The following is a 130,129-nucleotide window of genomic DNA, read 5'->3' on the forward strand; positions in this document are numbered from 1 at the left end:
AACCAATTAAAAATAATAATTCAACTAATTTTTGATGGGAAATAATTCCTAGATAATGATTGATGAGAACTATATTCATTTTGCAGGGCGGGGGCGTTTTTAACATTTTTATGGGTAATTTTAATTAATAATGATTAATAAATTAAAATTTAAGTAATAAGATTAATTCTTAATATCTAATTATTGTATTATAGATATGAATTAAGTTATGTAATTTTGAGTAATATTTCAGTTAAATCAAAATAATCGAATCAAATCGGGCTGAGCTTATTGGTTCGATTCAAACTGCAGATTGATTCAGTTTGATTTTTAAGTTTTACAATTTTAGTCATTTCGATTCGATTTAGTGTCTGTATTAAAAAAGAAATTAAAAGAACAAAACTGATTGAAATATAAAAAATAATGTCAGTTTTCTATTTTGTTATTTTGAATTTTTTAGTTGGTTAGGTTTTTACAATTTTTTTTTTTAATTTTTGGATTTGTTTGATTTGAAAGTCTATTTAATTTAACAATTCAAACACGACTAAGTAACCAAATTGATCAAATAGTCACCCCTTAGCAGCGATAAAAACGGCTTTTGCGTGTGTATACTCGCACCCACGTACCCTTCTTGCTGGATCCTTATTCGTTTGTTAGATAGATTTATCAAGTCTTATTGGATTGGGTTTGGATTTTTTATTTGGAGCCACTTTTCTGGCACCCACCACCCACCAATGAGCAAATGCCATACGAGAGAGCATCTTTGGCTAAATCACCACGAAATGTCCCCAACAATTGACATGTTTTTGTCTCTAACCAATTGGACGGATGTAGCACTAACCATTGCTTCTTCCCCAAGTCTTTGCAAAACTCTCGTACTCAACACGTATGATCTTCGCGATATAGCTTGGCTTGATAGTGATAGGCCATGCCGGCAATTATCCCCTCACAATTTGCCCATGGTTTGGGGGGGGATGGAATTTCCCGCCGAAACTTGGCCCCCAAGCTTAGAGTTTTTGGTGCTTATCAAAGAATCAATCCGAGACTTCTTCTCTGGAAAATCAGGCTGATTACCCTTAAATTTAGGCAGTGTTGACCCATGAGTTTTGCAACCGCCTCCAAATTTGAAACCCCATCAATGCGTGGCTCGAGACCATTAAATTATCTGCCAGTTATGTACGGAGATTTCACCAGAAGTGGATATTTATTTAACATTGTTGATTATTTAATGCAATCCCTCTCCAAGACATATTTGAATAAGATACAATTTTTCTTTGGCACCTACCTGCCATTAATGGGTCACATAAATATGTTAGTCTATTGACATGTCACGCGTGACATATTTATTATGTAAAATCATTTTAATTTATTTCATTCAAATGTTCTCCATGCCTTCTCTGCACTATTCGTTAATGATAAGTACAATACTACAACTATTATCTAGAACTAGAATGAATATATATATATATATGTAGTTTGTGATTATTAAGCGTATTTAATTAAAAAGAATAGAGGATGTGGATTGATGGGAAAAAGTGAATTTGGGAATAATTAATAAATTTGTAAAAGTGTAAAAAGATATTGATTGAGCAGTGAGGAGGAGGAGGAGGAGGAGGGCGGCGGTAAATGGAGGAGGAGGAGGAGGAGGAGTCTCCAAGTCTAAAGCCCAGCCGGTAGCCGGTAAAATTCGCCGAATAAAAAGGAACAGTAAAAATAGGGCTTCTTATCTCCCGCCACAGCTTGTACCGAATTAGCGGTGTCTCCCCGTGTCCCGACACGTGTCCATTGCCCTCTCTCTCTCTCTCCCCCCTAAAGTCGACGCAATCCCCAAACAATCCCTCTCTCCATTTGTCACTAGTTTTCGCCGTTTTCTCTCCCTCCGTCTCTCTCTCTCTCTCTCTCTCTAGAATTCGATCGACGGATTTGGATTTCCGCCCCTCTCTTCGGATCGAACTCGTCGTCGGAAGAGAAAGAGAAAGAATCGGCAATCGGACTGACCGCTTTCAATTCGAGACGGGTCGTTATCTCAGCTCTGTGTCGATTGCGTTCGTGCCGATCATACTAGGGTTTCGTTTCGTTGGTAAACCGCTACCACTGAATATCTCCATTCGTTCCCCGTTCTGTTTCCGTTTTTAAAATCTAGATCTGTGGATCTTTTTTTTTTTTTTTTCCGTTTCTCCTGATTCTTTGCAAACCCTAGTTTATGGGATTGATTCCTGGGCTGGGTATCAGGTCATCTGTGGAAACTCTGTGAAGTTTTTGGTGCGTTGTTTTAGTTAGCATCCGAAATCGAGGGTTTTCTTTCCGGAATATTCAGAAAAGAAAAGAAAAAAAAAAAAAAGGAAAAAAGGGCAAAAGAAAAGAAGTTAATTTTCTCTCATCGTTGGTATTCTTTGATTTTTGCTGAAAAAAGGAGATACGAAATCTAGGGTTTGTCTTTCTAGATTGGTTGAGGTGTATATATATTGATATGGCGCTCAATTTTTCGCATCGGCCAATCTTTCCGGCCCGTTTATCTGAGGACAACTTGGTTTCTCCGATGAGAATTGCTAATGGATGCCTCATGGAAGGGATTCCGGAGAGAGGTGGAGATGGGTTTGCTAGTCCTTGGCATTCAAACAGGGATGTTGAGGATTGCTTTGACTATGGGACGGGGAGGGATAGAGGGGATAGGAGTGGTTCCCCAGAGTCGGTGTCTAAAGACATTATTGACCTATTACCTTCAGATCCATTTGGCATGGATATAAGTACGACTGTCACGGCGCTTACGGGGTGGCTTGAGGATTTGGAAGTGGACTATGGGGGGTATGGAAGGGATAATCGTGGTAACAGTAGAGGAGAGTATAACTTGTTTGCGGCGGGCTTGAATTTCATATGGAACAAGGCCGTGCAGTTCCAGGCCTTCCCTGGCAATGTTTATTTTGGTCATAAATCCAATACAGTTTATCAGACTAATGGATGTGCCCAGGAGAAGAGAGAGGCCAATGCTATGAGCCAGGCTGGTTTTGGGAAGGTTCCTGTTGTTCAGGATGTTATGAATTTTGTAGATGAAACTGCTAGTAGTAGTGCTGGAAGGGGAATACATGAATCTTGTGCTGTTGCTGAGAATTGTTCTGATGGAGATAGTGGAGCTCCTCACCCTGCTTTGTTCTTTGCCCTTGGCTTTCTGGGTGTTCGGGATCTTCTTTCGGTTGAACGGGTTTGCAGCTCTTTCTGTTCAACTGTTCGAAGTGACCCTCTTCTGTGGAGGAGGATTCACATTGGCCAACCACTGAATGAGAGGATTACTGATGATGTTCTTTTGCAATTAACTAGCAGGGCACAAGGTAATTTGCAATGCTTGAGCTTGCTTGAGTGCCCAAGGATCACTGATGATGGTCTGAAACACGTACTCGAAAATAATCCCAGGTTAACCAAGGTTAGTAAGATTTAATTTCTGAATGTTGGCTCTCACAGTAATTCTTGGTTTTTAATTGAATAGTTGCACCATACACTGTTGTGGACATAGATTATACCATTCACATGTTTGCATTTTGGCTTCATAGTTCAATGACCACTGACTTTGTTACTGGTAATTTTTGTTGACTCTGAACACTGTCTAGCTTGAACATAGTCTTGTGCACTCTGTTGTGGACATAGATTATGCCACTGTCATGGACTTATTTGAACTTTTTGGGTGCACAAGATTTTGTTTTAGTCTTTTGTTGACGATTAACTTTTCTGGTGTGCATAGTTAGTCCTGATGTTTCTGGTTATGCTGCCCCATACATTCTTTTCCCTAAATGGAGCTTACAGTCTTTAGAGCTCTCCATGGCTTGGACTTAGAGCTGATAGTGTAAATGAAGTTTAATATTGCATGGTGTTAGCAAGTGCTTGTATATTTTATGATGGAAGCTTGAAGAATGTCTCCTTTGCTAATTAATTTCTGCCCTTGTGTTACAACTAGGGGGTGCGCAGCTGACCTGCAAAAACACAGAAACCAGACTGAACTGGACATTTCGGTCTGGTTCGGGTTTTTGTTAACTTTGTTTAGGTTTTGGTTCTCTCTGTTTTCAAAAACTGAGAAATTCGCTTTGGTTTTGGTTTGTAGTGCTGGAAAACTGAACCAAACCAAGAACTGACCTGCACTGAGCATAAATTTCTGTTTCCTGCTGGAACCTGCAAAGCTTGATGTTGAACTGAGCAAACTCAAAACTTCTGTCTTCTAACTCTTTGGTTTGGGATAGTTGTAGACTGGCTATATATATTTAAAAATATATATATTCAGATTTGAGATTCCTTAGTACTAAAGTTTCAATTACATATCAACACATGTATAGATATATAGAAGTATATATGCAAACTTGTTAGAAGCAATCACAGGGATTAAATATCGGCTACTGTGCTGTTTGATTGTGCTTTTCTGATCTTGGCACTGAGGATAGCTGTTACTTCAATTCTAATCTCTATAATTGCTTTTGGTTCTGTTTTTGTTAACTTACCCACATAATTTTACCTTCAGCAGAATTGCAGGACTTGGATTCTTTCCTTCTTTCTGGTTTTGAAAATCTATTATGCTCTGTTTAATTCATTATTTAAGAATAGAAGTATATGCAATGCTGCTTCAATGGTTTCTCCATGTGTTTTGAATATGTTAATTGAAATATTTGCAACTAACTAATCCTTTTTAAAAAAATTGTGTTTAAACAAAAGTGTGATTCAGTTAACTGAAAAACCAAATTAAGGTGCTCAGTTTGGTTCGGTTTCTATGTGACTTCAGTTTGGGTTCTGTTCTAGCAATGCCTAAAACTGAGAAGTTTGGTTCGATTCAGCTTTTTTCAAGGAACGAAGTTTGTACACCCCTAGTTAGAACAATTGATTCTGAGATATGCGAGTGAGATTTGAGAATATAAATTTTGATATTGCATGTCTTAGCAAGAGCTTGCACATTTTGTGAAGAGAGCTTGTAGAAGATCGGCTTTTCTTGTTAATTTGTGTCCTTGCATAGCATCAACTTGATTATATGATACATGATTGTGTAATATGACATGTGGAAACCTACCAAAATTGATTTCTAAAGTGACTTAAATGATATAGAAGAAGAGGGGTTAGAAGGGGTCCCCGGCTCGTGAATTTTATTTCTATTGATTTAACATTGGACAACCAAAATATCAGGGAAACACAGAGATGTCATTATTTATGAACGTTTGGTTTTTCTTGTACGTGGCTTATGTTGTTTTGGATGCACGTTGTTAGTTAGTCTTTTGTTTGTTATTCATCAAGATATATATTTGTTATGAAATATTCCTATTGTGGCCAACATCATGTAAAACCCTTGGAAGAGTGAATCATAATGAAGCTAGTTGGTTTGAGTTTATTGATTGATAGTGTTGAACAAACCCTTATACCATATTCATTTTTATAACAAGACCCTCTAGCATTTCTGCTCCATTAGGTGCTATCACTGCCCTGGTAGAATCTCAACTCTTTCCAAGTTCCAAAATTACTATCCTTGTTTATATTTGGGCATTATATGTGCTTTTCTCAGCACGTGTTACGCCTTCTAATAACGCGTATTCATTGAGATGTGCTTAACTGATAATTGTTCTCCTTTTCCTGTACAGCTGTCTGTTCCTGGATGCACAAGGCTCAGTATTGAGGGCATTGTAAATAATTTAAAGGCCCTTAAGTCTAAAGGTACACTTGGAATAAAGCACCTCAGGATTGGCGGGCGTTATGGCATAACAGATGAGCAGTTTGAAGAGTTGAAGTTATTGTTAGGCACTGATATTCACATTGAAGAAAAAGCTCACAAGCCACGTTTTTATCATAGGGGTAATCATTATCTTTCATGTGATGATGACCGTGCCATTGATATTGAAATATGCCCAAAATGCCAGAAATTGAGGCTAGTTTATGATTGCCCAGCCGAGGGTTGTCAAGAGAAAGCGGATTCCACACAAGCATGTAGGGCCTGCAAGCTTTGCATTCCACGCTGTGTTCAATGTGGCCATTGCATTAGTGACAGTGAGTATGAAGAAACATTTTGCTTGGAGTGGCTTTGCTCTGATTGTTCTAATCGGTCACCCAAGCGCGCAGATAGTCGGGATGTGGTGCATGGTCATTCTGAGAATGTCATACTGCAGGAGCCTGATTATAACTACTGTTTTCATGGCTAGGTGCTGATCTTTTAGTTAATGGGTTAGTATTATTGGAATATACAAGTATCTGCTGAGAAGTTGTTAGGCAGCTGTTTGATATTATGGTTCATTTTGTCTCATCGCCTCCTGTAGAGTCTTAGTCTTTGTCAATTGATCCTTTTGATATACTTCAGAGCTGCTTTAGCAAGTAGCAATGTATTGCTTGAAGAAATGACGTGAGAAAAGACCAAAAAGATGAAGAGAAGTCTTGAGAGAAAAACAGATGGGATCATCTATTACTGCATTTTGTTTTGCTTCGGTTGGTCAGTAGATGTTTTTGTTTTTCAGACATAGCAGCCTACTGTAGGAGAAATGGCATAATGCAGGAGCTGAGCCGTGGCTTCTATCTTCATAGATAGAGGCTAATTTAGTGAATGAGTTAGTTTATGGGAGTTTCCAGATGTCGACTGAGAACATGATGTGCATCCTGCTGAGATCTGATCTGGTTTTGTCAACATCGAGTCTACATTCTTCTTGATTGTACCTTTTGATGGATTTCATCGCGGCATCATTGAATTTTGTTCTACTGTTTGTGGCATAAGCTGGTGAGAGAAGGCCAAAAAAGATAAAAAGAGAGAATTTCAAGGGTGGAAAATGGATGGAATCTACTACTATTACAGTTCACGTAGCTACTGTCACTCCGTGTTAAATGTTTCAGGTGAGGCTGCAATTGTCTGCTGCTGCTGCTTTTGGTTTGTGCAAGTTTCCGTGCAATCCCACTGATTTAACACCCTCCTCTCCGCAAGTTTGCATACAATCAACAGTGTTCAGCTAGATGCTATGATTGGGTGCAGTCAACCATCTTAATATTTGTATGTGAAAAGACTGGTCTAGTGTGGGTTTACGTAATGTAGTAGTTACAGGAATAGAAGAAAAGAGCTAATCTAGCTTCCAACTGCAATAGCCGATTGATCTGTCGAGTGCCATAGGTGGTCTCAGTCTCTGGCCTCGTCAACGCCACGTTGTCCGTAGCGATGCGTAAGCAGCCCCGTTTGCCTGTCTCGGCATTGTTATTCTCCGTTATTTTTATGTTTGCCACGAGTAAATTGGATGTTTTGAGACTGTAACACACTGCTTCCTAACTTAGCTCTGTTATTTTTTTTTTTCATGCCATGGATGTAATAAGAATTTTATCTGGGAATGTAATTGTGTCTGGTAGGTTTATTGAATTTCAGGGGAGCAATGCATGCAGCAGCCTTTTAAGTAACTCTTTTCTTTGGAAATGATAGTGATGGGAGTGTGCTCTCTCTCTCTCTCTCTCCGACTCGTGGGCAACCCTAGCGTAGCATTGCTAACGGTTAGTGATTTGGATTAACAATGCCAAAAACCGAAAGATTTTCACTAGAAAGAGCCAGCCGAATTGCTAAATGCAGTGATTGTGCTGTGTGCATTTTGAGTCTCTAGAATCTCACCTGAATGTGATTTAAGTAGGGTTGCGTGGGCAATGGGCCCTAAATGAATTAACTTTCTTTAATGTGTAGAATTAGGAAAATACTAGTTCATGTGGGTATTTGTTTTTTTCTCATCAATCGTGTTGGGTTATTTTATTTAATTCTTGTCATGTGGGTTGTATTTCAATCTTCAATGGCAAAATTCAAAGACATTGAAAATATCAGCTCTCCTTTGCTTGCCTTTTATTTTTTATAAACTAAATTTGCTTTATTTGTACGAAGTACCTGTCACGCTTTCTAAATCTTAAAAGATCACCTTTATCCTCCTCTTTTTCTATGCCTTCTATCTTCTTCTCTTTTTTTTTTTTTTTTTTTAAATCTCTCTTTCTCCCTCCCTTTCTATATTTATAGATCTTGTTTTGACAAAAATATATTGAAAATTTTATTATAAACTAGTAATTTTCTAAAAATATATATTTAAAGATCGTTGAATAAAATATATTTTTAAGTTACATACAGCATATTTTAATTGTAAAAAGTATAATTCCTAATCTTTAACTAAAAATATATATTTTTCAAAAAAGATATATATTTTTGTAATGATGGAAAAAATATCATAGTTGTAAAAATAAACTCTAATTTTTTATGTATAAACTAAAAATATATAAATAAATTTTCTAAGAAAATATTATATTAAAAAAAGAAAGAAAGAAAAGGTTCCAGTGAGCTGGGGCCATCGCTAGAGCTGGACCCCATATTAATGTATGTATGTTTGTAATTTAATTGTTAAACTCAAGCCCCAGCAAAACGTTGGGTTCAATCTTAACCCCACACATTTGCTGGGGATAGTAAGAGGACAAGGAAAAAGAGTTGGGAAGTGAGGTGCTGTGGGTTGTGGGATAAACTTCGATTCTCACAGTGAAGACATTTGTGTTTTATGATTGAATTATTATTATTCTTCGGTGAACGGACTTGTTTTATGATTTAATATATATATATATATGATATGTGTATTATATTTATATATATAATATTTTTCATCAAAATATAGTTAAGAATTAGATTTTTCTAAATATTTTTTTATCAAATAAAATTTATATACGTTTAGTTAGAAATTAGAAAATATATATTTTTATATTTTTCATATAAATTTATCAAAAAATTTCTACTACTCACGCCATATAACATAAAATTTGTCCGCCGTGAACAAATTGAGAACGGGCGTGAGTTCATGGGAATAGGACTCACACACCCACTCCCTTGCAAACCTACTCACTTGTAAATTTGACGCAAATAACATATTATTGTATGATGTAAATAATATAATAATTTTAATAAATTTATTAGATAGAGTAGAGATTAGGAAGATATCTTTATTAAATAAGCAACTAAGAATTGTGATCTCTGACAAAAAAGAGATAAAAAAAATATTTAAGTTACATTTAATGTAATTGTGACCATATCATTAGTTAACCAAAAGATAGAATAATAATATGATTATGGTTTCAGTTTCAATGCAATATAAAATTAAAAAAATATAAATAAAAAACCAAAAGTAAACTCGGGAGTTTTCAAAGTTTTTGAAGAATTTTCAAAACGTTTGACAGTGTGTGAAAACAAACATGCGAAATAGAAATTAAATTTGCTTTCTATTTTGAAAATGGGTGCAGTGCGTGACCCGTTGGATCATCTCAGGACCCAGTCAACCCGACGAGGCGAGTCGGAGGGTTGACGAGCGCGGCATCAAAATGCAGGAATCCGAATATCCCAGGCTGGCATAACGCCACCTGGTGGCGACTGTTGTCCACGTGGTAGACAAAATCAATTTCCAAACCGGAAAGCTAAAAGCTCAAAACAGACGACGACCCAAAATCAGCGGACTCACATGGGTTTCGGGTTGAGAGATTCCGGAAGCTGCTTCTCCAAAACTGCTGTTTCTTTAATTTTTCCCGGGAAACAAACAAAACAAGAGGAAAGAAAACAAGCCAAACCCGCTCTCGTGGTGTGCGTGCCCTTCCACCACCTGTTTCCTTCTTTTTTTTAATCTAGAAGAATACAAAATTTGATCTTGTAGTCAAGTGCTTTCGATTTGTCAAATTTGGAACGAGAGAAAATCAAACGTGTCGGGCTTTTACTTTCTGAGCTTCCAAACTCTTTAAATCGAGCCGCCTCATCACCGATCCCCCCACATTACTAATCTCTTCTCTCCTTCAATCTCTCTAAATCTATAGCCCCTTTTGTCTCTCACACTGCAATCCGACATGGGTAATCAATCTTTTCTTTGTCTGCTTCTTTGGTCTTTCCTGTGAATCCTGGTCTCTAATTTCTGTTACTGGGTTTGCTTCGTAGGTTCTGATAAGAAGATCAAGATTGGAATCAATGGTAATCTTTCTCTGCTGTCCTCAATCTCTGTTCAGTCAACATTTTTGTTCCAAATCTCTGTTTTACCAAGCTGACCTCTGCTTAAATCTTCCAGGCTTCGGTAGGATCGGCCGTTTGGTTGCCAGAGTTGCTTTACAAAGAAACGATGTTGAACTCGTAGCCGTCAATGATCCTTTCATCTCCGCTGATTATATGGTATTTATACATATGTGCGTGTGTTTTCTTTTTGCTTGATTTTATTCTTCTTTACACTGCTGATCTGCTTCTTTTTTTTGGTCAGACATATATGTTCAAGTACGATAGCGTTCATGGACACTGGAAGCATACTGATGTGAAGGTCAAGGATTCGAAGACCCTTCTCTTTGGTGAAAAACGGGTCCATGTTTTTGGCGTCAGGTAGTGTTTTTACTGCTTCTTCAATTTCTTCTCCAAGAATTCTGATTGATCCATCGTTCAAATCTCACTCTTTTTTCCCATTTTCATTTGATTTCTCAAGGAACCCTGAAGAAATTCCATGGGCTGAAACCGGAGCAGAGTACATTGTGGAGTCTACTGGAGTTTTTACTGATAAGGAAAAGGCTGCTGCTCACTTGAAGGTTTGATTCAACTCTCTTTTCTGTTTGTATATGGTATGAGTGTTGATTTGTTTGCATCAGTTGGGTTGTGGTTTTGCGTTGATTTAAAATGGTTAATCCATTGTCATTTGGGTCTAGTTCCTCTTTGCGGTATAATACATATATATATATATGTCTTTAGAAGGATTTTTGCCCCACTTTTTGGATTTCCCACTCGATTGGTTTTTAGAAGGATCTTGGATCTGATTTTTTATTTCTTGGTCTGATCAGGGTGGGGCTAAGAAGGTGATCATCTCAGCTCCAAGTAAGGATGCCCCAATGTTTGTTATGGGCGTTAATGACAAGGATTACAAGCCAAATCTTGACATTGTCTCCAATGCTAGCTGCACTACCAACTGTCTTGCTCCCCTTGCCAAGGTTATACTGACACCAATTTACAATTGGCCAGACAGAATTTGCGACTTTTAGTAATTTTTTTTTCTGTTAAAATGATTTTGCAGGTTATTCATGATAGATTTGGCATTGTTGAGGGTCTCATGACCACTGTTCACGCCACCACTGGTTAGTGGTTGCTTTGATGCTTATGCTACTGCTTTGTTTTATGAGTTGTGAGCTGATCTCAGTGTTTTGTCCCATAAATGTCATCCAGCTACTCAGAAGACTGTTGATGGACCATCAAACAAGGACTGGAGAGGGGGAAGAGCTGCTTCTGTCAACATTATTCCCAGCAGCACTGGAGCTGCCAAGGTAGTTTTCCAATTATGCAATCACACTACTGTCATTACATGTGCCAGTTCTTGAATGTGTTTTGATTTTAGCAATTAGCGTCAACCTTGTTCCTCGGCTGAATTTCTTGACAATGCTATGATCATTAGAGTAGCCACTCTTTAGACTTTGTCAACTCTTTAAGAGGGTGAGCCTGGGTGGCAGTGGTAAGGTTAGTTGCTCATCCGTGAATGGAACGTCACGAGTTTACTTTTCTTGACTCGCGCAGAGCAGGGAGGCTCGTGCATTGGGATATCCTTTTTTATTTACTCTTTACCTTTACATGTTTGTTTTGTAATGTTGTTCATCTTCTTGTTTGATTTGTATTTGTTGCTCCTACACACAGGCAGTTGGAAAGGTTCTGCCTTCACTGAATGGGAAGCTGACCGGAATGTCCTTCCGGGTTCCAGTTGTGGATGTTTCGGTTGTGGACCTCACTGTGAGGCTTGAGAAGGCGGCTACTTACCAGGAAATCAAAAATGTTATCAAGTGAGCCATTTCTTGTCCTCGAAACTTGAATTTGAAGATACGCTGACCATATTGTCAATGACTAGTCGCATAACTACTCTTCCATGGCTGTTTCTTTGTGAATATCAGGGAGGAGTCAGAGGGCAAACTCAAGGGGATCTTGGGGTACACTGAAGATGATGTTGTCTCCACAGACTTCATCGGTGACAGCAGGTCTGTACATATCTTACTTTTGTATTTCCCCGCCTCCGCCTCTAGCAAAAGCGGGGAGTCAGTCTCTTCTCGTGTTCTGGGCTACATCCTTTTTTATATTTCTCCAGCATCGTTCAATTGTTATGGAATGTTTCTCTTGTGGATGCAGATCAAGCATCTTCGATGCCAAGGCTGGGATTGCTCTGAATGATAAATTTATGAAGCTTGTTGCTTGGTATGACAACGAATGGGGTTACAGGTAATTAAAGTCCCATCCTTCCATTCATCATTTTGGGTACATATGATCCTACACACTTTTTTAACGCTTGCCCACCTGATAAATGAACTTCTTCTACTGTTGCAGCTCGCGCTGTGTCGACCTCATCGTCCACATGCATTCAGTGTGTGCTTAATGCAAATCCCTACGAAATGAAAGCCTAAAGCCATGTAATGGTTCTGATCTTAGAGAATAAGCGAGAGAGAGTCTCGTGGGTTGTTATTTGTAATTCGATGCTCTGGAAATGTGACCTTTTTCTGGATGTTTGGTCAATCGAGAATAATCGTATTCCATTTTGAGGTGTTTAAAATTATCCGCCACTGCGCCCTTGCGGGTCAATGTTAGCTATATATAGTCAGTCTTTTGTCCTTTGAATTTGGTTAAGTAGTACTCTTTACGTTTCCAAAATATCATTCATCTCTGTTCACGTTACAAATTAACTCTCTTCCCAGCATCACGGCACCTCTCTCCCCTCCCCCCGCCCCCTTCACACACACGCACGCACACGCTAAACCAGCGGCCATCTCTGGGTTCCAGTTGACTCGGACCTAGCAACGGCTGCTGCTAGGTTCCAATTAATCAGAATCTATGTCACGATCTGGGTTAGGGTTCCAACTGATTAGAACCTAACCATGTTGCAAAACTCTCACTCCGGGAAATCCGTTGTGGTTCTTTTGTTGTGGTAGAACTCTGATAAAATAACATTCAGTATATATATATATATACACGAAGAATCAATCTACGATTTATCTAACAATCTTTGCGAAGAAAGCTATAACTATAAGAGCTTTCTCTCTTTTGTCCACTTCTTGTCCGTCCATGGTGTGTGAATAACAAATAAGACTGTGAATGTGAGAGAGTTCTACATCTCCACTTCTGCTCTGTTTTTATATCTGAATATATATTGCACAAATATATCTATTTTTAAAATCAAAACGTGGAGGGATTTGAAAATAAGATATCAAATTTAAATTCCAATCATTTATCTCATTATTTTGTTCACTAAGTAACTTATTCCATGGTAACTGCAAAATCTAACAGTTGTAGAGGGTGTTTGGCTTGCCAATTGATCACTTATAAGTTATTTTTTTAGCTTATAAGGTACATGGCTTATTTTGTTATATGTTTCTTAAATTTAAGAGCTTAAATATTATTCAACTTTTAAACTATTTTAGTAACTTATTCAAAAAGCTCTTCCCTAACTTTTCTAAATAAGTTCTTAGCAACTGTCATCAACTTCTCTCTCTCCATACCCATCCTCAACTACGCTCATTGGTCTTAGCGTACCGACTTCAACTGGCCTGCTTTTGTTTCATTTGATAGAGATGAGCCACGAAATTTTAGCTGTTGTTCATCTCATCACTTAGACGTATGTGTGTATATATATACATATATTAAAAAGAATAACAAAGAAGAAATTGATTGACTGTTTAATTTTGTAAATATTTAATTATAAGGGACAACTTTAATTTATAGTATTCAGCTATTTGATTTGAATTTTAATCCGTTAATTAATTAGGGTGCGTTTGATTGCTAACATGAAATTTGGGTGGAGGAAGAAGACGAAAGGGAAGGGTTGTCACTGGCCGAGCTTCCCCTGTCGCCATCATCGTCATTAACCGTGCTTCCCTTGTCGCCATCGCCTCACTAGCCAAGCTTCCCCTACTTTTTGCTCGTTGCCTCTCGTTCGATCGCCCTCTCTCTCGCTCAAGATTTTAATTGGGTTGATTTTTCATTTCTCTAGAAAATCAATTTCAGCCCCTCATAAGAAATGTTTTCTAGCAAAAGTGTCAAATGGGCATCACGTGACTCAAAGTGGAAAAATAAATTACTTGAAAAATTTGGCCAATCAAACACCTCAAAAGTTAAAATTTGAGTAAAAATTGATCATTTTCCATGAAAAAAATGTGCAATCAAACACACCCTTAATGAAATGTATTATTGTACTTAACTAAAAGTATATATACATATATGGAGTGGGTGTTTGCCGGCCCAATATTGATCTCTGCTAAATAGCGATGACCTTCTACTCCTTAATTTGGTGATTATCTCCGTTTCTTTAAATCCAACATTTGCATTGTATGTTCCATTGCAATGAAGCTTGGCTACCCAGGATGATCTGTCTTTCCTATCAAATTGAATCTTTGTGGGCTTAACATCATGGAGTTAATTACTACTAAAATACTCTTCTTTTTAACTATATAGAGGATTAAATGGTGATGAAGGTAAGGAGAGCATCTCCAACTTAGATATCAAATCCATAACCAATTTGGTGTCTAACAGTATTTTACACCAAATTCTTAACACCAAATTAATTAGTGTTGTCTCCAATATGCTAACACCAAATTGGTGTAAAGAGATTTTTTAAAGAATATTCTATAAATAAATATTAATTAATTTATTTTAAATTCATTTGGTCAGAATTTTGGTGGTTGTGGAGGAAATGGAAATGATCTTCTGAATTTTTAAATGGTAGTTTAGAATTAAGAATAGAAAGTATTTTATTTTTAAGTCATCTTGTTGTTTTTTTATTTTAAACTTTTTTTTCTATTTTCATAATGTATTTTTAATTTAAGTTAATGAAAATGTTATTGGTTTTTATTATATTATTGAGTTTTTGCATTAAGAATATTTTCTTTCTTCCGAGAATTATTGAAATAAAAAACTTTTGTTATACTCGAGGGTGTTAAAATAAATTGATTTTGATGCTTACAAAACTTATTTCTCCATAAATTATAAAAATAATTTAGATGTCTATAAAATTCGCTCTCAAAACGAGTTACACATCTCCCCCATGTCCGAGTAACTTCGGTCAACCTAAGCTATATGCCAGTCGACTGAAATGTGACAGAAAACTCATGATTGTTCATGTGTAACTTCGGTCGACCGAAGATAAACCTTTAGTTGATAGAATTCAATCAGAAAGATTGGACCTCATCTTCAGTCGACTGATACATCGATCGAACTCACATCCATAAGCATTGGATGACTTAGGTTGACAGAAGATTAATCTTCAATCGACCGAAGTTCCCCCGCTATGGAAATTAAAATTTACTAGACATCTTCGGTCGACCGAAGATGTTGGTTAAGTTGACTGAAGTCCAACAGACGTAGCAGTATCCCTATTTTTCTATACCTATTTCTGGTTGGCACGCCAAGGAATATCTCTTAATGCCTTAAGTGATCCCTCTACATCTCTGTTGGCCTGGTCTACACATGTATAAAGGTAGAATTCTCTTTGGAAGAAAAATGTACTTTTTTTGAACTACTTTTGCAGGTTGTTGATTTTCTCTTACTTTTACATATCTCTTGTCTCCAAAAAGCACAGGCTAATCTTGACTTCAGGTTGTCCCCAACTTTTTCAGAATTACTTTTGTGCAAATAATTTTTCTCTTATTGCTCAAATAATTCTATAGGACAACTATAAAACAAGCTGAAAGGAAAATTCTATAAGATAACTATAAGATCAGTTTTTTTGTATGGCTCAGAATGTTGGGTAGTCAAATATCAGGATGAGCAAATGACGAGTATAGCGGAGATGAGGATATTAAGATGGATGTGTGGTCATACAAGAAAAGATAAAATTAGAAATGAGGCTATTCGTAATAAGATATGAGTAGTGCCAATCGAGGAGAAGATGATAGAGACAAAACTAAGATGGTTTGGTTACGTGAGAAGAAGACCAAGAGACGCTCATGTGAAGAGAGTTGATGAAATGGAACAATTAGTCAAAAAAAGAGGTAGAGGCAAACTCAAGAAGATTTTGGGAGATACATTAAAGTTTAATATGAAGTATATGGGCCTAAATGAAGATATGGTAAAAGACATAAATATATGAAAATTTAGAATTCATGTAGCCGATTCCACATAATGGGATAAAGGCTGGATATATTGTTGTTGTTGTTGCTCAAATATTTTTTATGATTTTGTTGTAAGTTGAGATCCCAACAAATTCTGATTATTTCCAGTGTCATTTTGCTAAAAAGGCTAAAGGCATTTTGAATTTCAAATTGTCATGTGTTTCCTCTCTGCAACAACCACTTGAGTTGAAATTTCCATCTTAAATAAGGGAAAAGAGGAAGAAATAGTATACGTGTTGAAGCAAACTTGGAGAGCATTCAAACAAGAGAGTTTAAGTGCTGGGGAATTATTTGATGCTGTTGCTGAATACTTGTTTGATTGAAATTTTTGATTGTAAGTTTGTTATTTACTCACTTGTAAGTTAGGAGATTATATGTGCTAGTAGTAAGCTAGTGTTTATTCTTGCTTAGGCAAGGGATTTTCTGTTGGTTCTAATTCCATTTAAAAGATAGAGCTATCATTTCCTTAGTGGAACCTCAAGTTTAGTTTTGAGATAGAGGATTAGGCTCTTTATACAGTTGAACCTCTATAAATTTCCTTGTATCTTGTGATTGCATGCTTATTCATTTATCTTCATATTTATTGTAATCTCAAGCTAAAAGAGCAAGAGCTAAAATTTTTATTAACAAAGAGCAAGAGCTAAATATTTTTGAAAATACTCAATTCACCCTCTTGGGTATTTAACTAGGCAACAACTTTCATATACATAAACAAACTTAGTTCATTTTATATTAACATGGTATTTATAAAATATATTCAATATTTTAAAATATATTCAATATTATACTCATTTTATAGATCTTAATAAAATATTTCCATTGGTAATGTTTCTTATAGTAATTTAATTTATATTTCTAATTATTAATCAAAATATACAAATATAATAAAAGTGATAAAAGACATAAAGGGTATAAGTTGTTTTGAAATTATACAAAAAGGGGCAAAATTGGAAATAAAATAGAAAAGGAAATTTGGTTTTGTACATTTCACTCAACACCAAATTTGATAATTGGAAGTTGTGCCCAACACTAAAATAGTGTATTCGTTGGAGAGTTATTATGTTTTACACCAAATTGGTGTTGGCGCTCGATTTGATGCTCCATTGGAGTTGCTCTAGGTTAAAAGGCAAAGGCAATTGATTTTAATAATTATATATAAATATATTTTCAATAAATATATTATATATTTTTGTGTTAGTTTAAGTTTTTAAAAATTATAAACAAAAATTTATTGTAGGCCACAACTATTGCCATTCCTTTGCAATGTAGAAAAAATCCATAGCCTTCTCACAAGTGTTTGAACAACTCAACCAAAAACGAAAAATAATAAAATATAAGTATAGAACTCAAGAACAAGACGTCCCAGCAAAGCCAAGTTTCGAAGGAAAGTCAAAATCAAATAGTTATTTTGAAGGAAAAATCTGTTATGGAAAGGAAATGAACGTATATGTCGAGACAACTTAAGCATAGCCCAAAACCCAAACCCTCATTCGATGCTTCTGTTCGAATTTCAAAACATGATGAGCATGAATCATGAAGACAGGAACCTAGATACACAAATAGTGTTTGTACATATGTGTAGAAATGTGTATATATGGGTGCAAACTATATAATAATAACAGTTCGTCGCGGCTGTCATCACCGTCGTCGTTGCCACCCTTGTTTGTCGTCGTTGCCATTAATGCTTCTGCTCCACCCGCTGGTCATAACTATTTCGATGCCACCTCCAATCACTCGTTGCTTCGTCGCTGTAACACCCAGTGTTACAGGTGTTAAAAGAATAAGAAAGAAAGTGAGAAAATTTCAAAATTGCCCTTGAGAAGGTGTTGGATCCCTGAGATTGAGGGTGCCCTATGAGAGGGGTATTTTGGTAAATTGGATAGTGAAACCCAATATAAAGGGTATTTTGGTAAATTAGAAATAATTCTTATGTGGAATTAGGTATGTAAGTGAATAAAATCCCAATTTGGTGTTTATGTGGAGATATATGGGATTAATAAATTCACAAGGGGTATTTGGGAATTTAGAATTTAATTCCATAAAGGAAATTTAATTTTGGAAATAGGGAAAATGGTGGATATTAAATTATTTGAGGAGAATAATTATATTTTCCCTAAGTTATGAATTAATGTGGTAATGCCACTTGGAGAGATGAGATTAAACTTGGAAGCCAAGGTTAGTGTCTTGTTGTGACACTTGGCATTTTGTGGTTCAAGTATAAATGGGAGATTTAATTAAATACAAAAAGAAAGGATAATTGGTCTTTCAAGCATTTAATGAGAGACATTATGGAGTTGGATTAAAGAAAATCCAAATGAAATGGAAAAATAGTCACCATTAATGTTTGAAATTATGGTAAATTAAATAAATGGAATGGAAAATGGGAAAATGGTCACCCATTAATGCTTGGAAAATATGGTGATTTATATAAATGAAAAATGAGGGAATTATGTCTCTCAAGTATGATGGATGTGAAATTAGTCCCATTAATTTAAATGGGAAAGAAATGGAAATTAGTCACTCATTTATGAGTGAAAATGGGAGAATTTATTTAAATGAGAAATAAATAGAAATCTCCAAGTGATCCAAGGGTTAGGATCAAGTCTTGAAAATGGTGAAGTATATCCAATGGCTTGGATTAAGTCTTGAAAATGGCATGTAATAGTCTCATTTAAGTAAATGAGAAATAAATGAAAAATGCAAGTGATCTAAGGGCTTAGATGCATTCTTGAGAGATAGAATGAATCCAAAGGTGGGGATTCAAAGAGAAAAAAATGGCATGGATTGCCAAATATTAAGAGATGAGTGGTTGAGATTAAGTCTTTCAAATGCACTTGGATTGTGCTTTTAATTGAAGGTTGAGATCTCCTCTTGAAAGGTGAATAAAATCCAATGGATGAGAGTAATCAAGACCAAAGCACATGGATTGTGCTTTCTTGTGTGGTTGGGATTTTCTTCAAAAAAGCAAATGGAAATCAAGGGCTAAGATCAAGTCTTGAAATTGAGATTTCAAGACAAGAGTAGTATTTAAAGGGAAAGTAAGCCCTTGTCTCAAGTTTTGCCATTTCAAAGAGAGAAAGAAAATGAGAGGAAGGAAGAGTTGTCTTCCAAGAAGAAGAAAGGGAGAGAATGAAAGAAGAGAAAGAAGAAAGAAAGCAATGAAGAAGTCTTCCATTGAGAAGAAAGAATGAAGAAGAAAGAAAGGTAAGAAAGTATGTGTCTTGGCCATTTTAAGGCTAAATTTCCTTTCTTGAAATTTCATTAATACTTGTGATCCATTATATGGCTAGATTCTTTCAATGGGAAGAGTTAGAAGAGAAGCTAGGAAACTCTTAAAGCTTCAAAAGAAATGGAAAAGGTAAGGGATAGCCCCATTGGATGGTGGCTTGCAAGTTGTAAGTATGATGCATGAATTCTATGTGTGCATTGGCATGTTGTTGTGCTAGGTCCTATGGCCATAAGGTTGAGTGGGGTAGGGTAGATTAAAGCCTCAAACCAAGGTGGTTGTGAGGATGTGGAAGCCCTAACTATGTTGCATACATGCATTGGCATCACATTTATTTTCATGTTCATACTATTGTCATTGCACCCTTATTGAGCTTAATAGCTCATGAGGTTTTTATCCTCACCATGTAGGTATCTCATGTGCAAGAAGGAAGGGATCTTGGAAAGTTAAGCATGCTTGATGAAATGAAGACCCTAAGGAATTCATGTAATTTAGCTTGGGTTTTGGAAGCCTAAGCATGTTGTAAATTATCTTTTTATTTGATGTTTGATGTAGCAAACATATTGTAAAACTATATTTTTGTAAAAGGGAATTTAAGCATCAAGAGGGTTGTGTAAGCTTTGGTTGCAAATAAATGGATGGTTGATGTATGTTATGGAAACATCAAGAGCATCACTTTAAGCCTTAATTTTGGAGAAAAGAGGCAAAAATTAAGGGAAAATGAAGTTTATTTGTTCATTTTAAATTCTGGAAAATTTGGGGTTAGGAGGCCCCAAGAAAGAAAAAAAAAACGGGGGAGAAGAAGAGAAGTGAAAAAAAAAAGTGGGCAGCAGAGGGCTGCCAGCAAGCAGCTGGCCGCGGGGCAGCCGCGTCCGCAGGCGGGCGGGCGCGGGAGGCCGCGGGTGCGGCCAGGCGCGCGGCGTGTGGGCGCCCGGGCACGCGGCCCCGCGTTGCGGGCGCACCGTGGGGCCCCGGGCACGCCAGTGGGCCCCGCAGGCCAAATTTTTTTTAAAAATTGGAATTTTGGGAGAAATTGGGGCATTTATTAATTGAATTTGGGCCCCGGAGGAATTTTCAAAATAAAGGGATTTTTCGGGCATTTTGGAGATTAATACCGAAATTTTAAAAATTTGAAATGATGAGTTTTCCTCCAAAAATTTGGTGATCCATGAATGGATTGGTTTAAATGGTGATTTTGGAGCCCGGTAAAATTCTTAGTCGGAAAGAATTAAATTCAAATGAGAAAATAATGATTGGGCGTCTTCGCGAGGTTTCTTGTAACCAAACGCGGTGTGGTTTAAAGCCCAATTCTGCTAGTAAATCCTGGGGTTTAAGGGAAGGGAAGGACGAGCCTAGTTCCCACCTAGGGCGTTTCTTCTTGAAACATGGTCCGCCCTTCATCTCAGGCCGGGCAGGGTGGACAATTTGGGTAATTGTTCACGAGTAGCACTCGTAAGTGGGAGCGGGGCGTTACAGTTGGTATCAGAGCGTGGTTGGAGCATCAAGCGGAAGATGCTTGGGGGAAATGTGGTCAAAGGTTGATATGATGGCTTTGGAAGTAGAACCACAAGTGATCGAGGACCCTAGGGGTTGGGTCGAGACATGGAGGTCTATAGTGATGGAAGTGGAGTGCTCGGATATTCCTGCTATAAGAAAGGGAAAATATCATGTTTGAGATGACATACCGTAAGAGATATATGGGTCGAGCAATGAAGAGTCAAATGCCCAAGTGTGGGTATTGGTATCTGATTAGTGGTTAATTTTATAAAAATTTTGTTATAATTATACCCTTCTTTTGATCTTAAAAATAGTTTAAATTAGATATTAATATATATTTTATGGTTATATGCAAGTTTAAATTGAAAAATGAATGAAATGAAATTTTAAAGTAAAATTTAATAATAATAATAATAATATATAAAATTATATATAATACATATACATCATTATATGCATGCATGTAATATATATATAATATAATATAATATATATATGTGCCATGTGTAATACATATATATAATATATAATTTATTAATAACATTAAATTATTTTTATTTTTTTAGGCATGAAGAATTCAAGCCCATGAAGACTTAAAGTCCATGAAGAATTCAAGTCCATGAAGAAATCAAACCCATGGAAAAATAAAGTCCATGAAGAATTCAAGTCCATGAAGAAATCAAGCCCATGAAAAATTAAAGTCCATGAAGAATTCAAGCCCATGAAGAATTAAGGCCCAATTTGAGCAACCCATGGAAGATATTATTTGGAGAAGGCCCAAGAATTATTTTTAATCCTAATGAAGATTAAAAACCAATTTATAGAAATCTATTTTTATTTTTTATGTGAGAGCTTTATTAGGTGTGTTTTTTAGCTAAAATCCACTTAACTATTAGGTGGATATTATAGCTAAAATCCATTTAACTTTATGAATGCTTTATTAGGTATGTATTTTAGCTAAAATCTATTTAATATTAGGTGTGTATTATAGCTAAAATCCATTTAACTTTAAGTGTGTGAGTGCCCATTAGATATAATTATGTCTAGTTGAATAATTGAAATTGTGTGGTTTGTATTGCATCTTGTGGCCTATAAATAGATCACTTGATTGCATTTGTAAGTGTGATTATTATTCTTGAATCAAAGTTTAGTTGTTTCCTTATAATTCTCTCTTTGAGAATTGTTCTTGTTCTTTCCCCTTTTCTTTAGTATTCTCTCTTGTGATCTTACTTCCTTCCTTTCTTCTTTTAAATTCTTATGTCATTTATTATTACTTTATTATTCACCGCCTAAATGGCCGGTTAATTTGTGCCTTTAAATTTCTGCAATTTTCATTCTTGTCATTTAATTGTTCACCGCCTAAATGGACGGTTAGTTTATGCCTTTAAATTCTTGCAATTTTAATTCTTGTATTTTAATTATCTACCGCCTAAATGGCCGGTTAGTTTCTTCTATTTTAATTCCTGTCATTTAAATTCTGTTATTTAAATTATGTCATTTAAATTGCTGTCAATTAATTTAATAGAGATGAGTAGCTAAATCTAATCTTGGGTTAAGGCAAGGACAGTGTCTAACGCCAATGATTCCCAAAGAAAGCTACGCTTTAAATGAGTAACATTGGTTTAAACTTCAATATGAGTGTGTTTTGATTATTGAAAAATCACTAGGTTTGGATTGGAGCGTAAGCCTAACTTAGAGCTTTCATGTCACGCATGAGAGTTACTAGAACTGGAAACGCTATCATACCCAAACCCGGATGATTAATTTAGTTGTTTTGTGTATTAATTGTAATTGAATTTATGGTAGTTTCTTAAATTAGAATCCCGCATATCATGTATGGGGATTGCTTAAACTAGAGCTATCATTATCTTTAATTGCATTTAATAACAAATCCTCATATCTGAAATTAAATTAATGTTGCTAATCTTTTATGCTAATATTTGGGAATCAACGGGTTGGCACTGAAATTGTCTTAACTTAAGTACTTTCCAATTTCATATTCTCACGTTTAGTATTTATTTCAACTTCTGTCTTGCTTTATTTTCTAGTATTTGTTATATAAAAAAATCATAAAAAAATCATGTTATCAATCCATCTAAATGCGTGTGCGTGTGTGTGACATTCTTTTTTTTCTTTTGCCATAAATAAATCTCTCAGTGGACGACCTGGACTCATTCAGAAAATATAAATTTAAATTTGGACTACAACTGCACTCGTACACTGACGAGTATAAACCTCTCACCTAAACAAAGAAAAAAATATAAAATTTTTATTGTGTTTTGTTTTGTGTTTTAATTGCAGGGTGGGAGTGCAGTCAAATTTTGGCGCTGTTGCTGGGGAGATTGAGGCAAAAACAAAAAGGAAAAACAAAATATAAGAAGAAGCATCTCCTGATAAATTCGGTAACTCTGTTTCTTTTTACTTTATTTTTATTTTTGCATAGTGTATGATACTTAGGTCAGGTAAAACTGTAGAAAATCAGTCACTCATGTCTCAACACAATGAGAACATGCCACTTCCACAGAACATGTCTGCACGTGGTAGTGACCACGGTGACCCTGATCCCATTGATCAGGAGATGATCAGACCCCTTAGGGAGTATCTTCATCCTCCTAGGCAGACAACCCCCTCATGCATTATTCTTCCCATCAATCATCATAGGTTTAACTTCAAACCTGGCACAATCCAATTGTTGCCAACTTTTCATGGCATGGATTCTGAAAATCCATATACTCATATGAAAGAATTTGAGGAAGTATGTAGCACTTGCATGGACCATACAGCAAATGAGGATGTCATAAGATTAAAACTCTTTCCATTCTCATTGAAAGATAAGGCAAAAATATGGTTAAGCACTCTCCCACCTAGATCTATAGGAACTTGGAGAGAAATGCAAACAACTTTCTTAAAAAAATACTTCCCTGCCAACAGAACTGCTAATCTTCAAAGACAAATCATGAACTTTGCCTGTAAACCAAATGAGAATTTTGCGCAAGCGTGGGAAAGGTTTAAAGACCTTCTTCACACTTGTCCGCACCATGCTTTTGAGCAATGGAGAGTGGTCAGTTTCTTTCATGATTCACTCACTCCCCAATTGAAAATGCTAGTTTCTACAATGTGCAATGGAGAATTCTATGAGAAGACTCCAGAAGAAGCTTTCCACTTCTTTGACACATTGGCTGAGAATACAAGGAACTGGGAAGTTGGTCCAACATCTGCTCTTGATTCAAGAGAAAATCCACAACCTAGAGGGAGATACCAACTGAGTGAGAGTGACGATTTAAATGCAAGACTAACTGCTTTAACAAAGAAAGTTGAAAACATGCAACCCAAAAAGGTACAATCTGTTAATCAAGTGGAAGTAAAGTGTGCTGTGTGTGATGCAACAGATCATTCAACTGAAGAATGTCCTACCCTACCTGCTTTCAAGGAGGTATTGTATGGGCAGACTAATAACAATCATTCACACAACTTTGAGGGGAGACAAAATCAAAATCAGAGTGGAGCCTATTATGGGAATAATCAGAACTACAATTCATACCATCCCAATAATAGAAATCACCCCAATTTTTCTTGGAGAAATGATTCTGGAAATCATTCTCAACCTCCCTTCCCTACACAACAACATACCTTCCAACAAAATCAAGGTTCTTCATCCAATACTTACCAACCTCCTCATAGGAGATCTTTGGAAGATACCTTGCACCAGTTCATCCAAAGTCAAACAGGTATCAATAATCAGGTTGCTCAGCTTGTCAAAAATCAAGACCAAACAAACAGAGCCATAGAAGACATTAGGAGCCAGTTGACCAAGATAACACAAACATTGAGTGTGAGAGAACCCGGGAGGTTTTCATCCCAAACTAATCCTAACCCAATTAGGCAAACCAACCAGGTAGAAGCTTCAAATAGTGAAACCAACACTCATGAACAAGTGCAAGCAGTGACTGCCCTAAGAAGTGGAAGAATAATTGAGAAACCAACTGATCCTAGGATAAACCAACATGTTGATGAAGAAAAAGAACCAAAAGATCATGAATCCACCGATGAAAAAAATGAAAAACAAAAAGAATATGAGAAAGAAATTCAATACAGGCCCAAACCACCTTTTCCACAAAGGTTGAATCATTTGAAAAAAGAGCAACAAAATGCAGATATATATGAAGTGTTTAAGCAAGTGAGAATCAACATCCCGCTGTTGGATGCAATCAAACAAACACCTTCATATGCAAAGTTTTTGAAAGATCTGTGCACTGTCAAAAGGAAAACAAATGTGCATGAAAAGGCATTCTTAACTGAACAAGTCAGCGCCATTCTCCAATTGAAAACTCCTCCCAAATACAAAGATCCAGGCTGTCCAACCATTACATGCATCATAGGAAGTCAAAAGGTTGATCGGGCACTCTTGGATTTAGGAGCTAGTGTCAATTTGTTGCCATACAGTGTGTATCAACAGTTGGGATTAGGTGAGCTTAAACCCACTAGAGTGACCCTTCAGCTGGCTGATCGATCAATCAAAGTTCCACGAGGAATTGTGGAGGATGTTCTGGTACAAATCGATAAGTTCTACTTTCCAGTGGACTTCATCGTTTTGGACACCCAGCCGCATCAGGGGCCTCAACCTCCTGTGCCAGTCATCTTAGGTCGACCATTCCTTGCCACATCAAATGCCATCATCAACTGTAGGAATGGTGTGTTAAAGCTATCTTTTGGGAACATGACTGTAGAAATGAATATCTTCAGGGTAGCCAAACATCAGGACACTGAGAGTGAAGTGGAGAAGGTAGACTTGATCCAAACACTGACCAATGACTGTTTTGAAGAGTTCATGAGAAGACCCAAAGAAGGAAATCAAGATCTCGAAGAAATAAAAGAAGTGGAAGTCATAAGCAAAGAAAGTGAGAAGCCTACATGGATGCCTGGTTTAGAGCCATTAAGGAACTTGGACAATAAGCTCATGGCTCCTGATAGCCATCAATCCACGCCTGAGAGAAAGCCATTGCCCAGTGATTTGAAGTATGTATTTCTAGGAGAAGGGGAAGCATTCCCAGTGGTGATCTCTTCAAGTTTGACACCTCAGCAAGAGCAACAACTGATAGAAGTTCTAAAAGCACACAGGAAGTCATTAGGATGGACCATTTCAGATTTGCAAGGTATTAGTCCTTTGATCTGTACTCATAAGATATTCTTGGAAGAATGAGCAAAACCAGTTAGGCAAATGCAAAGGAGATTAAATCCCAACATGAAAGAAGTTGTCAGAAAAGAAGTGCTTAAGCTATTGGATGCTGAAATAATTTACCCAATCTCTGATTCTAAGTGGGTAAGTCCAACACAGGTAGTACCCAAAAAGTCTGGAGTCACTGTTGTAAAAAATGAGAACAATGAACTGATTCCCACGCGCATTCAGACAGGATGGCGTATGTGCATTGATTATAGAAAGCTCAATTCTGTGATAAGGAAAGATCATTTTCCTTTGCCTTTCTTGGATCAAGTTCTGGAGAGAATAACAGGCCAAGCCTACTATTGTTTCTTAGATGGCTACTCAGGGTACAATCAGATAGAAATTGCACTAGAAGATCAAGAGAAGACAACTTTCACATGTCCATTTGGGACATTTGCATACAGGCGCATGCCATTTGGGTTATGCAATGCTCCAGCCACCTTTCAAAGGTGTATGATGAGCATTTTCAGTGAAATGGTTGAGCAGATTGTTGAAGTATTTATGGATGACTTTTCTGTTTATGGAAGTAACTTTGAGGCCTGTTTGGAGAATCTGAAAAAGGTTTTAGCAAGATGTGAGGAAACAAATCTGATACTCAATTGGGAAAAATGTCACTTCATGGTGAAACAGGGCATAGTCTTGGGGCACATCGTTTCATCTAGGGGGATGGAGGTAGATAGGTCAAAAATTGAAACAATTCAAAAACTCCCCATCCCTAGGAATGTGAAAGACATCAGGAGTTTTTTGGGACATGCAGGGTTTTATAGGAGATTCATTGCTTTCTTTAGCACCATAACAAGACCCTTGTGCCATTTGTTGTCTCAAGATGTTCCGTTTGAATGGAGTCCTGCCTGTCAAAATGCTTTTGATAAATTGAAAGATGCACTCATTTCAGCACCTATCATTCAGTCCCCTGATTGGTCCCTCCCGTTTGAACTTATGTGCGATGCTAGTGATTATGCGGTAGGAGCTGTGTTAGGGCAGAGGAAGGATAAGAAACCTCATGTGATATATTATGCTAGCAAAACTCTTAATGAGGCACAAAAGAATTACACCACTACAGAGAAAGAGTTACTAGCAGTTGTCTTTGCCCTGGACAAGTTTCGATCTTACCTCGTAGGGTCACTAGTGATCATTTTTACTGATCACGCTGCTCTGAAGTATTTGTTCACAAAGCAAGATGCAAAACCCTGTCTGCTCCGATGGATCTTACTCCTGCAAGAGTTCAACATTGAAATCAGAGACAAGAAGGGAGTAGAAAATGTGGTGGCTGACCATTTGTCAAGGATTCCAAGTCAAGATCTCACACAATTTGATGAACCAATTCATGACAATTTCCCTGATGAGCAACTATTTAAAGTGAATGTTATTCGTGCATCATCTGTTGTCCCTTGGTATGCCGACATTGCGAACTACCTGGCAACTGGTCTGATCCCAGACCATTGGAGTAAGCAAGATAGGCATAAATTCTTCAGAAAAGTCAGAACATTCTTTTGGGATGAGCCCTACCTCTTCAAGTATTGTCCTGACCAAATCATCCGTAGATGCATACCCGATCATGAGCAACAAAGTGTCATCAATTTCAGTCATACTCTTGCATGTGGAGGCCATTTTTCTGTCAAGAAAACAGTTGCAAAAATTTTTCAGAGTGGATTTTATTGGCCGACACTGTTCAAGAATGTGTACAAGTTCTGTTCAAATTGTGATCGATGTCAAAGGTTAGGAAGTCTGTCAAGGAGAAACATGATGCCATTACATCCGATCCAAGTGTTAGAAGTTTTTGACTGTTGGGGTATGGATTTTATGGGCCCATTTATCAATTCATTTGGTCATGAATACATCTTACTTGCTGTTGACTATGTGTCCAAATGGGTAGAAGCAATCCCGGCCAGAACAAATGACCATAGGACTGTCGTGAAATTTTTGAAAGAAAACATATTCAGTCGATTTGGGATGCCACGAGCAATCATCAGTGATGGGGTTCCCATTTTTGTAATAAAGTTGTGGCAGGATTAATGAAGAAATATGGTGTACTGCATAAGGTTGCAACACCATACCATCCCCAAACCAATGGTCAAGCCGAGCTAGCCAATAGGGAGATTAAGCGCATATTGGAAAAGACTGTTGCTGCTAATCGTAAGGATTGGTCCTTAAGACTAGTAGACGCTCTTTGGGCATACAGAACAGCTTACAAAACAATTTTGGGAATGTCTCCCTATAGGCTAGTATACGGTAAATCTTGTCATCTGCCGGTGGAAATTGAGCATAAAGCATATTGGGCAATTCATAAGATCAACAAGAGTCTAACTGAAGCAGGCTTATCTAGGAAGCTCCAATTGAATGAACTTGAGGAAATTCGGAATGAAGCATTTGAAAATACACGATTGGCCAAGGTTCGCATGAAAGAGTTACATGATCGGCACATCATTCGAAAAAGCTTTCAGGTAGGGCAACGGGTACTCTTGTATGATTCTCGATTGCATCTATTCCCAGGAAAATTGAAGTCTCAATGGGTCGGCCCATTTGTAATCAAGTCCATCTCAGGATATGGGGCATTTGAGATAGAAAATCCGGAGTCAGGACAGCTTCTAACAATCAATGGTCATAGGTTGAAACCATACCAGGGTAGTATTGAGGAGAATGAAGGAGTTGTGGATTTAGATGATCCATCATCATCTGATGAGTAGGGAAAGTTTCCTATCGTCTGGGAATCTGACGTTAAAAGACCACCTTTCCATTTAGGTTAAATGGATGTTTATAGATCTGAAAAAAAAAAATAATAAATAATAAATAAAATTAAATAAAAAAAATAAAATAAAATAAAATAATAAAGAATTATATATATAAGTTGTTCATTTTCTGCATTACTTAATTAACTTTGATTCAAATAGTGTTTCTCTGTGTGCAGTCTAAATAAAATTTTTTTGCATACGAGTTCATGCATTGAAGACCACCAGGTATGCCTATCTTCTATCCTTTTATTGTCGATTGAGGACAATGCGCAATTTAAGTTGGGGGGTAAGGTGTACTTGATTTTATTGGTGTTTGAAACTGATTTATTGTGCAAATAATTTTGTTAGACTCGATAATATTGTCTTGTGTGGTATGTATGATTTTATTGGGCCCCTAAAACAAAACATTTATTAAAAAAAAAAAATCAAAAAAAAAATAATAATAAGAATAAGAATAAAAAAATTAAAAAAATAATAAAATAATTAAAAAAAAAATTTGAATTGAGAGAGACAGAATTGACGCTGGTGGTAGTTATCTTTTCTTGGGCAGTGCAATCACACTGCCCTATAAAGGATAAGGCACACTGCCAAATGTTGAAAAATGAGGCACCAAGCGTTAAAAAAGAGACGCCAAGCATAACCCTGTAATTATGGCATGCCTCGAGCCGAGTGTAAAATAGTGATGGTCATTGCTCTATAAGAGACTCCATATCTGTATAAGGCAAGCCACCCTTCTTGAGCTCAGTCTTCTCTCTTTTGTGTTATTCTCCGATCAGGTACTCTCATCCCTTTTGTAAAGTTTATAGTTCTTTACTTTTTTTTCTTAGTATAGTTAAAAAAAAAAAAAAAATGAATCTTTATCTCTCAAAAATTCACAAGTACTATCCATCTCTCCCGCAGAATGATTTGAAAAAAATTTATGTTGCTAGGTGTGAAAGACTTAGGTTGTTGATGCTTAATAACATCCCTGAAGATATTCGTTGGCTGATCGAAGCAAAAGTTCGATTAGCTGGTGAAACTTCACCTAGTTTTAAGCATTTTCCAGGCTTAGGGAAGAGTAGTTTTGCGAAAAAAAGAAGAGCGAAAAGAGTGAATGGTTGTTACAAATGTGCTCGATGGACCTGTAACACACGATGCAAATCTGTGGGGTTTACGTCCATAAATCGAGAAGATAAAATTAGTTTCATAAAGGATGGACTGAGTAAGGAGTCTCTAGATGATATCCGATTGACTCTTGAGACGCATCCGTGTGGAATAGTGCAAAGAGAACTTCTTGCTTTATGGACCCAGTTCAGAAGTGACCACCAACGCTATAGTCTTGGGAATCTGACTAAAAACGACCCTGTTTGCCAATCTATAAGAAAATTGGATGGGAAGCTTATCCCCACTTCATAGAAAGTGTTTAAGCCGTTTCTGGACGTAAAACCAGAGGAAGATGTGAGCCACAATCACAACTACTTATATATACGCAAGATTTTTGTTTGTATTTATTTCTTGTTGAATTGTTGTATAGCTACTTTTGATCTCCAAACTTCTTTTCAGGACATACAAAAGGAACAAACATGGAAGGGCAGTTCGTTCGTCAAATTAAAACCATATGTGTACTTTGTGGCTCTCAACTTGGGAGTGATATTTGTTACGCACTTGCAGCGAACGAACTTGGTAAAAAATTAGGAGAGAAAAAAATTAATTTGGTATATGGAGGGGGAAGTCGTGGATTGAATGGTTATGTTTCACAAGCTGTACATCTTGGAAATTCATCTGTGGTAGGTATAATGCCAATCCCTTTAGCTGAACCACATATTTCCGGGATTACACGCGGTCAACTTATAGAAACGACTTCTATGTCTGAGCGCATGGCTTGTAAGATTTATCAGTCAGATGCCTTCATTGCTTTACCAGGAGGTTTTGGAACACTTGAAGAAATCTTTTGTATAATCTCCTGGGCCAAGAGTAATCTCCATACCAAACCCATTGGACTTTTAAATGTTAACCATTTTTTCGATGGGTTACTCTCTTTTCTTGATCAGGCTGTGGACCAACAGTTCATTTCTCGTTCAGCAAGAAAGATTCTCATTTCTGCATCCACCATTGATAAGCTGTTAGAGAAATTACATGCTTATGTTCCACAGTACGATCCTCATGAGCCTCGGATAGACTGGTCTAAGGCAATTAGTAACAAGCGCCCAAGGGGTCCGATTAATTTAGATTTATCACTGTGAGAAATGCTCTTTATTAAGATGGCTGAGTAAGGAGTACTTTTTGTACTCTTGAGACGCATCTAGTTATTGTACAACTTGCAGGATTTTTTTTGGTTGTGTTCTTGAAAAAAAAAAACAAAACAAAAAAAAAACAAAAAAAAAAACAAAAAAAAACAAAACTGTGGAATGTTGTTAGCAAAGTCTTTGATAAGATGGCTGAGTAAGGAGTACTTTTTGTACTCTTGAGACGCATTTTACTTATCTTATGACTTGCATGAAATTTTTATTTTGGTGTGAAAATATAAATATATATCTATATGGTGTGCTCATTTGTTGTTTAAGTTTTAGCAGTTCACAGCAAAGTGAAATTGTGGAGTTACAGGTATTCCTAACAACCCTAATTTATTACTGCAATTTAAGTTGGGGGGTGTAAGGTCTAATTATGAATCATCTGGTTTATATTTAACTGTGAGTTTGCTATTGCTAGTTTGTAGTCTTGTGGGAATTGATTATCTTTATCTGCTCTTATAAAAAAATAAAAAAAATTATGTGTTTTAAATAATGCTATTCCTAAAGCTTTGAAGTTATGCACTGATAGCCGGCTAAGTTTGCAATACGAAACATGAATGCATTGATTTCTTATTTGAAAACGTATATGCATTAGAATAAGTAATTTGCATTCATCAGGGATTCAAATTTAGAAATTGGTTATCGGTCATAAAGTCAAAGGTAACAGTAATTAGTTGATTAGTACACTGTATGATCCCTCAACAGAAGTGAAGACTATTACCCAAGTGAGTGTTTGAGCCTAATAACCGTTAATTCTAAGTGAAATAACACTTACTCTAAATATGCTTTATTGTTTATCTTATCTTTTCAATGGCTTCAAAACATCAATTTGCTTTGAATGTCTAGTATGATAGCGGATAAGTTTGACTAGTTTCAAACTCTGAATTAGATGACTGAGTATCATCGTTTTGTAGAAGCATGATAGAGGGATCAATTTCTTTCATTTTGAGCTTATTAAACCTTTTTCTTTCTTTAAATTAACCTCCTTTGCTATCCCATTTGAGCCATATGTAGTACAATTTCTTTCGTTACCCTCGTTTGGTGTGATTTTGGGAATTAGTCTGTTTATCTATTTTCATATTTAAAAAAAAAAAAGAAAAAAAAAAGATAAAAGAAGAAAAAAAAAAGTGAAAAAAAAGGGGAGAAAATTCTCTTAACTATTCAGCATAACTGTTTCAAAAGAAATGGTAAAAAAAAAAAAAAAAAAAAAAATCCCGACACACCCTTTGCACACTCTACCTTTTCTTTGACAACCCGTATTAACCTTATAGCCCCATTACAACCCAGTCTGATCCTTTTCTATGCTATAAATCATGTGATCTCAGAATTCGAGTTTGGAGTAGGGAATCATGTTTAAATTCAGAAGTTACTCATCTAGAGCATTATTCCAATCATGAAGCTATGTCAATTTCCTTGTTCTTTCATGAAAATACGTTCCTTGTATTTGGGATGGCACCGAGTTTTGAACTTGTTCTGCATTTACTCTTATAACGGTGCACCCCCTTGTGTGTACACCTGAGGAATCCTTTTTATTGGAGAGAAAATCCATAGTGAGATTTGAAGTCAAAACTTCGAGGGAGTAAGTCTGTGTGTTGGTTATCCTAATTTCCATTCCTGAGATTGTATGACCTTTAACCAAAAATCTGATTTAGAATGCTAAATTATTTATTTAATTTTATGCATTTCGGTTTCAAATTTGAAATTTTTACATTCATACAGTTATTGTGAATAAAGTTTGGCAGGTGTATAATCTGATTGCTAAGGGACTAGCAATGTTTAAGTTGGGGGGTATGATTAGTGGTTAATTTTATAAAAATTTTGTTATAATTATACCCTTCTTTTGATCTTAAAAATAGTTTAAATTAGATATTAATATATATTTTATGGTTATATGCAAGTTTAAATTGAAAAATGAATGAAATGAAATTTTAAAGTAAAATTTAATAATAATAATAATAATATATAAAATTATATATAATACATATACATCATTATATGCATGCATGTAATATATATATATATGTGCCATGTGTAATACATATATATAATATATAATTGATTAATAACATTAAATTATTTTTATTTTTTTAGGCATGAAGAATTCAAGCTCATGAAGACTTAAAGTCCATGAAGAATTCAAGTCCATGAAGAAATCAAACCCATGGAAAAATAAAGTCCATGAAGAATTCAAGTCCATGAAGAAATCAAGCCCATGAAAAATTAAAGTCCATGAAGAATTCAAGCCCATGAAGAATTAAGGCCCAATTTGAGCAACCCATGGAAGATATTATTTGGAGAAGGCCCAAAGATTATTTTTAATCCTAATGAAGATTAAAAACCAATTTATAGAAATCTATTTTTATTTTTTATGTGAGAGCTTTATTAGGTGTGTTTTTTAGCTAAAATCCACTTAACTATTAGGTGGATATTATAGCTAAAATCCATTTAACTTTATGAATGCTTTATTAGGTATGTATTTTAGCTAAAATCCATTTAATATTAGGTGTGTATTATAGCTAAAATCCATTTAACTTTAAGTGTGTGAGTGCCCATTAGATATAATTATGTCTAGTTGAATAATTGAAATTGTGTGGTTTGTATTGCATCTTGTGGCCTATAAATAGATCACTTGATTGCATTTGTAAGTGTGATTATTATTCTTGAATCAAAGTTTAGTTGTTTCCTTATAATTCTCTCTTTGAGAATTGTTCTTGTTCTTTCCCCTTTTCTTTAGTATTCTCTCTTGTGATCTTACTTCCTTCCTTTCTTCTTTTAAATTCTTATGTCATTTATTATTACTTTATTATTCACCGCCTAAATGGCCGGTTAATTTGTGCCTTTAAATTTCTGCAATTTTCATTCTTGTCATTTAATTGTTCACCGCCTAAATGGACGGTTAGTTTATGCCTTTAATTCTTACAATTTTAATTCTTGTATTTTAATTATCTACCGCCTAAATGGCCGGTTAGTTTCTTCTATTTTAATTCCTGTCATTTAAATTCTGTTATTTAAATTATGTCATTTAAATTGCTGTCAATTAATTTAATAGAGATGAGTAGCTAAATCTAATCTTGGGTTAAGGCAAGGACAGTGTCTAACGCCAATGATTCCCAAAGAAAGCTACGCTTTAAATGAGTAACATTGGTTTAAACTTCAATATGAGTGTGTTTTGATTATTGAAAAATCACTAGGTTTGGATTGGAGCGTAAGCCTAACTTAGAGCTTTCATGTCACGCATGAGAGTTACTAGAACTGGAAACGCTATCATACCCAAACCCGGATGATTAATTTAGTTGTTTTTGTGTATTAATTGTAATTGAATTTATGGTAGTTTCTTAAATTAGAATCCCGCATATCATGTATGGGGATTGCTTAAACTAGAGCTATCATTATCTTTAATTGCATTTAATAACAAATCCTCATATCTGAAATTAAATTAATGTTGCTAATCTTTTATGCTAATATTTGGGAATCAACGGGTTGGCACTGAAATTGTCTTAACTCAAGTACTTTTCAATTTCATATTCTCACGTTTAGTATTTATTTCAACTTCTGTCTTGCTTTATTTTCTAGTATTTGTTATATAAAAAAATCATAAAAAAATCATGTTATCAATCCATCTAAATGCGTGTGCGTGTGTGTGACATTCTTTTTTTTCTTTTGCCATAAATAAATCTCTCAGTGGACGACCTGGACTCATTCAGAAAACATAAATTTAAATTTGGACTACAACTGCACTCGTACACTGACGAGTATAAACCTCTCACCTAAACAAAGAAAAAAATATAAAATTTTTATTGTGTTTTGTTTTGTGTTTTAATTGCAGGGTGGGAGTGCAGTCAGTATCAAGAACCCGAATGTGGAAATTTGGAGGTTCAGGAGGCATTCTAACGATAAGAGTTCCTTGCGATTGAAGTGTTGAGGCTTGTGTGGGGACACAAAGCCGAGTCATTATAAGGATCATGATGGGACAAGGAGAGCCCGAGGTATAGCTAATCCAAGAAGGGATTAGTGGACCAACCTATGTTGGGGAGATGTACAAGCCCGTATGAGGGAAGGGAGTGGTTCCCGTAGAGGTGACGCGCTAAGGGTTGCGTGCTTAAACTAGGGTGAGCTAAGGTTGAAATTAGCTCGAAACCCAGAGAAAGAAGTCGTCAACAGGTTGTGTGACGAGCTCCGGGAATGGAGCGAGCTAAAGTTGCTTGTAGAGAGGCTCTAGGTGGAGCGAGCATGTGAAGCACATGCCAGTCATGGCCAGGGTAGACATGACGTTGGTAGTTCATTGAAAGACTCCAAGGGTGTGAGTCATGCATGAGGAATGCATACGGTGCCATATGATTATATTGTTACGACGATCCTGGAGGGGACGTGCCTAGGGTATGAGTAGACCCTAGTGGATTTCATGATGAAATGGGATATATCCTAAGAAAGGATAGGTATGTGGCAAATGGACCCTGGCGGGTACTTGAGTGAAATGGAAATCCCAAGTGAGTCGAGCTGGAATCCAAGGGGATCCAGATTTGGGATAAAGGAGTTGGGCATGTGTAGATATGTGCGTGAGAGCCATGGGATTGGAAGTCCTAGTTGAGAAAGACCAAGTGACCATTCCTGTGAATGATGGATGAGGGGTCAATCAAAACTCTCATTGACGCTTGGGGTCAGGCGAGACGCCTAAGGTCGGGAGATGAGAGGTGAATAGACCCTCATTATGATGCCTGGGGTCGAGATGACGCCTAAGGTTGTGAAACCCTTGATGGGAGACGAGGAGGTCACCCAGTGGAGGGTATGAACGGTGTGTGGGCCGAAGGTAGCCAATCGTAGCGACAGGACATCCGTGGGCTATGAGCGCACAAGAAATGCCAACTTTGGATGCCAAGTGGGCAGGAGCATGGTGAGCAATGTGGAAGCCGAGAAATTTAGTTTCAAGTCAAGGAAGCCCGATCGAGGCGTGCGGGAGGGCCAGGCCGGGCGTAGTGACTGAATGCATACAGGAGTGTGCAAGGAGAGACGAGAGGCCTCAATTTACCTGGAGGGTAACGGTGGGTACTCGATGGTTAAAGGTGTAGGAGCTTGAGATAGGCTCAGCGTGTTAGTTGTGGACTGATAAATCATTGATAACCAAGCTTTGGGGATGAGCTAGGTGGTGAAATGGATCATAATGGGTTTGGATCCATTGCCATGGAAAGTTAGAGCTTTCAAAGGTTGAATGAGAGCCGCGATGTATGATCTTGTGGGGTAAGATCACGAGGCCTCAAGATGTGAAGTGGGTTGAGAGTCTCTTAAGTGATAAGAGATGTAGGATCCTGAGGAGCGGGACTCATGGTACGAGCTTGAGGTTATCAAGGCAAGGATAACCAAGTGAGATGGCTCGGGTAAGGTGGTAGCGGAACCATCATAGCTCGGGAGGCTTTAAATAGCGTTGATGCTATGGGTGCAAGGCTCGGTGTAACGGATCTGATACTATGGACTGTATGGCAGAGGACTAATTAGTTGGCTCGTGTTGAGGGCAAGTGGCCCGTGGGCCTGAGCGATTTAGTGAACTGCAGGTGACGGTCGAATGTCGAAGATCCGGAGCAGCATCTTAGGAAATTTGGTCAGGAGACCGAGAATCTTCTGTAAAGGATACGACATATAGAGTAATCCTAAGGAGGAATCGCGGAGTGCGTTAGGGAATCCGATAGATTGCTGTCGAGTAGGACGCCTGGTTAGGAAAATGGCTGCAAGCGTGGTGTAGTAGTCATGCCGTGTTCGATATTAGAGGTGTGACTGGAAAGTTAAAAGTCACACTACGGGGTGCGAATAGGTCAGAGTGGGACCTGAGCCATGCTGTAGGAAACTGTTGTTGGGCCAATGTAAGAGACAACACAGTAAAAGTGATTGGGTGTTGACTCTCTGAAGCACGGGGCAACACGATGGGGAGCTAGTGTTGGGCCAGTGTATGGGAGTGACACGATGATGGTGACAAGGTGTTGGTGCGCCTAAAGCACAGGGCAACACAGTGACTATGCAGATGGTCAGGGACTGAAGATCGGTGAGATGTTTGAGAAAGAAGCCCGGGGAAACGAAACGGGTCTAGCGTGGGAATAATGCTATGGTTGACGCCTACCAGTGACGGGTCTAATGCTATGGACCACTGGATGCAGACGGTTAGTCCACAGGAGGGACTGCAGCCCTCCACGTGGAGTAACTTGTCTGTGGTGGAGACGATTAGACACCGAAGACCTGGGGTATGCTGTAGGTTATGCCTGAGCCAGACCTAAAATTTCGTAAGGGTTGAAGTATGGTGGTAGTGCTGTGGGTGTTAAGGCAGCAAGAAAGTTTGTGAATCGAGGGAGTGATATCTTGTGGTGTGATAACAAGAGGTGTGGCGATGCTCCTTGCTAAAGGATGCTAATATAGTTGTGGTTAAAATTGATCGTAGTGATCTGGTAAGTTAGGATAATGTACCCAGTGTGATCTTGCAGTAATGTATGAAGATGGGATTGATTGGTAGAGTTGGTGAATGGCTCAAGAATGATGCGTAAGTGCCGTGGAGGGCGAGACTTACGAAATGGAAGCCAACCATCAGATAGGGAAATTGAAGCGTGCGGAGGTTTCAAATAAAGCAATCTCTAATCCAGTGATATGAGTTGTGGTAGGCTGAACGTGTGGCTAAGGCACGGTTTGAAATCCGAGAAGATGCGCAATTACACAGTCTAGTGTTAGTCTTGGTGGTGTCGATGCGAAATGAGAAAGTGTCCTCATGTGGCACTGGAAGGGTTTTCCCGTTGATGACACACGAGAAATTGCCAGGTGGTAGCACCTGATGGCAATAATGGAGCGTGAGGCTCGAGGGCGGTGAGGTAAAGCCCTGTTGGTACCGTGCATGCCTTTAGTGGAAAGGTTCAGTTGGTCCTGGTGGTTAGACCATGCAAATTGTGAGAAAGAGATGCAAGGTGATGAAAGATGGTTGGTCAGGGCAGAAATGTGCCACTCAGAGGAGTGTGGCTTTGGAATGAGAGCTAACAATGGTAGTGGAATTGTGGTTAGGGTAGAACTTGAGATGTTCTCCCAAGAAAAGTTGCACATGAGGCAACAATGTGAGATAAACTTCCTAAGGCGCTACAACTCTATCAGGAAAGGTCACCCGGGGAAAGGCCAGCGCAATGGCAAGTGCCTGAGTAGGAAGGTGAGACCTACGGCATCCAGTGGAAGTGTGAATTCCACAGGAGTGGCAGGGGTGATTTCCAGTGACTGGAGTTTAAATCGAAGCGGCAATCGATGAGTGCAAGTGTAGTGCCTAGAGGAAGGTTATGTGGGTTGTGAGCCGAGCAATCCGACTAGAGTTAATTGAGTTGGTTAGATGGAAGTTGTGGCGAATTTAAGGTGTCGCCAATGGGTAAAGAGAGCTCGAAGAAAGAGCTTATGGGATAGGATTGGTTTCCAGTAGTGGTGTTGAGGTGATGAAATCACCTAATGGCTGTGAGTGATGCAGTTAAAGGGATGCCTTGGAGTGTGAGCAATTGATAAAAATTAACCTCGCGTCTAAGGTTAATGGTTGTGAAAGGAAATCGGCTAGTGAAGCTGTTGTGGTGTAGAGCCATGTGGTTGCTCATCGAGAGGTGTGAGTTAGCTGTGGCAAAGTGTATAAGAAATCCGAAAGAAGCCAAAGTCTCTCAGGGATTTAGTTAAATGCTAGATGTATAAAAGGTGACGTGAGGAAGGCGACCTAAGAGTAGGGTCGTGCTGGTTGTGGTGACCAGTGAGATTCAAAGAGCAGTAAGTCTTTTATGATGGCATGGTGGTGTCGTCGTCGCGGTTAGGGAAGAGAAGTTGTCCGGAAGGTCAAAGGTAACCATCGTGCATGGTAAGACCTTGAAGCCGAGTGCGAATGGCCAGGAAGGCTGGTATCGGTGAATTTTGAAATGCAATGATCGTGGGGGGAGAAAATTCGTTGCTGTCATGGTGATGTCTTTGCCAAGGAGGACAAGAGGAACCATTATGCATGGTTTAAATCGGGTGTCTATTACGGGTTGAGAATGAACCTGATATGTGATGGCTGGAAGTTCGTGCCTCAAGAGTAAGAGGCTTTGTTGAGAAATGGGGTGAAGAATTGAAGAGGGGTTGCTCAGTGAAGAGTTCCCTGGTATGGGTATGAGACCTTACTAGCATGTGATATCGGCTAGTAAGTATTGTTGTGTGCTTAATGCGAAGAACTCTTGGTTGGGAAATGGTTGTGACCCGAGCATACTTAGGCTCGAGGTGAGATTGAAATGGTGCATACATCGCCAAGCTCGATGTGAACTCGGGCAGTACACAGGGTTGAAATGTGTGATAACCTAGCACAGTGTTAGGTAAGTCGACTTTGCGTAATCGTACCGATAAATGAGGGTCGGCTCGTCAAGGTAGAAGACTATGTATGAAATGGTCAAAGTTGGCCAGGTGGGCCAAATGGGTGCTTCCTAGGTAGTGCTAGCATGGTAAGTTGATCGGTAATGAGAGGTTACCATGAGGATCAACTCAAGCTATGCAGGCGTGTGATTTATGGCCGTATGCCATGGTGGAATGGGTGTCCGAGTATCTAATGGGCACTAGAATGTGACATTGCGGTGAATGATCAGTGCTAAGACGTTGCTGGTTGGACCAGCGTAAAATCGTGGCCATGTGTGTTTGGCAGTGAGAAACGTTGCCGTGTATGATCGGCGTAAAATCGTGATAGACTGATCAGTGATGCAATGTTAGCGTATGTGGTTTGACTGAAGGGAAAAATGGAAGTGGACTGCAAAGTGATGCTCGATAGCGTTGCGGTAAGCGTGATCAGCAACCAGTTGTGCAATTTGGCAAGAGGCCAAAGCAGTGTTCGGTTGTTGAATATTCTCGAGAGCTGGAAGATCGAAGGCCTAAAGTGAAGCCTTGAGGTAGGTGTAACCCGAGGTAAATGTGAAGAATGGATAGGCTATGGGATTTTCAAGCAGGAGAATTTGGCCAGTAACCTGGGAATGTGATTGTCTTGGGTAGGAGATGATGGTAAAACGAATTTCGAGGACGAAATTCTTTTAAGGGGGGAGGAATGTAACACCCGGTGTTACAGGTGTTAAAAGAATGAGAAAGAAAGTGAGAAAATTTCAAAATTGCCCTTGAGAAGGTGTTGGATCCCTGAGATTGAGGGTGCCCTATGAGAGGGGTATTTTGGTAAATTAGATAGTGAAACTCAATATAAAGGGTATTTTGGTAAATTGAAAATAATTCCTATGTGGAATTAGGTATGTAAGTGAATAAAATCCCAATTTGGTGTTTATGTGGAGATATATGGGATTAATAAATTCACAAGGGGTATTTGGGAATTTAGAATTTAATTCCATAAAGGAAATTTAATTTTGGAAATAGGGAAAATGGTGGATATTAAATTATTTGAGGAGAATAATTATATTTTCCCTAAGTTATGAATTAATGTGGTAATGCCACTTGGAGAGATGAGATTAAACTTGGAAGCCAAGGTTAGTGTCTTGTTGTGACACTTGGCATTTTGTGGTTCAAGTATAAATGGGAGATTTAATTAAATGCAAAAAGAAAGGATAATTGGTCTTTCAAGCATTTAATGAGAGACATTATGGAGTTGGATTAAAGAAAATCCAAATGAAATGGGAAAATAGTCACCATTAATGTTTGAAATTATGGTAAATTAAATAAATGGAATGGAAAATGGGAAAATGGTCACCCATTAATGCTTGGAAAATATGGTGATTTATATAAATGAAAAATGAGGGAATTATGTCTCTCAAGTATGATGGATGTGAAATTAGTCCCATTAATTTAAATGGGAAAGAAATGGAAATTAGTCACTCATTTATGAGTGAAAATGGGAGAATTTATTTAAATGAGAAATAAATAGAAATCTCCAAGTGATCCAAGGGTTAGGATCAAGTCTTGAAAATGGTGAAGTATATCCAATGGCTTGGATTAAGTCTTGAAAATGGCATGTAATAGTCTCATTTAAGTAAATGAGAAATAAATGAAAAATGCAAGTGATCTAAGGGCTTAGATGCATTCTTGAGAGATAGAATGAATCCAAAGGTGGGGATTCAAATAGAAAAAATGGCTTGGATTTCCAAATATTAAGAGATGAGTGGTTGAGATTAAATCTTTCAAATGCACTTGGATTGTGCTTTTAATTGAAGGTTGAGATCTCCTCTTGAAAGGTGAATAAAATCCAATGGATGAGAGTAATCAAGACCAAAGCACATGGATTGTGCTTTCTTGTGTGGTTGGGATTTTCTTCAAAAAAGCAAATGGAAATCAAGGGCTAAGATCAAGTCTTGAAATTGAGATTTCAAGACAAGAGTAGTATTTAAAGGGAAAGTAAGCCCTTGTCTCAAGTTTTGCCATTTCAAAGAGAGAAAGAAAATGAGAGGAAGGAAGAGTTGTCTTCCAAGAAGAAGAAAGGGAGAGAATGAAAGAAGAGAAAGAAGAAAGAAAGCAATGAAGAAGTCTTCCATTGAGAAGAAAGAATGAAGAAGAAAGAAAGGTAAGAAAGTATGTGTCTTGGCCATTTTAAGGCTAAATTTCCTTTCTTGAAATTTCATTAATACTTGTGATCCATTATATGGCTAGATTCTTTCAATGGGAAGAGTTAGAAGAGAAGCTAGGAAACTCTTAAAGCTTCAAAAGAAATGGAAAAGGTAAGGGATAGCCCCATTGGATGGTGGCTTGCAAGTTGTAAGTATGATGCATGAATTCTATGTGTGCATTGGCATGTTGTTGTGCTAGGTCCTATGGCCATAAGGTTGAGTGGGGTAGGGTAGATTAAAGCCTCAAACCAAGGTGGTTGTGAGGATGTGGAAGCCCTAACCATGTTGCATACATGCATTGGCATCACATTTATTTTCATGTTCATACTATTGTCATTGCACCCTTATTGAGCTTAATAGCTCATGAGGTTTTTATCCTCACCATGTAGGTATCTCATGTGCAAGAAGGAAGGGATCTTGGAAAGTTAAGCATGCTTGATGAAATGAAGACCCTAAGGAATTCATGTAATTTAGCTTGGGTTTTGGAAGCCTAAGCATGTTGTAAATTATCTTTTTATTTGATGTTTGATGTAGCAAACATATTGTAAAACTATATTTTTGTAAAAGAGAATTTAAGCATCACGAGGGTTGTGTAAGCTTTGGTTGCAAATAAATGGATGGTTGATGTATGTTATGGAAACATCAAGAGCATCATTTTAAGCCTTAATTTTGGAGAAAAGAGGCAAAAATTAAGGGAAAATGAAGTTTATTTGTTCATTTTAAATTCTGGAAAATTTGGGGTTAGGAGGCCCCAAGAAAGAAAAAAAAAATGGGGGAGAAGAAGAGAAGTGAAAAAAAAAAAGTGGGCAGCAGAGGGCTGCCAGCAAGCAGCTGGCCGCGGGGGGCAGGCAGCAGCACCCGCAGGCGGGCGGGCGCGGGAGGACCCGCGCGCGGCGGGCGGGCACCCGGGCACGCGGCCCCGCGCGGGCGCGCGCGGGCGCGCGCGGGCGTGCGGCCCCGCGCTGCGGGAGCACCGTGGGGCCCCGAGCGCGCCAGTGGGCCCCGCCGGCCAAATTTTTTTAAAAAATTGGAATTTTGGGAGAAATTGGGGCATTTATTAATTGAATTTGGGCCCTGGAGGAATTTTCAAAATAAAGGGATTTTTCGGGCATTTTGGAGATTAATACCGAAATTTTAAAAATTTGAAATGATGAGTTTTCCTCCAAAAATTTGGTGATCCATGAATGGATTGGTTTAAATGGTGATTTTGGAGCCCGGTAAAATTCTTAGTCGGAAAGAATTAAATTCAAATGAGAAAATAATGATTGGGCGTCTTCGCGAGGTTTCTTTTAACCAAACGCGGTGTGGTTTAAAGCCCAATTCTGCTAGTAAATCCTGGGGTTTAAGGGAAGGGAAGGACGAGCCTAGTTCCCACCTAGGGCGTTTCTTCTTGAAACATGGTCCGCCCTTCATCTCAGGCCGGGCGGGGTGGATAATTTGGGTAATTGTTCACGAGTAGCACCCGTAAGTGGGAGCGGGGCGTTACAGTTGCTGCCTCCGACTGCTTCGATCACGCATGGAAAAGAAAAATAGAGGGAAAGAAGAATGGGTTTGGTGGGGATTGGGGGGGTTTGGAACGGCGACCAGAAATTTTGATGCTGGCTGTTCAACGGTGGCGGCTGAGGCTGTGTCAGAGTCAAACAGCGATGGAGGCGGCTGCATCCATGGTGAAATGTTGGTATTTTATGAAGAAAGAAGAAAATGGAAGGGAAAAAATAGCAAAGCAAAAGTTATATATTTTATTCAATCGTAAACTCTAATTTATATAGGTAAAATGTAAACTGAAATGAATATAAAGTGGAGAATAATATGGCATAACATCCAGCCAAAACAGTTAACAAACAATATCATATAGTTGCTAATTTATTAATTATGAATAATCCTAATTTATTTTGACTCTTTTAAACCACATCAACAGCTTCTAAGTCAAAATTCAACACTCATATTTGACTTTGAGGCTACAAATGCAAATTTTAAATTTTGGCATGCCTTAGATATAGGCATATGAGCATTTTATGGTTTATAGTTATAAGACATAGGTATAGTTATGGGGCATAGTTATTTTTTTGGGGCATAGGCATGGATATGATTTTGAATAGAGTTAAAATAACTCATTCTCCTCCGGTTGGCTATTCATCATTGCTGTTTTGGCTTCATTTTGTTGTTGATTTTTGCATACCCTCTTCATATGACCCAATTGACCATATTTATTGCATTTGACATTTGGTCTCCACCAACACTTGTTCTTTGGATGATTTGTCTTTTTACAATGAGAACAAGTAGGATGATTTCCACCATTGTTCTTCATAGACTTTGCTTGAAAAACCCCTTCAACATGTCTTTCTTGCCTCATCAATATTCTTTGTTCTTAAGCTTGTAAAGCATTAATTAACTCTGCCAAGAAAATAGTTGACAAATCTTTAGCACTTTCTAAAGAAGAGATGGTGGCTTCATACCTCTCTGAAAGTATAACAAGTATTTTTTCAATGATTCTTTGATCAGGAAAATCCTTACCTAACAACCTCACTTTGTTAGCAAGGTTAAGCAACATGTCAGTGTACCCCTTCACAGTTTCTGACTCTTTCATTCTTTGCATTTCAAACTCTCTGATCAAGTTTAATACTTGCATATTCTTTGCTCGTTCATTGCCTTGATATTCTTCTTTGGGATAATCCCAAATGGCTTTTGTTGAAGGCAGATTCATGATTTTTGTGAAAAATATTGAAAAAAACTGCAGCATATAAGTAGGCCATGGTTTTAGCCTTCCTTGTCTTCCTATCTTTGTGAATCTTTATTTGGTTCACAGTTGGATTGGTCAGTAAATCAGCGACTTCGTTTGCTTCCCAAAGATTTTGTGCCTTGAGATGGACTTTCATTTTAATAACCCATACCTGATAGTTGTCGCCACAAAATATCGATACTATTGACATTTCGTGACTTGATTCTACTTACATCTTTGTAGATTGTTGGCTTGAATTTGAGTGTTTGTGAATATATTTTTTTGGTTTCTCTCAACTCACAAGTCCCTTAATAAATACACTTTGATACCATTTGTTTGAATTTTATGAAAAAAGAAGAAAAGAGAAGGAAAAAAATAGTAAAACAAAAATTATATATTTTATTCAATCGTAATATGGTATAATATCCAGTCAAAATAACTAACAAACAATATCAGATAGTTGTTAATTGATTGATTATGAATAATCTTAATTTATTTTTACTTCTTTAAATCATATCAGTAGATTCTAAATCAAAATTCAACAGCAATGATGATGAAAAATAGTGGAGGAAAAGAGAGATAGAAAAAAGAGAGTCTGAGAGTTCAAGGAAGAAGAAAGGAAGTAGGAAAGTAAATTTAGGGAAAAAGATAAAAGAAAAAAATTGTAATTTTATCATAAAGTTATCCACCAAATTGTCTAAATTTTTGTTAGTGTAGCATTTTTCAAGAAAAAGCCTGAGGTGCAGAGCTGCCCACTACCATTGAAGCTGACTACTTTGAACATGACTTAGATATATATATTTTTTAAATAATGCTATTTGTACAGGTGGATTTAAATATTAAAAATAAAATATAATAAATATTAACATGTTATCTCTGGGATTACAGATGAGATTTATTGATATTTTGTGGTTCCTTTAATTAGTAATAAATGAAGATGGTGAAGGGTCCCACTAAACTGAATGAGACAGGCACAGACAGAGACAGAGACACTAGCGGGTCAGTCACTTCCATACATGGCTGCCGCTGCCGGCTGGCTCCATCATCAAATTCTCTCACCAAATTTGGGATTTCTGGAAGTGTTTTCACTGTTTAATGTTACAAGAGTGAAAAACACATCTCTTATTTCAGTTATACAAAATTTTATCGCAAAAACGTCTAATTAATTGCTATTATCCTAACGCCATAGAGAACAACAACTGCTTGGCCGTCAGACACACTCTCTCTCTTTCTTGTTTCCGTCGCCAACGACAAAGGAAACTTTCTCTGCAACTTCTGGTGCTTGTTGTTTTCTTTGAATTTTTTTCTCCACCATAGAAAAGCAGCCAACCCAAAAATCCTAAACAAGTGGTTCGTTTCGTCATCGTATCATCCTCCCAATCTTCAAAACAAAATTCTGTCTTTTCTTAAGTAAACTCAAACTGGGTTTGCTTCTTTGATCATATTCTTATCGGAAAGCAGCAATTTTGAGTTCGAATGCCTCCTGATTACTTGCCTCTAAGGTGGGAAAGCACTGGTCAAAAATGGTGGTACGCATCTCCAATAGACTGGGCGGCCGCCAATGGCCACTATGATCTGGTGAGGGAGCTCCTCCACCTCGACACCAATCTCCTCATCAAGCTCACCTCCCTCCGCCGCCTTCGCCGCCTCGAAACGGTCTGGGACGATGCGGCACAGTTCAGTGAAGCCGCTAAATTCCGGTCCCAGGTGGCCCGGAAACTCCTCATTGAATGCCAAACAAGTTCCGGCCACAACTCTCTCCTCGGAGCTGGCTATGGCGGCTGGCTTCTCTATACTGCTGCCTCAGCTGCGGATGAGGGATTTGTCAAGGAATTGCTTGACAGAGACCCGTTTCTGGTGTTCGGAGAGGGGGAATATGGGATTACTGACATGCTTTATGCTGCTGCTAGGAGCAAGAATTCAGAGGTTTTCAGGGTCTTGCTTGATTTCTCAGAGTGGCAAGGGGGGGAGATTGGTTCTGGTTTCGGGTGGGAGATGAAGAATAGGGCCGTTCATGCTGCGGCTAGAGGGGGGAATATGGAGATTTTGAGGGAGCTCTTGGGGGATTCTTCTGCCAGTGTTTTGGTTTATAGAGATGCTAAGGGATCTTCGGTGTTGCATACAGCTTCTGGCAGAGGGCAAGTTGAGGTGAGGTTTTCCAGGAATTTGATTTTCATCTATCCTGCGTATATGATCAGAATTCATTTGGCTAATTTAAGCATTAGCGTCCAATAGTTTGGTGTTCTTGATCTTGTGCAAAATGATTGAAATATTTTTTGTTCACTTTGATTTGCGTAGATATTTGATTGAATACTTCTTTTGGAAGCCAATTTGATCCGATGTTACTAAAATGGCAGCGTGTCTTTCCTGCACGTATGCATCCATCTCTACCAATAAGGTGTCCCTAGTGTATGGAGCTCCCTCTTATGTGAGGGTAAGGGAGGGTCATACCAGTACGAAGCCTTACCCTTGCAAGAGGGAAATAGGAAAACTGCATTCTACCTTGGCAATTCCTTTATCCCAAGTCTTTTGTATATCTTGGATTCCCAAAAAATGCCAAGTGCTTTTTAATCTACCGAGTGTCGTTTGGTGTAGAATTTATGGTGTTCAATCCGACGAGTTTTATGTTGCCTATCAGCTATCTGACATAACTGTCCGTTATTTGGGTTTGGGACCAGTTGCAAATGGAAGGAATACCTTCAACACTATTATAAGTGCTCTTGAAGAAAAAGATCGATTCTTCGCCGCCCCACGTGACCATCTTGCTCGCTGAGATTCAGGAGCAGCAGTCTCTGATGAAGATGGTGACGAACAAGGGGAAGATCCGACACCGATTTTAGGAGAAAGTCGAGGTTGAATGAGCGTCGGGAGTGATGAGGGAGTGACAAGGGAGTCAGTGAATTGCCTAGAAAATGAATTCTCTCCCCTCCCCTCCCCTGAGAATTGATTTTCCAGCAAAAGTGGAAAAAACCCATCACGTGATTAAAAGTTAAAACTTGTATTCCCTGGAAAATATTGTCAATCAAACACCTCAAAAACTATAACTTAGATGGAAAATGGCCATTTTCCATTGAAAATATGACCAATCAAACAGGCGCAAAGTGTTGAGGAAATTACTCAATTTACAATATTATAAGTGCTCTTCTACTGACTGTCATGTTATTCTATTGATTTGCTTCTGTGCTTTTGTATTTTAATCAGTCATTTGAATCATTCAGGTGGTCAAAGACCTATTGGCGTCCTACGATATCATCACTGCAACAGATAACCAAGGGAACACAGCACTAAATGTGGCTGCTTACAGGGGTCACTTGGCTGTGGTGGAGGTTCTAGTTATGGCATCTCCCTCGGTTGCTCTCATAACCAACAATTATGGAGACACTTTTCTTCATATGGCAGTGGCTGGTTTCCAGAGCCCGGGTTTTCGGCTACTGGACCAGCAATTTGAGCTTGTGAAGCAGTTGGTTTGTGGAAACTTTGTAAGCATGGATGATTTTATCAATGTTAGGAACAATGATGGAAGAACTGCCCTTCATATGGCTGTTGTTGAGAACGTTATGTCTGACCTGGTGGAACTGCTCATGACTGTACCTTCAATTAATTTGAACATCCGCGATGCCGGTGGCATGACCCCGCTTGATCTCCTCAAGCAGAGGCCACAATCAGCTTCTTCCGAAGTTCTTATCAAGCGGTTGATCTCAGCTGGAGGGATTGCCAACTCTCAGGATTATGCGACAAGAAGTGCCCTCGTCTCCCATCTGAAAATGCGGGGTACTGGAGTCAGCCCTGGAACCTCTTTTCAAATCCGAGATTCAGAGATATTCTTGTTCACTGGTATGGGGAATGCATATAATGCCACCTGCAATCGTGCAAGTACAGAATACAGTACCTGTTCTAGTGAACTTAATAGCTTGAACTCTCCTGCTGCCTCAAACTCACTGGATGGTAGGAAATCTGGCACTGTTAGTTATGCCGCAAAGCAGCTGAAGATTCTCCTGAAATGGCCGAGAAAGGGAAGAAAAGCCGGGGAAGATGATTCTTCGGAATCATTCAGAAGTGGAAACTGGGAAGACAGTCCAACCCCACTTCGACAGAGGTATTCCAAAAAGTTATCCCTACCAAACAACAAAAGGATACTCTGCGACAGAAACAGTTTTCCAAGTCCATCCACCAAAAAGAAATTTTCTGCAACGCTGATGCACGGTGTCATTCAGGCTGGGCCAAAATTGGTTGTTCAATCACAATCAAGTTCTTTCTCAGAATCATCCGACTCTTCAACTGTCCCAGTTGATAAACAAAAGGGAACGGGCATGGAGAACAAAATTGAAGAATCCAGTGGCTCAAATCATTCCTTTAATGGTGAAAAATTTCGGATCAACCACAAACAGAACTCCTTTAGCAAGAGGTTGATGAACAAGTATTTGTGCTTTGGCGCACAGAGCCTGTCCATGGAAGATTCAGTTTCCTGCAGTCAATCACATTGGAGTTTCAAGCGCTCTTCTTTAGTGGCTTGAACTGGAGGTTTGAATGAAATCACAACACCCTAGAGTTTCATTAAGCTCTGTAAATGCCTTTTAGCTTTTCTGGTAACCTTTTGGCTTGTTCAATTTATGCTAGATCCCTGTGCTCGATGGTTATTAATGCTATGCTTTTCTCTACCAATAAACTTACAGCAGAATGTTGGACATTTAATCTGTAATATGTATTTATTGCAGTTGATTTGTAGTTCAACAAATCAGAACTTATGATCAAGAAGAGCCAGATGAATGGGCAGTTTCTAGAGAAATGATCTTCTAACATAATCCATATTCATCCCGTTGTTTCAAAAAATATTTGCCAATCAACTAATATTGTTTGCTAAGTACAAGATCTGTGCAATTTTGTTGTTCCTGCTGGAAGTCCATGTAATTTTCTTTGAAACCTTTATTGGGAATATGATTTTCCTTGCCTTTGTTATACATTTTCATTTCTTGTATGTTCTATATTTATCTTTTTGTATAGAATTAGTTTCATGACGTTGAGTACTTAAACCTTAACCCTATCCTTCCACTTGTGAAGCTGAAAGGTCTGGAACAAGTCCAAATGTTCCTGACCCTAAAAAGTAGCTTGTCCTTTGAGATCCATCTTCTGTAACCATTAAAAATCCTACAAGCCTGCCCGATAATCATCCCTCGATGCGGCTCACAAACTGTAAGACTGATATGAATGAACATTGTTTTGATAACAAGAGATGATACGATTAATAATTTCGATTTAAAAGGATAAAAATCTCTGCTGCCAACTATCAGCATTTCTTTCTTAAAAATGCACATTCTAAATATGGCTTCACTATTTCCCTGGATCCCTACATATTCTGCTGCAGTTACATGAAAAGTGAACGGTGTCTTATAACCAAGAAAAGACCTACATAGTTGTGTGAAGAAGCCAACCAGACCACATCCTTTTTTAGGTTGTGTCCTGAGGGATGGACATTAGTGGTTTCACTTTCCCCAAGTTTTGCCTTTCCTAGAAAACCTTAGCTCCAAAAACAGGAAAATAAAATGGCTAGCAATCAACAAGTGCTCGACGATGAAGCTCTCAGGCAGAAGAAGATTGAGGAATGGCTTCCTATCACTTCCTCCAGGAAAGGGAAATGGTGGTTCTCTGCCTTCCACAACGTCACTGCCATGGTTGGTGCCGGTGTTCTCAGCCTGCCTTATGCCATGTCCGGGCTTGGATGGTTTGTTCATTTCTCTACTCAAATTGAATATTAAATCCTCAGTCACATTGATGTTTGTGATTGCTTTTTTAAGCCGGCATTGAGAAATGCTAGCATCCCTTTCTAAAATACGAGACATTCTCAAATTTCTCATGTTGTTTTCTTCTTATTTACAGGGGTCCCGGAATCACCATATTTGTCATGTCTTGGATCATCACCTTATATACTCTCTGGCAAATGGTTGAGATGCATGAAATGGTTCCTGGAAAGCGGTTTGACAGATATCACGAGCTAGGTCAACATGCTTTTGGTGAAAAGCTTGGGCTTTATATTGTTGTACCTCAGCAGCTTATTGTGGAAGTTGGCACATGCATTGTTTACATGGTCACTGGAGGAAAATCATTGAAGAAAATCCATGAATCGCTGTGCTCTGACTGCAAACCAATCAGGACGACTTACTGGATCATGGTTTTTGCCTCTGTTAACTTTTTCCTCTCACATCTGCCAAGCTTGGACTCAATTTCTTGCGTCTCCTTCTTTGCGGCTCTCATGTCCTTGGGGTAGGCACTCAATTATTATCATCCAGAACATTCTATCATAATGGTATATCATCTCTGTTAATTTGATTTGTTTCCCTTGCTTCTGTGCCTGCAGTTACTCCATAATCATTTGGGGGGCTTCCCTTAAAAGGGGGGTTCAAGACAATGTGGACTACAGTCCTAGAGGGAAAACCACAGCTGATAGCGTTTTTAACTTCTTCAACTCGTTAGGTGATGTAGCTTTTGCCTATGCCGGTCACAATGTGGTGTTGGAGATCCAAGCAACCATTACTTCGACTCCAGAGAGACCTTCCAAGGGACCTATGTGGAAAGGAGTGGTAGTTGCATACATCATCGTTGCCATATGCTATTTCCCTGTGGCGATGATTGGATTCTATGTTTTTGGGAACACTGTCGATGATAACATTCTCATCACGCTGGAGAAACCCACCTGGCTTATCTCAGCTGCAAACTTTTTTGTTATTGTTCATGTTGTTGGAGGATACCAGGTTTTTTGTTTAATCAGAATTTACTGGTTTGATGCTAATGGATAAAAATCCTGTACAATCATGGTTTTTCTCTAATTTGTCGATGATACTGCAGATATACTCCATGCCGGTGTTTGACATGATTGAAACTTACCTGGTGAAGGAGAAGAAGTTCCTGCCTTCTGCTGTGCTTCGTATCGTTGTTCGTACTTCATATGTTAGTAAGTGTTTCCTTTCCTTCTCTTAAATGGTTTCCCATCTTCTGTAATGATATGAAGAATAAGTTTTCATTATTTTCTTTTCATGACATATAACTCCTACACCTTGACCGGTTGCAGTTGCCACAATGTTCATTGGGATGACCTTCCCTTTCTTTGGTGGGCTACTCGGGTTTTTTGGTGGATTTGCTTTGGCTCCAACCTCATACTACGTAAGCGAAAGCCATTAGTTGGATCTGTTCTGGACAAGATCTTTGTCGGATTTGCTTTCTTTCCCTGATCTGATTTAACCAATTTGGAAAAAGTAACCATTTTTCAGCAATTCCTATCTGCAGCTACCCTGCATCATTTGGCTCATAGTCTACAAGCCTAAGAAATTCAGCTTGTCTTGGTGGGCTAATTGGGTACCCAACTTGACACACAATCTTATTGTTTCCCTTGGTTCTTCCTTTTGCACAAGACTTCAACTTACTGTCTCCTGATTGGTGTTTTCAGTTCTGCATAATCACGGGCATTGCTCTGACGATCGTGGCACCCATCGGAGCACTAAGGACGATCATCCTCGCGGTCAAAAGCTATAAGTTCTACTCGTGAAGAGCTTGTTAAGAATGAGATGGGATAGCATCGTGGGCAGGCTGATGGTCCATCATCCACGCCGAGAGTTCAGCACACAGACACAGCACTGCCTCTTGGAGTAGTTATCATCAGCCCGGATGGATGGAATGAATGAACTGCCTCTTGCAGTATACAGAAGTGGATTGGAACGAGTATGTTTTCTTGTCTTGTCTTGAGACCAAGGAAACATTTCAAACTGTATTGTCTTGAATATCACTCGATCACCAAATGCAATTTGAAAAGTGAGGATCTTTGAATTTAATGACAACATCAAAGCCTTTAAAATTTTTGAAATTTTGTTATTAGTATTTGCAGGTTTTATGACACAACCTATTACTCGGTCAAACAACAAATCAAGCGTAATAAACGAAAAACAGAATCGTAAGTGTACAATCACAACTCACACATGCAAAAATATTAACATAGCGAGATACGTGTTCGAATCAAAATAGATCCTATTCACAGCAGAGATTCTGCCTTTAGACAATCTACTAATATCTCAATATTACAATCGATTACAAGATCTCAACAAAAGTAAAACAGGATTACAAAACAATAACCGAAAACATAATACAAAACAAGAACAAGCGTCGTTCTGTTTGGACCGATCTCGCAATCAAGACCAATAATCTGTTCTATCAGTCTACCAATCTCTCACGCCTCAGGCGATTAAAACACAATAGAGATTAAAGCAATACCTTTACTTACCAAACGATCTTACCATAGAAACAAACAACTGATCGATCGAGAGAAGGATTCACGAGGAAGTGTCTCGTTTCAAGGCGTCGATTAGGGTTTTCTAAAATGAGTGAGAGAATGTGATCTAGAGATTAGAGTATCAGACGAGCCCTTTTATAGCAGCGTCTTGGAGACTGGAATGGGCTGAGCCAGCAAACACGGATGAAACACATGACTTTGGGCTTGACCCATAACTCATCTCAGCCCACATAAACTTTTGGCCCACACAATAATCCACATAATATATACAACATTTAAATTCAAATCAAATGAATAATAAATGTAATTCAATTTCATATAAAAATATGCAATCAGATTGTATATCAAAAAATATAAATGAAAAACATTTAATTCAATTTTGAATCACATAAATCAACAATATTATTATCAAATTAATAACAAAACAAATCACTTTGCCAAGTGTATCAAAAAAACATGTAAACTCATTTACCTATTGTATTAATTATATAATGAACTTTAACTTTTATCCATTATATGCCTAAACTCATTTACCTATTGTTGATTTTTTTAACTAATTATAATTTTAGAAATTCAAGTATATAATTGAAAAAAGTTACAATTCATTATATAATTGATATACAGATATAAGAAATTTTGGGTAATTTATTTTTTATTAAAATGTAAACATTAAAATTTTTTTATGTGACAATGTCACTATTCACGCTAATAAAAATGTATAGTATACAATTTCTCATAATTATAAACGTGGAGGCTAGTGCCATGCACAAGTAATTAAAAAAAATATCAAATGAAAGTTCATATGTAACGACTTATTTAATACTCTAAATTTTTAAAGAATTTTGAAAAATAAGAAAAAGAGGGTTTGATTTTTACAATAGGTAAATTTATCCTTTTTAAGGATATAAATGTGATGAGACAATTGTATTATGGTATTGGAAACTATATATATATATATATATATGTATGTACATATACATTCAATTATACCAAGGTACTATACATTCAATTATACCAAGGTACTTGAAATTTAGGATATATATGACTATATATATATATATATATGAAATAAAATTATTCAATTAAAATCTATGGTTCAATTAAAATCTATGGTTGAGATTAATTCATAAAAATTAAAGGATAAACTTAGAGATAAAATTATTATATTTGGATAAGGTATGTAACGATTAGGGGTTGATTTGCATATAATTTTGGGAAATATCTTTAGGGCTTGGGAAGAAAATTGAATTTTATTTGGGGAAAAAGTGAATTTTTGTGAAGTATTTGGGGTTATTGTAATGAAATAAAACTTATCCGGGCCTTAAGTATAATAAAGAAATGGTCAAAATGTAATTTTCAAAAAAAAAAAAAGAATCACCTAGAAGGTCGCGGCCTTTAGCGGCCTTGGTTTCTAATTGGTGGATAGGGGTAGATTTTGGCTATAAATATATGGGTTTGGTTGAGAGTTTTCTTTATAAAAAAATTTAAATTTTGTTGAATTAAAGGGGTTTGAGGGATTTTCGTGAGGTTTGGATAAAGGGGTTATTGGGGTTTCAAATGGGATAAAAATTGAGTGTTTTTGGAGTTATTTTGAGTAAACTTGATAATTTATTGGAAAATTAGGGTTTGTTGGAGCTAAGGCTTCTTCTCAAAATCTTGATCTTTTAGTTTTTATTTTTTGAAATACTATTGATGATATTAAAAATTGACAATCAATATATTTGTTTGGAGAGCACAACACTTGATTTAGACCAAGGGTAGAAATTCGAGCTAATGAATTGGCGTCTGGAGTGAACGATTTCACCTTTTGGAACAAGAAATTCGAGCTAATGAACTTGCAAAACAAGGATTGTAATAATTGTCCTTGGGCATGCTGGGAAAGGCACTTTAATGCCAAAACTAGATGTGTGGTAATAGTAAAAATAGAATAAGTAAACTAAAAATTATAATTAAGAATTCTTACTCAGATAATAGATTCTATTTTATTTATAGTAGTTTAGAGATAATTATTTATTTAGGATTAGATCTCTTTATTGAATAATTCTTAAGAATAGTTATTTTAAATGAATTTGAAGAGAGTATTTTTATCTTTAAAGACTACATTCTTAAAATTTAGGAGAAGAGATTTATCCCAAATTTATTGATATTATGATTAATTGCTAGATTTTAAGAAGTAATCTTAAATTATGCTTGAGTTTATTATTTAATTATAGGTGAGAATCATATTCTAATTAATTAAGTAGTTCAATCCTGAATAGAATTAGTTTACTGTTAGGTCTATGGAAGACCCCTTTCTCGGGCCAAGCTAGGCTCAAGTAAAATACTAAGGTTATGGGTGGCCTAGTTAATTGAATCGAGGCCCACTGTGACTCAAGTAAGATGTCCATGTGCCAAAATAAGCTAAGTCTCAAGGCATCATCAAAAGGATAGAGCATGAAAGAGACGAAGAGATTATGTGTCTAAAGGAAAATTTTGGATAGTTTTGTATCGGCTTATGTTTAAGTTTGAGACAAGTGACAGAACAAGTTGAGGCTCATAGATTATTTTCATAAGCCACATTGCACATAGATTGAGATACCCGATATAACAAAAATAAATATTTGCGTTTTTTTTTCTAAATCCTTAAGGGGGCGTTTGGTATGGGAGAAGTTTTTAAATTTCTGAAATTCATAATTTTTGTGAATGCTCTTAGATATCTTTAATTTCCAAGTTTTGTGCAATTCTATATTTAGTTAGGTTTAAACATTATCAGGAATGTTGAGTATTCTTTTCTAGCAATATTAAATTCTTATATTTGGTTTAAATGCAATATTCTTGAGAATTCATATTCTTTTTTCAAAATTACCCTTATTTGATTTTTTGTTTAAAAATGATAAATTCATTCTACTATATAAAATATTAAGACCCACAACATCCTTAGAAAGTAAAAAAAAAATGTTATTTTTTATACATTATGTATATATATAATATATATATTTATATGAATATCTACTTTAATATATATATAATATTTTATAATAAATATGTTTATATTTAATATATAAATATATATACATATATTTATATATAATATATTTAATATAAATATATTACATATATATATAATATGTTTGTATGGAGTTATAAACAGATAAAGGGTGTTTTAGTTTTTTTTTTTGTTAAAAATATTCCCAAGTTTATTGAAAAGTTGGATTCCCAATCCCCCCATAAAAAATTTTGTGGAAAAATTGTTTAAAAATTATTATCGGGAATCCTATTTTTCAAAAAAAAATTTATAAAAAAATTATACCAAACTTGGGAATATAAATTTCCAACCAAACATTTTCAAAAATTTTAAAACTTCTCATATACCAAACGTCTCCTAAAAGATTCATTTTGAGCATGATATAGCATTTGGGTTGGAGCATTTATATTTCATGGTCGTATTGCTTATGCCATTTAAATTGCAATTTTGTCTATCTTATTTATGTAAATCACATTATGGTGGGTGTTAATGGCATGAATATATTCATATGGGTCATGTTTCATGTTTTTGTGACTTTGCGTTTAACAGTGGACGAATATGAAATTTTGCATCTTGCATGTATGAGATTATGTTAACAAGGTACTTTAATTTAGGTTCAATTTAGTCCATGTTTTATGTAAATATTATAATTATCTATCTTACCTTTATTTTTATTGGGGTTGTTATGTGAAGGGGTAAGAAGGAAATTTTAAAAATTTGTTGGGTCAAATTATATTTTTTAAAAAGAATACTCGAGTTCCAAAAGTTATAATACATCTAAAAAAACGGGTATAGTTTGTATTTGGAGAATATAATTTAGTTTTTGTTTTTCTAGATAAATCTTAAATCAAGATAAGAGTTGGTGTAAATCTAGATACTAACTTTTTTTTTGGTGGTTTTCTTTTTTTTTAAATAGAATATGAAGAATATTTTGAAAAATTATTATTTACAAAACTTCAAATATCAAAGTGGAATGTTTGTTTATATAATAAAATAGATAGATAAAATTACTAGAGATTGCTTAAATTGTTATTTCTAGTCTTTTACAAAAAAAAAAAAAGAAGCAAATATTATTTTTAAACAAGATTTATTTATCACATCTCATTTTCAAATTTAAACAATTTTTATTAGTTGAATTAATTGAAGTTAGAACAAATAATAATGATACCACTGTCAATTGAGTAATCAAACTCGATTAGTTGATTGTGAAAAATCCACCATCATCCTTGCTCGGTCAATATCAATATCATTGTTATAAAATAAGTGCATTTATTATAGTAACAAAAATGTTTAAATTTGATAGTGATATGTAACAAATACTCATTATTTGAAAAAAGAGTAATGTTATTTATTTAAATTGAAGATCGATATCCAGTTTAATTGATACATTTTCATTAAAAAATGAAAAAGTGTAATATAAATATAAACACCTGTACCTTTTCATTTTTTAAAGAAAAGATAGTAACTAAACTAAAGATCCATCTCTAATGTAAATTAATAACATTATTTTTGAAAAATTATATTTATGACATCTTATTCATTACCCTTAGCAATGGTTAGCATTGTACAAAGATATCATTAACTTGTATTGAAAGGAGGGCTCTTACTCAAGTCTATGGGTGATCTGCCTTTACAAATTTAACAAAGGAAGGTTGGTGGATACTTTGTTACCCCAACTCTCTTGTGACTCAAAACTTTGAAAGGGAAATATTTCTCTTCTTTGTTCCTTTATGGGTGCCTTGTTTGGCTCTTTCCCTGTGGCACAATATTTGGCAGGCTTGTGATGTCCTTAAATTGGTGACATAATTGATCCTTGGCTTTGTTAATGGTGAAGGGAGTTTATGCATGCTCATTTCCATGCTACCGATGCTGATCAAATCCTTGTAATCCCCCCATGTCTTGTTATGTCTTTTGACTAATTAAGATAGTGTTTGTTAAAATAAATAAGATAATATTTTATCAAGATAATTTATCTGTAAAATTTAAGATAAGTTATATGAATAGGAGAAGGAAAATTTTATCTTAAAAGTTTAAAATAAAAAGTTAAATGACTTATTTTTTAAAAATTTAACAAAAACAATAAAAATATTTTTATTCGAGATGCTTTTTATACCCCACTTTTTTCGCTTTATATCTTAATTAACAAACGCCCTAACTTCTAAAATTGCTCCTCCTTTCTCTCAGAATAAAAAATAGGAATAATTAAGTAATATCAAGTAAGATGAAAGAGAGCCAAAAAAAAAAAAAGAAAAGAAAAAAAATTAATATATAAACTTAGCCTTTTGACCCTTAATTTAAAGTCTTGACTCCGCCACTACCTAGATCGGTGACTATTCAAGTAGGAGTGAGTATCATTTATGTTGCACGGAAATGAAAATAGGAAACGTTTTTTTATAGAAAATGAAAACGTGAAAACGGACATTTTTTTAGAAAAATAAACATAAATAAGGTCCGAAACGAGAATAGAAAACGTTTCAAAAACGGAGATACGACTTCTATAAAGCGTTTCCGTGTAACATAGAGTATCATTTACAATAAGCAAATATTGTGGTTGGTGGAGTGTCATCTAGAAGTAGCTCCACCATTATGATTGTTTTTGGAAATGGGTATGCTAGCTTAAGCTTGGAAATTGGCCTCTAGTTCTCCTCCCACGCAAACTAACTTAGCTAAACAACTAGAGGTGTTGAACATAAGCTGTGGATTGGGTTGTGATTGATTTGGGACACATATAATGAAGAAGATAATATTGTCTTGCTTACAAATTTTTGGACTTGTATTAATTCATCTTTTGGATTTGGTAACGGGATTGTCCTCTTTTTTTTTCCATTCGAGCATAATACATTGTACATAGTCATATGTGTTGGCACGTTTGGTATGGTACATTTGAAATCTTTGAATTCATTCGGCTCCAATTCCTATTTTGAATTAGTTAGTGTCTTCTTTAGTTCGACAACTTATGAGATGCATTGAAAGAATGACACCTAGGTCAAGCTAGCTTCCTCTTCTCTCCAATTTGAATGGCAACCTTCTTTATTTCATTGTGGATGTAACAAGAGATCACAGTAATTATTGTGTGGACAAAGTAAGTTTAGTAATTTGCAAGTCACACCATGAGCTCAACTAATAGAGGCATTTGTTGGCCTAATACATTAATTATATCTATATTGTGGCCGATATATATGCATGATATGAATTGGGTGATCAGCAATTATCTGTTGAGGAGTGTCTGATCTGGATGATTTCGACATTATAATAAAAAAGTAATTTATTGACGTTTTAATTATTTTTTTATCTAACTTATTCTTGATTTTTTTTCATAATGATGTAAAAGTAATGATCCTAATTTGTTGGGTGGGTATTATCAAAAATAAAATTTTAATTTTATTTGCTCACATATTTCTTAACTACTTAATTTGTTGCATTGAAGGATGATTTTTCTTTTGAGATTATTTCTTTACTTTGACTCCGTTTTTTTATTTATAATTAGACATTTTAATTAGTATAATAATAAATTTAAGAGATTGATTTATTGTAAATTAGAGTTAAGTAATACATTTTAGAATTACCCTAAAATTAACAAAAAATTCAGAGGATATTTTACCGCCTGATATATATATTATACACACGCATATATATATATATATAAATATACACACGCGCGTATATATCTCTTTCCCGCCATTTTGCTTCGGAAGCCCTGCGAACCCTAGACCGCCATGGAAAAGGAAATCAAAGCGGAGTTCAAGAAGAACGGTTTCACTTTGGACGACGAAGAAGAAATCTTGAAGAAATGTGAGTATACTCTCCTTTTTTCCCTTGAATCTATCCTGAATGTGCCGGAACTGATTGAATTCATCATGTTTCTATGCTCTCAGGTCTTACTTTCTGTATAGAGTACAAGCTCAGTCCCTCCGATCTTGTTTCGAGTTGGGACGTTTTCTCCATGAACAGGTACTATCGTTTGCTGCAACCACTTCAGTTTCTTGGAAAATTGCTGAAAAGAAAAGTTGAAGTGCTAGTTGCTATCTCTGTTAAGAGATTTTTTTAGGAAAAGAGAAGTTATTCCTTTTCGAACCAGTCGGTTTTTCTTATGGTTTTTGTTAACATTGAATTGGAGAGTTACATGCTCCCTCAGAAGGTGCAACTGTTTGTTGTAACCCCTGTTTGGTTATTGAGAGAGTTGTTGAAAAGAAAAGCAAGTTCGGATTCTTAAGTTGTCTGGCTCTGTTCTATTGGTTCCGTGAGGAGTGAAAATGATTCTTTTTGAGCCGAACAGAGTTATTTTTTTCTGGATCTTGCCAGCTTCTGTTCAGTTTCTGAGAAAATTGGGGAAATAAGGAGGGATGTTTCACCTCTCCTATGTAGTTTTTGAGAAGATAAAAATATTAGTTTCTTGATCTTTTCTTTTTTCAGCCTATGTTGAATTGGAGAGCTAAATATAATGAAGATAGTAAGGCAGAGGTGTTGGTTTTGTGGCAGGCAGCTAGAATCGACTGTGCAAAATGCTTATATGGACGCGTTTTTGCTGCATTTACAAAACGAGCAGAAGGAAGCAATTATCAAAAAAGAGCCTGGCTTGCATTTGTACTCTAATGATATTGACATGTGAGCAGCTTATAATCCTTTTACGTTTTGTTTTCTTATTAACCCTGTCATGTAATCTGCTTTATTGAATGCTTGTGTATGCATATGAGACTAGAATAAGAGGTGAGATGAAATCCATGAGCTATCTAGCATTTAAGGATTGATTCAGGAATTGATGATCTGCAATGTACTTCCAAGATGTTCACATTTTCCTAAGTTTGTTATCCAATTTGATGTTTGGTCATGTAGTATAAAGTCTGGATTAGATAATTATTCTATATCAAATAAGGATTGCAGTGAAAGGGTGGTGTCTGGCTTCTGGAACCAAGCTCCACATGTTCCTGCAAACTAGCATGAATTATAAGCAGTTACAAATGTCTTTTTATCTTTACCCATGATGTGGAACTCCCATTTAGGATATTGAGTGATGAAGCCGACGATACAAAAGAAGGTATTCTTGGCACTCCAGCAGATAAATCTGACACACCAAATCCAGCATCATTTGATTTGGCAAACAAAACAAATGGGGATATTTTTTCTTCTGAAAAGCCTTTAGAATCCGTGACTCCCTTTGCACAAAGAAAGAGCAAGTTTGTGGTGCAATCTACTCTCAATGATCTGCCTAATGTAGAAAACATAAAGGACCATGATCTTGAAAATTCAGAGGATGACATCATAAAGAGGGTACAAACCAGGGCAAAGTGTTCCTTAGTTATCCATGGCTCCCAGCCTGAACCAGGATGCAGGTTCATGTATGACAAGATAGAAGAAAAGGTATTGGATACCTATTATAGAATATATATATATATATATGTTTTAAAGAATCTAACTTATTATAGCATATGTATGTTTTAACTGCACAAGTAGCACTAAATTCTTTTTTCTTTTTAATCTAGTGCAATTTCCTTGAAAGTCGCATCAAAAAGCATGCAAAAGCACTTTTTACTTCAGGGCTGTGTGAGGAGCTAATGGACCCTACCATTGCTTCACAGGTAATTTGGTTTCTCTATTACTTCACCCTTGTCTCCTGTCCTTCACATCTGCCCTTTCTCACATATCGACATGTCAGGGCATGGATAGCCTCAAAAGAAGGGACTAAAATGTTCTTATCTCATATTCCCTTTTTTCATTCTTTGTATTTCCCTTCTCTAAGACAATATTGAACCAAAGGGCAGGTTATACTAAATATTCATGCCATAAGGTCATGCTTAAGTTTATAATATGAATATACCTTTTTCATTATTTTCTGTTGTTCTGTGATGTACTTGAAGATACAATATTGGAGGTCATGCAATTTCTCAGTGGTTACACATTTTATTGAAGCATTCTTGTTTTCTGGGCAGGAATCTATTGCGTTTCTAAGCAGCCTCCAAATTTCCTTTTCTTCTTGTGTTTATTTATAAATATATGATCCGCATACCTGTGAATCTCATGGAAACTATGGTTTCAGAAAAGTGTTTTTGCAGTTGGCATGATCTGCTGTGAAGAAGAAGGACGTCTGAAGGAGAAGCCTATCATGCTGCAAAGCAGGTAATGATTATTGTTCAAATGAATATTGTCTTCCCTTTTATTTATCCTTATAATTTCCTTTTTACTGTTTTGGGTTTTTTTGGGGGGTTGGGGTGGGGGTTAGCATAATGAGGATGGTAAGATTTGACCCTGATGCATTAAATGTTTATCACTTTTTTTTTAGATAACCTATTATTACACAGTTAATATGTGAATTTATAAGACAATACAGCCGTTCGTAATGGCTGAGCTAATGCTTTTCCCAATTGGACCCTGTAACACTTGATTTTCACTTCAATTTACTTAGTTCTTGGTAGCTCAATTTTGCTAAAATCCCATTATCGGAGCTACCATCTTTAATAATACTTGTTTTTTTAAGCATCGTCTTTGTAATACTGTGAAATGGATTATGAACTTGTCATGATGAGAAATGTACCTTAGGTGTGGTGTCTGTAGAATATAGTCTACAATATTGCTTGAGCTTTGATGCTATCAATTTTTTACACCTTTGTTGTTAAATATGGTTATCCTTTCCTCTTTCTGACAGTATCGAGCATTCTGGAGGACAAAGAGTGCGTCTCGACTTACAAAAGATGAACCAATTTTCCATTTTCCCTGGCCAGGTAAAGAATAGGAAGTTCCTGACTGACTTTGCAAATTTTCTTTTTATATTTTACATGTCAGATCATTGCAATTTTTGCAGGTGGTTGGTATTGAAGGGCACAATCCTAGCGGACACTGTCTGATAGCATCAAAAGTTGTTGATTACATTCCTTTACCAGTTAGTGCTGATGCAGATCTTCATCCTACAAAGAAACAAGCTCTTGATCAGAAGTTTCAGTCAAGTGATCCATCTAATATGCCAGCAGAGCTATCTCTGGTGTGTAATCTTGTCTCATTGTTGAAGAAGATGCACTTGGAAATACTAATTTTGGATGCTCTAGTGCCTAACCATATGTCACTGTAATTCCCTGTTGCTTGATTCTAGAACATTACACAGACAAGTAAAATTTAAGAATGTGAGTATTTCTTTGATTTGGTTGTTCAAGTTAGCAATGTGAACGAATTTTTGAAATGGGATAATGTTGACACCATGGACATGTTTTGTTACTGGAAAGGCATATTGTTATTTTAAATTGCATTTCACTATGCTAAACGAGATTAGTGTAAATGAATGTACTTTTTTGAATTCCATATGAAAAACTGGAACCTCATTATTTTCAAATTTGCAGTCATACTGGGTAAAGGTAAAAGATAATATTGTTGTATTAGTATTTACAACTTGAATTCAGTAACTGTTAGTGGGAACTAAATGTGCATGGTATCATGTCTTGTTTGGTAATATTTATAATCTCTTCATAGTTCTGGTGTATTCACACATTTTTAATCCTTGAACAGATTGTTGCAGCAGGTCCTTTTACAACAACCGACAACTTATTCTTTGAACCTTTTACTGAGCTGCTAGCATATGCACGCAGAAAGCAGCCTCAGTTGCTGTTAATTGTAAGAACCCATCAATACTCTATAATGATCTCTTCATATTGAGCTTAGCAATGGTAAATGACTGAAAAAAAATTGGCAGCTGGGACCATTTATTGATTCTGAGCATCCAGAGATTAAGAAAGGAACTGTAAACAGGACTTTTGATGACATTTTTCGTCTTGAAATCCTTGGAAGGGTATCTATGCTACAAACTTTTTCTTCCTACAATATATTTTGTCTTGTTTCTTTTAGAATTTTATTTCGCCAATTGTCTTGCAGCTTCAAGATTATGTAGAGTATATGGGTTCTGAGAGCCGTGTCATTCTTGTGCCATCCATACGTGATGCGCACCATGACTTTGTTTTCCCTCAGGTGAACCATTGCTAATTCATTTATATAAATGTCCATTAAAGCACTTTGTTTTTCACTAAGGTCAGCTGTTAATGGATTTTATAAATTTCCATGAACTAAATTTGTTAACAAGAAACAGAGATTGCAAGCGAAGTACTAATTTCAATAATTAACTCTTCTGCAGCCTGCTTTTGATATTTACCCACCTCCTCTCGAGGATCAGGTATGTGTGATTCTGTAAGATCAGAAGCATTCCACATTTGAAGAAACTGGTACTTTCTGATAATTTTCCTCTGTTGATGGACCATGATTATAAAATATTGGCATGTCTTACCCAGATAAGCAGTCTTGCAAATCCTGGGATTTTCAGTGCAAATAAGGTAATCGCTGAAATTAAGATTACTCATATGTTTAGACTTGTATTTCATGTTTGCTTTTGCAAGCCAAAATGTTTCAAACTGGTGGAGACTTTTAATCCAGTCTGAAGCACTATGAGCTGAATACGCTAAAGGTAAGGTGAACACACAGAAACATGGAATGAGAAGGAATCAAGTTAAGGTTGTCTTGGACCGGCCATCAATATGCAGTTGTTTCTAAACCATGCATTGAAAAGCCAAATCATATTTCCTTTACATGGGTCATTCCTCTAAACCAACTTTTTCATATTTTTAGCAGCTATTTATTCCCCCGTCTTAAAGTCCCACAGAAGGATATCACCTCAATCTAGCGAACCAGTTGATTCAAGTTTATTGCCATCATAATTTTCAATTCTCAGTTTGCATCAATGTTGTTGTCACTTTGCTAGTTTTCCTAGTTATTTGATGGCCTTGAGTCTTGACAGCAATCATTGGTGAATGGCAACCAAGAATTCATATCTAGCTGGATGGTCACTGTTCAATGATGGGTTGAGTAGTGAAACCTAGTGGATTACCTCCACCACCACCTCCACTACAAAAGGAGGAATGCTCAACTCAAGGGAGAGTGAGAGTCTTAGTGCTAGTCTTCTCTACTAACTTGGTCTGCTGTAAATTTATGCAAGCAATCTAGTCAAGCATTCTTGTGTTGAAATTGTAATGCCATGTAAATATAGTAATGCTTAGCAAAACCATCTGTGGAGTTGGTTCCATTACATAACCCCAACATGGGATATGTGACTTTTTCCTACAGTTTGCCTTGTTTATAGCTTTCTTGAGCTGAATTCATCTTATTTTTTCAGATTCTGCACTAATAAGAGATTTGAGATGCTATTCCCGTTTTCAGGTTAAAGTAGGTTGCTGCACCGTGGATATTCTCAGACATCTTAGTGGAGAGGAGATCTCCAAAAATCCACCTGGAGGATCCAAGCAACGCTTGAGTAGACTAGCAAATCACATACTTAACCAGCGCAGGTACACTTATATTCAGAAAATTTCTATCTTGATATTAATGAAATTTCAAAATGTTTAATTGAAAGAGATCCCTTATTGTCTGTTCTGGAATTTCTGAAAACAGCTTTTATCCTCTATATCCACCAATGGAAGGTACTCCCTTGGATTTCTCACTCGCTCCAGAGGCTCTTCAGATCTCTTCTATTCCAGATATCCTCATCCTACCCTCAGACTTGGCTCATTTTGTGAAGGTAAAATAATAAGATCTGAGAAATCTAGTAGAAAGCCGATCATATCATATCCATGAAAATTCGTTCATCATTCCAACTCTCCACAGGTCTTATCAATTGGCGAAGGAGAAGAGCAAATGAAATACATTTGTGTTAATCCGGGAAGACTGGCGAGGGGGGAAGGAGCGGGTTTCTTTGTGGAGCTTAACTACCGAGGAAGTCCTGATTTGTCAAGCGCTTCGGTAACAAGCATATAGACTTCTGCTTTTGCGGTCACTTGTTAATGAACGTAAACTTGGACCAAAGGCACTCGAAGAGAATCAGTTCCGCAAGCTAGCCACCCGGCTTGGCAGACACCAAACCCTAATCCAACAGCTGAGCACTGGCGATGGCTTTCCATTTTTCACATTCGAGTGTAACAATTATGGTGATGGCATCTAATTGATCTTGGCCCAATGTTCTGGAACATGAAAATGCAAGGCAATTAATTTGATGCCAATGTTTATTTCTTTGATCTGTCACTAACACCATGTATTAATCAATGCAATTAAGCTCGGTTCCTACGTTCTACGGAATTAATGTCAATGGAGTGTGGCAATGACCTTATTCATAAAAAGGTGGAAATATGGGTCCTGAGTCATTGTTGGCCCAGAACTGTCATAATAAGCGGGTAAATTGGTGATTTCCCACATCCAAAGTCCAAAACCCAGAATAGGAGAATATGCGAAAGGGTGCAATGGGAGGTGCTTGTGAATGAAAAAACTTTATAGAATCACTTCTGCATATTCCTTGAGCTGTTACGTAGCATTTATTACGCGGATCCGTTTCTTCTAAGATCTACAGAAGATGTGTATTTTCAAGCATATGATTCCATTATTCTGGTTTTTATCTCTCAGGCGAATGGAAAGGGCAAGCTATTGGCACTTGGTAACAGAAGATAAATACATAATTATGTAAGTTTCATTCGAGTAGTGTATCTCTAGCAGTTTGAATGTAAGTATCCAAAAGTCGTATATAATAGTTAGCATGTTAGAATGTGTGAGATTTTTCTAAAATTATCTTTTACGGTCCAATTCCAGAAATTATAGTAAAGAAATCTAGTGAAATTGTGTATGTCCTTAAATTTAGGAATGTTGTCAAAGTAAAGAAATGTTTTAGTTGTTGTGTTAGGTAGATATTGTCAATCAACTGTTATATATAACAGCCTTTGTTAATAAAAAAAAAAAATGGAGAAAAGTGTGTTAAATTTTATTCTCTCAATATCTTTTAAATTTCTATCTTTCGTAAGTTGTGTTTATTGTGTGTGAGATAAGATTTTAACATGGTATCAGAGCTGTTTTCTTAAGGGTTGTGGGTATAATTTTTTTTTCTTTGTTCTTGGGGATTAAACATTGTATGTTCGAGAAAAAACAAGTCAGTCATCCTTTCACTAAACCAAAAATTTGAAAGTTGTTTGTTATGGCATCAGGAAGCTTCTCTGTAGCTAGTCTTCCAGTTTTTTCTAGTGAGAATTATCAAATGTGGGCTATTAAAATGAAGACCTATTTGAAAGCTCTCAACCTGTGAGATGTAGTAGAGCAAGGAGCAGTATGTGTTTCACCTTTGAGAGAAAATGCTACCATGAATAAAATCAAGAAGCATGAGAAACAGGTTACCAAGAGTCTCAAGGCACTTACATGCTTTCATTTTGTAGTATCAGAAGTTATTTTTGCAAGGATAATGGCATGTGAAACAGCAAATGAGGCATGAGACAAATTAAAAGAAAAAATTGAAGGAAATGATTGGGTTAAGATAGTCAGGCTTTTGACTCTTAAGAGAGAGTTTGAACTCTTGAAGATGAAGAAATCTGAAGGTGTTAAAGATTATGCTGCTAAACTTATGAAAATAGTTAATCAGATTAGACTCTATGGTGAGTCTATTTCAGATCAAAATATGGTGGAAAAGATCATGATAAGCCTCCCTGATAAGTTTGAGTCCAAGATTTCAGTTATAGAAGAATCATGTGACTTACAACTCTTACTGTTGCAAAACTTATCTCTAAGGCTTTGTTTGGCTATGCGGTTTGACCGCTTATAAGCTATTCATTTAGCGTATAAGCTATCAAACTTATTTACTTACCTGTTCGGTATCCTTAATAGCTTAAAAACTAAACAGCTTAAACGCTTATTTAATAGCGTTTGTAGAAAGCCATCGGCCACCAGCTTTCGCAAAAACGTTGCAGAGAGCTTCTTGAGTTGACCAACACATTTACAATTTTACCCTCCTACATTTCCAATATTTACACGTCCTATCCCTCTTCTCCCATCTTCCCAGTGCCTCCTCCATTACCACCGTGCTGGATCTCCTCCTCCATAAACGGTCGTCGTTGTCGCCCAGAGCCATCGCCTTTGCTGCCCAGCTTCGCAAGACACCCAGCACCGTTGCCATTGCGGCCCAGCACCGCAAGTCGCCTCACTGCCCAACGCCGCTATCGCCGCAAGCCTCCCCCGCCCTGCTACCATATCGCCGCAAGCCTCCATCGCCGCCCTGCTAGCAGATCGTCGCCATCGCTATCGCCAGCGCCCATCGCGTTGTCGGCTATCCATCGCCCTCATCTCCTTCGCGTTGCTGCCATGGCCGAACTATATATATATATATATAACAGTAATATAAACATATATATATATAACAATAATACATAAAATATATATTATTATATAACATATATAAACATATAATTTATAATTTATAATCTTAATATATTTTTAATAATTATGTATAATTTATTAACATCTAATGATAAAATTTTACATCATTTTTAATAATTTTATATAATATCTCAACATATATATTGAAAAATTTTATGAATTAAATCTAAATTTATACATAAAGTATAAAAATTATATATTTTTAAATATTTTTATAATTTATTAACATATAATTGTAAGTATTTTAGTAATTTAATATTTTTTAAATTTTATTTACATTATTCAGTATCATATCTATTTTAGTCTTTTTGCAAGTTTTAATAACTTATCAGTTTTTACAAACTAAACAGATAACTTTGCACTAATAGCTTAAAAGTATATTTATCCAAATACGTTATCAGCTTAAACACTATCCAACTTAAACACTAACCAGCTTAAACATTACCCAACTTTAAAACTTAAAAAAAAAACGCATAGCCAAACTAGCCCTAAGCTGCAGGCACAAGGCAAAAAGTCTCAATGAGTTTTGAAGATGTTACTGAAGAAGCCTTCCAAGCTCTCCAAGCAAAGAGTAAGGGAAAAGCTCCACTAAAAATAAAAGAAAGACAAGGCGAAAACAAAGATGGTTATGGGAAAAGAAAATTTCCGAAACTTGTGGAAAGACAAATCATGTTAAAGATAGATTCGGGAAAAAGGTTCAATGCAATTTTTGTAAGAAGCAAGGTCATATAGAAAGATTTTGCAAAGCAAAGCAAAATCAAACTCAACAGCAACATGTACAGTAACCTATTCAGCAAGCCAATTTCATTGATGAACAACCACAAGCTGAAGAATATCTATGTTTTGCGTCTCAAGTTTGTGAGTCATCAGAAAAATACATTTGTAATGTTGACAGTGGTTGCAACAACCATATGGCCAAAGATGCAAGTTTCTTTAAGTTCTTGGATAGATCAATCAAAACCAAAGTTATAATGGAAAATGGAGAGGTTGTACAAACTGAAAGGAAAAGGTTTAATTGCACTCTAGACAAAGAAAGGTATGAAACTTATTTTAGATGTTCAGTTTATACCAAAACTTCAGCAAAATCTTCTTAGTGTTACACAATTGATAAATAAGGGAAATTTTGTGGTATTTCAAAGAAATCTTTACATTATATTTAATTCACATCGTTGCAAAATTGCAGAAGCAAGAATGGAAAACAATAATTTTGTCTTGAATTTGAAATTTGATGTATTTTGTACTGAAACTGATATAGAAGTTGATAAAGACAACACTATAGAGGGAAAAAAAAAGTTAGAGAAACTGATTTTGCAAATATTAGAAAGAAATTTGAGTATTGTAATGCAGCTATTTGTGATCTTATTTTAAATGTTAATTAAGAGTTCAAAAGCAGATGTTTGAAGTAAATCAATTAAGGAGGAGTTTAAGAAGAGCAAACCAAATTCCATACCATTAGTTTGTGATGAAAATGTGTCAAAAGTTAAGGTTGAAAAGCTGATTGTTCCTTCAAGAGCTAATCAAGTAATTTGATTCAAGAAAGTTCACTAAATGTGAGATTGAATCAAGCTGGAGTTTCTCAATCTTTAAATGGTGAAAATTCTGCTATTTTAGTTACTAATCATCATGTTTAATATGAAAGAGCAAAGCAAATTTATGTAAAGAACAATCCAATCAAATAAGCTAAGAAGAATTATTTTGTGAAGTTGGTTCATTGCAAATTAGATTATGAAAGTCTATGTTTAAAAAGTTGATAGCAAAGATTGGAATCTCTAAGAAAAATCTCAAGAAAAAGTCTTAGAATGTGTGAGATTTTTCTGATATGATCTTTTGGGGTCCAATTATAGAAATTATGGTGGAGAAATCTAGTAAATGTGTGTATGTCCTTAAATTTAGGAATGCTGTCTAAATGTCATTAAATTTAGGAATGTTGTCTAAGTAAATAAATGTTTTAATTGTTGTGTTAGGTAGATGTCAATAAGCTGCTATATATAATAGACTTTGTTAATAAAAAATTTGAAAAAAAAAAATGTGTTGAATTTTGTTCTCTCAATATCTTTTTAAATTTTTGCCTTTCATAAATTATGTTTGGTGTGTCTCAAATAGGACCCTAACATAGCAACCACCAAACATTATTGTAGGTAAATCACATCATAGATTACTAAATTTTAGTGTGTTTTTCATTTTGATCACTAAATTTTAATTCTTTTCAATGTGATCATAGAAATTTAAAAAAATTTACAATGAAGATTTTTCAGCCACTTTATAGTCGAAATGGGTGACATGGTACTGATATGACAAATAATAAAAATATTATACAATGACAACCAATCAGAACGCGTCATGTGGCGCTAATAGGTTTGATAGGTTTGACACATGTCATGTTATGATTGATTGTCATTGCACAATAATTTTTATTGTTTGTCATCAACTTTACGTCACCCACTTCAACTATAGAATAATCAAAAAATCTTATATGTGATCACATTATAAAAAATTTTAAACTTCTGTAATTATATTATAAAGAATTAAAGTTTAATGAGTAAAATAAAAAACATACCAAAATTTAATGATCTTTGGTGTGATTTACCCTAATATTGTATTGTGTAGCAATTTTATGAGATGTTCCAAGAATGAGTGTATAAATAAGAAAATTTCAAATAATAAGTACTTAAATAAACCTTCGGTCCAAATCCCATAAATACAAATTACCTAACTAGATTTAGGGTTGTTGCTGAATCCCCCAAAGAAAAAACTCTTCCTAATTGATCTTCTCCGCCTGCTGTAAAAGTCCACCCAAAGACGTGAAACCCACAAAATACTGACCAAGATTGCAGCGACAATCAGAACCATCCAAGAAATCCAAGCCCACTTCGGAATCAAATCGCCGGCCCCTCCGCCGGAATAAAACACCCCCATCTTGTACACAAACAAAGGTCCAATGACCCCCCTGACAACCGAATAGAAGGAGTAAAACACCGGAGACAAGAACTCATAAATCACGGCGGCCTCCGGCGAGGCAGCGTGGCGGAGCCTGGCCAGGGTCCAGGCGTTCTGGCAACCGCTGGTGACCTCTGCAATGGCAAGAAGGGAAAGGATGGCGAAAGCTCCGTGGTGGATTATATACCTGTTGGAAGTTTTAAGGTGATACATTTGGATATTCCCTTTTGTATAACGATCATATGTATAAATATTTTTACTTCAAATTAAAAGACATGAACAATCATGTTTCTGGACTTTTAACTCGAAAGAGAGAGCATATCTCTTGAAATATAACTGAATTCAAAAGCTATGACTCTTTAAAAATAGTTATAATCTTTCATGAAGATCATGTCCCTTGAAACGTATTAAAATTATTTTCTTAATTCGACTATATATGGAGTAAAGAAGTGAAGAGTACGTACCTGCATGTGATCAAGACGTAGGCGGTTGCCAGGTGGTGGCCGACAAAGATGGCGTCGGCGGGGACGAAGAGAAGGTAGTGGAAGAGGTCGGTTAAGAAGTACGCAATGCTGTATTCGAGCACCTGGTTCTGAAAGGCAGTGTTGGCGGAAGAAAAAGGATGTGGGTTTTGGTTTTGACGGTGGGGGAGGGTGGAGAAGACGGCCAGCACCACCGCTGGCGTGCCGTGGGCGAGAGATATCAGGCAGCTCGAAGCTTCTGGCCTTGAGACGCCGCCCCATCTCCGGAATATTGTCAAATAGCCCAAGAGGTAGATGGCCACGAACATCAAGAAAAATACAGCTAGAGTTGGAGCGTCAACGCCAACGCCCACCACAGCCTCCATAATATTATATTCAGAGAGAGAGAGAGAGAGAGAGATTGTTTTTTCTTCAGTATAATTGTATAAAAGGAAACTCAATCGGTGATAAAATCAAAGGGGGAGGAGTAAAGGATGTTTCCTGGGCTTCAACGGCACTTGAAGCGGTGGGTTTTCGTGACTTGGGAGTGGGTTCATAATCAGATCGAGTGGAACAAGTCACGTCAGCTAAGGATTGGGATTTGTGGGTATTGTTATAGAGTTTAGTCTCAGAACTAATTTTAAGAGTTGGGCCTTAGGCTAAAGAGGGCCTCAAGGAGCTTTGCTTGCCCACGAGCCCTTTCGCAGATTCAAAGCCCAAACGGGGCTATAATTGACACTTTGGGCCTATTTAACATATCTCAGACCACCTAGTTCCATCCAGATAGGGATGCAAATAAGTTGAGTTTCGCTTAGATAGCTCAGTTCGACAAATTTTATCACAAGTTTAAGTTCGAGCTCAATTAGCATAACCTGACCTCTACTCAGACTCAGTCTGGACTCGTCAATTTGATTAACGAGTCGAGCTCGAGCTCAGGCTCAAACGAGCCCTAACCTGAACTTGGGCTCGGGCTCGAGCTCGGGTTGAAATTTATCAAAATTTTATTTTAAGAAATTTAATAAATTGATGTACAATAAAAATAAATATTAATCTAAAAATCAACAAATATACTTAAATGAACCTAATCTGATAATCAACAAATATAACATCAACATAATAATTAAGTAATAATAATTTTACAAATTATAATAAGCATAATATCATTTACCGTACAATAAGATAATCAAATTATTTATCTAGTTATTTTCAAAATACAAACATAATCAAAATTATAGTACAACAAAGATATTTTTAATTCAACTTCAAATTAACTGCTCCAAATATCAACATTCAATTTAAAATTGTAATATTAATCAGTAATCATAATTATATATCAAATCATATATATCAACCTACAAAATACCAACACATCAAAAACTTCCAAGAATCACATACCTTGTTTTGTTTCATGTGGTAGAAGAATCTCAATGATATTATCCTATATATAAAAACATAAAATTAATAATTTTTATCAATATCAACTAACAAGATGCTCACGAACCTATGAGCGAGTTAGCTTGCGAGCCTCTATTCGAGATAGCTCACTAGCCTATAATCGACCCAGCTCATGAACCTCTATTCGAGCTGATGAGCCGAACTTTACTGAGCTCAAGTTCAGTTCATTTATAAATCAAGTTTCAAAGTTAGACTCAACCTTGTCTCGTTAACCTTAACGAATGAACTCGAATAAGGTTTTATCTAGTTGAACATCGAGCCGAACCCGAACAGCTAGATTCATTTGCACCCCTACATCTAGATCACTTTTTCAGCATGAATCACCTATATAAAACCAATGTCCAATGAGTGAGTTACGCCATTTATTACACTCTTATTACATCATTATCAAGCATAGTGATTGACTTGAGTATCGAATGACTTATTAGGGAGACAAGACCCCACCCTCATTTTTTTTCGTAAGAGTATTTAAGACATGTTCGAGCCTAAAGTTTATTAGGATAATCTTGGATCTAAGGACTACGCAAGGTGAATACGATCAAGTTGTGAGTTGGATAGTGATTAGCCCTTCAACTTTCATGTCACTTTAGCACCTACTTGTGAGATCGACGTTAGTTCATACTTGCTCAACTCCAGTGAGGACCTGTTCATCCTCCGTGTAGTTGCCTAGCTCCTCATACAATATGCCTTCATGACAAATACTTGTCACCGTGGGGCCTAAGCATCAAAATAAAAGCCATACAAAGACTTGAATCCCCATAGTAGTTAATTAATCATCTTAATATCAGCAGGGGAATCAATTTCCCCCAAACATAGTAGCACAACTCGAGAACTAAGTGCAACATTTCACAGAGCTACTAACTACCTTTTCATAGGCAACATGAGGGCTCTATGATGGAACCACAAACCCATCCAATCATATCAAACTCTTCATCTCACACATGCTTATCAGTCTACCTCAAATGGGATATGGTGTTGTGCCTTCTCAATGATAAAGAGCCCAATTAAAAGGGTTAACCTAAACCCTAGAGGAGCCCAATGAGATATACCATATTCAATGCCTCAAGAACTAAAATATTGATGGCTGTAAAAATGAAAGAATGTCTGAAGAGGCTGAGTAAGATGAAGACCCCGACATATAAACAAAATCAAACCAAGTATTATTGAAACCACAAAGATCATGACCATGACACCAAATAATGTAAGCATGTGAGCGAGGAAAACCAAGAGTTGTAAGTTTTGAAATCAAAGAACTTTAGCACGTGTCAAGTGACGGATAAGTGAAACGTTGAGGTTAGTACCAGTAGATCACGAGTTCGATACTCAGCTTAAGCAAGAGCCAAAGGCCCATCTGCGATTTACCTCCTCTATCGAAATCAAGGGCACGAGCGGCGAAGGACAGCGCAAAGACGGTAATTTCAAAATAAACAAGAAAAAAAAATCCTAATTATTGTCGTCTAGAGCCCTTGCTGCACTTTGATATTTGGGAGTAGGCTCAACTGCTATAGGAATATATATGAGGCATTGTCTTGGACTTGTTGACTTGGAGACATATGAGAAACTCCTCGATTCCCCCAGAATTGGGGTGAGATTGCCTCCATGGTGCAACTAGTCATAAGAAAGGGTGGCTTGGGTCACCTTGACTTTAAACCTTTGAAACCTGAGCTCCCAACTTTTAACAAGGTTATTCCAAAGAAGCTCTACCACCCTAGAGAGATTGGTTCGATCCTTCTCTAATTGCTTGGTAAGGGTGGTAAGCTCTTGTTTAAGGTTGTCCGCTTGGCTTTACACTACAAAAAAAATAGCATTTAGTTGCGATTTTTAACTGTCGCAAAGAGTTTTACCTGCAGTTTTGAAAATTGCTGCTAAATTAGGCGTCGCGAAACATTTAGCGGCGATTTTCAACAATAGTTTGAGTAACTGCCGCAAATTATATTTTTTGCGATAGTTTTTAAACAATAAAATAAAATATTTAATTTTAGCGGCGATTTTTAGAACTGTCGCAAAAATTAAAAAAATAAATAAAATATTTAATTTTAGCGGCGTTTTTTAGAATCGTCACAAAAATTAAAAAAAGAATTTAATTTCTGGGCGGGCAAGCTGCAAAAATTAAAAAATAAATAACACATTTAATTTTAGCGATGATTTTTAGAACCGTCACAAAAATTAAAAAAATAAAATAAAATATTTAATTTTAGCGACATTTTTTAGAACGGCCGCAAAAATTAAAAAAAAAGAATTTAATTTATGGGCGGGCGGGCCGTACGCCCGGCCACCTGCGCCGACACGGGCTTGCGCGCGCTTTTGGCCGCATGTCCGCCCTCCATGTGGCGATACTGAAAATTAAATTTCCAGCCTTCCCCAATTTCAAATCCAAGATCTCCCTTATGCACGTGCGCGTGTAAAACTATCTAATCTGCAAAGTCTCCTTACTTTATATCCGCGCATATAGATTATATAATAATCCAACACTATTTTTCAGAATTATATTTTATATTTTTTAATATAAATTAAAAAACATTAATTAATTGATTATTTTTTTTAAAAAAGGAATAAATTAATTGATTAAAATAAAAAAAGATTTATATATTTCTTAAAATTATTAAAAAAAAATAAATTTTTTTATTTTTTTAATGAATTTTGTGATTAATTTAAATTAAATTTTAAATTTATTTTTAAGATTTTATATTTCTTTTTATTAATTTAATTTTTAATTATTTTCTTAAGCAAAATTCAAATTTTTAATGAATTTTGGGACGATTTTGAAATACTGCCGCAAATGTTAATTTAATTTTAGTTTTAAATTATTTAATTATTTTTGAATTTAACGATGATTTCTCAAAAACTATCACTAAATTCAATTTTTAATGAATTTTGTGGTGGTTTTGAAAAACTCTCACAAATGTTAATTTAATTTTAATTTTAAATTATTTAATTATTTTTGAATTTAGCGGTTGCTTTTGAGAAACCATCACTAAATTCAATTTTATTTTTTAATTATTTAATTATTTTTTAAATTTAATGGTAATTTTTTGAAAATCGCAGTTAAATTAAATATTTTAATAAATTTTGTTGGGATTTTGAAAAATCGTCACAAAATACCATGTTTTGAGACAGTTTTTAAAACTGCGACAAAAAATCAATTTTTTGTAATGTTACTATTTAGGAAGCCTCCAACTTGGCCCACAGTTAAATGAACTCAACATTAGCCTCTAACTTGGCCTTCCTATGCATCTCTGACACAACTTGCAAAGTTTTGATCATCTTGGTGTCCTCACCAAGCTAGCTATCCTTTCTTATTAAGGGTTTTCAAGGTAGATCACCTTGGTTAAGACTTTGTCAAGTGCTCAGTGACCTTGCCATAGTAAAAACAACCTAAAAAACAACAAATAGAAGATGCATAAATGACTGAAGATGATATTAATAGTATTAAAAATAATGAAGCTTACTAGATTGATGACTTTGAACCCAAGGTCCCCCGGGTATATATTTCAATGTTAGCTCAATAATGATAGATTGATCCAAGGGGTTGTGGACTTGAGAACCAATTATTAAGCAACATTGTTATTCTAGAGAGTGTCTTGCGCGCAGACCAACCTTTTGGAAAGATAGGTCATCCTCAACTCGACACTTTGGTGGCTTCTGCAAGTGCTTGAGTTTCTTTCCCCTTAGGATTGGTGTTTGAGGAAGAGGGCACCTTAGGATGAGTGGGGCGCGAAGTAGGTTGGGGTGGGGGCCCGAATGTTTTCTTACTTGGAAAAGTTGGCTCACTTCTATCAATTTATCGTTTCTTTTTATCAGCTTTGGCCAATTCCTGGGTGGTTGTGCCACCCTTGAAGAACTAGGCCTCATCGAGGATGCAATTTAACATTGCAGAGAACTAAAATAGTGTTAGTCAAATTAATTTAAACAAAAGAGAATAAAAGGAAAAGAAAGAAAACAACCTAGTGAAGGCCCCATATAATTGAGGGGAAAGGTTGTTGAGACTCAAAATAACGATGGCGCACAAGCTTTCTAGCGTTCACATACTTGAGCTGAGCAAGCTTATTGACAATTGACTTCTCTTCGTTGGACAGCTTGATGGCTGAGGTGCTAATTTTCCCCTTCCTCTAAAAGATGGGGAAGACAAACTGGTCCTCTTGAGGTTTGACGAAGAAGAAGTGGCTTTTCTACCCCTTAATGGAAGAAGGGGTGTCAACTATATATGAACCACAAGTGGGCAATGACGACGAAAAATTATCGCCCTCACTCTCAAGTTATAGCTCAGAATGAAGAAATGAAGAGCTTAGCGGGAGGAATCTAGTTAGCCACACAACAAATAAAGAAAGAAGAAAATAATATCCCTCCATTTGGCACCAACTGAGAGTAGGGGTTCACCTCAAGCAAATAAAACATCTTAGTAGCCATCGGGTGAATGAGGATGCGAAGGCCAGCCTTGAGGGTATCTGCCTAGACCATTAGCAATCCCATGAAAGTCGCGGCTGCCTCTTTGTCGAGATGGGTAACCTCCTCAGTCAAGGAAGGGGGGCATTCAAGCTAAGACAGTACTTTTCTGACTCTCTCTGTCTCCCCTACACACTGCTACACCATGGACAATAATGCTGGATAAGTCCTCGGAACCAAAAGAGCTCAAGCTCATTATCTCTATATCTATAGACTCGGATGAATAAGACATACCTAGTTAATCGAAGAAAATGAGACTGAAGAAGCAGACCAATAACTCCGAATGTTGGAAGAAAGGAGAGCAAAGTGAGAGTGTGGGGTAAGGTGGAGTCACCCTTCTTATATATAAGTCTCAAAGGAAGGTACACCAATGTCTCTTCTAACAATGATAAGGTGGCACCCCTTGTCCCTTCCTTCAAAAAACATAGGAACAATACTTCTCCTTCCAATTGAGTTAGCTAGCTAATGGCCCATCTAATTTTAAATGCTAAACAAGAATGGGCAGAAGTTGAATAATCCCCTTTTAGCCTTAAAAATGGAAAGTGGGAGCCTAACAATTTCACCCCTGATCATGAAGCAACCATTTGAAAGAAAAAAAAAAAAAACTTTGTTCTATTCTTTAATCTAACTTGAAACTTAGAATAGGGAGTAAGGACAAGTGATGACGGGTATTACTACAAAGCTCAGAATGACCCAACACTAAGAGTTGGGTCCTGGGATAAAGAAGGCCCACAAGGAGCTTAGCTTGCCCATGGACCCCTATACAGATCTAAGGCCCAAACAAGGCTCATAATCAACCCTTTGTGCCCATTTAATAGATCTATCTCAATGGATCACTTGACTCCATCTAATTCCCTATTTTAGTGTGGATCACCTATATAAAGGTACATTATCCAATGAGTGACGTATATTATGTATTATGCTTTTATTACATCATTACTCCATCATTCCCAAACATAATAGCTAACTTGAGCATTGGAAGACCTATTGGGAGACAAAAGCCTACCCTCTTTTTTTCCTGCAGGAATATTTAAGACATGCTCAAATTCGAAACTTAACCAGGACAATTTCAAATCTGAGGACCACGCAAGGAGAATACGAGTAAGTCCTAAGTTGGAAAATGATCGCCCTTACCTTTCCTTGTCTTTTTTGAATTCAAAAGAAAAACATGTTATCTTTGCGTATCATTTGAAGGTTAACATAATCTCGCATTAAACCATAAAACTATCCTTCATAGGAAAACCTCGGCAATCTTTTCAGTTTTTCCAAAAAAACAAAAACTATTTTAAAATATTCAAATGCGGAAATAACATATTACCAAACGATGTACTCTCTTTTTTGATCCCTTTAAAAACAGAAGCCAAAGTGATCCAAAGCAATGGATATTAGCCATATCCATAGGCTGCAACTGCCGAACAACTCTCTGGATGACAAAGACTCAGCCGAGCCCACTGCCTTTTTGGTCTCATTAACGTGTAAAAATTCTATCAAAAATACATACTTCATTCAACATGGCTGCTTTATTGATTAGTTCTGCCGCTATATATCTTAAATAAAAACTGCCTGCATAAACCTCGATCTCGATAGCCATAGCCCTTTGTCACCATATAAATTAAGTCCACTCATTTCAGCTGGAAATTAAGCTTCACTCGTCTGTCTACATCACCATTCCTCCGTCAATGGTTAACGCCTGCACGCGCGCGCGCGAGCGCACATATAAATATATAGTCATGATTATTATATGTAATAAGGATCTCCCAGAGTTGGTTATTCAAACAAAAGCTCATCATAAATTGTGTGTTTGCTTTCAGAGTTTAGATCATGGAACCCACAAGTTAAAAACCAAGTATTAGAGTTCCTCGTCAGACCATTTAAAACTTGAATTCTTCTTTCTTTTCTTTTTCCCCGATTTCGCTAATTACAGTTAAAAATGAATTCAGTGGTATGTCGAGGCCCTCATGAGTCATGAATTTTCACAAAAACCAAGACAACGTTTACCTGTCCAGTAATGTAACTGGCGGCAGGATTGAGGGCCAAGAATTCCACCAGCCCAGCAACTTCTTCTGGTTGGCCATACCTTCCTGAAATAGCAATACCAGAAATATAATCACAACAATTCAAACCCATTAGCTTCATGCTTTTTCAGAAACTCTGCCACAGTTAGCACTTTTATAATAAGATAAACCACCATTCAAAATGTAACGAAGTATCATTATCCTGAAAGATTTAAACAAGAACCAAACCAAATCAGTCGCTGGATTATACATGTGCGCAGCATTATATGGGCGACAATCGACATCAAGATATGGATTCTCAACATTTGCTTCTAAAAGCTATTTTGATAAATTGGCAGAGACCTCCATGTCTAAAGTCAGTAGGCAATATAAGACACTTCATTAGTAAGACACTTGACAATAAAATGTGAAACCCTAATCTTGAGCCTATATCTGCAGAGAGGGGAACAGAGTGAATGGAGAAAGAGAACTGAAGCAGCTCATAGGTCTAATCAAGAAGAGGAAATCACACCTATGTTTTCCGGTTGTGCTTCCGAAGACGTGAACAAACCAGTAAAATAGAAGATAAATAGCGTGTGGGTGTGGGTGTGTTTTTTTTTTGTGTTGGTGGGGGTGGGGGGGCGCCGCGGAGATCTAGGTATTAATCAGAAAATAGATTGAACACATGAGAAAAGAACAAAGCTACTGTGCACTGAGATAGAAAAGATAAGGACATAACAGAGCCAAATGAAAAGAAATGGAGTAAAATTTAGACAAAAAAAGGGATTAATATCCACACACCACTCCTGAGGTTTCACTAAATTGCACCAACCACCCCTATATTTTTAAAAATGACAGAGACCTCTCTTGCAGTTCACTCAGCATGAAAATTGACCGTTTTGCCCTTATATTTAAACAATGCATCTTCCCTGTTCCTCATTTCGGCAGCTGACAAACCGGCCACCAGCTCCATCTCAATCAACTCTCATCCTCATCTCAGTCTTTATCACATTTATTGGTGTCAATCGAGATGGGAAACCCATCATGATGGGGTCAGCGATGGATAAGCTTGGTCGGCAATGACAGGTCTCTCTCTCTCTCCTCTTGGAACCCAGATTTTTCGGTTTGAAGCCTTCAAGATCTGGTTTGGTTTCCTGGCTTCAAACCCAGATTCAAAGGCTTTCTTCCAAACAGGAACACAGGGTTTCTTGGCTTCCAAACAGAATCGTCAGCCTATCTCTCTCTCTCTCTCTCTAGAGGAAGAAATCCAATCAGCATGGATTCTCTAGAACCCCCATGGCCGACCATATTTTTTAAATTTATTTTCGTTTTTGTTTTGTATAATTATAATGGAGAGATTTATGGAGGGTATTTTGGGGATTTTAATAAAAATAACAGTGCTTATTTAACGGTAAGTGGTGTAGTGATACATGGTTTAGGAAGTCAAGGGAGGTGTGTGCTATTTCTGAAACACGAGGGTAGTCTGCATTTCCACTGGTGTGTGAACTATACCTAAAAAAAAAAACGAAAAGAAAAGAAATGGAATAAGGAAGTCAGATAAAATATGCATCTTTCTATTAATCTTACCCAGGGGAATGGTTTCTAATATTTTCTTTTCAATGTCTTCCCCCAGCTTGGCAGTCATGTCAGATGCAATGAACCCTGGGGCGATAGCATTAACCTGTTGTACAAGAAGCATTTATTAGAAAAAGTTCAAGTTTCTAGTATCAATACCTTGGCTTGTGTCTAATGAATGAAACGAATGATTCAGGAAAACTCACATTAATATTCCTGCTTGCATATTCCTTTGCCACAGATTTTGTTAGACCAATTACTCCTGCCTTTGCAGCACTATAATTGGCTTGCCCAACATTACCAACAAGACCAACAACTGATGCTATGTTGATTATCCTCCCCTGCAAGATCAGCAATTAAAATGAATAACAGAACCAAATGGAAAAAGACATCGGACAGTACAAGCCAAGTGCAACTCTTGCTTAAAATTGTTCTTAAATTTCTCTCTCAACTGTATTTCAATCATATCATTTTAGTACCAACTTTGTTGTATAGTACAAAATGTTGGCCAGTAAAACATCAACATGTGCAAAATATGAAAAGATGAAATGGATGTGTGGCCATACAAGAAAAGATAAAAATAAAGATGAGATTATTCATGATGTGATCGGAATGGCTTTTATTGAAGATAAAATGCATGAGAGACAATTAAGATGGTTTTGTCATGTGACAAGAAGACCAATTGAGACATCTGTGAGAAGAGTGGGTGGAATAGAAGAAGTATCCAACAAAAGAAGTAGAATAAAAAAAAAAAAAAACTTGGTGTAGATACTTGGGTATTATATGAATTACGAGGGTCTTACAGAAGATAAGAACATAAATAGAAACAACTAGTGAGCTAAAATTTATGTGGACAACCCCACATAAAGCAATGAAGGCTTAATATGTTGTTTTGTTGTTAACATCAAGGACCATAAAACCTAGGTTAAATGGTTAGGCACTGTCCTAGCATAATTTACAATTGTAAAAACACAAGGGATCCTTTTGTTTCACAAAGTAGCCTCTTTAAGTAGTTAATAAGCCATTTTTATATGTTAATGTTCATCCCACTTCTTAAATGATATTAGCTATGATGAGATCTTATCACATAACAAAATCCAAAATAGCTTTTTCCTCATTATTCCTTTGCTCAAAAAGCAATAACCTCCATGCACATCTCTATAAATCTCCCTCAAAATTTTCCTTGTTCTCCTCTCCCAATCCAATTTATGGTAAACATGTACATAAGAATATTTAAAGTCTCATTCCTTGAACAATTTAATTGTACCAATCCTGTCTCCTAACTTTTTGCATCCATTACCTCATTCTTAATCTCTACTTGTTCCTCATAGAATCCTTCCTAAGGTACCAAAGTCTATATCCTTACTTCACCAACATTTTAGACTCATCACAGGCCCATCTTGTCTATTGAAGGAAAATAATATTGATTTTTCTCCTGATCATTCATCCACCACTTGCATGGAGTTTCTTGTTAAAGTTCCAATGTTTCATGATCTAATTCCAACCTCAACTGTTATACTACTTCTTTTCTTGAATTTGTCCATAAAAATGCAATAACTTGTAAATCTAAAATTCAATCCATGAGAAAATGCGCTTAGGCCTTCAGTGCACTCCCAATAAAATAATCATGAAATCAACTCCATTTCCAAAAAATCTATCTGGTCCATATTTGAGAAATAATCTTTTAAGTAGAAAAACAGGTTTCAGCAATACACCCAAGCAACCTGCACTTTTTTTTGGCAAAGACAATAAGTCAATAAGCACAAAACTGAAGGCCTGTGATTAAAAGAATACCTTTCTCTTTTTCATCATAATTTTGGCTGCTGCCTGCAAAGAGTACAAACATTAGATCCAACTAAAAGGCCATGTCTGTTACTACTCAGAGCCCATAACTTACACACCTGTGTGCATAGGTATACACCAGTGAGATTCAGGTTAATGACCTCCTGCCACTGAGAGGTCTTCATCCTCATCAGTAAACCATCTCTAGTAATGCCTGAACCAATTATGGATCAGTTATCGGATTAAACCACAAACTCATAAAAGATAACAGGAGAGACTTCAAACCTGCATTATTTATCAATATGTCAATGGTTCCCCATGCATCAACTGCCTGTAGACATCAGAATAATGAAGCACACCAAATATTAGCAGCATACTTACAGCTAAAACAATTACAAAAGTGAAAATTGATACTCACAGCTTTTATCATTGATTCTACATCTGCTTCTTTTGACACATCACCCCCAAAAGCAAGAGCCTGTCCACCACATGCCTCAATCTGCATGCATTTTTAATACAGATTATCATCAATAATTTTCCAACCATAGTACAGATATAGGAGATCATGATGATAGATATAACAATGAGTGGGATAGCCTTAGGACTTGATTCGGAGCATTGGTTCAGTGGTTCTTTTTTAGTAATTAATAATTATTATTTGAAATGAATATCATATTTTATCAGGTAATCTGGTTAATATAGTCCAGACCATTTGTAAACAGAAGAAGACAAAAATAAAAATGTAATGGAACCACCAGCAATAAAAACATTTGATCTTGTAGTTGCACAAGTATAACTAATGCCTACTATGTAAAAGTTCTCATCAATCCATAACAAGCCAATTTGATTTTGCAAACCAATGATTGATAAGTCAATCGGACAACTAGCTGGTTCTTTATTAGGAGAGATTGGGAGAAATGAATATGACAGAATAGAGACCACTAACCTGCGATTTGTACTAAAGAACCAACCATCCATGTTTTAAACTGAGAGTATACAAACAAAAGAAACTGAATACTAATTATGCATATAACTGTTCTACCATCAACCTAGCAGACTTTACTAGATAGATGACTGAATCCTGGGCATCAATCAGGGACAGAATATCAAAGATTAAATTCACCACCAAGAGATTAGCAACAGCAAGTCCCATGCCATGGAGTGATTTAAGAAACAAAATCACAAAAAATGAAAAATAATAATAATAATAATAATAATTATCATGTAATACCTCAAAGAAGAGGCACACCAAAAAAATTTCATAAATTTTTGTAGGATAGCTCACTAACCTCTCTACAAACTTCATCTGCCTCCTTTGATGACCGAGCATAATTAACCAGAACCTGTAATAAAGAGTTTGTAATCAACATTTGGGAGGAGAGGAAGGTGAAATGCTGAATGCTTCATCACTCATGATGACAGACACATAACTCTGAAGTGATCAACAGCAATTACTTGCTGGATTCAGATTCAATTCCCTAATCAACTTTATTACAGACTTAACAGTCAGATGCTAACTGGAAAGGAAAAAATGGAGCAAAGTAATCAAGTCATTCTGAGAGCTTGAAGTGAAGTGCTGACTATTAAACCATAATATTATTTTTGTCAGTTACTCATCATCTAATACAGTTTTTGTTGTCCTTGAAATGCAGATGAGTAAGAATCCAAAATAGTAATTCTGGATTAACATAACTTGGTGAGAAGCACTGAAAACATAGTTAGACAAACTTTGGAAAAAAAACATTACTTGTGCTAAGATATCCTAAAATGCCATGGCTGAAAGTGTAAAATAGCATCAGGTTGAGAGCCATTCAGATTCAAAGGGATGGAAATCACTATGATATCTACATATAATATGACTACACCATGTCACAGGCAAGGATGTTCTTGCAGTTAAAGATTCTAAGGTGCATAATGAATTTGCAGAGAATTACCAGATAGCCTTTAGTGGGCAACCTAGTAGATTAGAGATGCCCTTTATTGCCATTACATAATAATCAGACTATATATTTCTTTTCTTTCTTATAAAACATCAGAGAACTAATATGAATCTAAAACACCTTCATTAAAGGGCATCCTAATACACAAGACTCCTGCATTGCAGGGGTCAATTTTGTACACAAGCCCTTACTTTGCAAATAGGTGGTTTCCACAATTCAACTCCGTGACCTTTCACAACCTTACCATTGCTAAAACACATTATTATTATAATTCAAAATTAGCCTCCTTTCGGATGGCCTAGACTCCGATCCAGGCCTCAAGATAATGTCCCTGTGATGCCAAGTTCTGTTGGTCCTGGTTTCATCTAAATGCCTCCCACCACCAGAAATTTATCTTTTCTGATGCTGGGGGATGTATTGATGATAGGTGCCAGTTGATACTACACAGTGAATAGAAATATGAAATCAGTACACACTATCACAGATGTAGAAAATAGGTGCATACATCCCTAGTAGAGACTTTAAATGCTTAATAAAGATGAGTTCCATGAGGGTTCCTCTAACCTTACAACCTGCTTTCCCCAAAGTCAATGCAATTGCTTTGCCAATGCCTCTAGAGGCTCCAGTGATCACAACAACCGGAGTTTCCACACTTTGAGCCGCTTCAGTACTAGATTGTTCAACTGCAGCAACTTGTGCTTTTACACCTGCATGTGACACCTTACAATCAATTAGGTTCACATTTCAGGATATCCAATGGCAAAAAGGTAACAGAGACATACATTTGTTTTGCGATATAAATCATGTTTCTATCAGAGGGACTTCACAACCACGTAGACATAAAAATTGACAAATATGATGGAAAATGTCATCAAATAAAATCGAAAAGTTTCCAACAAATAACTACTCAAAATTCGTTCTTAGTTTTCCCGAATTATTTCCTCATAGATTTATCGGATGTGAAGATCCCAAAATTTCCAAATTCCCAGTAGTTCCAACTCAAAACAGTGTCCTGCGGAGAAATATCACCAGATAATACCACTTCTAAACCACTTTACTGATTCAATCACGGATATTAATAAGTATGCTAATATCCACACCCATCTATCCATAATGCAAAAAAGCATAAATTGAATGCTCGCACATATGTACATGAGAGCAAGAAAAATTACAAAAATAGGGAAAGAAATCGATACCAGACAAAGCAAATGAGCTTCTCGATCTGTAATGCAAATTAAGGCAGTGTCGCAGTTGAACAGATCCAGCTGGGCCAGTAATGGGAGAGCGAATCCCGACTTGAGCGAGTCTTATGTCGCGGGAATACTCCGAGATTCCAGCGGATTTGAGTGCGGCAACGGCCGATCCGGCCAGCGAAGAAGCAGCCATGGAAGCTCGAGTCTCTGAATCGCGACGATTGAAGAGAGAGGGAGAGGGAGGGAGAGAGGAGGAGGAGGAGTTACAGGCGGACCGGAAACCACCTCAAAGGAAGCTTTGTTTATAAAGCAGACTTGGCTTTGGAAGCTCCGAAGACTGTTGATAGTGGCGGTGCATACAAAGAAACCTCAGAATGGGCTTGGATGGGGGTTTAGTTGAGACTTGACATACGTACCTACGCGTATATTTAACTTAAATGGGGCTGGTTTTCTGTTTATTTACCATGCAGCCAGTCAGCCTCAAGTCAAGGATAGCCTTGACACTTGAGTTGAGTTGAGTTGAGTTGAGGTGAGGAGAGTTGAGTAATGGCACAATCGTAAAAAACTAGTGTTTTCTTCAGGGACCTTGAGTTGAGATTATTGGAAGCAAATTCGGTTTTGGTCCACCGTCCGCCCCAACCCACCCGCTTCCACGGCAAGCTATCAATTGGGTCCTTATAGAAAAGAAAATAAATAAATTCATATAAAGAAATATCTTCAAAACACATTTTTTCAATTAAAAATTATTATATTATGATTAAAGAGTCAAAATTTATATATGCACCTGACTTAATGAGTTTATGAGTTCGAAAGTTGGTTAATTAAATACATTTTCTTAAATAAATTATACTTTACCAATGTATATACTAAAAACGAAAAAACAAAAGAAGAGGGGGAAAAGTTGATATATAAATTCGTTTGATTCAACGGAACATCCAGCATAAACGGAATTTGCTAGCTAGATTTAACTAGTACACAACTCAATGCAAAATTAAGACTACATAAAAGAGTAGTAATCTCCAATGTCAATACTAACTAAAAGTAAAACTAAGCTGGAGAGGGCGGCTGCATGCATGCATGCATTCACTGGATGCTAAGCACCTGTCGGCGCCCGTTTCTTGGAGTTATTTTTGGGCCGCACCTTCAAGAATGCCTTCTCCAGATCCTGCAAAAGTTTTTTTTTTAAGTTGATAGCAAAATGGTATTTATCAAGCCTGAGAGATAGAACCCAACACCACAACTACTTCGAAACCATGTCAATTTGAGGTTCGCCACAAAGCTGAGGTAGAAATGAAGGCGAGATTACTTTGTATCTAAACACTTTCTTCATCCCTGTAGCCCAAGGCAAGAGGGAGGGGCCAATTTTATGCATCTCATTCAACTTCACACTTAAAACAACTAATTCCAACCTCAATCGGTACAGTTGAAAAGTAAATGCCATAGCTCTAACCACCTATTTTTAGTTTTATTTCAGCAGGCAACTAAAAAAGGGCAACCCAGTGAAGAAAGCTCCCACAACTTGGAGATAAAACAAGTTTACATATCCAGAGCCTTATAAGTCCATGGTTTTAACTCGTACCCAAGTGGGAATAATAGATAGAGCAATCTTTAACACTACTCTTAGGCCACCTTTGTTTGAGGAAACGACTCAGTCTTGAACTTCAGTTACTGAACAAACATTTATACATTATGATGCAGGAGCAGGCCAATTTTTGCACCCGTTTTTGCATAAAGAGAGAAAAGTCTATTGGATTTTCTTTAGCTTGAAGGAGGGTCAATTGGTTGGAGTAAAAGTTTGAAATGATAATTAATGGAAGATACAAAAATACATGAACGCTAAATGCACACAAAAAATATATGCAGCCTCCAAATATCAGAAAGAGTATTGCCCTTACAGAGAATTCCACGAAATTTCTTGTTTTAATGGACTAGCTAGAAATGTAAACACACCTTTCCAGCTCAACCAGCTAAAAGTACTTGTCATAAACCAAAAGTTTAGCCTACAACTAAAATATTTCTGAGCTTCACAATAAAATTTTGATGTCTTTCACCTTTATATGCATAAAAACATGGAACTCTGGCATTTTTTTTATCTAATGTCTAGATTTACTAATCATCAATTTCTTCCTAAAAAGACAATGAAGCAGATTTTCAGTAAACAAGCAAATTTAACAAAGACTCAATATCCAAGCTCCTTGTTATGATTCTACAGCTCCATACTCATCAATGATTATGAAATCAAACCAATTAAACAGGTTATAAAATATTCACAGTACGAAATCCAATGACAAGTAACCCCAACAATTACCTGAGTTCGGTCTTTACTTGATGTCTCAGTTCTCCAAAGCCTCTCCAGATTGTAATAAGATCTGGCTTTCTCATCAAGAGCATGAATTATAATCGTACCTAGAGAAAATATGGTCACCAGAAACCAGTTGAGTCAACAAGCAATTAGTCACTAATAACTTCACCAGAAACACGTGATGAATCAAATTTTTTCAACATATGATAAAATATCACTTAAGACATTCTTTTACAAGAATTTATGTAAATAAGGATAAATTACCAAAGATCAGCTCTTAAGAATGGTAGGCAGTCTAGAAATTACCACCATGCCATAGAGATTTTTTATGCACCTATGATTCAAGCTTTATAATGTTAAAACAAGCTCAGGCACAGAAGCACAAATTTTATTTTATGTCAGACCATACAAAAATTGCAAACCATAATATTGAACCACAACAGTAATGAAACGAAATTATGACATCTCAAATCTTGAGTCATTGACCTCACATTATTAACAATCTTAAGACATTTTTATCAACAGTAACAGTTAGTTATCTCTAGAAACTTTTATTTACTAGTTACAACCAAGACAAATTCCTTGGTTTCACCCTGTAAGCGGTAGGCATTTCCTCATATGGACATGTCATGTTCCTAATAACTAAGGGGGGATACATTCTAGGGTAGAAGGAATGGGCAGATCAAAGTTCATTCTTCTAGAAGGAAGTTAGATAGTTGCAATATTTTGAAAGCTAACTTTGAAAAGTGGTGGCCCTTTTGGCGCCAAAAGCTAGCTACAATCAATATATAATTATTGATTGCCTTCAGTGTCAGAAGAAGAAAAGAAATTAATCAAAAACTTATGATTTACCTCTCAATCTATCTTCTCTCACACAGATTTTCCTCCTATCTTTCTGTCTTCCCTCTCCCTCTGAAATTCTTCTCATTTCCTTCTAATTTCTAATTTCTTAACCGAATGCTCACCAATTCAGTGAGAACTTCCTGTCAGATTCAAGGATCTGACATTTTGGTATTAGAGCAAGTCCTAGGCCAGCAATCTCGCAAGAATCTTCCCTTCCAATGGCAGAAGGCACCAAAAAGAAGCAAATAGAGCTGCAACTACAGCAGGTGACTGCAACGATGGCAGAAGTGCAGAATCAGATAGAATCCATGGAGGGAGCCATAGAATCAAGGGTGGAAAAAAGCTGGACAGTGCAGTTGAAAGGTTGAAGAACGATATTGAAAGCCAGATGAGGGAACAAAATAACCAAATGCAGGAACAAATGCAGCAGTTCATGCTAATGTTTGCAAGACAAAACCAGGTAGGTCTCTCTCCCGAATTCCCTCCTAGGGAGAGATCGGAACCAATATTAACCGGAAGTGAGATGGTTCACAAGCCTACTGGGACTTCTGAGACTGAAGAAGAACCAGCTGGCAGGGAAACTTTCGAAGGAAGAAGACAAGGGGTAAAGGCTGCCCAATTCCAGCCATGTATGCCCCTACCTAAAATGAAAATCCCAGTATTTGATGAACAAAAACCTAGGTGGTGGGGGTGAGAAGGTGTGAGAGAATGTTTAGTGTATACAACATTTCGGACCACAGAGGGGCACATTGGCCTCTGCTTATCTTAATGCATGGTTTCAAGATTGGATTCGAGATAGGGATGGCTGTCAATGGACAGAATTTGCAGAAAACCTATGCGAAAGATTCGGAGACAGAGGTTTGATGGATGTTGTCGAGGAATTTAACAAGCTGAAACAGGAAGAATCGATGCGGGTGTATCAGTCAAAGTTTGAGGAATTAAAATCACTTATGTCGAACCTTAACCCTCATCTAACTAAAGCATACTTCGTCTCAAGCTTCATCAGTGGCTTGAGCAAAGAACTGAGGGCCACAATCAAAATGTTGAGGCCAAGAACTGTAAAGGAAGCGGCAGAAAATGCTAGGTTACAGGAAATGACAGTCGAGGCTTTAAGAAACAGCGACTGCAAGCAAAAGGGACAAGTTCAGGGGCCTTCCAACAAGGAAACAAGGGATATGGCAAGGAGGAAATCAAATTCAGCCAGGAGTCGACAGCAACACCCACTAATAATCTGGCTCAAGCACAAGGAGGAAGGACCATGGAACAAAGGAGGTAGGCAGAGCAGTGTTTCCATTGTGGAAACAAATACACTCCTGGGCATCAATGCAGAAAGCAACTACTTTGGCTAGAAGGAGAAGAAGTAGTAGAAGAGGCAAAGGAGTCAATGGTTAACCCTGCACCCGGCTAGCAACACATGGGAATACTTGTCGAACCTGCCCCAACAATTTCTTCAAGCGACCCAACTTCTCTACATTTCTTGAGGACAAGAAAATTTTTAGGGGGGGGGGGGGGGGGGGGGGGGGGAATTGTCATGGTCCTAATAACTAAGGGATTCTCGGGTAGAAGGAATGGGCAGATAAAAGGTCATTCTTCTAGAAGGAAATTAGATAGTTGCAATATTTTGAAGCTGTAACTTTGAAAAGTGGCGGCCCTTTTGCGCCAAAAGCTAGCTACAATCAGTATATAATTACTGATTGCCTTCAATGTAAAAGGAAGAAAAGAAATTAATCAAAAACTTCTGATTTACCTCTCTCTCTCTCTCTCTCTCGGATTTCCCTCCTATCTTTCTGTCTTCCCTCTCCCTCTGAAATTCTTCTCATTTCCTTCTAATTTCTTAACTGGATTCTCACCAATTCAGTGAGGATTTCCTGTCAGATTCAAGGATCTGACAGGATATATGACAGCTGATTATCGTGACTCAGGTATGCAACAGCCCCATATTTCCCTCTTTTTTTTTCAAGCAAAGTTCATTCATGGTCATGTTATACTAAAGGCATCCAGCACATCAGACTTCTGCATCACATGTCCCTCTTCTTGCACACAAATATTAGTTCAAGAGTACAGTATATATCTTACGTCAATATTTTGAACTTAACCAAATTGCCACTTCTCATAACTAAAGTTGATCCTAACTTTAGGACGCAAACATAATAGCCAAATAAATTGTTCATGAATAAAGCAAGAAGCTGACAAAAATGCAGGTCCAAGTGCAGTAATATCATCCATCCCTTTGCTAATGCCAATAACTAAAAAGAGCCTATTCCAATGAAAAAGTAAATGAAGCATTGGATAGAAGATGCAATAACCTCATGTTGGAAAGAAAGTTTGTTCGCCTGTTATAATCCTGAAATTGCATTTAAGGCAGGCATCTAAACCTGACATGATGACCCCTAACAGCTAACTATCACTGAATATCAGAAAGCAGTGTACCAAACCCTTTGAGGAGCCTACTGCTTTGCATTAATACAAGACAAATTATATACCAATTGAAGTTCTCCACTTAAGCTTTGTCTGATTCTAAGATTTCCTGGGGCAAAAGAAAAATGAAAGACAGGAGAAAGGAAAACAAAATCAAAGGAATCTTTGCACTTCTTAAGTAGAGGTAAGAATGAACAGGCATTTGTCAATTCCTTCATTTGTTTGGTTACCAAGAAAAAGTTAATTAATTCTATTTCCTTTTTCCTTTACCTTTCCATCAACAAGTTATAAATCCAAGCAATAGCATTCAAGTAGCTAGTATGGATATGCACCTGGATTTAACAACATATTCAAGATCGTGTTAATAACATGAGTGACCAAAGCATTTTGTCAGCATTTAGAAACTCCTATGTGAAATAGATCAGTGATGCATGAAGATAACATTTCAAACCAACCCTGGTAAATAAATTCCCGGCATGAGGCCACCAACATACCAGAGTCAATAACAATCCACTTTCCTTCTTTTTCTCCTTCCACACTGGGGAGTAACATTCTCTCAGCTCCTCTTTGCTTTTGCTTAGCCTATTCATCAAAACCAAACAAAAAAAATTAAAAGAAACTCAATTAAAAAAATATTTATTTACTTTGATAAAACCAAACAACAAACTATAAGAAAAGAAAATAAAGGAATCAAAAGTGTTGAAGTATTTGCCTAAGGATTAGACATATGGTCACGGGAGAGGAAGGTCAAAGAGAAGGAATGTATTAAAGCTTCTAGAAGACCAGTAGTTAGGGATTGTAACAGTAATCGCCACATGTATAAGACGGTTATTAAGGTTATTGTCCTTGTATTTCCCGCCCTCCATAGTCTATAAATAAAGGGTCCGAGGGGTCTCATTCTCTCCCCAATCAGTTTTCATTTTCTATCTTGAGAAAGAGTGTGTGCTGTGTGTATGTGCGAGAGAGGAAAGTATTCATTGCTTTGTAATCTTCGGGTAAGGTAGCTTGGTAATAGGGTTGTGTCTGAATGTAGGTTCTCCGTTAGGAATTCTAAACCAGGATAAATTCGCTTGTCTTGTGTGTGAGTGCTTTGTTTTGTGTTGTTTCTTGTATCCTACTTTCTGTCCTATTCGTGTGTGAGAGATTGTATCCATCTTGAGAGAGATTTGAGTGAGGGCAGACAGGAATTGTCACTACAAAAAGAAATTTCCTTTTTCCTAGGTGGCTTAGGAAATGAGAAGAATACAACTATATAGTTGTATTTGTCCCATATTTTAGTTTTATAATTTCAATCAAATGACTAGATCTCTAAGAAAAATATTTTTGTGATTTAATTAATGAAAAAACTGTATAACATATTGTCATGGGTTGGTTGTCCTAATGATCGAGTTTAATGGGTTGAGTTGATTGCATGTTGGTAATCATGGGCAATCATGCCATGCACACTTTGGACTAAATGGCATATGTCAAGATCCTAGGTGGCTAGTATCTTCTCTTAGCACCACAAGGAGTTCAAGGCAACTGAAAAAATTGGATTGGGAGATGGCTAAATATTGTAGGGTCATTATGATACCTCAAGCAAAACAGTGTTTCTTGTTGTCACATTGTAGCTCAAAAATCTATTGTAAGGGGGAACAGATGTTGGTTCTACTCCCCCTTGCATGTTGTGTGGGGCGCTGTTGCTAAGTGAGCCCTTCCTTGATGTGGATGCCTTAGAGGGCTAGCTATGATGCCACAAGAGTGCCATACTCTCTGCTAAACTTTATTCTTGGTGGGCAATGCTGCAAATAACCAAAGTGACCAGCATCGGATGTCTCCACAAGGGCAGAAGTTCTAGTGTGTGTCGACAGTACACTAGGCCATGAGAGTGTGCCAAGAGTGTATCACATGCTTCGGACAGAAAAGGCTATCAATCTGTCATCTTGAATGTTGTTTGTTGTGGAATGGGCATGAACTTGTGCTTAGAGTCAGCTTTGTCCTAGAAACCATGTAGCCGTATCTATAAAAAGGCACCAAGCCTTGCAAGGGTTGCTTGAGTAGATAGATCACTTGACTTGTTAGGTGCCTCACATAGTTGTCAAAGCCGGGATCAAGGCTCAGCTGAGGGCACCTCACTCTATGAGGAGCATGCCTAGGCTCTAAGGAGCAAGACGCATACCTTTTGTACCTATCTCATATATTTTTTTTTTTTTTGGACTCGTTAAAATCTAATCACTAATAACTAGGACAAGATTAAAAGAAATTTGAAAAAACAATAGAAACACCCTATTAGCTATCTCATAAATTTGTTCCTCGCATCCAAAAGGGTTGCCCCTTGGCTCCAAGCACTCTTGTGTTGAGCCAACTTGACATATTTAATTTATTTTGGAGTTTTGATAATTAACAAAAAGACCAATCTTGACTTATGTAAAAATTGTAAACCCCCAATTTTATTTTCTAATTTTTTTTTATGGCTTTAATTCAATTAAAGTATATTTATCTATTCAAATCATTTTGTGAATATGATTTAATGAAGAAAATTCATTTTCTACATAGTTGTATCTCTAGTCGACTAATCCTATGGAATTAGTCGACTGAGCAGAGAACATCTCTGCATAAGTGTTCTCTCTCTTACAGCATTAGTCGACTTGGCCGAGAAGTGTTTTTCCATTAGTTGACTCTAGATCCAGGTAAGTCGACTATTGATTTATATTAGTCAACTAAAGGCTTAGCTTAGTCAACTATTCGAGTCTAACGAGCAAAAAAATTTAAAAGGAAAGCAGGTTGCCCTAAGGAGTAAATATTCGCCTTAAGCATGGATTGAAGGTTCACTAATCTCATTCAAAACATTCCAAGAGCCGTCAACAAGAGTTCTCAAAGTCCTTATTGTTTCATTCAAGATCCGCAAGGCTTGCGTTCCCTATTGCTCAATCAACATCAAGCCCAAGGCAGTTGGAGGTCGAAACGCTGAAAAGAGATTCGTTTTCATCTCCATCAACAGGGGGTATAACCGATTATTATTTTACCATTGTCTTGTAATATTTTGATTTCTTGGTTTACTTGTGTCCTTGTGAGGACGATCTCTGTAATCGTTAAACTATTGTGTGGTTTGTTTTAGTTTCCTAAATTTGGTGAAAATCTAGGTGTTTGTGTATAGTTTCCAAGGTAAGGTAAGGAAAAACCTTGGCGTTGATTGGTTTAGTGGAACCTCAAGAGTGGTTGAGATCTTGAGAGAGTGGATTAGGTGTTTGTGACACACTGAACTACTATATATTGCCATATTCTTTACTTGTTCTTTATTGCTTTCATATTTGTATTGCTGTTTGCAATAACATAGATTCAATATAATATTGAATAAATAATCTAAAAAATAATTAAACAAGCAAAAAGTTTTTAATCATTCAATTCAACCACCCCCCCCCCCCCCCCTCTCTCGTGGCCATTGCCTAAGGGACCAACATCTTGCACCTCAATGTGCCTTCAACCTTTGAAACTGTGATGTCTCATGATTGTGTGTTGCAGGAAGGCTTACAAGGGGCACGCCTAATAATTCATTATGCTACTTGGATCCTCAGAGGTGAAGAATGGCAAATGTTTTGTTACTTTGTGAGGCATTATACTTGTGGGCTAGCATGAATATTGTAGAAACCGCGAGCATGTGACGGTGAATGTGCTACACGGATTCATTTCAGGTGATGTGGTGTCCATGGTTAAGTGCCACATAGAGATCCTGTACGAGGATAATCTAAGAATCTTAAATGTTTTGGAAACACTGGGCAGGGTAAGGAGACTTGGTCCCCGCAAGAGTGTGTTTCTGTTGTGTATCAAGTGGGCTTTTTGAACAAAAACAAGTTTCATAGCCATGCCAGTCCCGACTTGTGAAAATATGCTTGTGTTGACTTTTAACTAAATATACACGTGTGTGTGTGCGAGCATTCTACAGACACTCAAGCTCAAATAATGCCTTTTTCAACAATATATATTCATTCACTTCATTTTCTCACCCAGACATAAAGGTCAATAAATCTAACCTAAAGTTCTTCCTTTCTTTTTTCCTACAAGGCTGCAACTCGCCCCCCCCCCCCCCCCCCCCTCCCCTCGTTTCTTTATCTTCTCTCAGCAATACAAACACAGCTCCTTAAGTAATCGTCATTTTCCTTCCACTTCTGTTTGCTTAAGATGTGTTGAAGTTGGAGAAAAGAAAAAATAACAGAACTAATGGGCACCAACTCTAGGGTTCCAAACACATAGGAAATATCGGGAAATACCAAATGACGACCTTGTAAATTAAGGCCCGCGCGATATTGCGAACGTGCCAGGCGGAGCGGCCGGTAACGAAGACCATGAAGTCGGTCCAATCGCACTGATCGCGAACGGGGACGACCTGGACGTTATCGGCTTTGACATCGCCGAGAACCTTCTGAACCTCGTCCAACTGCAGCAAACCCTTTTTGTTGCCGGTCTCGACGAGGGACGAACACAGGCTGCGATAGCTAGACCCGAAAATCCCTAGCTTCCATCGATCAATAGCAGAAGCCAAAGAAGACGAATACGTCGGTGATGATGAGGAGATGGGAAGTGCTCGAGACCGTAGAGCCGCCCACATCGGATTATACGCTCGCTGGTTCTTGCGCGGCTGGGCAAGTTACGTTTTAAGAGACGACTGGGAGGAAGCAAAAAGGGGCCGATGTGGAACGACGACGTTTTGTGCAAGAGACAGGTTATACAATTGATTACTCCCGCGGTATATAGATCGAGCGGTCAAATGAACAATATAACGATATCAATTTAGTGGGTTGTGAATTCAATTCTCATTCTGCACAAAGAGCAAAGACCCAACTTGTGATTTACCTTTCTTAACATAATCGAGAACATGAATATTAAAGATCGCGCAATAACAATCATCTTAAATTATACAATTAATTTTTATTTTGACATTTGTCAAATTGGTTCGGGTATGCATCAACAAAGTAAATAACTCGACTGAATAGGTTTGGATTTATGTCTAAATCCTTGCTTCTTAAAGATAACATACAACAAACACCCATTATTTACATGGTTGATTCAATGCCCTAAAAATTAATAAAACATAACAAAGCCCTAAATTAATCAAATGCCCTAAACAAAATAAAATTCCTAAAATTATGTATATCATCCTTACCTTAGCTTCTTGTTACGCAAATATAAAGTCAAAAGAACCAACAATAGAGACAGTACACACAGATGGAGAAAATGCATTAGTGCAAGAAGAGACATGAACACTGAGACTGCCTAAGAGCAGCTCCAATGGAGCGGCAAATGCAGCGCCAACTCCAAATTGGCGCTGAAAACGGTTCCAACGTATACACCAAAATGGTGTTGGCACAATTTTTCGTAACAAAATTTGGTGTTGAGTGAATAGTGTAACACCAAATTTGGTGTTATACTATTCATCAACACCAAATTTTCTTTTTTATTTTATTCCCTATTTTACCCCTTTTTGTATAACTTCAAAATAAGTTATTCCTTTTATATCCTTTATCACTTTTAATACATTTGTATATTTTGATTAATAATTAAAAATATAAATTAAATTATTACAAAAAATATATACCGATGGAAATATTTTATTAATATCTATAAAATGAGTATAATATTGAATATATTTTAAAATATTTAATATATTTTATAAATACTATGTTAATATAAAATGAACTATTTTTGTTTATGTATATGAATTTTTTTATTTTAATAATTACTTAATAGAAAAAAAATATTTTTAATGTAAAAATTCAATAATATAATAAAAAGTAATAACATTTCCATTAACTTAAATTAAAAATACATGATGAAAATAGAAAAAAAAGCTTAAAATAAAAACAACAACAACAACATGACTTAAAAATAAAAAACATTTATTAGAAAAATAGTGAAAAAAAGAAGATAAGAAAATTAATTGAAATATTAAGTGAAAAAAACATTTATTGGAAAAATAGTTTCTTTGATTTAAAATATTAGTTGAGAAATGAGATGGATAAATAATTAGGTGGATAAACAATTAGTTTGCTAAAAATTAGGCAAAAATAATTAATTAAAAATTTAGTAAAAAAATTAATTAGAATAACATATTTTGAAAAAAATATAAAAAAATTATGACTGTAATTTTTAATTTTTTTATAAAATATGACTAATTATTTTAATTATATTATACTATTAATATTTATTTATAAAATATTCTTTAAAAATTCCCTTTTACACTAATTTGGTGTTATACATTAGAGAGAACACCAAAATGATGGACACCAAATTAGCGTAAATCACTGTTGGACACCAAATTAGCGTCCAATTTGGTGTCCAACATTGGAGATGCTATGAGGGATCCTCGTATTGGAGGAGATTGGAGACAAATATAGAGAAGAAGAGCAAAAGGTGAGGGAGTAAACTGACCAACTCGGGCCAAGAGCTGCTGTTAATGCATTCCTAGTGATAGTATTTGAGTTTGAGACAGTGTCAGTAGTTGCCTAGTGGCACAATTGTAGTTTTGTTAGATTTTTAAATAGGCTTTGACGATTGGTTTTACTATCAGTTTACTGATACTGTAGGGCAAAACTGACTTTTCACTACCCAAATTGAAACCACTTGCCTAAGGAAATTCTATTTACAACGAGGGTTTTATTCTTCGCAGTCTTTTTTTGTCAAAATTTGTCATTATTTTTCAAAAATCTTATTTTACCCTTCTGTCACCCTACCATATCATCTTCCTTCCCTTTTTACTCTGCACGGTCACTCCATCTCTCTTTCTCTTTTATTATACCTATTTTTTTCTCTCTCACACCCATATCTCCATATCTCTCTTGATGAGCACACACACAAATATGTATATATATATACAAACACACACACAAAGATAATTTATTATAATAAAATAAAATTTAAAAAATATAAATAAATAAATTATTTTTAAATATCTGTATTTTAAATAATTATAAATTAACTAATTATAAATTTTTTAACTAATTTTAAATTTTAAATTTTAAATTATCGTGATTTAAATTTTTGATACTCAAAAAAATTTAAAATTAGTTAATTTATCTTATTAAATTACTTAAAGATATATATACTTAAAATTAGTTATTCAATCAACTAATTTAATAAGATATATATCTTTAAAAATTAGTTGAATTTATTTAAAGATATATGTATCTTTTTAAAAATAATTTATTAAATAAATTCAACTAATTTATTTTTAAAAAAGAATTAACTAATTTAATTTATTTAAAGATAAAAGTATTTTTTTAAAAGAATTAACTAATTTATTTATTAAATAAATTCAACTAATAAGATATATGTATTTTTTTAAAAGAATTTATTTATTTATATTTTTATTTTTTTATTATAATAAAAAATTAATTTAAATAAAAAAAACTTCCCCAAAAGCCAACTTTCGGGAAACAGTGAGTTCCCCGAAAGCATTTTGATTGTCTAAAATAATTTAAAATTAGTTATTTTATTTTATTAAATTACTTAAAAATACATATACTTAAAATTAGTTATTCAATCAACTAATTTAATAAGATATATATTTTTAAAAATTAATTAAATTTATTTAAAGATATATGTATCTTCTTAAAAATAATTTATTAAATAAATTCAACAATTTATTTTTAAAAAAATTAACTAATTTAATTTATTTAAATATGGATGTATCTTTTTAAAAGAATTAACTAATTTATTTATTAAATAAATTCAACTAATAAGATATATATCTTTTAAAAATAATTTATTTATTTATATTTTTTTATTTTATTTTATTATAATAAAAAAATAAAAATAAAAAAAAATAAAAAAAAAAAACATTCCCAAAAGCTGGGGGTCGAGGAATGCTGGGTTCCCCAAAAGCTAGCTTTCGGGGGCATTCCCGACCCTCAGCTTTCGTGGAACGCTTTCGGGGAAGTTTTTTTTTATTTTAATTATTTTTTTTATTATAATAAAATAAAATAATTAAATACAAATAAATAAATTTTTTTTAAAAGATACATATATCTTATTAGTTGAATTTATTTAATAAATAAATTAGTTAATTCTTTTAAAAAGATACATCCATCTTTAAATAAATTAAATTAGTTTTTTTTTAAATAAATTCTTTTTAAAAAGATACATATATCTTTAAATAAATTCAATTAATTTTTAAAGATATATATCTTATTAAATTAGTTGATTGAATAACTAATTTTAAGTATATATATTTTTAAGTAATTTAATAAAATAAAATAACTAATTTTAAATTATTTTTGACAATCAAAATGTTCCCTGAAAGCTACTGTTTCCGAAAATTGGTTTTGGGGAATTTTTTTATTTTAATTAATTTTTTTATTATAATAAAATAAAATAAAAAATAAAAAATATAAATAAATAAATTCTTTTTAAAAAGATACATATATCTTATTAGTTGAATTTATTTAATAAATAAATTAGTTAACTCCTTTGCTCATTTTAATCTTATTTTGCTATTTTAACAAATGTACTCAAGAAAATAAATGACTAAATTAAATAATTTTGGGCTCATTTCTAGTCCTAATAACCTAATTATCTTCAACTTTTAGTCATTTTTTAATTTTATTTTATTTTAAAATTTACTTTAATTTGGTCCTCTTATTTTAAGATCGATGCCAATTTTATCCTCAATTGACCTACCATATGGCTCAGTTGATATGGTAACGAGGTGGCGTCCCTCATATATGATTTGCAATAAGAGTAAGGCAAAACTATGCCATTTTACTGATGTGTTAATTATGACACATCAACATGTCACTTCACTGTCACATTAGCTAGATCGCGCTCACGAGTCAATCGAGACAAAATTGACATCAATCTTAAAATATAAAAATTAAATTAAATTAAATTAATTCTTAAAATGAGATAAAATTAAAAAATGACCCAAAATTAAGCATAAATCATGCTATTAGCCCTTATTTCTAAATCCTTAAGTCAATGCTTTAAGCAGGTCCAAGACAATAATTTTATCATATTTATAGTAAATAGTTTGTAGATGCTAATTTCCAATTGATTAGATCATCTTAACTCAATTTTTTTTTATCATTCAATAGATTATAGGTATCGTTCAATTTAAATTTTAAAAATAAAAATGAATTAAATAAAGGCACTCTAAAGGGTGTTATTAGAAAGTTGAAATGTTGTTTTATTTTTTATAACAATTTTTTAAATATCAAATGCCAAATGTTTAATCTTTTAAGTTTTAATTTTATAATAATATCCAATAAATAACAGGGTACCTTTGAAATAAAAATGTAGAAAATGACATTTTAGGAAGTTGAGCTTCAATACACCAAAATAAGCGTTTAGTTAAATAATAAAATATATAAAGCATAATTTGTACACTATTAATAATATAAGGGTTCTATAATCAAACACTTAGAAGATTGGAGTTTCATAGTAAAATAAAGGTTTAAAAATATACATATTGTAACGTCCTATTTTTCTCAAACATTAAATAATTTGAGAATTTTGAAAAAAAAAATTAACATAAATTCAATATAAATCATTCCATGATAATCCTATTTTACCTTCTTAACATACCCAAATAAGAATCAATAAGTTAAGACACGTAATTATCATAAATACAAAAACAATAATCGAAATCTGATATGGTATATAATCGAATTCACTTAAATCATAATATAAGAATGCATACCATATTATATTTTCAATTACAAAATACATGGAAACTCGTATTTCAAATATAACAACTAAATACCTCAAATACAATCAAATAATACCCCAATAATATTGAACAATATTACTTGATCGATTCCTCGAAACATCGCTCGAATACATAACACTCTTACATAAGACTAATTATTAAAAGAGCATAAGATTAAAAAACATATCCATCTCTTCATGATGAAGCAAAATATCAGAACCACATATTGAATCTATTAGACACGTCATCACGTGCTATCAAGTTTCAATTACTTCCATGTCTATGCTACAAGTCTTATCTGGAACGTTTGAATATTTCAGGGGCATAACCCAATTACAAGATTAATCTTCTAGTGAGAGTTTAAAAACATATACATACTGTTTTAAAAACCGGATCGGACCGGCCAGTCGAACCGATTTAACCCGGAACTGGTGGCCTATTCGGTCCAGTTTGACATAAAAATTCAAATCTTCTTCAACCCAGTCAAAATCAGTCAAAATCCGGTTGAACTGGTGAATCGAGAATCGGGTTGACCCCAGTTTTTTTCACCCTCTCACTTATTTTTAAATTTTTAATTCTTAATTAATTCTTTAATAACATATATAACAATTATATATAAAATATTAGTTGTATATTAGTTAATAATAGCATTTCTCATAATAATATATAGAAAATTAGTATTTCAAATATATATTAAAATATATATTTAATATATATTATTTAATTATAAATATATATATATGACATCATCCGGTCGGACTACTCCGGTCTAACCGATCGGACCAACTAACCCGTGACCCAATTAATAGGCCGGTTCGTTCTCCGGTCCGATTTTTAAAACATTGCAGATACATGAATCTATGATGCAAATATATGAACAACATATCCTCTAGTGTAACTTCTTTGGCCCACCAACCCAGCACAAAACCCTGAGTAGAATCCTGACCTATTTTCAGGATAATCTTAACGTTGTTTCATTAATTACCATTGGCAAAATACGGCTGCACTATCAAGGCGACATCCCATCTTGACACAAGTATTGATATGCCAATAATATCATGCCGAATGAAATATCATAACCATCAATGCAACAATATATGTACAGATATGACAAGATGTGCATAAAATACATACAAGTTAGCCACTTTTATGACTATCATGCTCAACATAGATAAAATATAACATGTATAAACTTTTGGGGAAAATCACTCACCTTTTGCACGAAATTCAAAACACCTCGAAAAAACATACGTCGCCTCGATTTGAGTGCTCGACATTGATTTTCGTGCCAAGTCTCGAAAATCGCAAAAATCACTTAACCTCGAGCACAACGATCATATAAATCATATTTATTCACAGAATAAATCAATACCTCAATTTCGTTATATTTTCCTCTAGTTTTCTCCCATTTTCCTCTCTAATATTCTAAATAAATACTTGTTTAACTATTTTCTCAAATATTTTTCCATAACAATTCATAATATTCTAAAAACTTTAAAAGAAAATTGCAGAACTTACCCAGATGCTTCGTTTGCATGCATAATGAGGCTAGTCTTTGCAAAAATCGAGAAACTGAAAAGGCAAACACCGAATTTTTTTTGCACAACCTTCTAGATCTTATTTTTCTTGGATTTTTGTAATTTTTTCCAGATTTTTTCGGCTAGGGACCCACCCTCACACGTTGACGCAAGCTTCCTTATGTGCCCCCACTTGCAGGGGCTGGCTTGTGCGTGCCTTACACACGTCGGTCCTTTTCTTCCTCTAACTTGTTGGTGATCACGAACAACCCTAATTTTTTGGTTATATCTCATTCGTTTGAGCTGTGTTTCGCCTCTCATTTGAATCTACGCCTTTTTCTCTTCATCCTCTATAGGATTATAGCTTCAAATCGCTCGACTGTTCAAACTTATTTTCTGATAAAACTCCGTATCTCCTTTAATTCTTAATAAAAATTGCTCAAATTCTCCATAAATGACTCTCTGGACATGGAGAACAAAAACCCATTATCCATTTCCCTCAATTTTCCCTCGAACTATCAGATCTAAGAGTTTAATTTTTGTCTTCTCTCGGTCATCTCCAAAAACCTCTATTTATAGGTGATTTCGAGCCTTCAAATGCTCGTGCTTGGTCAATCCAACCTCCCTAAGTCTCATACCTACCCCAGATTAGTCCAAAAACACCATTATTTGACCACCAAACAGTGATTCAACGGTTCAAAATTTCGGCCAAGAAACGACCGAAAATCACGCAAAAATGGCCACCATCGTGGCTAATGTCGGCCTAGGCCCGACCCAAGAACATCCTTGACCACTTTCCGTGGCCAAAAATGGCGGTCGGTGGCCAGCAAGGTAGCTAGTTGGCCATGACAGTCTCCTCATCCTTAAGTTTGCAAAAATTGTATTTCAGCCTTTTTACAAAATTCTAATTTCACTTTGGTTCTGTCTTTGAAGCGCCTGAGCTTCCTAATAGTGTCATTGTGACCCATAAGCTTTATACTTCAATTTCATCCTTGAAAATTTAGGAATAACGTCATTTCGTCATTTCTCTAGCAAAATTAAGAAATTGCGCTTAGGTCTGAATCTACATTTTGACCGTAAACCCTTTTGTTTTTTATTGAAACCACTGAATGGTTATTTCTTATAAAAAATATGAACATTTTCGAAAGTCTCATATGACAATTCAATTTTTCAGTCTAAATCATAGTTGTATTTTAACTATACTGAAAATAGTTTCTAATCTGATTTCTTTCAATGCCATAAATCACACCTCTAAATGTTTGACAATGCCATATCATTTTCCTTAAGTATCTCGGTTCTTGGGCACTCTCTGCAGTCAACTTGGTCATTCATAACGGTAAGAAATTACCTTATAACCTCAATTTATTTGTAAATTTCATTTTCGCCCCAAGATAATTTACTCTTGAGTTCTTTTAGAAATTCTTGAGTGTTACACATATCTTCACTATACTTTCAATGGCAGTCACTTGTTCATTCACCTTATTTCCTTCATTTTGATGTCGATTTATACCATATTTATTATTTCGATCTTAAAGTCTCACCCTATCTCTTTCTTTTCTCGTTTTATCTTTTGTTTTATATATTAGTTTGGGGTGATAGACTAAGACATAAAGCGAAATACTTTGCGAATTTCTTAACCAAATTTACTGTCATTTGGTTTATTTAGGGTTGTTTTTTTCATTTGTCAATTTTATATTTTTTTTTCTTTTTCTATACAAAGGTAATATGGTCGCTTTAGCATTTGTTTTAGTGCTCGGTTAACAAAAGGTATTCCTGTTATTCTTGAAAAGTCAAAAGTATGTTTTGTCTTTTTACTTAATCTTGGAGGTGCACAATGTAATATTTGAAGTTTTCAAAAAATCTTGGATATTTAAAATTTTAATTCTTGAATTAGTTGAAATTAGATTCGAAAGGCGGTTTAACGGCAATTTGGCAAATTACTAAGCCTTAGAAGAAACCCAAAAGAGTTAAACAAGAACTCACGAAGAATTAGACTTAAATGAAATTAGTTAAAAATTAAAAAAAAAAAATTGCTAAGCTATAAGGCCTAATATGAGTGTAAAATTGAATCTAAATAAAATGAAAGTAGGTCAAGCCCAATTACAGGCATTACCAGGTTATAAGGGGCTGTTTGTTGTAGCTTAAAAGTTATAATTTTTAGCTTCTAATTTCAAAAAAATTGGGTATGTAGTATTTGTTTTAACTTTTAAAATTCTAACTTATAGCTTTTAGAAATGGTAGAAGTTGACTTTTTCAAAACTGTGGTACCCCAGGTTCTACAACTTTTGATTAAACAGTTACATTTTTTTAACAAATTTGCTTCTGTTTTTAACAAAGAATTACTCTTCTGTCCACATAATCAAGGGTCTCTCTTTTCCACCGCCATCTCTATTTTCAAATCTCTTATTCTTTCTCGCCATCTCCCTTTCTTTCTATACACTAATTAATTTTTTTATAACACTTGAAACTTATACATATACACTAATTAATTTTTAAATTATCATTCTATAACTATTAAGGGTATTATGGACAATTATATAAAAATAAGTTATTTTACAGCTTATGGTATCAAACACCACGACTGTTTAACTACAACTTCTGAGAAGTTGTAACAAACAAGTTTATAACTTATTCTAAGTTTTAGAAGTTATAATCTAAGAAATTAGAAACTATAATTTCTTTAATTAAGTTGCAACAAACGAGACTAAGAACTCATAGACCCAAGTTTGACGAAAATTGAAAAATAATTTAAGTATGAAATAAGTTAAAATGCGTGACAAGTTAGTTAAATAGCTTATTTTGAATTCAAATAAAATCTAAATGAATAGGGATAAACAAATCAGAAGACAAGTGTCAAAGTAGGCACAACTAATAATGCAACAATATAACTAGATTTTATTATCGACGATCGAATTAAGAATTATGAAGCTTGAAATATTTTAAAAAAACTTAACCAATACATGACGAATAAGTCAAGTAAATTATATTAAATTATGAGCAAAACAATTACGAGTTGGATCAAGACATCCTATGATGCCACATATCGATATTTTCATGTGTTTTCATGAATAATGGAATTGATACTAACACTTTTACACTTTTGTATAAATATTTTATCTTAAGTCAGGTGCGAGCTATGTTGCACGAAAACAGCTCAGAGCCGTTTCCCCGTTTCTAAAATATTTTTTATTTTCGTTTTAGACACTATTTTTATTTATTTTTTTAAAAAAATATTTATTTTTTATATTTTTATTTCGTATCAAAAATATTTTTTCTTTTTCGTTTCTGTTCTGGTGTAACTTAGGGTGCAAGAATTAGAAAAAGTTGTGACTTACAAATAAATGATATCCCCTTTTCCCCAACATTACCCATTTAGATTAATTAAATTGTAAGTGACTTAAAACAGTTGAAAGGGTGGTAAACTGGTGACCTCACACGTGACTCATATGTGTGGCTCAGAATCTCTAACCACAAGCAAGCAAGTTGATGCTTAGGGAGTTGTAATCACGGAGGACTCATTAAGGAGTGGGCCCCGCCCTTCTTAAACTATCCCAGTAACAAAGCGGTTGGGTCAATGAATGCGTCATAATGAGATGTGGCATCACCTGTGACCAATAAATATAGAAACACAATAATAATAATCACAAAAGCTGCACATTATATGATATTATTAAATTTTTTAAATTAAATTATCCTCTTATTTTTTTTAAATAACACTTCTTCCCGGAGGCTTCTATCACTCAACCCCTTGATTCCCACGTAATAAGAAAATTATGAGAGACTGCACATCCAAATAATTAAACCCGTACATAATCGATTAAGAATGATCTACAAATACTTAAATTCGAGTCACTCGGCTTGGCTCTAAGGGCATTTACATCCTTCTCTTAAATTCACCAAATTGAGAGGGGAAATATTATGCTTACTCACGAGTTTCATAAATTTTTTATAAAATAACGTGTTAAACATAAATTTATGTTGAATATTAATTTAATTTTTTATAAATAAGAATTATATAAAAAACAACTTAAAAAAATGTCTACAATTTTAAATTAAGGCATGTCTCAGTTTCACAATAAAAGATAAAATTAGAAGATTTAAACAACTAATAAAAATGAATAATTCTTATAATATTAAGAGAAATATTTATAATCATTGAGGAAAATCTTTATCAATATCACCTCATAAATCCATTCAAAAAAAATAATTTCTCTAAGGCTTAGCGTACATAAGCATACTTAAAAGTTAAAACTATTATTTTATATAAGTGTTGACATTTATGATATCAACTCCAATTACTAAGCAATCAAAATTAAAGGAGTAGACAACAAACATTAAAATGAACCGCCAATTCATGAACATTCTTAAAGATAATGTTAGCTTAGATCGTCTAAGGTTAACACTTGTATTGACAATTCTATAATATTTATTAAAATATTAATTTGTGGTGCATGAGCATATTCATAACTCAAACTATCACAAGTGATTCAAATTAACATAGTAAAGAAAATCAGACTCGATTTTAATTAAATTAATATTTTAGAAAATATAAAATCAAACTGACTATAAAAAAAATTCAAGTTTGGGACATTATTTGGAGCACATAGACCGTTCCTCTGTCCAACCAACCATGGTTAGCTTCAGAACCATTGTCATAAGTTTTAAAATTGGATTATGCTACTTGTATATAAAGGAATATAGAAAAGGCTATCAAAACACAATAAAAATAATAAAAATATCTTCACACCAATTGTAAAATTACTTTTCTTGCCCTTAGTCACCTTCCCTCCCTTATTTATGGCTACCTTCCTTTTAATGTCTCGCATCGAGGAGGATGTAACAATGATCGACGTGGGCAGCTTAGTTGGTCAGCAACAGTAAAGTTAGAACAAATGATTCAGGATCGAGTCTCACCAGCGACAGTGTGGGAGTAATCTCTTAAATGAGGGGGCTCTTTGTGCACAGTGTGCACTGGTCTAACTGCTGTTGGTTGGCTGAGTCACCATAATTAACCTTCCCTCACATTTCTGTCGGGTCAGGGGTTGAGGGTGCTCGAGATGAGCGATTTCACCTTTTGAAATAAACAATGATCGACGTAAGGAAAAAGGAGAAAGAATGCAACCGAAGAGAGAAAAAATAAATTTATAACTAGATACGAGGTATTTTGATTATTTACATGTATATCTAGCCTAAGGGGTAGCCTGAAACGTGGCAATAGCATTCTCCTTTAAAATTACCATATGAGCGGGTCATTTAACGTCATGACACGTGGTTTGTACCGTAGTGATCTGGGGTTTTTATCTCCCGCCAGCGACCAATTGCCCACGATTTTGACACGACCACGAGGTGAATCCTTAGAACGGGCTCCACTCGTCTCAATTGAGACGGGAGAGGATACGCGCACTAACACACAATATATATATATATATGTACACATGAATGAATATATTCTATCTATCTTATGTCGCATCAAAATTAATCAATCATTATTTTGTTGCAACTTCGTACATACATGCGATGCGGGTCTCGGAACCATTATGCCCTCGTGTCGTGTGTCCCCAAGTCTAAAAGGGAGTGGAGAAAGCGAAAAATGCCTTGGAAAATGAGAGCCTGCACCTTAAATAAATCCTAATTGAAAGATTATAAATGGTTTGTGGCAAAACTGAATGAAATATAAATAATAAATAATAAAAACAGTTTCCATCCATTTAAAAATGAAATTTTGATTTTTTATATTAGATTAAAAGCTAATTTTTGTGTATCCAAAACATTAAACTTAAGGGTTTTTTTTTTATTTTTAAAAATGAATTTAGATCCCACATATATATATATATTCTATAAGGAAAGTAATATTTACATTTCATTTTGGTAAATTTGGAGCTCATTTGATAATTAAGTCTCACCCCAAGTAAAGACTTAGACCCAAGTAAGTACAATTATAGGGCAGAAAAGGCTCATAACCGACTTATCTACAAGCCAATGAAAAAGCCGAAAGAGACAGCGAGAGAGAGAGAGAGAGATTTGGAAGAGAATAAAAAAGAAATGGAAAAGGAAGAAAAAGAAAAAGTAAAGAAAAAATATCACAGAGAGAGAGTGAGTGAGTGAGAGAGAGAGAGAGAGAGAGAGCGCTGTGAAGAGAATGAATGGAAGCTTGCAGAGGAGTAAAGCAGCAAAATCTGAGGTCGCTCGTGCTCTCCATTCACTTTTATCTCCAGAACAGTCCAATCTAGAGAGAGAGAGAGAGAGAGAGAGAGAGAGAGAGGTAAGGTGCAGTTCTACGGTTTTGATTTCTCACCATTCGGTCCAACCGATCTCTGCGTTTCCGATCTACCCGACACTCCACTGGGCCGAAGTTAGATCCGAAGACTCTGATTCCACGCTTCCTCGCTGTAATTTGAGATCCTAATCGTATTTGACGAGCTTTGGAGTATGTTTTGCAGTCATTTAACTTCGTTGACGGTAAGTCAAGAACTGTGAATTTGTCTCCAAATGGAGATTCTGTTCTTGTAAATTGAACTCTGGATGGGGATTTGAAGTTGAATTGGGGTTTGTTTTGGTGTAGCTGTAGCTTTCGGGATCACGATGTCATTTTAGGGCTTTGATGTTTTTGTTTTCTTGTGGAAATAGGGTTGACTGATACGTGGATAGAGGAGTTAGTTGTCATGGCTTTACATTCTTACCAGTAGTGGAATTTCTGCTATTTATGACATGATTCAATGCTTCTGCCTTCAGTTCCGAAGATTGGTGTTTGAGTCAATTTAGGAACAAGATGCACTTAAAGTGGACTTGTTTTTTGGAATTGAAGTGAAGTTGATTAGAGACAATGACGCTCATAGCAACGGGGAGCTGAGCTCGGTTCTGGTTACTGAAAGTTAATTGAATCTTGCGATGGAGTTAATGATCCCTGGATGTGGCAGTGCATGGAGATTATGCATTAGGTCTTGATTTTAAGAGGGATCAGGGATGCTGAGTTGTCTATGCTGTAAACTGTATCTTGATTCCGTCTCCTATTTCTTCACGAGCTGCTAATTTGGCTAAAGTTGAATGGAAAGTTCATAGTGGTTATTCCACCGTGAAATAGGGAGGTATAGATGCCGCCTTCTCCAGCAATGAGGGCTTCCCCTGGGAGGGAGCTCAGGGGGAACAATCACAAAAGACGTCACAGTCTTGAGGGTGGAATACTCCTCAGGGGGAAAGAAGACGATCTTGCTCTGTTCCATGATATGCAGACTAGAGAAAGGGACAATTTCTTGCTTCAGTCAAATGAAGAATTTGAAGATACATTCTGTGAGTTCCCATTATTTAAACTTCTTAAAACTTTTGTTTTTGGCTTTCTTTTCTTGAGAAGTATGGAATTCAGTTTTCTTCTTCTTCTTCTTTCCTGTGGCTGACAATTGTTTTTCCTTTTATATTACTTCGATTGGCTTTTGATAGCAACAAAGTTGAGATACTTCTCAGATTATAAGCTTGGAATTTCCATTCCATCACGAGGTGAGAGTAGCGACTTGCTTAATGTGGATGGGGAGAAGAATGACTATGATTGGTGGGTTTTTTTTCTTCCCCTCTAATCTTACAAATATTACTTTAATCTAATTGCTGTTTTTTGAGAATGTCACAACACAAATGGTTCTCCAAGAACTGTAAAGACAGTGGAAGAAGACGAAAGAAAACTTAAATTTCCTGCAAGAAATTTAGGAAATTTAGCATGAGTATGAGACAACTCTGTTGTTCTGTTGTCTTGGGGTAACAGGTTGAGTCCCAATTGTAAACTTGTATTTCACTCAAAATTTGTTAATTAGGCAACATGAAGAATTTTCAGCATGACGATGTTGCTTGAGTTCATACAGTTACAAATTCGGCCCTCATATAGTAGGAGCCTTGTGCATTGGGGATGCCTTTCTTATAAGCGCTCAAAATCATGCATTTCGTATTAAAAATAGCTAGTTGCAGTGCAAGAAGTTAATCATCTGGGAACTGTGACTTTTGTGAAATTAAATGGTCTTGCTACTTCTCAGTGCTTGGATTTGCTCTAATATCTGGTCTTCTTATGTTAAAGGTTATTAACTCCTCCTGATACCCCTCTCTTCCGTTATTTGGATGATGAGACACCTCCAATTACTCTTGCACAGAGGGGAAGACCACGAAGTCAACCTGTTACAATCTCACGTTCGTTGACGGTAGGTCATTTATTCAAGTCAATGAGATGAATATTCCTTGTCCATTAACTTATATTTACAAATAGTATCTTTCAAACACTTTGTAGGTGTTTTTCTTCATCATCTAATAACCTATCTAGTGTCTATCTTAATGCAGATGGAGAAGAGTCATAGAAGTAGTAGAGGTAGTGCAAGTCCAAATCGCCTAAGCCCATCTCCTCGATCTGGGAATAGCAGTTTCCAGACGCGGGGAAGCCCATCTCCTCGATCTGGGAATAGCAGTTTCCAGACGCGGGGAAGGCCATCTTCATCATCTCATTCTAGTCCAACTCCTAGTTTACACCACACTACCTCATCTCGGAGACCCTCTCCACCACCAAGTAAACCGTCGACTCCGGCCCCAAGATCTTCAACGCCAACTCCACGGCAGATGAGCACAGGGTCTAGTGGTACTGTGTCCACATCTGGGCGTAGAGGTACCTCCCCTGTGAAGACAAGTCGAGGAAACTCAGCATCTCCAAAAATGAGGGCATGGCAAATGAACATTCCGGGTTTTTCCTTGGATGCACCTCCTAATCTACGTACTTCATTGGCTGACAGACCAACATCATATGTTAGGGGGTCCTCTCCAGCATCCAGAAATGGTAAGGATTCATTTTCAAGATCCGGAAGACAGTCAATGTCTCCAACCGCTTCCAGAAGTGTCGGTTCATCTCACAGTCATGATCGGGAGCGATTAAGCTCTCATAGTAAAGGTTCTGTTGCATCATCTGGTGATGATGATGTTGACTCTCTACAATCCATTCCTATGAGTAGCTCAGACCATGCAGCTTCAAGAAGAGTTGGTCAATTTCAATCTAATAGAGGTCCAACTTTTTCGAAGAAGACAACTAGATCAATGCTCTCAAGTTCTGCTCCGAAAAGATCTTTTGACACAGCACTTAGACAAATGGTACTTTTGTTTCTTTTTCTTCTGGATTCATGATTAAAGTTCCTGTTTCATCATTGGTATACAAATAACGAGAAAAATGATAGATGTTAAAATTTCCATGGCAAACATTTTACACAAGTCACGCGATCAAGGATCTGAAAGAAAATGTAGGAAATGCTTTGATATCAAATAGAAATTTAATGGTTTCATATGTGTTATGGATCCAATGTGGTTGCTGCTAGAGGGGTAGCTTTGTTACATATAACATTAGATGAGATTAAATTATGAATGTTTTAAGCAACCAAGAGGTGATTGCCTATAAATAAATATAGTGAAAATATCTGTTGTCCCAGATTACCCATTTCAAATAAGGGAAACACATTCATTGTCTTCATTGCCTATTCTAGTCCATAAATTTTTTAAATGCCAACAAAATTGTAGCTTTTCTAAAAATGTTAACGCACCTCAGAGTGTTGGTACTAGATCATATTAGTTTGTTGAATATTTATCCAATGTATATAAGCATACATTTTTCTCCAAATTATGGTTTTTAACATATCCTCTTAACTATTTCAAATTTAACCCTTTGAAACAATGTACTTATTTTTTCTAGAAGTCTTCAACTGAGGGGTTGGTACTGGTTTCTCACATACCTATGAAGTACCAAGTTTTGCTTTAATCTTCTTTGAGTGTTCTTTATATTGGTCTATTGGTGTATGGCATGATAAAATGTGATACCTTTCCAGAAACATGTATGCTTCTTTGCTCTAGCGATTTCTAAGTTGTCTGCACATTCTCAAAATGCTTAATTTAGTGATCCAAAGCAATTTGAAAGCCCCTCCTCGGTTTCCTTAGGGTATATTTGGGAGAGATTTAGGAATGGAATGGAATGGGATTGAATGCTGTGAAAATAAGTGGAATAGAATAAAAAATATTTTCTCCTCATCTGGGAGATGAGGGGATGGATAGTAATGGAAAGTACTTCCCTACTTGTTTGAGAGAACTATGTAAATGGATGGAACTGAAATTTAGTAAACAACAAATGACAAAATATACCCTCATGATGAATATATAAAAAAATAGATATTACTTGTTGACTTGAGGTTAGGTTTGTTAATGTACAACATTAAAAGTTTGTTGTTAGTTCCATTTTATCCAATCTCCCCCAATCCCCAAAATTGTGGGATACGAAAAGTAGAGCTTTTAAAGAGGCTGGATGGAAACTCTTTCCATCCAATCCCACTCCATTCTGCATTAATGTTCCTCCCAAACAATGCAAACCTTCTTCTATCTCATTCCATTCCACACCACTCCCCCAAACACACCCTTAGGGTAGTGAGAGAAAGAGAGAGATTAAATCTAGTGATAATGGAATTTTCACATGCCTAATGTAGGAAGTTGGTGCTCCCATCCAAGATTTATGCATTTAGATTAATTTGGAAAACAAATAAGCCGTACTGTCACTTTTTATGGTGTTCCTCTTCTTTTTAGATTTCCTTACCAGAAGAGAAAATGAAAAGAAATAATAGGCCATGCTAATTGCTACATTCCTTAAATTTTCCTCAGGAGGAAAAGAATCAAATATAATGAATGGAAAACTAAGGAGAATGGAGTCTTGATGGGGGTAATGCGAAACCATCTCGCTGGAAATGTGTTTTTACAAGATTAATTTGAAGATGAATTGTATTTATAATAATTCTAGTACATCTTTCAAAAAGCATGTTTTCAGCACAAAGCACAATATGCTTAGGGCTTTTTGCCTATGAAGCTCAGTAGTTTTAGCTAAATGCGATTAAAGCATGCTTAAGTTACGCTTTTGCCTAGGCTTTGAAGTACAAAAAAGTGTGCTTTAGAAATATGCTTGTTTTTTTCTTTTTCTTTTTTTAATGAGACAATATGAATGGTTACATTTGTTTAAATTTTTGCAATGATGTGGCTACAGATGTAAATGAGTCCCAATTAACCCCATTTAAAATGAAAATAAATATAAAAATGAGGTATAGGTGCAAGGCACATTTGAAAATTTATCAAAACAAACTTGTAAATAGGGTTAATTGGGGCCCTATTAACATCCCTAGATGTGGCTGCTTGAATGGAAATCTTACCAAAAAAAACCACTTAAGATATGATTAAATCATATATACATTTAAGAAAAAAAAGAAAAAGAAAACTCGACTGTGTTTACCAAGAAAAAAATATTGATGGAAACATGTAATTGGGGATTGCTAATATATTCTTGATTATTGTAAATTAGGCATTGATGATTGATTCTTGATTGCTATAAATTACAGATTGTTGATTTCTTTCTTTTTTTTTGGTTTCTATAAATTAGGGGATGATTGATTGGGGATAGGTGTAAATTAGAGATGATTTTTTTTCCTTATGCTTTTTTTATGATTGCCTGAACTTGTAAACATTTATAAAATATAAATGAAAAATGGTATCTCATCATTTGTTAAATTTGCAGCCCTCATTCTTAAGTAGTTTTTTTTTTTTAATGATTGTTTTTTTAATAGGTTATATTATTTATACTCATAAAAGTTCATACTCTTTATTTCATTTATGTGCGCTTTGTTTTGCATTTTAAGTTTCATAGTCCTCTGCTTTAAGTGCACTCTTCTAGTACCATTTTTATCTATTGAACTGCACTTTGGAACATGTATGTTCATTCGCCTGTATTAAATATTTCTCTGACATATGACCTGGTATTGAACATTAAACAACATATGAAGGTGAAAATGCAATTGAATGTTTTCTCTGCAGGAAAATCGGAAAGGTCCTCAAAACATGTTCAGGCCACTCTTATCCAGTGTGCCCAGTTCCAGCTTTTATGTTGGAAAAGCAAGTTCTGTGCAGCGGCCTATGGTATCTAGGAACTCCTCAGTCACAACTAGTAGCAATGCAAGTTCTGATCTGGGTACAAGTGGTCCCCATGATACTGAAGAAAGTGACCGGAACCTGTATGATATGGCTAATGAATGTGTAAAGGCACCATATCCTGATGTTGAGGATGATGTATTTGCCTTTGAGAAGGCAGATACTGTAAATGAAGACATCAGTCATGATAGCCACAATGGATCATGTAATGTTCAGCGCGATTATTTTAGTGGTGGTGCTGGAGTTGATTGTCAGCTCAGTGACACTGAAAATTTTGACAACAGTAGCAATGCTATAGCAATCACTACTCACTCTGAATGTGTGGACGTCAAGGGTAATTCTCCAGAAGTTGATAAGGTCGAAGGTATGGTACTCTGTTCTAGATGTGGCTGTAGGTATTGTCCAATTGAATTAATAGAGGGAGACTTGAAAATTTGTCCAGACTGCAGGAGGTCATTTGAACCTTTGACTTCCACTTCTCCAGTGCCAACTGTAGCGGTTCCAAAGAACTCCCCAAGTTTGTCTGCCAATGTTCCCGATGAACATATATCATTTGATGCAATGGACCCTTTGATTGCTCTGCCTGAATCTTCAGAAGGGGCTGATATGGCTGAAGCAATGGCTTCTCAAGATGAGGATGATGTTCAGGATGACCAGACTTCCTATCTTGGGAAAAACCTGAATTTATTACCAGAAAATTCTCTTGTACAGACACTGGAGGAGGAAGATATGCAGAGCACAGTGAACCAGCAACTGATAGACCAACCAACTTTAAGCTATAATCCTTCTCATGGTGACGCTGCGGCTCACCAAAGTCGACACTCAAGTCAATATCAAAATTCAAAGCTTGATGTTTCAGATGGCACTGGCATTTCTGTAGTGCTAAAAAGGTCAAGCAGCAGCAAAGGGCCTGTTGTACAGAGCAGGAGTTTTAGTGCCACTAACATTCCTTATAATGATCCATCTTATGTGCGAGATGGTGCAACTAGCATGAGAAGCTCCCTTGGACAAGGCAGCTCCTCGACATCATCCTCTTTGGACTTTGGCTCAGTTAGGCAAATGGAGACCCGTATGCAGCGGCAATTAAGTGGCAGGAAATCTGACATGGAAACTTACAGGCATGATATAAACACAAAGCACCAGCGCACAGGTTCATCATTTTCTGGAACTTCAGGTCATGCTGTCCAAGGTTTAGGTCTTGCAATGAGCACGAATGAGGAAACTATGGAGGTTGCTGTCAATGTTGACAACAAGGTTTTAGGTGTAACAAATGTGGCCACACCTGAAATGTTGCTGGTTACAGAAAATGCAGGTTTGGATGATGCATACACTGGAGTTGAATGTGATAATCACTATGAACCAGTGGTTGCTTCTGCTTCAGAATTGTCAACACATACTCTTGTCCATTCAGGAGGTAGTTCAGTTGCTCCTTTGTTGAATATTGAAGAGTCTTCTTCATATGGATACGGTGAAGCTGTTCAGAATGACCAGAGAATTATTTCAGATCAAGAACCATCAGTGTTGATAAAAGAGCCTTCTGATGTAGAGGAAGATATATTGCTGAATTCTGTTGTAGATAGGGTAGATGTTGCTGATATTCCCACTCTGAGCTCATTGGATAAAATATCAGAGATAGATATTGAAAATAGTTGTCTGGGTTCACCAGGTTCTCAGTCTGATGTTGTTTCCAGCAATTCAAAGAGCACCTTGGATGACTTTCTGGAGCATTCTGTTGTCATCACATGTGACAATGATATGGCAGATTCAGTCGCAGAGGCTGACACGTTGGATAACACACATGGCATCCTTGGTATGCATTTCTTGTTATAGCTACTTGACCTTTCTATAACCTCTCTTGACCTTTTATGTTTTTGGTACTTTTGGCATTTCATCATCATTCCAAGCCTTATAGAATTCATAATAAAAATCTAACGATTTTTGCTCAAGCTTTCCTCTATTGAATGCAACCTTTTTCTTGGGTATGGAACTGTTGTGAATAGAAGGAATACCTTCAACATCAGAAGTGTTGTAAGGATTACTGAATTCATAGGGGAATTTTCCTTTGCATAATAATGTCTAATTTAGTTTTATTGAACATTTTTAGGCCTTGTAAGTCACTACATTACTTTTTGAGGAATTTAATATGTTAGCACACAAGATCCATTTGTACTATCCACACTACTTGAGTTTAGTTGGAAAGACTATTTTTAGGAGAGAAGGTGGTGGAAGCCTTGAACAATCTAAATGACAATAAGGGGGTCGGATTTGGATGTCTTCTCTTTTGAAGAGGTGAGTTTGGTGTTCAGGAGTTTCTTATCATGGAAGGCTCAAGAAGAGTGAATGTACTCTTCTTAGCCAATATCCCTAAGAAAGGGGATCTAAGGTGCTTAGAGCTTCAAGCCTATTAGGTTGGTAGGGAGCATGTCTAAAAGACTGAAGGGGGTGATAAGGGTTTCTTTCCAACTCTTGAAACGCCATTTTTTTCCCGCTGGGGGAGAAAGGGGGGGGGGGGGGGGGTTTGTAAAACTTGAATCTTCAGTCAGGTCCAAACTGGAATAAAACTCAAAAGTTTTTATTTTCTTCTAGAGAGAGGATTATGGGGTTTGTACAGGTCTCAAATATTATACTATATTTCCATGGTAAACTTCTTGGTTTATGTTAATGGAGTACCTAACACGAAGCCTGCAATCCGTGCATCACAATATCCAAGAAAATTTTCATTAACCATAATATTCAATTTAACAAAATCCTAAAATGTTACACATAAATTGTAATAGAAAGAAATTGTAATCGTCCTAATGTGTCCATTGATGGTCCCCCAATCTGAGTCCGACTTTAGGTATCTCCCTGTCTCTGGTCACTTGAAATGTTTAGGTCGAGCAATGAGCTCTCAGCTTAGTGATAGTTGTTCTACGTGTATAAGTAAAACATATTCAACATATTGCAATTCATATTTATACAACAAAAATTGGTTTCACTTTCTAAATAGTTCCAATGCGTCAATACAAATCAATAATAATCTCATGTTGCATGGTGTAGCAGATGTCTCATTCAATGTATAAAACATGAATATCCAGGAATCGATTAATCATAGTAAGCAACAATCTATCATCAATAATACAATCATCTGAATAGGCGTATCTATGTAACCCATGGATCCACATCATATTAGGGTGCCTTGGGGCAATACCTGGGTCCATATCTACTAGTACCTGGTACAGTCACCAGGAGCACACTCGATATTATGTTGAGATTTCAATTTTTTTTTTTTAATTCTTACTTTTTCTGCTACAAATTTCTTTCATTCTATTTCCTTGCCTTAAAGGTTTATATATCAGTCTTCTTCTCGTTTGTAAAAATTATCTTAATTGTGTCTTGCACATCTTATTTTCAAATATGCACCACTCCAATTTTTTTAAAAATAATCTTGTTTTTAATTTTATCTTTTCTTATATAACCACACATTTATATGACATCCTCATTATAGTTACACTAACATTTTGCATAAGAACCCTGGCAGCATACTTTAGCAAGCAACATGTCCGAGTTACCTGCTAAGCTCCAATGGCCTAGATATATACGGCCATTTGTGATTAGCTAGGCACAAGCCTTACCATCGCTGTGTGTTCTTGTGAGGCAAGTAGCAAGCCAAGCAGTTCTCATCCAAACACCATTTGTAATACATGGTGCCTTTCAAGAATGCAACACTATTCATCAATGTCATTAGCATGTGTAACAAAACTTGCGTATATAAAGTAAAGCAGCCAAACATATTGTCAAAGCACACACTAGTGGTAGCCAAGCTACCCAGCCTTTAGGCCAAGGCTGAGCCTGAGCACATAGTCCCATCTTAGCTACACAAGAAGTCAATTGGCCTATTTTGTACTTGTAATGAATGTTATTGATGATAAGATGGTTGCCCAGCTTCTACTCACCCCCAGATCTCTGCCTCAGAGACATCACTGGATGTTGGCCTTATTCATTGTATTTGGCTTGTTTCCCATGCATGGAAGTCTCACCCCCTCATAATTACTGTAGCTGATTCCCATGTCATCGCCCACTTTAGGATCTCAATACCTCCCTATACATGCTTTTTGAGCCATTTTCTCTGTGGGATAAGAAATCATTGCTTGAGAAGTAATATTAGTTTTACAACATTTCACAGACCTCCGATTCTATTTTGTTATTTGCATTGGACTTAAGATGGCTGAAACCTAGTTATCCAAAATAGGGACAAATTCTGGACTTCCTGTAACACGACCCAAAGAAAAGGAAAAGAAAAGAAAAGAACTGAGAGAAAGAAATAAGAAAAGAAAAACAAGGGGAACATACAGCATAGCTGATCAAATGAGTATGATCATGTGATTCATATTGATTGCAAATTATCTTCTCTCTGACAGAGGAATCAACTGTCACAGTTGAGAGCCATGCTGGCACAAAGGCAAGGAGCCTGACGCTGGAAGAAGCGACAGACGCAATACTCTTCTGCAGCTCTATCATTCACAATCTGGCCTACAAGGCCGCAACCATAGCAATGGAAAAGGAAAACTCAGTCCCATTGGAGTTGGAGGGCTCCCGGCCAATGGTCACCATATTGGGGAATTCTAATTCTGATGTAAAGGGTCCACATCGCAGAACTGCTGGCAGACGTGCTTCTAAGTCCCAAAAATTGAGGCAGACTCCAGCAAAAGCAGACACAAAACCTTCCCCTGATGACCCTGACGGTGACGAGAACGTGAACGTGCCCACCACCCGAATAGTCGGAGTTTCCAATAAGAGCGATGGTATGAAGCCTCCGAAGCTAGAATCCAAATGCAATTGTACGATAATGTGAAAGTCTCCCGCTCAAAACCACGAGCATGCTGGGTTTTCTATCATCTCTTGCTTCTTCGTCCAATCCAATTCACCTCGGCGAGCGGAGTATGTTAGTCTCTCTGTTTTTTTTTTTTTTTCTGTTCTCTTTTGGTTAATTTTGTTATTATTTATTATCATATAATATATATGGGGTGGGAGGGGCTGTTTCGATGCTTGCCAATTGGTTTTTGAATGTTACAAATTTATTTGTAAGAAAGCACAAATGTCCTATTGATTACACGGTACGTAGTTGTAAAGTTCTAATTTTTATTTATTAGGCTGCTGATGATAATGTCCAGGCACATGGAGGTCGCCCTATTCTTCTTGTTAGTCAATCATCTGTATCTGCTTCTGGCCTTCCATTAGAAAGAAGTGAATTCTTTATCCTTGGCGGCGACGCCATCATCCATGTACAAGTGTGAATTTGACTCCAATTCATTCCCTCTCCTCCCTGTGTTTCGTATAGTTGTTCCATCATAACTTGCTATATAGACAGCACTAGATTTTCTTGGTGGGTTGAACTTGTAACATCAAAATTACATACAAGGTTATATGGTTCTTGGACTTAGAGGGCTGTGTCGCCTTCACCAGTGAGGACACGTATCTCTCTTAGTCTTAAATGGGGTGGGTGGGTGGGTTCAATTGGTTTCTTGCATTGGTCTTTACATATTTCATCATGTTAGGTTCTTTCTTACACTTATTTAGATTTTTTTTTTCCTCATAAAATGGATTGGTGACATTATGTTAACAAATCAGACTTCCAGATCAACTAATTGTAATTGTTTTTTAAAGGTGTTATAAAGTTAACACAATATTAAAAGTTTAAATATAAAATTAATACATTTCAAACTTTATTATAAAATTGATGCACTTGTTAAAATTTATTATTTTTTTGATACCGAAGTAATTTCCTTATGATAAACAATAATGATCGAAATAAATATCTGATTTTTGAAACTCAAAGATAAAAACTTAGATATTCTTAATTTAATTTTCTTATATACAAACATCTCTGGGATTAAATTTAATTATTTCAACAAATTAAGAAAATAATCGACGCAGTATAACATGAGACTACAAAGGTAAGAGGCAGCATCACCAACGTTACATAACATGCTCGGTTTTGGTCGGGAAGAAGTGAATCTGAACCAGCGGGTATTATCGATCCTAGACAAATGCAATCACCTCAACCATCTGAAGCAGCTCCAAGCGTTTCTCCTCACTCTCGGCCATGGCCAAACCCACTTCTTCGCCTTCAAGCTCGTCCGCTTCTGCACGCTCGCCCTCGCCAACCTCGACTACGCCCGCTTCATCTTCGACCACCTCAGCTCGCCCAACGTCTACCTCTACACCGCCATGATCACCGCCTATTCGTCACATTCTGATCACAGGTCGTCTCTTCGACTGTACCGCGACATGGTTCGTCGGGGCCGGCCTCGGCCCAACCATTTCATCTATCCCCACATCCTGAAAGCCGGCCCCGAGGTTCTGGAGTCTCGGGGCACTGAATTGGTGCACGCCCAGATTGTGAGGTCGGGTTTTGAGGGATACCCTGTTGTGCAAACGGCGCTTTTGGATTCGTACTCGAGGTTTTGTTCAGATGTCGGAACTGCCCGATGGCTGTTCGATGAAATGCGCGAGAGAAATGTTGTGTCCTGGACGGCTATGATTTCCGGGTATGCTAGATTGGGGAAGATGGGTAATGCGGTGGTTCTGTTTGATGAAATGCCTGAGAGGGATGTTCCGGCGTGGAATGCTGTTATTGCAGGGTGCACGCAGAATGGGCTGTTTGCAGAGGCAATTTCTCTGTTCAGGAGAATGGTCGCCCTTGATAAAAACAATAAGCCGAATCAGGTGACAGTTGTCTGTGCGCTCTCTGCGTGCGGGCACACTGGCACCCTGCAGCTTGGGAGGTGCATCCATGCTTACATTTACAGGTACGGCCTTGGTTCCGATTCGTTTATCTCCAATGCCCTGGTGGATATGTATGGCAAATGTGGTAGCTTGAGAGAAGCAAGACGGGTTTTTGACAAGAATGAGAAGAGAAGCTTGACGGCATGGAATTCCATGATCAATTGCTTCGCGCTCCACGGTCAAGGTCGGGTTGCAATCAGTCTCTTTGAGGAAATGATGCAGCGTGGCGATGAAGGAGAGCCAGATGGGGTTACTTTTGTTGGTTTGTTGAATGCTTGTACGCATGGAGGATTGGTCGACCAAGGCCAGTCTTTTTTTGATATGATGACTAGGGAATATGGAATTGAGCCTCAGATTGAGCACTATGGCTGCATAATAGACCTTCTTGGCCGAGCTGGAGAATTTGAGAAGGCCATGGAGGTGATAAGAGTTATGAGGATGCCTCCCGATGAGGTTGTTTGGGGCTCTTTGCTCAATGGTTGTAAGATTCATGGCCGCGTGGATTTGGCTGAATTTGCTGTCAAAAAACTGATTGAGATTGATCCAAATAATGGTGGTTATGTTGTAATGTTGGCAAATGTTTATGTTGAATCGGGGAAGTGGGACGAGGTCAGGAAGTTGAGGAAGGCATCGGAGGATCAGAATGCTCATAAGACACCTGGTTGCAGTTGGATTGAGGTTGATAACCGAGTTCACCAATTCTATTCTGTCGATAAAACACATCCAAGAACAGAGGAAATATACACAATTTTGGAATGTCTGGTTGGTTTTCCTTAGTCCATAACTGCTACATTTTTCTCCATGATCATTGAAAACTGGCACCTTGTTGTATGTGCAGTGCAGCACAAGGATTCTTAAATTTGATTTGGATATATTGGATCCTATCTTCCAGCGCAAATTATATTTCATCAAAGCTTAAGTTGTTTGATCTATTGATCTGAAGGCCAAAACTTGTCTAGGCTTATTGAGGACTAGTAGTAGTGGAGCCAAGATAACATGCCCAGGTGCCCTGTCATGTTGCAAATGGTTTTACATTTTGGTGAGAGGAGAAGAAGAGCATCCAAGAAAATGGGAAATATTTATCAATTCCTGTAAAGGGGTGCTAAAACTGTTCCCAATTCACTCTACCAGTTCATCCAAGTTACTCTGCTACACATATACTTATGAGATGCTGTGCCTTGGTTATTCAAGTATTTGTTTATCATTGTTGGTATCAATGATTGTGGTGATGGGGATGGATTTGAAGGCACTGGTGCGCAAGGTGAGGCTTGCAAACTAGTTGGTGACAAGACTAGCTGATGTTGTTTGTTGCATTTTTTATGGTTTAAAGTTAGGGTTTAAAATTTATGAGTTTTTAAGGAAGAAGTCAACAAATTTGAAGACTAATGTTTCAATAGGAGCAAGGACTTCTATGTTGCTTGAAGAGTATAATTTTCCCATTTCAGTCTCCCACTTCGCCTCATCTGCTTGGACGTTGTGTATATTATTCTAATCGTTAATTCTTGAAAAAAGATTAAATTTTTACTAAATTTTTAATTATGTGCAAAAAATTTTATTTTTTTTAATGTTAGGTTTAGACTTCTAACTTGTATTAAAAGAGACATTTAACTTTCGGTGTGTCATTTCCAATTAAATGACATAGTTTTAGAAAAGATGAATTAGCTAAATATAAAAGGCCTAATCACCTGATTTATCTTGAATTTTTTTCCAATTTTCAATTTAATATTGTTTTGAGAATTATGTCAATTATGTCTAATTCTTTAAGATTAATTGCAATTACATCTTAATTTGCTTTGGCATGTATCTCTATTGACGTGGTAAGATGAGCTATCATACTAATGTGTCTTAATGTTGACTCATCAAACTAACTTATTTAAAATTTCAGGTCTAATCACCTAATTTATCCTAATTTTTTCGTCAATTTTTTATTTAATCATATTTTAAAAATTACTTCAACTTATGTGTAATACTTTAAGATTGATTGTAATTGTATTCTAATTTACCCTGACATGTCCCTCTACTTATATAGCGAGATAAGTTAACACGTTGATGCGTCTTAGTGTTAACTCATCAAGCCAACAATTCAAAATTCTAAAATGATGTCGTTTGCCTTACTCCAAAACAACCCTAGTGTCTTTTCCAGCAATTATCACATTGTTTCGCGTTGATTTTCTTGGGAAAATGGGGAATCCCTAGTTGGCTTATCTTCTCATGTTGTCTTTGATGTGGGTTTTGGCATTGCTCCACGATCAGTCTAGCTTGAGTGACATGACAATAATGTTGAAGTTGAGAGTGGTGCTAAACCTATAGACTTCTCTTGGGTCGATAGGATCAAACCTCTATGGTTGGAAACACGTTGGTTGTAACGACGACCAAGTTACCAAGGTCCAAATTAGGCATCACAGGGTCCCCTTTGACGAGCCTTGTGAACCTTACTACCTTAGAGAGATTTGAGGTCATGTCCAACCAACTCATCTAGTCAGACCCTACTCTCGTCAAGCTCAACTTGCTTCAATATCATGAGGATCTCTTTTTCCAGAGTAAGTGGCCATTTGGAGCATTTTAAATTTTGACGGAAGAAACTTCTCCATAATCTCTAGAGTGAAGGGAATTTTTCTCCTTTGTTGGTCTTCTCCTGGACACTAAATACAGACTAATCATTACCTTGATATTTTACTCTTGATATTAAAGTTTTGATGATAAAAATATTTCAAATATATTTTTATTATGTTTGCATCTCACAATCAAAAATCAATTTCAAACTTGTTGAAATAAGCCTAAATGTATGTCTTAAGGAAATTGGCAAAACAAAGTTGTAGGTTTTATACAACCTGATTTCTCGGCCAAACACAGATTAAGCGCGATACACAATAAACCAAAGTTTAAACAAAAAGTATAAATGCAAGACACAGAGATATACGTGTTCGGATCAATAGATCCTACTCACGGCAGAGGCTCCGCCTCTAGTCAATCCACTAGATCTCAAGTTTACAAACGATTACAAGACCATGAACAGTAAAATAGAAACAGTATTGCAATACAACTGAAAACAGAAACGAAAATAACAAGATCAAGGTAGATCTGTTCTATACCGATCTCACGATCAAGGCAAAGTTCTGTTCTATCAGTTTACAACCTCTCACGCCTCAGGCGTTCCAAAAACAAATAGAGATTTAAGCAATAGCTGTTCTTACCGTCAGATCTTACCATGGAAGCAACCAAAGAATCGAATGAAACATAGATCAGAACGAAGGATTCACGAATGGTGTCTCGCTTCAAGAATCGCCGACTTAGGGTTTTCAGAGAGAGAGCACAAGACAGAATATCAGAGAGTTCTGGAAATTAGGGCGCCGAGCTGCTCTTTTATAGCAGCGCCAATCATGGGCTAAACAGAAATGGACTCGGCCAGCAGCACACAAGGCAACATGGATGGGCTCGGCCCATATAACACAACAGCCCAAATAACATGCAGCTGATATATATTGATAACATATATATATATATATATAACAGCATATGATGAGACATTAATATTTAAATGAAACAAGTATAATAAAATACATCTCAGCAACATGTAACAGCATGCCAGAAATCTGATAAAAAAAAACATTTTGAATCACATAATATCAACAAATTCCACCTTGATTCAAGAATGGATTAAAAATTAGTGGATGTTGACTAGAGACCCCTGCAAATCTTCCACAGCTACGTTGGAAGAATATTGAGCAAGTCCAAAGCCTGCTCAAACTTTACTACAGGAACAGATTTAGTTAGGATATCTGCAGGATTTATCAAGGTAGAGATTTTTTCTATTTTTACCTGACCTTTAGCTATAATATCTCTAACAAAATGAAGGCGCACATCTATGTGCTTAGTTCTCTCATGGAAGGCACTGTTCTTTGAGAGATGTATAGCACTTTGGGAATCACAATAAATTTTAGGAATTTGGATACCTAAACCTAATTCTCTAATTATTCCCTGCAACCAGATGGCTTCTTTCATAGCTTCTGTTAATGCTACATATTCTGCCTCAGTGGTTGATAATGCCATTATGTGTTGGAGATTTGCTTTCCAACTTATCACGTTTCCACCCAAAGTGAAAACATATCCTGATAAGGATCTTCTCTTATCCAAATCAGCTGCAAAATCAGAATCACAGAAACCCTTAATGCTGCTGGAATTTTCAGCATTTGATCTAAACACTAAACCCTTATTCACTGACCCCTTTAAATACCTAAGGACCCACTTAACAGCTGACCAATGTTCCTTAGATGGATTGCACATGAATCTACTTACTAGGCTAACCCCATAGGCTATATCAGGCCTGGTACTTATCATGGCATACATGAGGCTTCCCACTGCATTAGAGTAGGGAACCTTCTTCATGTAGTCAGCTTCTTTTTCAGGTAAGTTTCCTTTTACAGCTTGGAGCTTCAAATGTGGAGGTATGGGGGTTGAAACAGGTTTGCAGCCTTCCATATCAAAGAGGCTTATTACTTTCTTTAAATAGCCAGATTGGGACAGAGACAATGTACCCTTTTTCCTATCTCTAGTGATATCTATCCCTAAAATACGCCTGGCTGCTCCTAGAGTTTTCATTTCAAATTCTGATTTTAATGCTTGAGTTAACCTATCTATTTCTCCCTTCTCTTTACATGCAATAAGCATATCATCAACATATATAAGGAGATATATAAACAGTTTTTCTTTAAACTGTTTATAATAGACACAGTGGTCAAAGTTACACCTAGTGTAATTTTCTTTGAGCATAAACTCATCAAATCTCCTATACCATTGTCTAGGAGATTGCTTTAAACCATATAAGGATTTTTGTAACAAGCAGACCTTATTTTCCCTTCCCTTTTCTATGAAACCTATAGGCTAGTCCATATATATTTTCTCTTCTAGGTTTCCATGAAGGAAGGCAGTCTTAACATCTAATTGTTCAAGCTCTAGATTATTTAAGGCTACTAAGGCTAAAACTAATCTTATAGAAGTATGCTTCACTACAGGTGAGAATACTTCATGGTAGTCTATGCCTTATCTTTGAGAGAAACCCTTGGCAACTACCCTAGCCTTGAATCTGGGTGGTTCTACACCTGGGATACCTGGTTTTCTTTTAAATATCCATTTACAACCTATAACTTTCTGGTCTTTGGGTTTATTTACAAGAATCCAGGTTTTATTCTTTTGAAGAGATTCCATCTCTTCCTTCATTGCCTTTAACCAGTTAGTTTTATACTTACTGGAACAAGCTTCTTGATAACTAAGAGGCTCTTCATGCTCTATTGAATCTCCAATGTTAAGAGCATAGGCAATCACATCAGCATGAGCATACCTCGAAGGAGGTTTAATTTCCCTTCTTACCCTATCCCTAGATAAGACATAATCATCCAATTCTGGAATGAGATCAGCTGAGTTTTCATTATCCTCACTCTCTATTTCAGTTTCAGTAAAATCTTGTGAGCTAGATTCTTGATGGCTATTATGGTTAGTCTCTACTATATTCTCATTATTTTTATCTCTTTCCACCTCAAGTTGAAATTTATCAGCTTGATCTTCCTTAGCATTTTCCACCTTATTTGGAGTATAGTATTCTGATTCTTTGAATACTACATCCCGGCTGATAACAGTTTTCTTTTCATCAATCAGCCATAATTTGTATCCTTTTACCCCTTGAGGGTATCCCAAGAATACAGCCTTCTTGGCTCTAGGGTCTAACTTCCCTTCTTTCTTATGGACATAAGCTATACATCCAAAAGGTCTAAGATGGTTAAGAGATGGGATTTTCCCACTCTATAGCTGCTCAGGAGTTCTAAATTCTATGGCGGAGGAAGGAGATCTGTTTATGAGATAACAAGCAGTTGAAACTGCTTCAGCCCAAAATTTCTTGGGCAAGTTTGAATCCTTTAAAAAACATCTAACTTTGTTTAGGATGGTTCTATTCATACGTTCAGCAACTCCATTTTGCTGAGGTGTTTCACTGCAAGTTCTATGTCTTGCAATGCCTACTTGTGTGCAGTAATTGGAGAATTCTTGATTACAGAATTCCAGGCCATTATCTGTTCTAAGGGTCTTTATTTTCTTGCCTGATTGTAGTTCTACATAAGTTTTCCATTCCTTAAATTTAGCAAAAGCTTCACTCTTATACTTAAGGAAATAGACCCAAACCTTCCTGGAATAGTCATCTATAAAGGAAAGAAAATATTGGGCACTAGAAAGGGAGCTAGGGACTTGGGGAGATCCCCAAAGATCGGAATGAACATACTCTAGAACATCTTTGGACTTATGTGTTGCAGAAGCAAACTGCAACCTGTGAGACTTGCCTAAGGCACATGTCTCACAAAAGTCTAGGTTTCCAATCTTCCTGGAATCTAGGATTCCTTGCTTACTTAATTCTAGAAGACCTTTCATTCCTATATGACCTAGCCTCCTATGCCACAACACAGTGTCATCTATTTCAGAAGATGAAACTGCAGCACACCCAGAGATTGACTCTCCTTGAAGGACATACAGTCCTTGCTTGCGGATTCCCTTAAGAACTACCATGGATCCTTTAAACACCTTGAGGACCCCATTTTCAGACTTATAAGACCCCCCATTAGAATCTAACATACCTAGAGCAATAAGATTTCTTCTAAGGTTTGGCACATACCTCACATTGTCTAAAGTCCTATATGTTCCATCCCACATTTTAAACCTAACTGACCCTAAACCGGTTACATTGCAGGATTGATTATTGCCCATTAGGACTTTGCCACCTTCTATATGCTGGAAGTTGAGCAACCAGTCTTTCCTAGGTGTTATGTGAAAAGTGCAACCTGAATCTAAAATCCACTCATTATCTATGGTATGTTCTGTTATAATTAAGCCTTCTGCACTATCATATCCATCAGAAATATTTGCTGCATCCTGATTACTTGGGTTTTCATTTTCTAGATCTTTCTTTCTCTTATAGCAGTTCTTTCTTATATGACCCTCTTTCTTACAATACCAACAGGTTCTTGTTTTTGAGGATCCTCTACTTGTTCCTCTTGATTTAGAGTTTGACCTTGTTTTACTCCTACCCCTTGAATTTCCTTTGCCTTTGCTCTTAGATTTCTGATCCCAATTACCCTTTACATTTAAGCCTTCTGCACTGTTTATTTTCTTGTCCTTCTTCTCATCTTCAAGATCCCTAGATCTTAAGGCAGACACTACATCCTCTAAGGATAAAGAAGTTCTACCATACTGCATTGCAGTCCTTAAATCTCTATATGATTCAGGCAAGGCATTTAGAAGAATTACAGCTTGATTTTCTTCTGAGATACACTCATCTATGTTTTCTAGACCTATTACAATGACATTAAAGTCATCTAGGTTTTCTTCTAGAGTTTTAGAGGTATTCATTTTAAAACCAAACAGTCTTCCTTTTAAGAAAATTTTACTTGTTAAAGACTTAGTCATATATAGAGATTCTAACTTATTCCACACCTTTAAAGCAGTCCTTTCCTTATTTACTTGTCTAAGGACTTTATCTGAAAGATTTAAGATTATTAGACTGTAAGCTAACCTATCCATTTTTCGCATTTCAGGGGTGGGTGGAGATTCTATTTTATCCTTCTCACCTGCAGAAGGTTCATCCAGTGCTTCAGAGCACTGGTTTTGAACCAATACTGCAGTCATTTTCTTTTGCCATAATGAGAAATCACCACTACCATCAAACTTATCTAATTCATACTTAGATGGAGCCATTATATGGACAGCAAAAAAAAAAAAAAATGGTAATATCAAGGGATATTTGAGGTTAATAGATACTTAATCAGGCAGGAATAAAAATAGGAACAGGCAGGTAAGAAAGACAGATAAGATATAAATCTTGTTCAAGATCAAGAAAGTACAGTTTGAATTAGAGCATGCAGTACAAATCTAACAGACTAAGATTCGACCAGTTTTGATACATACAAGGTTAGGGTAAAGAAAAATTATGAGATCAGAAAACCCTAAGATTTGAAGTTCTTACCAGATCTGAGGTTTTACCTTTTGGATTTGTGACAGTCTGACCGGGATCTTAGAACCTCGTGGCTCTGATACCACTTGTAGGTTTTATACAACCTGATTTCTCGGCCAAACACAGATTAAGCGCGATACATAGTAAACCAAAGTTTAAACAAAAAGTATAAATGCAAGACACAGAGATATACGTGTTCGGATCAATAGATCCTACTCACGGCAGAGGCTCCGCCTCTAGTCAATCCACTAGATCTCAAGTTTACAAACGATTACAAGACCATGAACAGTAAAATAGAAACAATATTGCAATACAACTGAAAACAGAAACGAAAATAACAAGATCAAGGTAGATCTGTTCTATACCGATCTCACGATCAAGGCAAAGTTCTGTTCTATCAGTTTACAACCTCTCACGCCTCAGGCGTTCCAAAAACAAATAGAGATTTAAGCAATAGCTGTTCTTACCGTCAGATCTTACCATGGAAGCAACCAAAGAATCGAATGAAACATAGATCAGAACGAAGGATTCACGAATGGTGTCTCGCTTCAAGAATCGCCGACTTAGGGTTTTCAGAGAGAGAGCACAAGACAGAATATCAGAGAGTTCTGGAAATTAGGGCGCCGAGCTGCTCTTTCATAGCAGCGCCAATCATAGGCTAAATAGAAATGGACTCGGCCAGCAGCACACAAGGCAACACGGATGGGCTCGGCCCATATAACACAATAGCCCAAATAACATGCAGCTGATATATATTAATAACATATATATATATATAACAGCATATGATGAGACATTAATATTTAAATGAAACAAGTATAATAAAATACATCTCAGCAACATGTAACAGCATGCCAGAAATCTGATAAAAAAAAACATTTTGAATCACATAATATCAACAAAAGTGAAACATATCTTAAATCAAATCTTTTGAAAGCAATATGAAAGATTTTTCTTAAGGCAAAACCAAGTCTCTATCAACTATATTAAATATTTTTCGTATGGTTTGTCGACTAATAGAATGGTAGTTTCTAAACTTTTAAAAATTTGCCTTGATCTGTCAACTAATTCCTTGGATTTGTCGACTAACAGAATGCAT

General features: G+C 36.3%; 10 protein-coding genes across 14 annotated transcripts; 7 read left to right on the forward strand and 3 right to left on the reverse strand.

Moving 5' to 3' along the window:
- Positions 1 to 1,793: 1,793 nt before the first annotated feature.
- Positions 1,794 to 7,365, forward strand: LOC127797616 (F-box protein SKIP14-like). Its single transcript, XM_052330661.1, has 2 exons — positions 1,794 to 3,397; positions 5,583 to 7,365. The coding sequence occupies exons 1-2, from the start codon at positions 2,450 to 2,452 to the stop codon at positions 6,135 to 6,137; spliced, it is 1,503 nt and encodes a 500-aa protein (XP_052186621.1). The 5' UTR covers positions 1,794 to 2,449; the 3' UTR covers positions 6,138 to 7,365.
- A 2,163-nt stretch (positions 7,366 to 9,528) lies between these two features.
- On the forward strand, positions 9,529 to 12,583 carry LOC127798271 (glyceraldehyde-3-phosphate dehydrogenase GAPC1, cytosolic-like). The gene is made up of 12 exons (XM_052331726.1): positions 9,529 to 9,814; positions 9,899 to 9,931; positions 10,026 to 10,126; positions 10,212 to 10,327; positions 10,428 to 10,527; positions 10,777 to 10,923; positions 11,007 to 11,067; positions 11,156 to 11,253; positions 11,618 to 11,760; positions 11,869 to 11,952; positions 12,101 to 12,190; positions 12,296 to 12,583. The coding sequence occupies exons 1-12, from the start codon at positions 9,811 to 9,813 to the stop codon at positions 12,342 to 12,344; spliced, it is 1,026 nt and encodes a 341-aa protein (XP_052187686.1). The 5' UTR covers positions 9,529 to 9,810; the 3' UTR covers positions 12,345 to 12,583.
- A 32,894-nt stretch (positions 12,584 to 45,477) lies between these two features.
- Positions 45,478 to 48,946, forward strand: LOC127797960 (uncharacterized). Its single transcript, XM_052331203.1, has 2 exons — positions 45,478 to 46,428; positions 47,499 to 48,946. Exons 1-2 carry the CDS (start codon positions 45,757 to 45,759, stop codon positions 48,792 to 48,794), a joined length of 1,968 nt encoding a protein of 655 aa, XP_052187163.1. The 5' UTR covers positions 45,478 to 45,756; the 3' UTR covers positions 48,795 to 48,946.
- Positions 48,947 to 49,220: 274 nt separating this feature from the next.
- LOC127797961 (lysine histidine transporter 1) lies at positions 49,221 to 52,138 on the forward strand. Of its 2 annotated transcripts, none has more exons than XM_052331206.1 (7): positions 49,221 to 49,999; positions 50,155 to 50,538; positions 50,633 to 51,026; positions 51,121 to 51,226; positions 51,344 to 51,435; positions 51,543 to 51,627; positions 51,719 to 52,138. In XM_052331206.1, exons 1-6 carry the CDS (start codon positions 49,821 to 49,823, stop codon positions 51,594 to 51,596), a joined length of 1,209 nt encoding a protein of 402 aa, XP_052187166.1. In that variant the 5' UTR covers positions 49,221 to 49,820; the 3' UTR covers positions 51,597 to 51,627; positions 51,719 to 52,138. The 2 variants fall into 2 exon arrangements, with proteins under 2 accessions (XP_052187166.1, XP_052187164.1); XM_052331204.1 differs by having other exon boundaries at positions 51,559 to 51,627.
- Positions 52,139 to 59,227: 7,089 nt separating this feature from the next.
- LOC127796292 (uncharacterized) lies at positions 59,228 to 65,669 on the forward strand. 2 transcript variants are annotated; one of them, XM_052328361.1, is made up of 16 exons: positions 59,228 to 59,351; positions 59,435 to 59,510; positions 60,039 to 60,164; positions 60,560 to 60,917; positions 61,040 to 61,135; positions 61,594 to 61,673; positions 62,200 to 62,275; positions 62,356 to 62,532; positions 63,051 to 63,155; positions 63,235 to 63,330; positions 63,414 to 63,506; positions 63,670 to 63,708; positions 63,824 to 63,865; positions 64,746 to 64,873; positions 64,977 to 65,103; positions 65,190 to 65,669. In XM_052328361.1, exons 1-16 carry the CDS (start codon positions 59,276 to 59,278, stop codon positions 65,337 to 65,339), a joined length of 1,845 nt encoding a protein of 614 aa, XP_052184321.1. In that variant the 5' UTR covers positions 59,228 to 59,275; the 3' UTR covers positions 65,340 to 65,669. The 2 variants fall into 2 exon arrangements, with proteins under 2 accessions (XP_052184321.1, XP_052184323.1); XM_052328363.1 differs by having other exon boundaries at positions 59,279 to 59,351; positions 59,973 to 60,164.
- A 4,741-nt stretch (positions 65,670 to 70,410) lies between these two features.
- On the reverse strand, positions 70,411 to 71,726 carry LOC127797947 (TLC domain-containing protein At5g14285-like). Its single transcript, XM_052331185.1, has 2 exons — positions 71,171 to 71,726; positions 70,411 to 70,893 (listed from the first exon to the last, which is right to left on the reverse strand). Exons 1-2 carry the CDS (start codon positions 71,551 to 71,553, stop codon positions 70,479 to 70,481), a joined length of 798 nt encoding a protein of 265 aa, XP_052187145.1. The 5' UTR covers positions 71,554 to 71,726; the 3' UTR covers positions 70,411 to 70,478.
- A 6,653-nt stretch (positions 71,727 to 78,379) lies between these two features.
- On the reverse strand, positions 78,380 to 86,158 carry LOC127797447 (3-oxoacyl-[acyl-carrier-protein] reductase 4-like). The gene is made up of 11 exons (XM_052330357.1): positions 85,553 to 86,158; positions 84,921 to 85,063; positions 83,706 to 83,759; positions 82,835 to 82,915; positions 82,702 to 82,747; positions 82,536 to 82,630; positions 82,429 to 82,461; positions 80,841 to 80,975; positions 80,647 to 80,740; positions 79,064 to 79,146; positions 78,380 to 78,755 (listed from the first exon to the last, which is right to left on the reverse strand). Exons 1-11 carry the CDS (start codon positions 85,740 to 85,742, stop codon positions 78,723 to 78,725), a joined length of 987 nt encoding a protein of 328 aa, XP_052186317.1. The 5' UTR covers positions 85,743 to 86,158; the 3' UTR covers positions 78,380 to 78,722.
- A 266-nt stretch (positions 86,159 to 86,424) lies between these two features.
- Positions 86,425 to 95,736, reverse strand: LOC127797448 (protein Iojap-related, mitochondrial). Its single transcript, XM_052330358.1, has 4 exons — positions 95,371 to 95,736; positions 91,607 to 91,694; positions 87,858 to 87,955; positions 86,425 to 86,714 (listed from the first exon to the last, which is right to left on the reverse strand). The coding sequence occupies exons 1-4, from the start codon at positions 95,695 to 95,697 to the stop codon at positions 86,643 to 86,645; spliced, it is 585 nt and encodes a 194-aa protein (XP_052186318.1). The 5' UTR covers positions 95,698 to 95,736; the 3' UTR covers positions 86,425 to 86,642.
- Positions 95,737 to 108,361: 12,625 nt separating this feature from the next.
- LOC127797488 (flocculation protein FLO11-like) lies at positions 108,362 to 119,400 on the forward strand. 3 transcript variants are annotated; one of them, XM_052330432.1, is made up of 7 exons: positions 108,362 to 108,767; positions 108,936 to 109,595; positions 109,743 to 109,851; positions 110,365 to 110,485; positions 110,622 to 111,416; positions 114,159 to 116,082; positions 118,691 to 119,400. In XM_052330432.1, exons 2-7 carry the CDS (start codon positions 109,400 to 109,402, stop codon positions 119,104 to 119,106), a joined length of 3,561 nt encoding a protein of 1,186 aa, XP_052186392.1. In that variant the 5' UTR covers positions 108,362 to 108,767; positions 108,936 to 109,399; the 3' UTR covers positions 119,107 to 119,400. The 3 variants fall into 3 exon arrangements, with proteins under 3 accessions (XP_052186392.1, XP_052186389.1, XP_052186391.1); XM_052330429.1 differs by having other exon boundaries at positions 108,363 to 108,767; positions 118,673 to 119,400; XM_052330431.1 differs by having other exon boundaries at positions 108,363 to 108,767; positions 109,041 to 109,595; positions 118,673 to 119,400.
- Positions 119,401 to 120,209: 809 nt separating this feature from the next.
- On the forward strand, positions 120,210 to 122,536 carry LOC127796491 (pentatricopeptide repeat-containing protein At1g33350). Its single transcript, XM_052328648.1, has one exon. The coding sequence runs from the start codon at positions 120,240 to 120,242 to the stop codon at positions 121,815 to 121,817; it is 1,578 nt and encodes a 525-aa protein (XP_052184608.1). The 5' UTR covers positions 120,210 to 120,239; the 3' UTR covers positions 121,818 to 122,536.
- The last annotated feature ends 7,593 nt before the right edge of the window (positions 122,537 to 130,129 follow it).

The sequence above is a fragment of the Diospyros lotus genome, chromosome 3 (genome assembly GCF_014633365.1).
Source record: "Diospyros lotus cultivar Yz01 chromosome 3, ASM1463336v1, whole genome shotgun sequence".
NCBI lineage: Eukaryota > Viridiplantae > Streptophyta > Magnoliopsida > Ericales > Ebenaceae > Diospyros > Diospyros lotus.

Coding starts and splice junctions, on each gene's coding strand:
- LOC127797616 (XM_052330661.1), top strand. CDS start 2,450: ATGGCGCTCAATTTTTCGCATCGGCCAATCTTTCCGGCCCGTTTATCT. Junction 3,398..5,582: donor ATAATCCCAGGTTAACCAAG/GTTAGTAAGATT, acceptor TTTCCTGTACAG/CTGTCTGTTCCTGGATGCAC.
- LOC127798271 (XM_052331726.1), top strand. Junction 10,127..10,211: donor TCATCTCCGCTGATTATATG/GTATTTATACAT, acceptor TTTTTTGGTCAG/ACATATATGTTCAAGTACGA. Junction 11,953..12,100: donor GACTTCATCGGTGACAGCAG/GTCTGTACATAT, acceptor TTGTGGATGCAG/ATCAAGCATCTTCGATGCCA.
- LOC127797960 (XM_052331203.1), top strand. CDS start 45,757: ATGCCTCCTGATTACTTGCCTCTAAGGTGGGAAAGCACTGGTCAAAAA. Junction 46,429..47,498: donor CTGGCAGAGGGCAAGTTGAG/GTGAGGTTTTCC, acceptor TGAATCATTCAG/GTGGTCAAAGACCTATTGGC.
- LOC127797961 (XM_052331204.1), top strand. CDS start 49,821: ATGGCTAGCAATCAACAAGTGCTCGACGATGAAGCTCTCAGGCAGAAG. Junction 50,000..50,154: donor GCCATGTCCGGGCTTGGATG/GTTTGTTCATTT, acceptor TCTTATTTACAG/GGGTCCCGGAATCACCATAT. Junction 51,628..51,718: donor TGTCTTGGTGGGCTAATTGG/GTACCCAACTTG, acceptor TGGTGTTTTCAG/TTCTGCATAATCACGGGCAT.
- LOC127796292 (XM_052328361.1), top strand. CDS start 59,276: ATGGAAAAGGAAATCAAAGCGGAGTTCAAGAAGAACGGTTTCACTTTG. Junction 61,674..62,199: donor CCTATCATGCTGCAAAGCAG/GTAATGATTATT, acceptor TCTTTCTGACAG/TATCGAGCATTCTGGAGGAC. Junction 62,276..62,355: donor TTTCCATTTTCCCTGGCCAG/GTAAAGAATAGG, acceptor CAATTTTTGCAG/GTGGTTGGTATTGAAGGGCA.
- LOC127797947 (XM_052331185.1), bottom strand. CDS start 71,553: ATGGAGGCTGTGGTGGGCGTTGGCGTTGACGCTCCAACTCTAGCTGTA. Junction 70,894..71,170: donor TACGTCTTGATCACATGCAG/GTACGTACTCTT, acceptor AACTTCCAACAG/GTATATAATCCACCACGGAG.
- LOC127797447 (XM_052330357.1), bottom strand. CDS start 85,742: ATGGCTGCTTCTTCGCTGGCCGGATCGGCCGTTGCCGCACTCAAATCC. Junction 82,916..83,705: donor CAGATGAAGTTTGTAGAGAG/GTTAGTGAGCTA, acceptor AAATGCATGCAG/ATTGAGGCATGTGGTGGACA. Junction 82,462..82,535: donor GTGTATACCTATGCACACAG/GTGTGTAAGTTA, acceptor TACTCTTTGCAG/GCAGCAGCCAAAATTATGAT.
- LOC127797448 (XM_052330358.1), bottom strand. CDS start 95,697: ATGTGGGCGGCTCTACGGTCTCGAGCACTTCCCATCTCCTCATCATCA. Junction 91,695..95,370: donor CGCGGGCCTTAATTTACAAG/GTCGTCATTTGG, acceptor TTTGATGAATAG/GCTAAGCAAAAGCAAAGAGG. Junction 87,956..91,606: donor GTGGATTGTTATTGACTCTG/GTATGTTGGTGG, acceptor TATTTTCTCTAG/GTACGATTATAATTCATGCT.
- LOC127797488 (XM_052330429.1), top strand. CDS start 109,400: ATGCCGCCTTCTCCAGCAATGAGGGCTTCCCCTGGGAGGGAGCTCAGG. Junction 109,596..109,742: donor AGAATTTGAAGATACATTCT/GTGAGTTCCCAT, acceptor GGCTTTTGATAG/CAACAAAGTTGAGATACTTC. Junction 116,083..118,672: donor TAACACACATGGCATCCTTG/GTATGCATTTCT, acceptor TCTCTCTGACAG/AGGAATCAACTGTCACAGTT.
- LOC127796491 (XM_052328648.1), top strand. CDS start 120,240: ATGCTCGGTTTTGGTCGGGAAGAAGTGAATCTGAACCAGCGGGTATTA.